Source organism: Aquarana catesbeiana, linkage group LG05, assembly GCF_042186555.1.
Source record: "Aquarana catesbeiana isolate 2022-GZ linkage group LG05, ASM4218655v1, whole genome shotgun sequence".
Classification (NCBI taxonomy): Eukaryota; Metazoa; Chordata; class Amphibia; order Anura; family Ranidae; genus Aquarana; species Aquarana catesbeiana.
This window is the reverse complement of record NC_133328.1, coordinates 493,198,956-493,343,134: the sequence shown is the minus strand read 5'-3', so window position 1 is coordinate 493,343,134 and position 144,179 is coordinate 493,198,956. Positions and strand designations below refer to the sequence as shown.

At 43.2% G+C, this 144,179-nt stretch overlaps 1 protein-coding gene across 1 annotated transcript; it reads left to right on the top strand.

Moving 5' to 3' along the window:
• Positions 1-39,067: 39,067 nt before the first annotated feature.
• LOC141145979 (opsin-5-like) lies at positions 39,068-85,624 on the top strand. Its single transcript, XM_073632764.1, has 5 exons — positions 39,068-39,152; positions 44,308-44,470; positions 60,301-60,428; positions 61,914-62,248; positions 85,007-85,624. The coding sequence occupies exons 1-5, from the start codon at positions 39,068-39,070 to the stop codon at positions 85,622-85,624; spliced, it is 1,329 nt and encodes a 442-aa protein (XP_073488865.1).
• Positions 85,625-144,179: the final 58,555 nt, after the last annotated feature.

Below are 144,179 nucleotides of genomic sequence, written 5' to 3'. Positions count from 1 at the left end.
AGGCTATGTGTGTCAGTGCCCGTCTGAATGAGGCCTTATATATTTACAGTATATTTTCATGCAAAGTAGAAGGGTTTTAAAATTTTGTCATTTTTTATTATAAATGATTTTTGGGTTACGGTTCTTGATTTGTTTTAGATTAAAAGAAAGATCAGTAGTTTGTTTTTTAAGCATAAGATATTAATAAACGTTTTTGGTAAGTCACTAGTTTATATGATTTTCTTGTTATCTTGTATGATAGTTGTTGCCCTTGGTGTACTATGTTTTTTTCTGCTGTAAGTTTAAAGTGTATGTATAACCTGAAAATTAACTTCACTTATTTACTCCCTTCTGGTTGGTGAAATGCATTATAAGCATTTTGTTACAACAGTCTGATCAGTGCAAAGAAAATACCTGTTAATTCTGCCAGAACTTTAGTGCTTTCTTGCGTACTGTACACACTTCCTGTGTTATTTCAAGGAGTTTAATTAGCTCTCCTAGTTCTTATCTTGGAGGACAGAATGGTCATTGCCTATACTGTGGAGATAATATAGTTATTGGGTTTGAGTAGTTTTTCAAAAGAAAACTGAGCATGGCTGATACCACTTGATCCGCAAAAATGCTGTGTGTTGTAAGCTTACATCAGGATTATGTAGCTTAGTGCAATTCCAGCAGATCAATAAGTATTTTTCTGCATTTACGGGGTCTTAAAGAGATAAAAACTAGGTAAATGTACATGTCTTCCAGAGATGCACCGCACAATAAGATTTTTGTATTTACCATAAAATCTTTTTCCTGGAGTCCATTGATATAGGGATATAGAAAATTATAGATGTATGGGTTATAAGCAGCTGCCTTATTTTCCTTGTTGTCCATTGAGAGACTCAGAGATATAGTTAATCATATATGTGTAGGATGCCCTAAAGCAATGCAACTGAGAGATCCAACAGATTTGGAAATCTTACTAGTGTAGCGCTCACTTCCGTAGGCATATTATTGAGTTCCCATAGGAAACCAGCCGCCGGTAATGCTTTGCTGAGAGCTGTTTCTGGGCACCCCCGCCATATTATTATTATTATACAGGATTTATATAGTGCCAACAGTTTATGCAGGGCTTTACAACTTGACAATAAACAGTACAAATACAATACACTTTAATACAGTAGGAATCAGATGGCCCTGCTCCTTAGAGCTTACAATCTATGAGGGAAGGTCAAGAGATACAGGAGGTAATAACTGTGGGGAATGTGCTGATGGAGAAAATAAATGTACAGTTATTAGGTGGGGGCCAGATAGGCATCTCTGAATAGATGAGTTTTCAGGGATTGTCTGAAAGTGGACCAAGTAGGAGAAAGTCAGACAGATTGGGGTAGAGCTATCCAGAGGATGGGAGAGGCTCTGGAGAAGTCCTGAAGGAGAGCATAGGAGGAGGTGATGAGGGAGTTAAAAGGCAGGAGGTCTTGGGAGGAGCGAAGGGAACAATTAGATTGGTATTTTGAGACTAGGTTAGTAATATAGCTGGGGGGCCACGTTGTGGATGGCTTTGTAAGCTATTGTTAGTATCTTGAATTGAATTCGTTGGTTGAGTGGCAGCCAATGGAGGGATTGGCAGAGGGGTATAGCAGACGCTGAGTGGTTTGTAAGGTGGATGAGCCTGGCAGCAGCGTTCATGATGGACTGAAGTGGGGATAGCCTATTTAGAGGTAAACCAATGAGGAGGGAGTTGCAGTAGTCTAGGCGGGAGATGACCAGGGAGTGGATTAGAAGCTTTGTGGTGACATTGGTGCCATACTATAGAGAATATAACTGTAGGACAGTTCTTGAGGTTACGTCGGATATGCAGTGACAATACTGATTTTGGGAAGGAAGCAGGGTCAATGTTTAAACAATTTGAATCTAGAGGCTATCCTACACCCATGTTGAATAGAGCTTTGGATGTTACTAGGGGTAGGCCACTTGTTGACCTGTTAACCACTTCAGCTCCGGAAGGTTATACCCCCTTCCTGACCAGGCCATATTTTGCGATACTGCACTGCATTACTTTCACACTTATAAGACTTCAAAGTCGCGCAATTTTACCGCGATTTCGCGGCCGCTATTTTGCAGCGATTTGGGAGCAGTACTACTTTGCCACAACTTTGGCATTAACAAATGAAAACATACATGGTGTGAGGCTTGTGCTTACAGCTTGTGCTTACAAAGTCGTACTGAAATCGTGTCTATATTATTCAGGTACGATTTGCATGCTACTTGAGGGTTTACCATTGAGGTCTATGGACATCAACTCGCATAAAAGTTGGACCAAAGTAGTGCAGGGACTACTTTGAAGTCGGCACGACTTAAAGTCATGCCAATATGAATGGTATTCATTGAAAATCATGGAGAATGACTTGTCATACGATTTTGCAGTACAAAATCGTGGGACAAGTCGCATAAGTGTGAAAGGGGCCTGACTGACAATTTTTTTTTTTTTTTTGTGCTATAAACAAAACCTGACAATTTTGAAAAAAAAAACAATAATTTTTTACTTTCTGCTATAAAACACATCCAATAAAAAAAAATGTAAAAAAAAATCTGATTTCTTCATCAGTTTAGGCCAATTTGTATTCTGCTATATATTTTTGGTAAAAAAAAAATCCCCAAAAAAGCGTATATTGATTGGTTTGCACAAAAGTTATAGTGTCTACAAACTATAGGATAGATTTATGGACTTTTTATTTTTTTATTGTTTTTACTGGTTATGGAGTTCTCAGAGTAGTAATATTCCGGTTTTCTTCACTTTATATAGTGTGGAATTTGGTAAGATTAAAGCGGACCTTCAGTCATTTTTTCAACTTTCCATCTATTAAATCTTCTGCCCTTGTTGTTTTAACTTTGGATAGTAAAACATTTTTTTCTGCCAGTAAATACCTTATATGAGAGTTTTCCAGGAAGGGAGGGGGGAGGGGTGAGTCATAAGAGGGCCAATGAGAGCTGCAGGGCTGTAGAGCTGGAGATGTGCCTCTGTGTGTCTGTGTAAATCCAGGAAGTGAACAGGCAGCAGCTCCAGCTGCCCACAGTTAAAATGGCTGCAGCCAGACTCAGTGGAGGGAGATTTTTGCAGCATATTTGGCAAGTACAGAATCACAGTATATATAAAATAATATGCAAAGTGGTTGGAGGGAAGCTTCAGAACGGCAAAGATGATTTTATTACAAATTATGTGAGCAGACTGCAGTTCTTCTTAAAGACTACAGTGGAGTAATATTTACCTGTTTTGCGTAATGATCCAATCTATGCACAAATTTTGTCAAACGGCATAAAAACTATATCGTGGAGCTACTACGTTAGGTAGATTCTTGTCTCCCAGTCTATATTCTAGTAAAGGTAGAACCCCTTCTCATTGGCTACAGTTTAAAGGCACTTCTCAGTGTGGAGCAAATGGAGCAAATGGTTGTCCATCATTATTCAGTCCACCAGTACTAATCTTTTATTAATTGCAACACAAAAAATTTGGTGTAAATCATTACTTGCAATCTTTGCTTCATACAATATGTGAGTCGTACTACCCGCAGACTGAGGGATCGTCTGCATGGCCATTTATATGACATTGATAAAAAATCATTCCACCAATGTGGCTAAACATTGCAATGCATGTCTTGCAGGCGATTCCTCTGTACTGCATATACAGGGTGTGGAGAAAATTGTATTTCCGAAGAGGGAGGGGGGCGATATATTCAGATTATTATGTAAAAAATAAGTATTTTGGATCTTTACTTTAGACTCCAGGAAACCATAGGACTCAATCATGAATGGAATGTCTCATATTATTATGAATATAGTTTTTTTTTGGAAATATTCCCTCAAACTGAGTTAATTGGTTCTTGTATACTCTTTCTGTATTGTCAGTGTTTTTTTGTTTTTGTTTTGTTTAGTTAGTGAGCTGACACCCGATTAAGTTACCCTTGTATTCATGCATAGGTGTATGGGAAGTAAAAAATATATACATTGATAATGATTTTTCCACATTTTTATACATTGTATTTTTGTATATATTGAAAGTTATGAAAAGTTTTATATATATTTGTTGTTATTGGTGTTATAGGATTTTTTCTGTATTAGCTTTGCAAATTATGAGACAGAATAATTGCCGACGATTGTCGGCAACTGTGCCTCATTGTTTCTCACAGGGTTACTGTACCTACAATTAAGAAATCATTAAGTGCATTTGTGCATGTCTGTATGTATATATATACCCATGTGAACATTTTAGTATTGGCTATGATTAAGCGCTGATGTTGGCATGAAATGCAATAATTGGAGTGCTATGTTCCCTTGAATGTAGTGTGGAGAGTATTACTTCAATATGTCTAAAGGTGATTTTATTGGATGTGCGGCCGACCAGATTCTTTTCTTCTACAGGCATATTATTGAATTCAGGGGCACAAAGCCAGTTCCAAAAAGACATGGCTTGGTGAGGAGACATTTAAGTAGCCTGCAAAGAACCTTAACTTTAGCCCTACTGAACATTATAGATGGGCCGAACGGAACCCTGTTCGGTTCGCACCAGAAATTTCAAACACTGCGAAAGTTCAGATCCAAATAACGAATCCCATTAAAGTCAATGGGACCCAAACCTCAGAAATCAAAAGTGCCCATTTTGAAGGCTTATATGCAAGTAATTGGGCATACACAGAAGATTCAAAACTATGTTTTCCACAACGCTGTAACCTACTGGAATCAGGAAAAATGTTCAATAAAATCCTCTTTAACATGTCCTCAAGAGATTTTATCTTCTGCACTCTCTGAGGGGACGGGATGAGTTCTGAGACCTTCCCCTTATAACGGTGGTCAAGGATGGTTGCCAACCAGTAATTATCCTTCTCCTTTATGCCACGTATTCTTGGGTCCTTTCGCAGGCTTTGAAACATGAGGTTGTCCAAGGCTTGAGAAGCAGACTCCTCTGGGTCACTCAGGATGACAGCATCTGGAACTTCCTCCTCCCAGCCATGTACTACTCCCAAGGGTCCTGGGGTTGGAAAGCCATCGCTTACAGATTGACGCATGTCTTCCTCTTCCTCAAAGCCTATGAAAGTGCCAGAATCCTCCTCCTCATCCTCTTCCCCTCTCTCATTCTGTGTGTTCTGTGACATAGGAATGATGGTGTCTGGATAAAGCAGGCCTTGAGAGGAAAGGAAGTCCTCCTCTTCCTCCTGCTGCTTTGCCTCCAGTGCCCTGTCCATAATGCCACACAGAGTCTGCTCCAGCAGGAACACAACAGGGATTGTGCCACTGATACATGCACTGTCATGGCTCACCATCCTTGTGACCTCCTCAAATGGTGACAATACAGTGCATGCATCCTTAATGATCAGCCATTGGTGTGGGGAAAAAAAGCCCAGGTGGCCTGAGCCTGTCATCGTGATGTATTCGCACAGGTACTCATTGACGGCCCTCTGCTGCATGTATAGCCGCTGTAGCACTGACAAAGTCAAGTTCCACCTGGTGGGCATGTCACAAATCAGGCAGTTTACAAGCAGGTGGATTTCCCGCTGAATTTCAGCCAACCGAGCACTGGCTGTGTATGACCGCCTGAAATGGCTACAGACTCTTCTGGCCAGCTTTAGCACATCTTGCAACCCTGGGTACATATTTAGGAAACGCTGCACCACCAAATTGAGGACATGTGCCAGGCAACTTTCCCTATCTAAGGGCGGACAGGAGGTTTGAGCCATTATCGCACACCACCATTCCTGGCTCCTGGCGTGGTGTGAACCACCGCTGGGCCTGTCTCTGCAAAGCTGCAAGAATCTCTGCTCCGGTGTGGTTCCTGTCCCCTAAACACACCAGCTGAAGCACTGCATGGCACCTTTTAGCCTGACTCTGGGAATAGCCCTTTGAACGCTTAGGGGGTTTCCTAATGTTCAAAGGACAATTCTGCAGAGGAGGGCATGGAGGTGGCGGAGAAGGAGGAGGAGGGGGTAGAGCTCACAGGTCTGGCATCATCACCACCAACTGTATGGAGACGTGGGGGCACAACAAGCTGCAGCACCAAGCCCTGTCCTGCATCCTTTCGAGTTGCAAGCAGCGTTTCCCAGTGTGCTGTGAACTAAATATATCGTCCCTGCCCATGCTTGCTGGACCATGTGTCAGAAGTAAGGTGGATTTTACGGCTGACTGCCTTGCCCAACGATGCCAGAACATTCCCTTCCACATGATGGTAGAGAGATGGAACGGCCTTACGTGAAAAGTATTAGCGACTGGGAACCTGCCATTGTGCTACAGCACATTGTGCAATTTGACGGAAGGGGGCAGAATCCACCAGGCTGAAAGGCAGAAGTTGGAGAGCCAACAGCTTTGACAAGCTTGCATTTAGACGCTGGGCATGTGGGTGGCAGGGACTGTATTTTTTTTTCTGCTGCAGCAGATGGGGCAGAGAAATTTGCTGGCTACAGTTTACAGCTGGTGACGTGCTGCTGGCAGATGTACTGCTAGGACCTGGGACACCCTGTTCTATACCATCATCCCTGTCAGTGGAGGCTGCTGAAAGGTAATGACTGGGTATAGCAGGGGCAGACTGAAGTGGGTAAGGAGGAGGAGGAAGAGGGACAGATTTGTGCCCCTTTTGTGTGGCTTTTAGGTGCTCTTGCCAATGAGCTGAGTGGGTGAATCAGTAAACAGTTCAATCTAATGAATCAAACACCAGGGTAAACCAAATCAAATCAAACGTCAAATAAAGCTATTTACTACAGAATGACCTCATCCAAAACCATTGTCTAATCAGCGAGATCCAAGGATCCCATAGAAAGACACCAAATGCATTCCAGGCATGAAGCCCACCACCTGTCACTGCTCTCTCTCAAAAACTGATTTCCTTGCAATTCAGGTCGTACGATGTCAGGAGGGTTCTGAGCATCCATTAACCATCCAGCTTTTAGCCCATCAGCTGATCTTCTGTACAAGCAAAGGCCCTGGCTGGGTATAAGCCATCTGCCCGACTTTGCTTGCCAGCTGGTAAGCAGGTTTTTCTTAAGGTGGCGGTACGTTTGATTTGATTTGATTCACCCTGGTGTTTGATTCATTAGATTGAACTGTTTACTGATTCACCCACAAGCAATTGTATGGACTTTCCATTTATTAGCACAGCTTCCTTTATTCTTTTCTATATTCTAATTGTGTTATCACACATTAAGCTGCTGCTTTTTGGATTACACTGTATGATTTTGAGTTATTTGTGATTTTATATTTTTTCATTTATTTTCAATGTTTGATATTGTTTGACCAAGCGCGGTTTTCTTTCCTTTTAACGAGCTGAGTGGTTGGACGTTAAATGCTTTGTTAAGCATGTGGTACCCTAATGGCTGGTGTTTTTGCTACGTTTGATGTGCCAGAGACACAGTTTGCAGATAGCAACAGTGTGATCCGCTGCAGATGTGCTGAAAAAGACCCAGACAGCTGAGCTTTGGAGAGTGGGCCAGGAGATAACAGCTGCAGAATGTGATGGAATAGGGTGGCTGCCCTCTACTCTTTCTTGATGTTGGCCTCCTTGGGGTTGTGACCCCTCACCTTCAGTTTCCTCCTATGCTCCTATTGGCACCCAAGTCGCATCAGTGACCTCATCATCATCATCATCTCCATCTCCTCCATCATCATCATTACCACTGGAGACAACTTGGCAATACGCTGCGGCTTGGGGAACATGAATGTCAATTTGTCTACCAGTGTTCTCTCTTCTTTCTAGGCTCATGTTCCTGCCACCCTCAACCTCAGAATCAACATCTGAATCCAGTAATGGCTGGGCACCATCAAGGAGCAAGTGGCTGACGCTGTGGTCAAATAACTCAGCTGACTCCTCCATGGCTGATGTTGGGGCTATGGCAGGAATAGATGTGGACAAGGAGGCAGGTTTATCCACTCTGGCAACTGCAGGGGACTGCACACTTGTCTCAGCTTGCGTGACAGAGGATGAGGAGGATGAGGAAGGTTTAGTAAGCCAGTCCACCACCTCCTCTGCATGCTGTGGCTGGATAGCACGGGCAAACTCACTAAATAGGGGAAATGATGCCCTGCCTGAGGACTGACCACCACATCCACCTTTGCCTGTGGACACATTTGTTGCTGGCACCCTTGCAGTGCCAAGGGAACGTCTGCCTCTCCTCGTTGTCCTCCCAGACATTATTGGGAGGGAGAGGGTGGTGCTTATAAGCAAATGTAAAGAAGAAGTGGAAATCTGTACATAGATGCACATTAATCAATGTAAAGTGGTGTTTGGTGCACTTTGATTTGAGTACTCACACTACACAGACACACTCCACGGATACACTATAATATACTGCAATATAATGCGCCAAATGTACAGTGATGCACAGAACTATATGGCATTAAACTTGCAGTAATGCACACAGAAGTAAACGGTGTTAAACTTGCAGTAACACACACAGAAGTAAATGGCGTTAAACTTGCAGTAATGCACAAAACTATATGGCGTTAAACTGGCAGTAACACACACAGAACTATATGGCGTTAAACTGGCAGTATCTCACACAAAACTATATGGCGTTAAACTGGCAGTAATGCACACAGAACCATCTGCCGTTAAACTAGCAGTAACCCACACTAAACTTATGGAGTTAAACTGGCAGTAACGCACACAGAAGTAAATGGTGTTAAACTTGCAGTAAAGCACAAAACTATATGGCGTTAAACTTGCAATAATGCACAAAACTATATAGCGTTAAACTGGCAGTAACGCACACAGAACTATATGGCGTTAAACTGGCAGTAACGCACACTGAACTATATGGCGTTAAACTGGCAGTAACGCACACTGAACTATATGGCGTTAAACTGGCAGTAACGCACACAAAACTATATGGCGTTAAACTGGCAGTAACGCACACAAAACTATATGGCGTTAAACTGGCAGTAATGCAAACAGAACTATATGGCGTTAAACTGGCAGTAACACACACAGAAGTAAATAGCATTAAACTGGCAGTAACGCAATCAAATAGATGGTGTTCAACTGTCACTACACTGATGCTATCTTAACTGTCCCTACTCTAGCTATACACTAATGTCAAGATCACTGACATTGTCTCACTACACTACACTGAAAGTACCTGAGCTGTCCCTACTCTAGCTGCACACTATGCAAAGCTGAATCATGGTCTTCCTCACTACACTCACACTAACCCTAGATTGACACTAAACTAATATTCTACACCGACAATTGAAGCAAAATAGCACAGTATAGCACACTAACTAACTAATAGCATTGAGAAGAGCCCTGTTGTAACTCTCTCCACGCCAAAATCACACTGAAAATGGCTGCTATTAAAAGAATACTTTTATACTGTGGGGCGGGAAAGAGCCATGATTGGATAAAGTCATGATGACAGTGTCCAATCATGACTCTGACAGTGCTCTGTGCCTGATTGCCTGAAGCTTTCACTGCTTCAGCCAATCAGGGCTTGCAATGCACTGTTCAGGGCCGCAATGCATTGTGGTCGGTTGGGGGGGCGAACAAACGGTCGAACGACCCGTTTGAACGTCCGAACAATGAAAGTTCAGCCCGAACTTATGCTCGGGCTGAACCGTTTGCCCATCCCTACTGAACATCTTGGGAGTAAGTTATGAGCCAAGTCTGCTTGTCCAACATCAGCACCCAACCTCACAAATGCTCTTTTGGTTGAACTGGCATTAGTTTTCACAGATCCTCTTTGCAAAGGGGGGATTCTCTTTGCAAAAACTCCATATTAATGCCCATGGTTTTGGAACAGGGTGCCCAACAAGCTCATGTAGGTGCGATGGTCAGGCTTCCACTATCATTTTTTGTCGCTTAGCTGCTATAGATGAATGCACTTTCCTTTGTTAGATAAGCCTGTAAGACATTATTTATCTGTCAAATATAAACCTTAAAAGAGAAGTATGTTTTTTTTTTTTTTTACCATCATACTTATCTAGGTGGATGCAGCATCGGACTGATTCTGCATCTGTCCCCCCCCCCTCTGCACTGAGAACCGAGCCATCGAACACCGCTGATGGCTCGGTTCTCTCAGCTCCCCGAGCAGAGATCTGCAGACTGTCAGCGCTGAGCTGTGAAGGGGCGGGGAGCAGCCATCTCAGTCTCCCAACGGCTCGCTGAGAGGCTGAGACAGGCAACAGTCCAACTTACATTCGACTCGAACATCGGGCTCATCCCTATTCTAAGGCCCCTTTCACACAGGCGTTCTGTTTTCTTCATGCGTTCAGTCACGTTTTTTTTTTTTAGAAAATCGGATGAAAAACTGATCCAGACTTCAGTTTTTACATTTGTTGTGTACATCCGTTTTTACATCTGTTTTCTAACACCAATTTTTGGAATGATTATAATTTGAATCGGTCTAAAATGGATCGACCAATCCGAATTTTTTTTGAAGAATAGCTGGTTGCTAAGGAGCGGGCCAGCAAGCCTGCTGCCGCATCTTTAACAATCGATGACTCAATGTAAAAGCTATTGCCGACATATAAAAATTTGGTAAAAAACTACATCGGGTCCCCCCCATCCATACCAGGCTCCCTCTGATCTGATATAGATTTTAAGGGGCACCACATGCCAAAATTTTTAAAAAATGGTGTGGGGGTCCCCCCCAAATTTACACTAGACCCTTATTTGAGCATGCAGTCCAGCAGGCCTGGAAAGGGGGGGGGCGAGCGAGGGCCCGGTATAGATGGGGGGGACCCTGACACAGTTTTTTACCACATTTTTAATTGCCAGCAATTGTTTTTACATTCAGCTGTCAGCAGGAAACTCTGCTGAAAAGTCATTAGTTGTTAGGACACCGGTGGGTGCAGTCTCCTAACAACCAATGCAAAAATGGATGCAAGAACAGACCATTTGTCCGTTGATATCTACTTAGGTTTGCTTTCGTTTTTTTAACAGAAGAAAAATAGGACTTTCTTCCGTTTCAAAAAATCTGCTAAGATTCGCTTGCCCATAGAAATACATGTGTGTCCGTTTTTCCTCCATCGATGGAAAAAAAAAAAGCAGACCTCAGATCAGACCTGGTCTGTCTCATATGGCCAAGCATAGTACTGCACCCATGCTTGTCAGCTGCGTAGACTTCTATAAGCTGCCAATATACTTACTAATGAACTAATTGAAGGCCATCTCACAGATGTCCCCACTGGAAAACGTTGCCTCCATTTCTGTTCCAGTGACAACTCAACATTGTAGCTTTTCCTCATTTTCTGTCCTGGTAACATTGGTCATTAGGACAAATATAAAGGGCAAATCTCCCTGGTGGGGACACAGACAGCAATAAAAACCTGGCAGGTGTTCTAAACCCTCACCATTTAATCCAAAATGAAAAAAATTATTTTACATAAATAATTTCAGTTGGACTCCAAAGTTCTGTTTTTACTATCAACATAAATATAAAAATGTATACTTTCACATATTACATACGTGTGCACTGTTAAATGTCTATAGAAAAATCTATGACTTATTTTTTAACTTATTTTCTGCATATACAGTATATGCATAAAATATTCATTGCAAACATTGTAATGCAGAAAAAATGCTTTGAAGAAATCAGATGCCAAAGAGTTCTTGGTTTAAAAACATGTCAAGGAGAGGCAGACGCTCACAGGCCACTAAAAGAGAGCAAGCAGCCTCTGAAATAATATTTCCTGCATCCAGTAACTGTGAGGGGTTACAGTATTCTGACACCACCAACACCTAATGCCCAATGTTTCAGCCCCTGTTTAACAGGGGCATGTAATTACAGTTTTTGAAATAATATTTAACAGCAGGGACCGTTCCTGCGCCAAACAAAAGTAATTGTGAGGGTTTACCGTGTTCTGCCACCGCCAACACCTAAGGCCAAATTTTTGAGCAGAGTATATAGTGCAGTCGGTATAGTATATATACTGCAGTTCAGAGTATATAGTGCACTCAGTGTCGTATATATAATACAGTGCAGGGTATATAGTGCAGTGTAAAATATATAATATAGTGTATTGAAGTGGTTAAGGGGGGCCCTATGACAGAATTAAGAAAAAAACGTCATGGGTTCCTCCCTGTCCATACCAGGCCCTTTGGGTCTAGTATGGATTTTAGAGGGGGACCCCCACGCCATTTAAAAAAATGATTTGGCGTGGAGTTTACCTTAATATCCATACCAGACCCGAAGGGCCTGGTATGGACTGGGGGGGGACCCACGCTGTTTTTTTTAAATTAGTTTTTTATGTATATTGCTGGGATCTGACAATACAGCTGTGAGTAATTTTAAATGACATTTTTTCCTTTAGAAATGTCATTTGCTGTGGTACTTTTCTAAACATGGGGAAAATGCGCTACTTTACAGGCAGACTAAGGGGACCCCCAGGCACAATATTTAAAGGAATATTTCATTTTTATTGTTTCACTTTAAGTATTCTTAATATCACTGCTCCTGAAAAAATGTCTGTTTTAAAAACTTGTTTCTTATCGTACATCACGGACACAGAGCCATAGTAGTTACTATGTGGGTTATAGACCACCTTCAGGTAATGGACACTGGCCACTGTGTTTCCTCTAGGATCTCCTGCTCCTGAAGGTTTAACGGAACCCACCGTGAAGGGTGAAGATTGGGTCTGTTGGTTTACCACAGAAAACCCTGCGGCGGGAAAGGTAAGTGGAGTTTTCTAAGAATTGTATTTTAACTCTCTTATGAATGTCTCCATTAACATAAAATGTTGTCATGCCTATGTATCAACACTGGGGGCTGTATTGAGCACTCACCGCCTCATGCTGGAAACAGCTCTGTGTCAGAGAGCCAAAATGCTTTCTCCTCCTCCAGCCGAACAGCAGATCCTCCGGTAAGTTTGAGGGGGGGTTTTCTCTCCCCCCCCCCTTATCGCCCCCCTATGCTGATAGTCTCCCCCTCCTGGGGAAGAAGCGCTCGGATTTATTTTAGGAAAAAAAAAGACAGGAAGAGCGATCAGCGTGCCGCTCTGCAGCTTGTAAACCACCCCGCACCATGCTTCTAACAGTAGGTCTGAGAGGACCTGTAGTCCGCTGCTCGCGCGGGAAAACCCTTATTTTAAAATAGGGGTGGAGCTGTAGGCAACGTGGGGGGCGGGGCTTAGCGGCGTTGGCGTTCTCTGACACCAGGACACGAGGAGGCAAGTTTTTAAAAGCACATTGTGTGCTACTGCAGGCTGTGGAGGTACACAATAGCAAAGAGGTGGCATTAACAGGTTTGGTGACACGGGCGTTTCCTTTGACACATTTTTTACTGCTGCATCAGGCTGGGCATTAATAGCAGAAATTGTGCTGGATTATAGACCTAGCAGTGTATGCATTCCTTCTGGTAGTGCCTCTGCTTTGTGCATCAGGCTATGAGCGGAAGGGGGACAAGGGACACCTCAAAGGGTTCTAGAGGATCGATTGTTTTACGGCAATCTAAATCCATGTCTAAAAAAAAATGACATCCTCCTCTGAGAGTGATGCAGCCGGTCAGAGTGAGCCGTCAGGTGTTGCAGCAGCTCTGGACACTTCAGCCCCTATATGTATTACTCAGGATGTTTTTTCTTCTACCATTTTAAGTTTGGAACAGAAGATTGATGCTATGTTCGCTTCCCACAGATGGCCCCAGCGTAGCAGATCTCCGTCCATTGCTCAGGACCCTCATACTGAGGAACAAGGGGCAGGAGATCATGAAGTTCTTTCAAAGGATCAGGAAGAGGCAGACGACTCCTCTTCTGAAGATCCTAATATGGAGGGAGCAGCCTCACAAGAGAGACTGTTGGTAAACTCCCTTACTAAGTTGGTTCGCTCAACTTTTTTACTGCCTGTAGCACAGTCTATTGATGAGCCCACCTCTGGTTTGGGATCACTAAAGCCTCCCCAATCTGTGGATGCCTTTCCTATCCATTCATGGCTAAAAAAGCTGATGTATTCTGAGTGGGAGCACCCAGATAAACAGTTTTTTCCTCCAAAAAAGTTTTCTATACTTTATCCTATGGAGGAGGAATTCTATAAGAAATTCCAGCAATTGATGCTGCTATATCCTCGGTAAATAAAAACCTGAATTGTCCTGTATATAATGTGCAAATGTTGAAGGATCCAACAGATAAAAAGATGGAATTTCTTTTTAAAAACAACATTGCTCTTGCAGATTCAGTTGTGCAGCCGCCTCTTGCGGCGATTGGAGTATCTCAGTCCATAAAGGACCAGTTTGTGGAGGTACTCAAGATTATTCCTGATCAGCAGGCCCAGCAATTGGCTGGCATATCAGAGGCACTGTGTTTCATAGTGGATGCTATGAATGATTATATTATTCAAGCCTCACGGCTTATGCTACGGCTGGTACATATGCGCAGAGTCCAATGGTTGAAGAATTGGTCAGCCGAAGGGCCATGTAAAAAGCTTTTGGCCAGTTTCCCATTTCATGGTGAACGGTTGTTTGGAGACGAACTGGATAAGTTTATCCAAATAATTTCTAATAGGAAAAGTTCTCTTTTACCAGTAAAGAAGAAGTTTAAACGATTTTCCTTTAAACGTGCATCTTCTCCAGTGTCAGGAGCATTTGCCTCCAGACAGTCTCGACGGCATCCACTGTCGGGTTCAAGAGGAAGACCTCAGGGGCAGGATCCCAGGGCCAAAAGAGGACTTGGGGCAGGAAGCCCGCGAAACAAAATACTAAAGCCTCCTTATGAAGGGGCGCCCCAGCTCGCTCAGGTGGGGGGAAGGCTTCTACAATTTTCAAAGGTCTGGCAGGAACATTGTCAGGACAGATGGGCGGCCTTCTCAATTTCTCTAGGTTACAAACTAGAATTCTGAGAATTCCCGTCCCCCCGTTTTTTAAAATCAAACGTTCCCAGAGATCCAGGGAAAAGGAAGTCTCTCTTTCTGGCTCAGAAAGTGATATCAGAGGTTCCCACAGAAGAGCAGGGATCAGGGTTTTATTCAAACCTCTTCACGGTACCAAAACCAAACGGGGAGGTAAGACCCATTTTAGATCTCAAGGATCTAAACCGGCACTTGAATATCCATTCCTTTCGCATGTAGTCAATCCGATCGGTTGTCTCCATTCTACAAGGAGGAGAATTTTTGGCATAGATCGATATCAAAGATGCCTATCTCCATGTGCCAATTTTTCCCGCTCATCAGAAGTTTCTATGCTTCGAGGTAGAGAATCGTCATTTTCAGTTTGTGGCTCTGCTGTTCGGTCTAGCTACCGCACCGCCAGTATTCACGAAGATCCTGGCTCCTCCTTTAGCCAGGTTAAGGGCTCAGGGTATAACAATTCTAGCCTACCTAGATGATCTGCTTTTAGTAGATCAGTCAGTCACCTGTCTAAACCAAAGTTTAATCTCAGCCGTAAGCTACCTAGATTTCCTAGGCTGGCTTCTCAACCTAGAAAAATCCTCCTTTAAACGTCAAGGAGATTACAGTACTTGGGGCTGATCACAGATACCATTCAAAAGAAGGTATTCTTACCCCAGGGAAGGATCAGCTCCATAAAGGAACTGATTCGACTTGTCAAAACAAAGAGAAATCCTTCCATTCGGCTGTGCATGAAATTGTTAGGGAAGATGGTGGCCTCCTTCAAGGCCGTTCCTTATGCGCAGTTTCATTCAAGACTGCTGCAAAACAGTATTCTGTCGACCTGGAACAAGAAGATCCAGGCTTTGGACTTTCCAATGTGCTTATCCTCCGAGGTGCGTCAGAGCCTCAATTGGTGGTTGATATCCAGCAACCTTCAACAGGGAAAATCCTTTCTACCAGTATCCTGGAAAGTGGTAACAATGGATGCCACCTTCTAGGCTGGGGAGCAGTCCTGGAAGAGGCTTCTGTCCAGGGGAAGTGGTCCAAGTCAGAAAGTACCTTACCCATCAATATTCTAGAAATTTGGGTGGTACGTCTGGTCCTAGAGGCCTGGACGCTCAGATTACGAAATTGTCCTGTCAGAATTCAATCCGACAATGCCACGGCTGTGGCTTACATCAATCACCAAGGGGGCACGGGAAGTCAAGCAGCCCAAAAAGAGGTGAATCATGTTCTATCTTGAGCAGAAAGCAACATTCCTTGCCTATTGGCGATTTTCTTTCCAGGGATAGAAAATTGGCAGGTGGACTACCTAAGTCGCCAACAATGGTTTCCGGGAGAATGGTCTCTTCACCCCGACGGTTTTCTGTCGATATGTCAAAGATGGGGTGTTCCGGACGTGGATCTGTTCGCGTCCAGATTCAACAACAAAGTCCACAACTTTGTGTCAAGGACAAGGGATCTCCTGGCATGCGGAACAGACACCTTGGTCTTTCCATGGGATCAGTTTTCACTGATATATGCATTTCCTCCAGTTCTGCTGCTTCTGCACCTTCTTCACAGGATCAAGCAGAAAAGGAACGAGGTGATTCTGGTGGCCCCAGCATGGCCCAGAAGATCTTGGTTTGCCGAGATCATAAAGATGGCGGTAGGGGACCTTTGAAACCCACATTCTAGAGGATCGTGGGTTATCTCCTTCAGTAGTGTCTACTTTGGTTAATGCTAGGAAGCCGGCCTCCAGAGTCATATAATATAGAGTCTGGAAGGCATATGTCTCCCTGTGTGGATCCAGGGGTTGGCACCCCAGAAAGTATGTCATAGGTAGGATCCTTGAATTCCTGCAGATGGTACTGGAAATGAAGCTGGCCTTGAGTACTATCAAGAGCCAGGTCTCGGCCTTATCAGTATTGTTTCAATGGCCTCTTGCTTCTCACTCTCTGGTTCGTAACTTTTTTCAGGGGGTAATGCGGATTAATCCACCCGTCAGGACACCCCTGAACCATTGGGATTTGAATTTAGTCTTATAGGCTTTACAGAAACAGCCTTTTCAGCCTATATGGGATATTCCCTTGGTTCTTTTGACGAGAAAGATAATCTTTTTGGTTGCCATATCCTCTGCCAGAAGGGTATCGGAATTGGCGGCTCTTTCTTGTAAAGAGCCATATTTGATTATTCATAAGGATAAGGTGGTATTGCGGCCTCGTCCTGAATTCCTACCAAAGGTAGTGACAGGTTTTCATTTAAACCAGGATATTGTTCTGCCTTCTTTTTTCCCTTCTTTTTTCCCTTGATCTATGGAAGAGAAGTTACTACATTCCCTTGATGTAGTGAGAACGGTCTAGGTCTATTTAAAGGAGACCGCTCAGATTCGCAAAACAGATGTTTTGTTTGTATTGCCAGAAGGTCCTTAAAGAGGACAGGCAGCATCAAAATCTACTATTTCCAAATGGATTTGTCAAGTGATTGTTCAAGCTTATGGTCTAAAGAGGAAGATTCCTCCTTTTCATGTTAAAGAGCACTCCACCAGGGCTGTTAGTGCTTCTTGGGCAGTGCATCACCAGGCCTCCATGGCTCAGATTGGCAAGGCCGCAACTTGGTCTTCAATCCATACATTTACCAGATTCTATTAAATCGATGTAAAAGGTCATGAGGCTATTGCCTTTGGGCGCAGTGTACTGCAGGCTGCAGTATGAGTCCTCAAGTCTCTTAATGCCCTACTTTTTTGTTGTGTCTCCCTCCCTTCAGTTGCCATTACTATGGGACATCCCACATAGTAACTACTATGGCTCTGTGTCCCGTGATGTATGATAAGAAAATAGGATTTTTAGAACAGCTTAGTTGTAAAATCCTTTTCTTTGAAGTACATCACGGGACACAGAGGTCCCTCCCTTCTTTGGTATACACGTGTATTGCTTGGTGTAGTGGGAGGGGTTATATAGGGAGTGCCTTAGATCGTGCCAGTGTCCATCGCCTGAAGGTGGCTTATAACCTACATAGTAACTACTATGGCTCTGTGTCCCGTGATGTATTTCAAAGAAACGGATTTTACAGGTAAGCTGTTATAAAAATCCAATTTTTTCCATTGATACATGTCCCCTGGGGTAGTATACCTTTTTTTGGCAATAACTTGCATATAAACCTTTAAAATTAGCACTTTTGATTTCTCACGTCTGTGTCCCATAGACTTTAACGGTGTTCGCACAAATTGTTTGTCTGTTTGCAAGTTCTGGTGCGAAGCGAACCGGGGGGGGGGGGGTGTTCGGCTCATCCCTAATAATGACACCAGACAGTGTTTTTTTTTTATCCTGCGTGCTGTACATACATGTAAACCTCCAGTCTACAAAGAATTATGAAATTCATGGATCATGATTGCCTGGATTTCCAAATTTTGTAATTGTCTGCAGATCTGCAACATGTAAAAACGTAATAGTTTCAAAAAGCAATGAATCTGTGATGCTCCTGGCTCATTCCTATCATGCACTGAACCCAGCAATGATATAATTAGAGACAAATTGCAATGAATACTTCTCTCGTTCTTATCATACACTTGTTTGCTTTAACAATTATTTGGTCCAAATTTTTGCTTTGTTCCTGGACATTCACGATTAATGGGCCTGTCAATCCAAAACTGATATTTTATTATTTTGGTAGGTGCCGACGGGTTAAAAAAGGTAGTGATTTCTAATATTTCACTGATGGCAAGATCTTGGCAATTGAGTTTTCAGACCAGAACAGCTGCCATGGCCATTGAAGGGAAACGGGTGTCTTTGTTAGATTTTAAATTTCTGTGATGAAGAATATCAAAGACCACTCAAATCTCAAAAGTTGACAGGAGCAGAACAGGGAATGGTGATCTTTCACAACAGAAGTTAAGAATAAGTCTACGTTCACATCTATGCGGCTGCTCTTGATGCGTTTTTCAGGCACGTTTTGCAGTGTATTTTGCGTTTTCAAACTCACATGCAGTTTTCATGCATTTTGCGTTTTACTTTTTTTTTCTCTTTGAATGCACTCTAAACACACTGTATATAGCTGTTTGCTAAGGAGGGGGTCAGGAAGCCGGCCGCCACGTTCTTAGCAACCCATGAGTCATCAAATGTCAGCGGGGGATCATCTGCCACACCTGCCCGTGATCATCCGCCACATCTAATTCCATTGTCCTGGTGCTCCAGGGCCTTCAAAAATTTGATAGATACTCAGGGCCTTTAGAACGCCTGATGGTGCTACTTGGATGTTGGGCCTCTGTATGTGGCCAGGCTGTGTAAAAGTCTCACACAAGTGGTATCGCCATACTCATGAGGAGTAGCAGAATGTATTTTGGGGTGTAATATTTACTATGTACATGCTAAGTGTTAGAAATATCTTATAAATTGACAACCTTGTGTAAAAAAATACATTTTCCTTTTCTTTGCACATTTTCCAAAAACCTGTGGAAAAAAATGACATGTTCAAAAGACTCATTATGCCTCGTAGAATATATATGGGTGTTTCTATTGTCCTGGTGCTCCAGGGTCTTCAAAAATGTGTTAAGTAGTCAGGAAACTAAATGTGTAAGTTATGCTCCTAGAACACCGGATGGTGCTTCCTGCATGTTGGGCCTCTGTATGTTGCCAGTCTGTGAAAAAGTGTTATTGCCATACTCAGGAGGAGTAGCAGAATATATTTTGGGATGTAATTGCAAGTTTATCTATGCCATGTGTGATAAATAACTTGTTAATATGACAATTTTGTGGGGGGAAAAAAATCTTAATTTTCCAAACAATTGTGGACAAAAAATTGTAACTTCAAAGAATTTACTATGTCTCTTTCTAAATACATTGGACTGTCATCTTTACAAAAAAGGGTCCTTTTATGGTATCTGTACTGTCCTGACATTTTAAGGCCTCAAGAAATGAGATAGGCCGTCAGTACTTTAGGATTGATCAATTTTCAATGATACTTAGACTAGCTTGTAGACACTATAAGTTTCACACAAACCAATTAACCCCCCCCCCCCAAAGCACCTTGCCCCCATGTTAATGGGGACAAGGGCCTCTTCCCAACAACCCTGTCCGGTGGTTGTCGGGGTCTGTGGGTGGGGGGCTTATCGGAATCTGGAAGCCCCCCTTTAAGAACGGGGTCCCCAGATCCCACCCACCCTATGTGAATGGGTAGGGTACATAGTACCCCTACCCATTCACCTCAAACAGCAGTGAAATGTAAAAAACTCTCCGGGTGATGTCGTCGGATGGCCATGCCCCATGGCTATATAAGAGATGTCACACAACAGGCAACAACATAATGGAGAAAGACAGCCACAGAAGAAGAGCGGCTTTTTTTTTTTTTGTCAGCGGGTAACCGGCGGTGAGGAAGAAGACAGCTCAGGGAGAAGACAGCACCAGGAAGAGACAGCGTCGGGAGAAGACGGCACCGGGAGAGACGGCGTCGGGAGAAGACAGTGGCAGGAGAGATAGAGGCGGGAGAAGATGGCTCAGGGAGAAGACAGTGGTGGGAGAGACAGCGGTGGGAGAAGACAGCTCAGAGCTCAGAAAGTTTTGTTCTTTTTTTTTACATTTCACTGCTTTTTGAGGTTAATGGGTAGGGGTACGATGTACCCTACCCATTCACATGGGGGGCCGAGATCTGGGGGCCCCCTTCTTAAAGGGGGGCTTCCAGATTTCGATAAGCCCCTCACCCGCAGACCCCGACGACCACCGGCCAGGGTTGTTAGAAAGAGGCCCTTGTCCCCATCAACATGGGGGCAAGGTGCTTTGGGGGGCAAATGATCATGGACAGATGTGGCAGATGATCACCCAAAGCACCCATCCCCTCCATGTTGAGGGCATGCGGCCTGGTATGGTTCAGGAGGGGTGTGGAGTGCTGATCTTTCCTGACCTGCCGAGTGGCATGCTCGGATAAGGGTCTGGTATGGATTTTGGGGGGGCACCACACCATTTAAAAAAAAAAAATTGGTGGGGGAGTCCCCTCCAAATCCATTCTAGACCGGAAGGGCCTGGTATGGACCTGGGGGGGACCCCACACTGTTTTTTTTCACTTTTTTTTTTTTGCCGGCAATTTTTTTCTCTTTTAGCCCTCATTCACACGAGGCGGACTCCGTTTCCACGGAGCCCGCCTTGGTCCACCGGCTCAGCGGGAGATCAGTCCGTTGTTCTCCGCTGAGCCGGCGGATGACAGGTCCCTCTCTGCTCACTGAGCGGGGAGGGGCTTGTCAGGCGCCGCTGCCGCCTATGGAGGGATCGGACAAAAACGGACAGCATGTCCGTTTTCATCAGATCTCACCCGATCCGCCAGCGATGGACCTGGACGTAGGGCCATCCATCTGCTTTTAGCGGTTTGGACAGGGGCGGATGTCAGCGGACATGTCTCCACTGACATCCGTCGCTCCATAGGCTAACATGGAGCGCCCGTTCAGGTCCGCCGTCGAAACTGACAGGCGGACCTGAATGGTCCGATCGTGTGAAAGGGGAATCCCTCTGACAGCTAATGACTCATCGGTTGGTAAGGACGCAGGGGCCGGATTCCTGGCTCCCTGCTTAGCAACCAGCTATATACAGCGTTAAAATAAAAAATGCAAAATGCAAAGCACATCAAAAATCGCATCACAAACACAACACTTGCATTTCTGGTGTGGTTTCATTGAAGTCTATTACCCGCAAATTGTGGGAAAAAGTACCCAGCCCTTTCCAAAAACGCCTACATTTTGGGGTCCTAAAATGGAAGGGTGAGTATCAGATATGGTTTTAGTAGTGTATATTCACATATAGTCAACTTGGTGGTGGTGGGTATTATATGGGTTGAGATGGACCCTGACATGTTCTTGTATTTTCAGAAAAGTTGCATGGGTTTAAGCAATATTTGAGGAAATTGGCAACTATCTTATGGACAAAGGACTCAAAGAAACTAATTAAGCAATTCTAGGCTAATGCCGCGTACACACGGTCGTCTACAAAAGTCCAACGGACGCTGACGGACTAAAGCTGGCTGGTAATCCGATCGTGTGTGGGCTTCTCCGGACTTTCAACGGACTTTTTTAGCCTCAAATCCGACGGACTTTAGATTTGAAGCATGCTTCAAATCTTTACGTCGTAACTACGACGGACCCCGAAGTCCGCTCGTCTGTATGCTAGTCCGACGGACAAAAAAACGACGCATGCTCATAAGCAAAAACTAAACGGAAGCACTCGGTCTAGTAAAACTAGTGTTCGTATTGTAGGTAGCACATTCATCACGCTGCAAAATCTGTGATCGTTGAATGCAGCGCATTTTATTTCTTCTTTACGAAGGCTCTAAAGAACGAAGGTGTTTTGCTGTTCATAATCAGAGTTCTCCCAAACTGATTTCTGGATTCTTTTTCTCTTTGATCTCATGAATGATATAGTATGCATTTTAAAAACAATGTTTCCATACTAATAATACTTTTTCCCCTTTTTTTTTTTTTTTTTTTTTAGGTTTGTAAAGTTACCACAAAGAACCCATTATTCTGTTTTTTTTTTATAGTGATTATTTTTTAGTTTTTAGATAAAGTTAACCCAAAGCACCGTTTTTGGTTATGTAAATTTTTTTATTTTCAAGACTTACCACTTGAACATTATTAACATTAGTAATGTATTTTTGGTGTGTTTTTTCCAAACTCAATGAGATTGTTGTCCCTTGTTAATTTAACATTGTGTGTAAAATCAATGATTTCCAAGAAAACACATAAAGTCTTTTGCTAAACTCAAAAAAGATCCATTTATTCATGGTCAAAATAAAATAAAGAGGAAGTCAACGCTGGAAAAAGTAGGTGTACCAGAAAATTGGGATCTTGCGGAGTCCATATAAGAGGGAGCACAATCTGGTCCAAGAATCCCAGAGATCAACAGCACCAGCAGATGATCTAGATGTCCCCAGACTGTGGTCCTACAACAGCCTGCGTCTTCTGTCAGACCAGACTGAACCCAGGTCATCACTTTCTTCTCTTCCCTGCAGCCTTTCCTCCACGCTGCCCTGCAGCCTTCCCTGTAGCCTTCTTTTGAGGCTGTGGCTCTGGTGTTTCAGTTGTGGCAGGAGGAGGAGGAGGAGGAGGAGGAGGAGGGGGGGCTGCCTCATGTAGTTGGGTGTTTTGTGTTAGCGTGCCCTGCAGCCCCTTATGGATTGTTTCCCCAAATAGGCGCTCACAAATGAGGCGCTGCTCCCAATCCATCTGAAGAAGCCTGCTGGCTAAGTAGCAGCCATAGGATTCTTCCGCTTCGGGGGGGCTCCTTAAAAAACGGGTGGCCTCTTGCATGAGGCGCAGGGATGCGTCCTGTGTGACCATCCCCTTCCTGGCCCTTTTTTTGGGAAGGTGGAGGGGAGGCACTTGGGATTCGGTCAGGCTCCTACTGGGCCCAGCCACCTCACTTGGCCCAGCCACCTCACTGGGAGCAGCCACCTCACTGGGAGCAGCCACCTCACTGGGAGCAGCCACCTCCTGCCTGACACTGGGCCCAGCCTCCTCCAGGATGATGGTGAATCCGGCCTCCTCCAGGCTGTCCATGGGCCCGGTCTCCTCCTGCCTGCCACTTTCCCCACATTCCTCCTGGATGGACTCATCCTGTGTATAAAAAAAGGACAATAGTTTGAGTATATTTTTTTGGGTTCATCAATGACACACAGTTTGCTTCTCATGAATAGCAAATTCAATGTGAATACATCTCTTTAATAAAAGAGTCTAATCAGACACCCTAATTATTTCAAGCAGGTGCCAAACATATTTAGCCACTACTGTCAATTGATATGTATACACAATTTTGAGTGCCAAATTATTTTAGACAATTATAACATCCAGTTAACATCATTAATATTAGTACAGTAAATATTTGTTAAAATAATTTACCTGACTCCAGATGGTCATATCTGGTTCATCCAGGATGGAAGACCCAGCTTGCTCCTCATCAGCCTCTGCTGGGGCGGAGGGAAGGGTGGAGGGAAGGGTGGAGGGAAGGGTTGAAAGTGATGGCCTGGCTTCATTCTGGTCATCCAGAAAACGGAGTTGATTGTAGTACCACAGCCTGGGTACATAAACATCATCTGCTGATGCTCCTGATCTCCTTGATTCCTGGATCTTCTTATGCTCCCTCTTATACATGTTCCTCAAGACCCCAATTTTCTTGAGCAATGTCTCCATTGTTGCTTCCGGGATGGTCGCCTGGACAAAGGCCAGAAGTCTCTCCAGCGTTGACTTCCTCACATGCTTTGCATAATACTGAGGGTGTTTCACCTCCCACAAATTCCTCATCTCTCGATATTTCGAAATAAAAGCTGTAAGGAACTCTGGATCCTTAAATAGGGGATTCATTATATCTGGAAAAGATGAAGTCACAAGACAAAAAACACTTTTATTATAGGTTTCTGCTAACCCCTCATCATCTTCTCCCTATGTAGGCCTCATTAATCTATCAAGCCATATAGGCCGCTTGCTACAAAGTCATGACCATAAAACCCAAAAAAAATATATCTAAAATTACCTTCGTTTTGTAACGTCCTGGTCCACTATCACCTACCACAGAACGTACGTACGACACGTGCGCAAGGGCCCTCTTTATACACTACGCATGTGTGAAACTCCGCCTGCGTCGCCCGCCCCTGACGTTCGAAATTAACTCATGTTCTCCGCCCCCTAATTCGACGCACAGAACGTACGTACGACACGTGCGCAAGGCTCTTTATACACTACGCATGTGTGAAACTCCGCCTGCGTCGCCCGCCCCTGACGTTCGAAATTAACTCATGTTCTCCGCCCCCTAATTCGACGCACAGAACGTACGTACGACACGTGCGCAAGGCCCCTCTTTATACACTACGCATGTGTGAAACTCCGCCTGCGTCGCCCGCCCCTGACGTTCGATTTTAACTCATGTTCTCCGCCCATTTTTTGTTACGGCGCGTAGTGGAGTTAAAGAATGGCGGAGACACCTGAAATGTTGACGACCTCAGGTAGTGGAGACAGCCCGGAGGCTGGAACGTCAACGAAATCTATGAGGCCTAGATTTAAGGCCTCTAATATGAGTTTTAAAGAGATGGTGGAGATGGTGGCCATTCTTCACAAAGACGACTATGATGGCAATTATGGGCCGTACGCACGGCCAAATTTGCGCAAGGCCAAAATAATGGCGAAGGTCGTGGAGACTTTGCAGGCATCTTTTGGGGTCCAGCGCTCCAAAGATCAATTGAGAAAAAGATGGTCTGACCTGAAACTCAGGGAGCCGGATCAATACCGACGTATCCGGAAAGTTCTTAAAAAAAGTAAGTACTTGTCGTGTTTTTCTCTTGTGTTTATTACCTTGTATACTGCTTCATGTGCTTTTCCTTCCTATACGATTTTTTGTTCATCGTTTTAAACGATCTTTTAATAAACCTCGTTACATATCTATAGATAGATCTATATATATATATCTATATATATATAGATATATATATAGATATATATATATAGATAGATATATATATAGATATATATATAGATATATATATAGATATATATATAGATATATATATAGATATATAGATATATATATATATATATATATAGAGATATATATATATATATAGATATATAGAGATATATATATATATAGATATATAGAGATATATATATATAGATATATAGAGATATATATATATAGATATATAGAGATATATATATATATAGATATAGATAGATATAGATATAGATATAGATATAGATATAGATATATAGATATAGAGAGAGAGAGAGAGAGAGAGAGAGAGAGAGAGAAATATATAGAGAGAGAGAAATATAGAGATAGGTAGATAGATAGATATAGAAATGTAAAACATTCTTTTTGAATATTTGAAGTTATCTTAATTTTTTTGCTTTACATTTAGTTAGATATTTAGAGATTTTGTTCCAGATATAGAGAGAGATCAAAAGATTATTAACTATATTTTGAGATATTGATATCTATCTATCCGATATGTCTTTATAATTTTAAATATTGAGGTAAAATAGGAACTCTACACAAACCACTTCACTACAAATGTTGGAAAATTACTATGTACTAAAATATCTGTGTGCTAATTAGATTAATAATTTTTGGTTTCACATAGGGGAAAAATCACTCAGCCAACAACAAGAAGACAGTCCACCCCAAGCAAAACATGATTGGGAAATCAGCCCAAGTCCCATTGAGGATGTGGAGGAAGGAGAGGTGGGCGACATGGGCACCCCACCAGGTGAGTGTCTGACACACCAGCTTACGTTAATCTATGCATGGCTGCCTTTTGTTTAATGTAATTTGTCTACTCTATTTTAGGGGATCTGGTTGTGCTTCATTCAAGCAACAGTGCCACCCCCGAGGATGTGGAGGAATTAGGCTACATGGGCACCCCACCAGGTCAGTGTCTGAGACAACAGCTTTATTTATGGTAAGGTAAACTATGTATGTGTGCATATTTCTAAAGACATTTTTTGGTTTCATTCCACTTTAGGTACAACAACAAGAAGTGACTATTTCACCTCTGAAAGTGCCCAACGGCTAATTGGTCAAATAATGGCCTGGAATAAAGACATTGATGAAATGCGTAATCGGCTGGATCGTATGCAGCAGGAAATGAAGGACATGATTGATGTTTTGGGTCGAATCTAAATGCCCTTTTTTAAACCCCAAAACATCAATCATGTCCTTCATTTCCTGTTTTGCTGACCCCATTCTGGGCCTTCTCTTTCTTTTTTTGGCAGAACATAAATGGCTGTTTAACCTAATGTAAAAAAGGAGGGCTGTTTCTCGTAAATACCTCAAAAATCCACAAAAAAATAAAACTTGATTTTCTAAAAAACACAAAAAAAAAAAAAAAAAGTGATTTTAAAAAACCAAAAAAAAATAAAAAAATTGATTTTAAAAAACCAAAAAAAAATAAAAAAAATTGATTTTAAAAAACCAAAAAAAACTTAAAAAACTTGATTTTAAAAAACAAAAAAAAATAAAAAAATTGATTTTAAAAAACCAAAAAAAAAAATAAAAAAAATTGATTTGCAAAAACCAAAAAAAAAAATAAAAAAATTAATTTTAAAAAAACCAAAAAAAAATAAAAAAAATTGATTTGCAAAAACCAAAAAAAAATAAAAAAATTAATTTTAAAAAACCAAAAAAATAAAAAAATTGATTTTAAAAAACCAAAAAAAACTAAAAAACTTGATTTTAAAAAACCAAAAAAAACTTAAAAAACTTGATTTTAAAAAACCAAAAAAAAATAAAAAAAATTGATTTGCAAAAACCAAAAAAAAAATAAAAAAATTAATTTTAAAAAACCAAAAAAATAAAAAAATTGATTTTAAAAAAACAAAAAAAACTAAAAAACTTGATTTTAAAAAACCAAAAAAAACTAAAAAAACTTGATTTTAAAAAACCAAAAAAAAAATAAAAAAACTTGATTAAAAAAAAAAATAAATAAAAAAACTTGATTAAAAAAAAAAAATAAATAAAAAAAACTTGCTTTTAAAAAAAAAAAAAAAAAACAAAACTTGATTTTCCAAAAAAAAAAAAAAAAAGCCTGTTTGCGAAAATCAAAAAGCCAAAAATATTTTTTTGTGGATTAGGTAGAAATATTTAAATATAATTATATTTTGCTACATTATTAAGATATCATTATATTTTTGTCTATGAACATTTTATACTAAATGCAGAACTGAATGCATAACATCCATTAATAAAAACATCTCCTTATAGGATTTTAAAAAATGTGTGGTTTGTTATTTCAAGGCTCAGTATCAGTTTGGTTATAATTGTAAAAAAGTTGTTTACAATGGCAATGGAGCTTATTTAGACATTTTTAAAATTAAAATACAGTTGGCACTACAACTGCTCGACCATAACCTAGGAGACAGCCCAAAAGAAAGGCAAGCAATAAATATAATGCCAGATTTCCGCAATATTTTTTTTATTGTAAAAAATTATATATCCTGGCCCATTGCAATGGCCCCCCTACCCATAAAATAATTAACATATTGCTGTCTAACTTGACGGGCACTTTGGGGGGCCAAGCCAGTACGGACAGTATCCAGGCCTGTAAGGTTGGCTTCTATTTGTCCGGCCTCAGGCCCAACTGTGCCTATATAATTGGTAGAATGCTTGTTTAAAAAGTTGTGCAGAATGCAGCACGATAAAATGATAAAATTAAGTTTGTATTCCGCCAAATTAATGGCTGTTTGAAACAGGCGGAACCGGCTGGCCAGAATTCCAAACGCATTCTCAACCACTCTTCTAGCTCTGGCCAGCCGGTAATTAAAAACCCTCCTCTCCGGGGTGAGGGTTCTTTGGGGGAATGGCCTCATGAGGTGCTTGCTGAGAGCGAAGGCTTCATCGGCAATGAAGACAAAGGGGAGTCCTTCCACGTTATCCTCATCAGGTGGCAATCCCAGGCCACCACTCTGGAGACGCTGGCAGAACTCCGTCTGGGCAAATACTCCTCCATCCGACATCCGGCCATTCTTCCCCACGTCCACATATAAAAAATCATAGTGTGCCGACACCACCGCCATTAAAACAATACTGTGGAACCCCTTATAATTAAAATAATATGACCCCGAATGGGGTGGTGGCACAATGTGGACATGTTTCCCATCTATAGCCCCTCCACAATTGGGAAAGTCCCAACGGCTGGCAAAATGGGATGCCACAGTCTGCCATTCCTGTGGCGTTGAAGGAAACTGGGGAATCAAACAAGAAAACCAAAATCAATTAATTTGGAAGCTAACATTGCAAGAAAATTAGACAATTAAAAACATTATTCCCCAGCATCAGTATAACATTCAATAATTTAATTCTTCTGGAATAACTAATATGGAAAGGCACACTTATCAGATTGCTCACCCCCTCTGATGGAACATTGATTACATTTTAGGGGGTTGTGAAATCCCTAAAAAAAATTACTTTTAGGACACGCAGGAATTTAGGGACTAAAAAGGCTACAAGACTGCAGTTGTCGCACTCTGCAGGTGCAGTTGCTAACCAGCTTACAGTAAATGAGGTAATGTAAAAAGGCATTCATGTTGCAAGGAGTACACAATCACAGGCAAGGGCAATTAATGAAAACACTTTGAGGCTTGCATATGATTTGATGATGGAAATCAGCAGAGCTTCTGCTCATTTACTAAAGCACTGGAACAAATGCACTTGTAGAGTGCACATGCATTTTGCAAACTGCAACATATATTTGCTTTAGACAAATCAACACCACAGAACATTCAAGCAAATTTTAACGAGGGTGGGGGTGGGGGGTTGTGAAATCTAGATAATTGCTCATTAGCAGCACACTATTTGGAGTGAGTTTAGGTGGGGGGGGTGGGGGGGTTGTGAAATCTAGATAATTGCTCATTAGCAGCACACTATTTGGAGTGAGTTTAGGTGAGGGGGGGGTGGGGGAGTTGTGAAATCTAGATAATTGCTAATTATAAGCACACTAAATACACTCAAACAAAATACATTCAAAATGAGTAGACTAGGTGGATATGTTCCCATCACTTCATGCTGGGAAGGTTATTGAAGGAAAATATACATGCATGACAAAAAATAACAGGAAAAAAATCCAGCATGTGTGAGGATAAAAAGGGGACATTCACACTATATTGCAATGATGGTAAGTAGTGTTTGAAGCAAGAAATACATCACATTATCAAAGATTACATAAAAGAACATGTGATGCTAATAAAAGAAAAATATCTTACCTTAATATAGTCCTTCTGCAGGACTTGTATGATGGCAGAACAGGTCTCTGGGATAATGATCCCCAGAGCCTGGGGGGAGATGCCTGTCGAGAACTTAAGGTCCTGCAGGCTTCTCCCTGTGGCCAAATACCGCAAGGTAGCGACCAGCCTCTGCTCCGGAGTGATGGCTTGCCTCATGCAGGTATCCTGCCTGCTGATATAGGGGGTCAGCAAAGCCAACAAACGGTCAAAAACGGGGTCCGTCATCCGGAGAAAGTTCCTGAAATCCTCAGGATTATTCTCACGGATCTCACGGAGCAAAGGCATGTGACAGAACTGGTCACGCTGAAGCAACCAATTCTTGGTCCATGAACTCCTCCTCGCCCTGTTCATGGACTGGTCTTGGGCTGAAGAATAAACTACAGCACCAAGCACATACAATGCACGAGCTCTACGACGAGTACGTACAGGTAACATGGCTTCAAAACGGTCGGCTGGTCAGAATGCACTAAACAGAACGCACTGAAGAACAGCAAGGCCTGTGAAGAACGACCTGAAAATCAGGAACGAGTGGCCAATAAAGCAAAGATTTCTCAATGCCAACTGACCAAACGCACTGAAAAGCAGATACAAACCTCACAAGCACAGACTGAACAACAGTTAAAACGAACTGAAAAATACGAGTCTCACAAGCGCGAATCGTCTCTCACCAAACTTCTACTAACACGAGATAAACACGAGATTAGCAGAAGGAGCCCAAAGGGTGTCGTACGGGCTATTGAACTTCCGTTTTATAGTCTCGTCGGACTTGGTGTACGTCACCGCGTACTAGGCTGTCGTACTTTTGTGTGGTCGTGTGTGTGCAAGTCCGTTCGTAAGAAAGTCTGCCGCAAGTCCGCCGAAGGTACGTCGGAAGTATGTCGGACAGGCTGTCGGACTTTTGTAGGTGAAAAGTCCGACCGTGTGTACGCGGCATAAATGTTACTTTTCTGACATAATCATTTTTGATCTGCAGAGTTACAAATTCTTCAAACCTCTATATTATCTAAAGTCATATTATAGATAAAAAGGAAAGTCTGAGCATAAGCTAAGAATTTAACCAAACCTGCCGTAACATGCAAATGAACTTTTTACTATCTTTTATACTTCATATTTTCTAGATCACCCAAATAGCATGAAATTTTGAGCACTCTCTTATACAATGCTGACTTGACTTAGGATATCAGTGCTTTGACTTGTGCTACCCTTCCTTCTTTTTTTTTTTTTCTTTTTTTTAACTCTCTTATGTTTATGCTTTTTCATACATATAAATACACCGCCTCTCAAGAGGCTCATACAATTCAAAAACCTTTTGTCAACATATTTACATCACCTCATCAATTCTCGAAATTGGTTACCTATCTATACCTTATTGTAAGCCATTACTATTTGCTCAACCTCTTTCAAAAGATAGAGGGAGTGATTTATTATACAGCATATGTGCTACCCTTCTAGTGCTCCTTTCTAAACCATAAAATGCGATGGACAGCTTCTCTAACCAACAGTAATGCCGCGTACACACGAGTGGACTTTTCGACCGGACTGGTCCGACGGTCTATCTGACGGACGTTCGGCGGACCTCCGACAGACTTTCCTAACGAACGGACTTGCCTACACACGATCACACCAAAGCCTGACGGATTTGTACGTGATGACGTACGACCGGACTAAAATAAGGAAGTTGATAGCCAGTAGCCAATAGCTGCCCTAGCGTCGGTTTTAGTCCGTCAGACTAGCATACAGACGAGTGGACTCGAGTCCGTCGGAAAGATTTGAAACATGTTTTATTTCTAGGTCCGTCGGACTTTTGGGAAAAAAAAGTCCGCTGGAGCCCACACACGATCGAATTGTCCGACGGAGTCCGGTCCGCCGGACCAAGTCTGCCGAAAAGTCTGCTCATGTGTATGCGGCATAAGGTGTTGTAGGTGGGGGACCAGCCAAATTTCTGGTGGAAGTCATTATTTGCATAATAGAATACCCTGGTTGTTGGGTCTCTTCGGATGCTTTAAAAGATTATTGGATATGGAGGAAGTACCTGTAGGTGAATTTTATACATTTCAGTTGCCCCTATATTATACTAAATGTCACTGCAGCTACAGTTTAAGGTTTCATTTATTCTAAGTATGTAGAGTAATGTATCTCTCTTTAAACTATTTTCATTGATGAGCCTGCTAGTTGTAGATCTCGTTCATCAGACATTTCTGGAATGTATACTGTTATTTCACAGATGACTCACTCTATTAAGCCCTGCTATGGGACATTTTTTTCTGATCTGCACATATTTACATGTATTGTGCTTCATAAAATGTATCTACATAAAGTATTGTATATTCCATCATGATCTGCATATTGTATATGTTCAATAAATTATACTTTATTGTTTGTAAGGTTATTTATGGACTTTACATATCTTCTCAGAATGTTGTGTATTAAGTTATTTTTTATTTATTTTTTGTATTGTAGAAGTACAATACTAGCTCACTAGTTCCACAGTTAGAGTTTTTTATTCCTAGAGCATTCATTTAAAGAATCATTCCGTGTCCGTTTAGCCAACATTGAGCCTAATATCTCCAATTTCAAGGAAGGGTCTGTTATATTACAGCTTTTTCTACGAAGTACAGAAATCTGTATAGTACACACATCAGAGAACCCAAAGAAATTGAGCATCATGTACATTGGACAACAGGGTATCACTCTAAAAGTGATCAGTGGGAGTAAAAAAAATACCTAGTGGCCAGTGGGAGGAGGAATAGTGTCCAATTGTTGGTGTCAGTGAAAGAGATGGTGCCCCACTGTTGGTTTCAGAAGGAAAAACAGCAAAGCGCCTCTGAGTGCAATGTTTATGTTATGTTATGTTTAATGTACAGTAGTTATAAAACACTTACATCAAGGTAAGGGAAGGTAGGCTCATCTGGAACAGAAACCCACGGTAAACAGTCTTCAGCGCCTCCTGTATAAGAATATACCCGCCGCGGTGACCATGGTGAAGCAGGGAGGGAGCCGGTAAGTCCTATGTTGTTCCGGGTATGCCTGATAGAATCAGCTTGGAGCGCAGCGCCAGTAGGAGTATGATGTCACCGGGGTGAGGGGAGAACCACAACACGTTTCAGAGCATGCGCAAAGCTCGTACGAAGCATGCCCACTCCTTTCTCAAGTGATACCAAGAAGGAAGAGGGGCAAGCAGGGGCGGCCTGTCCATCGCCGCCTCCCGTATCCATGCTTTTGGGCCCCTTTCAGGACACCAGCACATTGATTTCCAATGTGGAGGGGCTGATTTTTTGAAGCACCGATTAGAGCCAGAGGCTCTAAAAGGCTTCAATATAGTTGTTGTCACGGAACGTCCCTCACTCCACTTGAGTGCATCCGTCAGTATACCACTTCCTTGTAGTCTGGATACAGATATCAGATATTCCAAATGCTTCCAAGCACAAAACAAGGTGACACTTGCTTAGATGCTAACATGAACTGTTTTATTTAGACTCAAAATTACAAGACTTTATATGCCATTGGAACTTCCTCTAACAATACAACTGTAACCTAATTAACATGAGCTAATTATCTAATTCTTTATACAGCCTAGGTGACTACGTCTCCTAGCTCATAGACTATTCAACACACATTACCATAAACATCAACACAGGGTTAATTAGAACAAACAACAATGAGTTGAATACCCTTAGAACCTGTGGTAAGCCAGACTAAACTCATTTACATTAAACACATTATAGCTGACATCAGACAGGTGAGTGGAGTTGATGACATTAGCATCTTCTCACAGTATGAGTCCCAACAGTATGACTCAGTCACTATTGCTACTATGGCAAATACAGGGTCCCCAGAGTCTGTGTGTCCTGGGGGACAAGGACCCGAAGTAACAACACCTCAAGGGTACCCCAAATGCCAAGGCCCATAATCTGTAGGCAAGAGGCTCACATTCAGTCCCCTCCAAAAGCCTCTATCCCGGGTGAGTCTGTCACAGGTGTGTACACCGCTCCTAAAGCGCCTCAAAGATGCTGCTTGCAGGACTTTTTTTGACGTCCTGCCAGCGCACCGCTCCAGTGTGAAAGCTCTCTGGCTTTCACATTGGAATGAGAAGAGAGTTGCTTTGTAGGTGCTATTTTTAGTGCTATAGCGCCTGTAAAGTGCCTCAGTATGAAAGTGTTAGCATCGGATCTGCCAGATGACAATTACATGAAACCCTTTAGTGATAGATGACTTTCAATTAGCTTTTCCATGGATAAAATAGCACAAATTTGTAGGCATGTACACAAAGTCTGGATTAAGGGACAGTTTAAGGAGCACTCATTCTGTTAGGTAGACTTAAAAAAGCATGAATTTCGGCCCATTACTTGGACCTTTCTTGAGCATGTTGAACAAGGAGAAATTATTATCCATTGGGAACTATGAGGGCTCCTAGGTCAGAGGAGTACTATTATACATTGTCTGCCAAGACTGGAAGGGTTAGAATCAAATATGGTTTTGGTAGTGTATATTCACATATAGTCAACTTGGTGGTGGTGGGTATTATATGGGTTGAGATGGACCCTGACATGTTCTGGTATTTTCAGAAAAGTTGCATGGGTTTAAACAATATTTGAGGAAATTGGCAACTATCTTATGGACAAAGGCCTCAAAGAAACGAATTAAGCAATTCTAGGCTAAATGTTACTTTTCTGACATAATCATTTTTGATCTGCAGAGTTACAAATTCTTCAAACCTCTATATTATCTAAAGTCATATTATAGGTAAAAAGGAAAGTCTGAGCATAAGCTAAGAATTTAACCAAACCTGCCGTAACATGCAAATGAACTTTTTACTATCTTTTATACTTCATATTTTCTAGATCACCCAAATAGCATGAAATTTTGAGCACTCTCTTATACAATGCTGACTTGACTTAGGATATCAGTGCTTTGACTTGTGCTACCCTTCCTTCTTTTTTTTTTTTTCTTTTTTTTAACTCTCTTATGTTTATGCTTTTTCATACATATAAATACACCGCCTCTCAAGAGGCTCATACAATTCAAAAACCTTTTGTCAACATATTTACATCACCTCATCAATTCTCGAAATTGGTTACCTATCTATACCTTATTGTAAGCCATTACTATTTGCTCAACCTCTTTCAAAAGATAGAGGGAGTGATTTATTATACAGCATATGTGCTACCCTTCTAGTGCTCCTTTCTAAACCATAAAATGCGATGGACAGCTTCTCTAACCAACAGTAATGCCGCGTACACACGAGTGGACTTTTCGACCGGACTGGTCCGACGGTCTATCTGACGGACGTTCGGCGGACCTCCGACAGACTTTCCTAACGAACGGACTTGCCTACACACGATCACACCAAAGCCTGACGGATTTGTACGTGATGACGTACGACCGGACTAAAATAAGGAAGTTGATAGCCAGTAGCCAATAGCTGCCCTAGCGTCGGTTTTAGTCCGTCGGACTAGCATACAGACGAGTGGACTCGAGTCCGTCGGAAAGATTTGAAACATGTTTTATTTCTAGGTCCGTCGGACTTTTGGGAAAAAAAAGTCCGCTGGAGCCCACACACGATCGAATTGTCCGACGGAGTCCGGTCCGCCGGACCAAGTCTGCCGAAAAGTCTGCTCATGTGTATGCGGCATAAGGTGTTGTAGGTGGGGGACCAGCCAAATTTCTGGTGGAAGTCATTATTTGCATAATAGAATACCCTGGTTGTTGGGTCTCTTCGGATGCTTTAAAAGATTATTGGATATGGAGGAAGTACCTGTAGGTGAATTTTATACATTTCAGTTGCCCCTATATTATACTAAATGTCACTGCAGCTACAGTTTAAGGTTTCATTTATTCTAAGTACGTAGAGTAATGTATCTCTCTTTAAACTATTTTCATTGATGAGCCTGCTAGTTGTAGATCTCGTTCATCAGACATTTCTGGAATGTATACTGTTATTTCACAGATGACTCACTCTATTAAGCCCTGCTATGGGACATTTTTTTCTGATCTGCACATATTTACATGTATTGTGCTTCATAAAATGTATCTACATAAAGTATTGTATATTCCATCATGATCTGCATATTGTATATGTTCAATAAATTATACTTTATTGTTTGTAAGGTTATTTATGGACTTTACATATCTTCTCAGAATGTTGTGTATTAAGTTATTTTTTATTTATTTTTTGTATTGTAGAAGTACAATACTAGCTCACTAGTTCCACAGTTAGAGTTTTTTATTCCTAGAGCATTCATTTAAAGAATCATTCCGTGTCCGTTTAGCCAACATTGAGCCTAATATCTCCAATTTCAAGGAAGGGTCTGTTATATTACAGCTTTTTCTACGAAGTACAGAAATCTGTATAGTACACACATCAGAGAACCCAAAGAAATTGAGCATCATGTACATTGGACAACAGGGTATCACTCTAAAAGTGATCAGTGGGAGTAAAAAAAATACCTAGTGGCCAGTGGGAGGAGGAATAGTGTCCAATTGTTGGTGTCAGTGAAAGAGATGGTGCCCCACTGTTGGTTTCAGAAGGAAAAACAGCAAAGCGCCTCTGAGTGCAATGTTTATGTTATGTTATGTTTAATGTACAGTAGTTATAAAACACTTACATCAAGGTAAGGGAAGGTAGGCTCATCTGGAACAGAAACCCACGGTAAACAGTCTTCAGCGCCTCCTGTATAAGAATATACCCGCCGTGGTGACCATGGTGAAGCAGGGAGGGAGCCGGTAAGTCCTATGTTGTTCCGGGTATGCCTGATAGAATCAGCTTGGAGCGCAGCGCCAGTAGGAGTATGATGTCACCGGGGTGAGGGGAGAACCACAACACGTTTCAGAGCATGCGCAAAGCTCGTACGAAGCATGCCCACTCCTTTCTCAAGTGATACCAAGAAGGAAGAGGGGCAAGCAGGGGCGGCCTGTCCATCGCCGCCTCCCGTATCCATGCTTTTGGGCCCCTTTCAGGACACCAGCACATTGATTTCCAATGTGGAGGGGCTGATTTTTTGAAGCACCGATTAGAGCCAGAGGCTCTAAAAGGCTTCAATATAGTTGTTGTCACGGAACGTCCCTCACTCCACTTGAGTGCATCCGTCAGTATACCACTTCCTTGTAGTCTGGATACAGATATCAGATATTCCAAATGCTTCCAAGCACAAAACAAGGTGACACTTGCTTAGATGCTAACATGAACTGTTTTATTTAGACTCAAAATTACAAGACTTTATATGCCATTGGAACTTCCTCTAACAATACAACTGTAACCTAATTAACATGAGCTAATTATCTAATTCTTTATACAGCCTAGGTGACTACGTCTCCTAGCTCATTGACTATTCAACACACATTACCATAAACATCAACACAGGGTTAATTAGAACAAACAACAATGAGTTGAATACCCTTAGAACCTGTGGTAAGCCAGACTAAACTCATTTACATTAAACACATTATAGCTGACATCAGACAGGTGAGTGGAGTTGATGACATTAGCATCTTCTCACAGTATGAGTCCCAACAGTATGACTCAGTCACTATTGCTACTATGGCAAATACAGGGTCCCCAGAGTCTGTGTGTCCTGGGGGACAAGGACCCGAAGTAACAACACCTCAAGGGTACCCCAAATGCCAAGGCCCATAATCTGTAGGCAAGAGGCTCACATTCAGTCCCCTCCAAAAGCCTCTATCCCGGGTGAGTCTGTCACAGGTGTGTACACCGCTCCTAAAGCGCCTCAAAGATGCTGCTTGCAGGACTTTTTTTGACGTCCTGCCAGCGCACCGCTCCAGTGTGAAAGCTCTCTGGCTTTCACATTGGAATGAGAAGAGAGTTGCTTTGTAGGTGCTATTTTTAGTGCTATAGCGCCTGTAAAGTGCCTCAGTATGAAAGTGTTAGCATCGGATCTGCCAGATGACAATTACATGAAACCCTTTAGTGATAGATGACTTTCAATTAGCTTTTCCATGGATAAAATAGCACAAATTTGTAGGCATGTACACAAAGTCTGGATTAAGGGACAGTTTAAGGAGCACTCATTCTGTTAGGTAGACTTAAAAAAGCATGAATTTCGGCCCATTACTTGGACCTTTCTTGAGCATGTTGAACAAGGAGAAATTATTATCCATTGGGAACTATGAGGGCTCCTAGGTCAGAGGAGTACTATTATACATTGTCTGCCAAGACTGGAAGGGTTAGAATCAAATATGGTTTTGGTAGTGTATATTCACATATAGTCAACTTGGTGGTGGTGGGTATTATATGGGTTGAGATGGACCCTGACATGTTCTGGTATTTTCAGAAAAGTTGCATGGGTTTAAACAATATTTGAGGAAATTGGCAACTATCTTATGGACAAAGGCCTCAAAGAAACGAATTAAGCAATTCTAGGCTAAATGTTACTTTTCTGACATAATCATTTTTGATCTGCAGAGTTACAAATTCTTCAAACCTCTATATTATCTAAAGTCATATTATAGGTAAAAAGGAAAGTCTGAGCATAAGCCAAGAATTTAACCAAAGCTGCCGTAACATGCAAATTAACTTTTTACTATCTTTTATACTTCATATTTTCTAGATCACCCAAATAGCATGAAATTTTGAGCCCTCTCTTAAAAAATGCTGACTTGACTTAGGATATCAGTGCTTTGACTTGTGCTACCCTTCCAGTGCTCCTTTCTAAACCATAAAATGCGATGGACAGCTTCTCTAACCAACAGTAAGGTGTTGTAGGTGGGGGACCAGCCAAATTTCTGGTGAAAGTCATTATTTGCATAATAGAATACCCTGGTTGTTGGGTCTCTTCGGATGCTTTAAAAGATTATTGGATATGGAGCAAGCACCTGTAGGTGAATTTTATACATTTCAGTTGCCCCTATATTATACTAAATGTCACTGCAGCTACAGTTTAATATAAGTATGTAGAGTAATGTATCTCTCTTTAAACCATTTTCATTGATGAGCCTGCTAGTTGTAGATCTCGTTCATCAGACATTTTTTTGAAGCACCGATTAGAGCCAGAGGCTCTAAAAGGCTTCAATATAGGTGTGTACACCACTCCTAATGCGCCTCAAAGATGCTGCTTGCAGGACTTTTTTTATGTCCTGCCAGCGCACTGCTCCAGTGTGAAATCCTCTGGCTTTCACATTAGAATGAGAAGGGAGGCACTTTAGAGGCGCTATTTTAACGCTATAGCGCCTGTAAAGTGCCTCAGTGTGAAAGGGGTCTAAGTGTTAGCATCGGACCTGCCAGATGACAATCACATGAAACCTTTAGTGATAGATGACTTTCAATTAGCTTTTTCATGGATAAAATAGCACAAATTTGTAGGCATGTACACAAAGTCTGGATTAAGGGACAGTTTAAGTAGCACTCATTCTATTAGGTAGACTTAAAAAAGCATGAATTTCGGCCCATTACTTGGACCTTTCTTGAGCATGTTGAACAAGGAGAAATTATTATCCATTGGGAAATATGAGGGCTCCTAGATGAGAGGACTACTGTTATACATTGTCTGCCAAGACTCTGGTTAAAATCTCAAAATGCTATTGTATTAGATTTTGGTTTAATATTTACTGTTTTGGATAACTTTATTTTTCAGATGGAGTTTGCAAGAAATATTTCTCACTACTCAAATATTCCTAAAACAGCTGATATTGTTGTTGGAATGGTTTATTTAATATTTGGTAAGCTTTATTAAATATATATATTTCTATAAATATAGTAAAATGGTTGTCTTATATGCTTTGTAAATTACATCACTATTTTAAATTTGGATAGGTGAAAGCAAGATAGTAGATTATGGGCTCAATTCAGAAACCTGTATTTCATTTGTTCGGGTGTTATCTCTCTATGTTATCTATCTTGATACCTTTTTTACTTCATACCTTATTTACAAACCTGCATATCACAATCTATTTAGTCAGTTCTGGCGTTTTACCACTACCAGTTCTATTTTGATCCAGACAGTATTTTTTTCGGCCCTTTTAAAAAATGTAATGCAACAAACAATTCAGAATTACCATACAGTATATCACACTTATGTGATTACACCAGTTCCAGAGTGGTGGTAACTGGGAGTGACAAATTACGGCTTTGACAGATTAATGTGAATTTCACATGAAAAAATAAAGATTAGAAACTCAACAACATGAAGAAATTAAATTCCCCAAACAGGTTGTGCAATTAAATAAATAAACTTAAATTCCACCTCGTGCAAATAAAGGTGTCACTCTCAATTTAAAGTTCATAAATTGAATATCTCAAAGTGTTTATTAATCTTCATTAATGGTGCAAAATAAGCCATAAATCTTCCAAATACCATTGCCTCTCATTTTACTGAGTGTAAACAGTGCTTTGGCATACAGTAATGTGTAAAAGTTTTAGGAAGGTGTGAAAAAATTCTGTCATTAAGAATGCTTTCACAAATAGAAGTGTTAATAGATTATTTATATCAATTACCAAAACTGGGAGTAAATGAACAGAAGAGAAATCCAAATCAATAGTTGGTGGGACCAGTCTTTGCCTTCATAACAGCATCAATTCTTCTAGGTACACTTTCAAACAAACAGTTTTAAAAATAACTCGGCAGGTAGGTTGCAGAACTTGGAGAACTAACCACAGATCTTCTGTGGATGTAGACTGCCTCAAATCCTACTGTATCTTCATGTAATCTCAGACAGACTGATGTTGAAATCAGGGCTCTGTGGAGGCCAAACCATCACTTCCAGGACTCCATGTTCTTCTTTACACTAAAGATAGTTCTTATTGACATTGGCTGTATGTTTTTTTTATCAATTAACTAAATGGAAAATATAAAACGAAAAGAAAAAAATCCAAACCAAATCAATATGTGGCGTGACCACCCTTTGCCTTCAAAACAACAAAAATTCTTCTAGGTACACCTAGTGCTTGTGCACACAGTTTTTGAAGGAATTCAGCAGGTAGGTTGTTCCAAACATCTTGGATAACCAACCACAGATCTTCTGTAGATGTAGGCTGCCTCAAATCCTTTTTGTCTCTTCATGTAATCCCAGACAGACTCCATGATGTTGAGATCAGGGCTCTGTGGGAGCCAAACCATCACTTTCAGGACTCCAGGACACTGTCATTGCTGAATTAACAGGTGTCAAAAGGCAAACATCTACAGTCTAGTGCAGAGATCCCCATGTTTACCATCTTATCAGCCACATTGCAGTGCACCAAAAAGCCATGGTGGCTAAATCCTTTTTTTTTTTTTTTTTTGCCCTTGTTGTGCTGGAGCTATGATTATAGGTGGGGGAACTAGGTCCTTAATACGATATTCCACATTATAGTAAAAGCAGACATGTTAACCTCCCTGGCGGTATGATTATTTCAGATTTTTGCGTCTCAAAGCGGTACAATTGTTTTGCATAGAAATTTGGCGTTTTGTAGGTCTGTAATTCTTAGCAACAACACACTTATATCTATCCACCAAGAGTCTAATAGATATCCCAGGTATGATGAAGTTTGAAACCCAAAATCATAAATTATAATATAATAAATGAATATAAAAAATTAAAAAAAAATAATAATATAATAATAATAAAATAAATTTCCCTACAATTCACTATCGCTCAATTCTGCAAGTGTTCTAATTTACTATCGCTGTTTTCTAGCTGGTCTAAAGCCACTTTTAACGTAAAGGGAAACTTTTTGGTTGCTATTGACAATCTCAAGTTTCCAGGCAGAAAGAACAGTATATATAATATAAAACTGCATGCAGGGCATGGGCCAAAGCACTGGGGGACAAAAGGGATGTGAAATGATTTTATACAGTACTGTAATCTGTAAGATTACAGTACTGTATGTGTTATGATTTTTACATTTTTTTAATTTGCCGCCGGGCTCCGCCCCCACGCGTCTCGACGCTCACAGGGAACGGAGCCTGGCACAGAGAGGCTTTGGGCAGAGGATGGAGCCCGCAGACAGTGCGGGGGGACATCGCAGGATCCTGGGGACAAGGTAAGTAACCTGCACCAGGATCCTGAGATGTAATCCCGAGTGTGGCTCGGGGTTACCGCTAATGGTGCTGAAATTTAACCCCGAGCCACACTCGGGAATACCGTCAGGGAGGTTAAACTGAGAAATGATTAGTCAGAGAATGAAAAAGGATATATAATAAAGTAAGCAATCACAGTGTAAAAACACAGACTGAAGCCCCTTTGAGAACATTAAAGAGAGACCAGTAGGTGTGACTTAAAGGCTAAGGTCACCTTTGGGAACATTTCACACCCATATTTAGGGTGTAACATGTAACATGTTCCTAAGTGCCTGCCTTCCACCCTAAGTCCCCACCTGACCACTCCTATGTCCCCTTGACATTATGCAAGGGTTCTCTTACCCCGCAGCCGCTGTCACATTTAAACTCCGTGTGACTGTGCAAGGCTGTGTCCTCACAGCCACATCATTTATTTACAGAGATCTGTGAATGAATAAACTACAAGTTCTGATTTAAAAAAGAAGCTTGTAGTTATCAATAGACCACAAGTGCCGCAATCAGCACACTTGTAGTCTCTTGACACTTTTTCTAGTTTTCTCATAGCGAGTGCAATGCTTTGCAGGCTCCTATAGAAAAAAATAATACATGCAAATTTTTTACCTGCAAAAATATGTGCATTTCTTATTTTATTCTTAAAGGTGAACATAGCTTATAAAGAGGTATAGTTAAATACAACATGAATCTATTTGTAGTATGCGCTGTCACAGTTCTTCTATCCACCAAATATGCCTTAATTACAATGTAACGGGTGAGAATCTATCACACAGACATAAATCTCAGGACAGAGGGTTAGTGTCGGTTCACACTGAGGCAGCATGACTTGCAGCGCGACTGCCTCAGGCGACCTGGACACGACAGGAGCGGAGACTTGCAAAACAACTTCTGTATAGAAGTCAATGCAAATCGCCCCCAAAGTCATACAGGAACCTTTTTCTAAGTCGGAGCGACTTCCATTGTACAGAATGGGACGCTACTTGTCAGGCAGCGAAGTCGCCTGACAAGTCGTCCCAGTGTGAACCGGCACTTATCTTTTTTAAATATAAAAGCTTTCACTTTGTATGCTTTTTTGCACAAAAAATACAGACAGAGAGCTAACAATTTGCATGAGCCTACCTTAAAGGAGAACCTTATTAAACTAGTTATGGCTTGGGGACCACTGCTGTTGAGAAAATTAACACACATAATGAACACATATGAAATGCACAGCATAGATACAATATGCCCATCCATCATTGTCCATGGAGAGCTATACTTCATTATAATAGTCCAGCTTTGGGACACTGGTCTTGGGCATTCCTGACACTCACTTCCCTCCCCTTCGCCCCACCTCTCTCTCCCACCTTCCTACTTTGGACATCCTTCTTTCCTCTTTTTTTCTTTCTTATTTCCTTGTTCTAGATCATCCTTTTTTATACTACTTCTACTGTTGAATGTTATCACATCCTCGGCAGCTACGTTCCAGCTGTCTAACACCTTCTCGGCAATTACAAACAGTCCTTTTACGTTATGTTTTGTACTTAAAATGTTCAATAAAAATATATTGAAAGTTAAATGCGCAGCACGGTTCAAGTGAATCAGTCAGCATTATGTTTCGTACAAAATAACATACCGAGTTTAGCAGTCAGAAGATTGTAGAGTACAGAACAAATACAGAGTGTAGTGGTCAAGAGAATGTAATGTACTGCCCCTTCAATTTGTGTCAGTGGGAAAATAATGGCAGTCTGTACATATGCCTTGCATTGGTGTCATGGGGAAAATAATGCCCCCCTTACATTGGTGTACGTGGGAAAATAATTCCCCTTACATTGGTGTCAATAGGAAGATGATTCCCCTTACTTTGTTGTGAATGTGTGCTTATACCTTACATAATGTAATGCATACATAATTTTACATTATGTAATTCATAATTTAAATTGCTATCATTAATAATTGGCAAGTAATACCCTGCAAGGTGTACTACTAATTCACCTGAGATACAGATTGCCCTGTTGTTCCACACCGCCAAGCCTCTTTGCACCGATTCAGTTGATCGACTGGTGGCAGATATAGAGTTGTCCATATTTTCTATATTTGCCACCAGTCGATCAACTGAATCAGTACCTCAATCAGCCCTACAGTGCTGACTGTAGGGTGAAAGCTGTCAATGCATTAGCAACCTCCAGAACTCAACATAGGCTGCAATCCTTTCCTGAATTCAGCCAGCTGCCATAGACTGTAGGGGTGGGGGTGCTGCTACAGGATGGCTGAGGCAACATTTGCTGGTGTTCAAGTACCCTCCTGATGCCACTCATCAAGCAGTGATCAAAGTATAAATAAAACTCTTTGTTAAAAATGATATTGAACATTTTGACATCATTGCATACATTATGCAAATTGTGCTTGTGTAAAGGTTATGGGAAGTAGGAAATGAAGCATGAGGGCTATTGTGGGCTCAAGACAGAGTTACTACTTAAGGATTAAAATATGCTCATGGAGAAAATATGGTAGTCAGATGATATGACTACTGAACCATGGTTTCTAAAAATTATTGTTTAATGGTTAGGTCTCCAGCCATTGTTTCCATGCACATACCCCTAGTGCCTGCTTGATCTCTTGCAAGCATAACTAACTTTGAAAATCCCCCTTGACCAATTCAAACCAAGGACTGGTGGGCCAGCAGATGTCATGCACAGTTGCATGGTAGCCATAGGCATATGATCCTCACCCTGTCTGACTGAAATTGTACAGATGGTTCTATCATATGTTTATGACACCTTATTGTATGTAATTCTTAGAGTCCCATATTTACTTCTCATTGTTGGTCTTCTAATTGTACACAGGTTTGGGCTCACTTTTTGGGAACAGCATCTTGCTGTACATATCCTACCAGAAGAAGCAGCTGTTAAAGCCAGCAGAATACTTCATAGTGAATCTGGCTTTGAGTGACCTTGGAATGACTGTGGTTCTGTACCCTCTAGCCATTACCTCCAGCTTTGCACACAGGTTGGTCTGCAGCTGTGCTACCAATCGCCTTGCTTGCTAATGTAGTAAAATGCATTGCTTTGTTTTAGATTATTTTTGATGGAAAATAAAATGGCACAAATAAATATATGCAAAACACATTTAATGATATTTCCCCACTAAATTATTGTTTCGTTATTATTTACACAGTGTGCAGCACAGCCTGTATACTCAATCTTATAAATGAGAAATCACATTGTTCAAAAATGTACATATTATTTTGTACTTAGGATGTTTCATTAACACAGACACTGTAGTTATGAATACATCTGTTTTTTGCTAGTAATGTATTTGGAGACTCTGCCAGTTGTGTATTATTGTATAAAAATAGCTATTGTTAACAACCAGGGCCATAGTATTCTATTCACAGCAGTATGTCTCATCACCTTCAGAAAAGAGGTCATGTGTTATGCCATTCTAATAATAATAATAATAATAATAATAATAATAATAACAATAATAATAATATTGTTTACACATTTTCCAGCCCATTACAGTGCACATAGATATGTATGCTTAATCTGTAGCAGTGCGAGGAGGAAAATGTAGCATTCATCAATTTTTACTAGCCTGACTTCAGTAGTGAAATCTGATTGCTATGGCTTATAATACTTGTTAATTTACCAGAAAATCCCAAAAGTGTGCTAAAATATGTCTAGATGTACAGTGTAAGATAAATATGCTGGACCATTTTTTTAATTAAAGTGTATATACAGTGCCTTGCAAAAGTATTCACCCCCCCTTGGCATTTTTCGAGTTTTGTTGCCTCACAACCTAGAATTAACATGGATTGTTTGAGGATTTGCATCACTTAATTTACAGAACATGCCCACAACTTTGAAGATGTTTTTTTTTTTTTTATTGTGAAGCAAACAACAAATAGGACAAAATAACAGAAAAAGTCAATGTGCATAACTATTCACCCCCCTAAAGTCAATACTTTGTAGAGCCACCTTTTGAGGCTATCACAGCTCCAAGTCGCTTTGGATAAGTCTCTATGAGCTTGCCACATCTTACCACTGGGATTTTTGCCCATTCCTCCTAACAAAACTGCTCCAGCTCCTTCAAGTTGGATGGTTTGCGCTTGTGAACAGCAATCTTTAAGTCTGACCACAGATTTTCTATTGGATTGAGGTCTGAGCTTTGACTAGGCCATTCCAACATATTTACATGTTTCCCCTTAAACCACTCAAGTGTTGCTTTAGCAGTATGTTTGGGGTCATTGTCCTGCTGGAAGGTGAACCTCCGTCCTAGCCTCAAATCACACACAGAGTGGTACAGGTTTTGCTCAAGAATATCCCTGTATTTAGCACCATCCATCTTTCCCTCAACTCTGACCAATTTCCCAGTCCCAACTGCTGAAAAAAATCCCCACAGCATGATGCTGCCACCACCATATTTCATTGTGGGGATGGTGTTCTTTGGGTGATGTGATGTGTTGGATTTGCGCCAGACATAGCATTTTCTTTGCTGGCCAAAAAGTTAAATTTTAGTCTCATCGGACCAGAGCACCTTCCTCCATACATTTTGGGAGTCTCCCACATGCCTTTTCGCATATTCAAAACGTGCCATTTTGTTTTTTGCTTTCTTCTGGCCACTCTGCCATAAAGCCCAACTCTATGGAGAGTATGGCTTATTGTCGTCCTATGTACAGATACTCCAGTCTCTGCTGTGGAACTCTGCAGCTCCTCCAGGGTTACCTTAGTCCTCTGTCCTGCCTCTCTAAGTAATGCCCTCCCTGCCCGTTCCGTGAGTTTTGCGGCCGTCTCTTGGCAGGTTTGCTCTTGTGCCATGTTCTTTCCCTTTGGTTATGATAGATTTGATGGTGCTCCTAGGGATCATCAAAGATTTGGATATTTTTTTTTAACCTAACCCTGACTTGTACTTCTCAACAACATTGTCCCTTAGTTGTTTGGAGAGTTCCTTGGTCTTCATGGCAGTGTTTGGTTAGTGGTGCCTCTTGCTTGGGTGTTGCAGCCTCTGGAGCCTTTCAAAAAGGTGTGTATATGTAATGACAGATCATGTGACACTTAGATTGCACACAGGTGGACATCATTTCACTAATTATGTGACTTCTGAAGGTAATTGGTTGCACCAGAGCTTTTTATGGGCTTCATAACAAAGGGGGTGAATACATACGCACATGCCAATGATCAGTTTTTTATTTCTGAAAAATAGTTTTATGTATATATTTTTATAATTTTCCTTCTCCAACTTAGACTATTGTGTTATGATCCTTCACTGATCCTTCCACTGGGTAGATTTCCATTTACATCCTGTGATGCAGACACAAGAGTAAGTGAAAGGAAATCTCTCCAGAGTGAGGGGAATTCACCTTTTAGACAGTTGTCACCAGACCACATGTCTACATTAACCCTCACCCTCTTGTTTTGAAGACAACTTGAAATTTTGGATTTCTATTTAGCTTCTGTCTTTGTGACAATGGTCCTTAATATAAATAAAGGGGCAAATCTCCCCAGTGGGTACATGTACAGCAATAAAAACCTAACAGGGACTCCAACCCTTCCCTAATCTATTCAAAACTAAGAAAACACAGCATCCCTGCCCACCTGTGAGAGACAAGAAGAAATAGAGAGAGTTAAAAAATTTAGATCAAATCAACACCAGCTCAGATCCTAACATAGATGCGGAAAAGGACAAATAAATACCAAGGGAGGAATTAAGCCTGTGCTGTTACGATGACTACATAGAAAGAGAATGACCAGTAAGGGTACTTTCTGTTTTCCACTACATCCCTTAACAGCGCACCTGAGAGAGGGAAACTAAAAATAAAACTTTCTGTCCAAAGTCCACCCACTGAGTACTGATCCAGATCCACATCCAGTTTGTAGTGCCCGGTGAAAGTATTAAAACTTGACCACGTTGCAGCTCTACATATCTGATCCAGCATTGCTGAATCAGACTCAGCCCAAGAGGAAAAATCGTGCTTTCAATTTGATGGCGAAATAACTGCAATGGATGGCTTCAGTAATCCATCAGGCTATAGTGATCTTAGAGGCATTTTGGACTTTATTCCTACCTTGGAACTGAGCTAAAAGATTTTTTCTTCCCCAAAGTTTTGTGACCTGTAATTACTGGAGCAAACACCTCCGTACATCCAGTTGTGAAAGTCTTAATCTTTTTTATTAGAAAGATCGGGATGAAGGGATGGAATCCCAGTAGAGTGATAGGAATTTGATGTCTTCTTCAGAATATAGGAAAGGTCTGTAAGAAGGTATGTAGGAAGAATAGGTATGTAGGAAGCAGGGGCGTTGCTAGGTCTGAAAAAGATCTGGGGCTAGAGCCCATAGCAGCGGTCACCAACCTGGGGGGGGGGGGGGGGGGGGGGGGGGCACGCCGGTGGTAAGCAAATTTTTGCGGGCAAAGGAAGGCTGGTGTTGGCGTTTCAATCATCATGGCACCATGGTTGATAAGGTGTCAGGGTGATCGAAGCGCATTGTTTCTATTGTTATATTGTAATATATAGTGAAGTGGTTCAACTCACCTTAATGCAGAATCAGTGGGAGCCCTGGGCGTGTCACTTGACACATCACCTGCCACCATTTGCAGATTGTCACTTGCCACCATTTGCAGATTGTCTCTTGCCACCATTTGCAGATTGCCTCTTGCCACGTCACTTGCCACCATTTGCAGATTGTCACTTGCCACCATTTGCAGATTGTCACTTGCCACCATTTGCAGATTGTCTCTTGCCACCATTTGCAGATTGTCTCTTGCCACGTCACTTGCCACTATTTGAAGATTGTCACTTGCCATGTCACCTGCCACCATTAGCAGATTGTCACTTGCCACGTCACTTGCCACCATTAACAGATTGTCACTTGCCACCATTTGCAGATTGTCACTTGCCATGCCAGCCAGTGCCACCAAATGTGCATTCTCGCTGCATTGGTGGCAGGCTGGCAGCACTGGCCCATTTAGTGAGGGCAGGAGAGCGGAGATGCGGAGCGGGCAGTGAGAGATGATGTAATCTCTCTGCTCCCCACCATACCTCCGACATTGAAGAGGCCCGTGCTGTGAGGGCAGAATAGCGCTGATGTGTGGCAGGCAGTGAGAGATGACATCATCTCTCTGCTCCCCACCGCACATCGCTCCCACATTGAAGTCCCGGCTGTGAGAGCGGAAGAGTGGTGACGGGCGGGCGAAGCGAGATGATGTCATCTCTGCTCGTCTGCCCACTTGTCTCCAGGGCTGGACTGGGACAAAAATTTGGCCCTGGACTTCATCCAGACCGGCCAACTTTGACAGGTCTCACCCATGCTGGATCTTCTGGTCCCCCTGTGCTCCTGTGGTCCCCCTGTGCTCCTGTGGTCCCCCGCTTGCTACGCTAGTACCCCGCGTGGTGCCCTGGTCCCCTACGTGCTGCGCTGGTCCCCATGTGCTCCTCTGGTCCCCCTGTGCTTCTCTGGTCCCCCTGTGCTTCTCTGGTCCCCCGCATGCTGCTCTGGTCCCCCGCTGCTTCTCTGTTCCCCCACATGCTTCTGCATTTCTCTCCTGATCTTCTGGTCCCCCTTGCTCCTGTGGTCTCCCTGTGCTCCTCTGGTCCCCCACGTGCTGGTCTGGTCCCCCCCTGCTTCTCTGTTCCCCCACATGCTTCTGCATTCCTCTTCTGATCCCCCTTGCTCCTGTGGTCCCCCTGTGCTCCTGTGGTCCCCCTGTGCTGCGCTGGTCCCCTGCATGCTGCGCTGGTCCCCCATGTGCTGTGTGCTGCGCTGGTCCCCGAAGTGCTGCTCTGGTCCCCCATGTGCTGTTCATGTCACAGCTGTGTGCGGCTGCATGTCTTCTGGATTGTACGATGAGCTTATCAGTGTCCACTCCTAGAATATGCAGCCGCGCTGCATAACTAAGCAGGGAGAAGAGGTGAGCGCTGCGGGGGGGGGGGTGAGAGAGCTGGCGGTCCAATGGCTCAGTGCCTGTACACGCCTGCTCGTCTCTCCTCCACCTCAAATGCCGCCCGCCGCAGCCGCGACCCACCTGCTCGTCTCTCCTCCACACCCGCTGAGACTCTGGGCTATGGGCTCTACATTCGGGGCTCCAGCCTTGATACCGACCCCCTGGCGACGCCTCTGGTAGGAATTATCCCAGCTATTTCCCACTGCCCTAGACATAGCCATAGCCAAAATAAAAGTCTTCTTGACTGTTAAGAAGTTGAGAGAGGCTTGATCTAGTGATTAAAAGAGTTTTCCTGTTAAACCTCTTATTACCAAGGATAAATTCCAGGGAGGAACTATGGATGGAAGTAGGTTGATACATGAAGCTGATCTCATAAGCTGCTTATTCCAAGGATGGTCTTGCAGGCTGAAGTAAAAACAGTAAGAAAGTGCATACATTTGAACATTTAGGGTACTTGGCTTCGGCCCCTTGTCCAGACCTAGCTGAATGTCTAGAATTTAAAAAAATTGGGGATACTCAAGATCAACTACCTATCATCAAAATCTGCAAAAAATTGAAAAATGTGAAAATAATTTTTGAAGTCTGCACTTTCTTACTCTCTTGAAAGGTGGAGATTACTCTGTTAGAGAGAATGGCTTTCTTGAGCATCCCCTGCTCAAACACACTGGATGCAGAATTGGTCCTTGGAACAGAAGGTTAATACCGTATAGGAAAGGAATTTGTTCTGCCAAATACAACTGCTAAAGTAGTGTAAACCACCCTTGCTTGGGCCATTGAGAAGGTACGATGAAGACTTCTACCTGCTTCTCTTACATCTTCTTTAAGACTAATTGGGAGAATGGGTAGAGGCTGAAACATATAAAAAAGATCAAAGTCCCACCTCTGGCCAAGGGCATCCAACCCCTCCAGAAAGTCCCCCTTGTATAAGGAAAAGAGCCTTGTGCTTTAGACACAAATCCATTTGATCCAAAACAGACTTTTTTTATCTCTCAGATGATTTGCTTTTGGGGAAGATTGTATTCTTCTGCTCAGGAACATATTTTTTGGCTTAACTTCCTTTGGATGGTTTCCCAAATCACTTCTAAAGCGTAGCTAAACTTAAAAGCAAAGATGTGATATATTGCAGGTTACCAATCTTTAAATATGGTGGCTGTATTCATTTTCTTTTTATAGTCTTTTTTACTTTATTTTCACCTTGTGGCCCACCCAGTAAGTCTGGTATTTTTCAATTTTCTTTAACAGACCAAGCTGTCCAGCAAAAGTGGCATTTATAGGTTTGAGATAAACCATTAACACTGACAGAAGTGATTACAACCATTAGCTTTTATTCGTTTATGTAAAACGTTTATCTAAAAGGGAAAAAAACTGTTGCCGTAACCATTTAAAATGTGTTTGCTCAAATTTGACTTTAAATTGTAAATCAGGTCCCTCTAAATTTTCTAGTGAATCCAACGCTACTCTCTTTACATGTTGGCAATGCTGCTTTTCAAGGGTGGCTCCATTGCTCCTCCATAAAGTGGAGCCACCCTAAAGCTGGCCATACATTATACAATTTTCTTGTTCGATTTCCTTAAGATTTACCTTCAACGGTGTAGTGCAAAGGCCTGCCTTATTGCATACAAATTGAAAGTGTTTAGGTTTGACTTCATATTATATGGTTTTGGTAAATCTAAAGGAAAATTGAACCAGAAAATCATATAATGTATGACCAAACTAAGAAAGGAAGTGTTACTGGCCAGATCACCAAGTAAAAAAAAAAAAAATAAATTTAAAAAACTAAACTAGGGCAGCCACTACATTTAATGATTGGTAATCTGCAATATATACAATTTTGGTGATAAGCCAGGATGAGTTTTTTTTCTTTTAAATTGTTTCTTTTGCTTTTGAAAACCTTTATATTTGTCTACCACTTTATCCAAGATTGTGTCCAGAGTCTTGTCAAACAAAAATTCTCCTTCCAAGCGGATGCCACAGAGCTTAGCCTAAATCCCTTACCAGGATTTAATCCATAAGACCATTCTTCCACAGATGGATAAGACGTCAGTTTTGGCAGTGATGCAAACCATCTCCAATGATGCCTTTAAAGCAATTATATACTCAGAATCTTTGTGCTCACCTAAACCAGCAAACAATAAAAAATATATGCAGCTGCAGCATTCAAAGTTATCTAACCTTGTCGGGCAAATAAGTTCACCAAATGTGCTGCCTTAAATTACAAAGCGTATTTATACTAATGTATAATTCACTAAAAAAAATCAAGTGCAATATGAATGTTCAATTATAAAAGATGTGATTAAAAATTTGTAATAAAAAATGAATATGAAAACCGTAAATAAAAAGTTCATACAATAAGATATACATAAACCAAATAGTGTATAGCTACCCAAAAACATGTCATATTATATACATAATAAAAGTGAAAAGCAGAATTCATAGTGTGCATAAAAACAAAAAATCTGCACCCTGTGAAAAAAAAAAAATAAGAGTCCCAAACTATAATACAGCTCCACAAAAAAAAGGAAAGAAATATAGTCCAACACAAATCTTCCATGATAGAAAGCGCCAAGATCTCCTATGATAGTGAGTCATCCTTCTCGGAAGTACTAAACACACTACACCCAGTGAAACATGAGTCTACCCACCTCCTTATTTGACCTCAAAGCTTCCTAAGAGGTCATATATACTTATCCCATATGTAGGTACATCATTCTGGTCTGCCTTCGCCTTCTACTCTTCATATATACATCCTCTGCCAACCACAAGACCATGAATGTAGTCCTAGGTGTAGTCCTGGACTCTGAACTCTCCTTTAAGCCCCACGTCCAATCACTGTCCAAATCTTGCCGCCTCAAACTCCGCAACATCTCCAAAATATGCCCCTCTCTAACCAATGACACAACAAAGCTCTTAATTCACTCCATGGTCATCTGTCGCCTCGACTACTGTAACTCCCTTCTCATTGGCTTACCTCTACATAGTCTATCCCCCCTTCAATCCATCATGAATGCTGCTGCCAGACTCATCCACCTTACCAATCGCTCTGTATCTGCTACTCCTCTCTGCCAATCCCTCCACTGGCTTCTGCTTACCCAACAAATTACATTCAAAATGCTAACAACTTCTTACAAAGCCATCCACAACTTAGCCCCCAGCTTTATTACTAGCCTAGTCTCTAAATAACAACTTATTCATTCTCTTCGTTCCTCTCAAGACCTCCTGCTCTCTAGCTCCCTTGTCACCTCCTCCCATGTTCACCTCCAGAACTTCACCAGAACCTCTCCAATCCTATGGAACGCCTTACCCCAATCTGTCCGATTATCTCCTACTCTATTAGCTTTTATAGACAATCCCTGAAAACACTTCTCTTCAGAGAAGCCTATCACACACACACCTAACTGCATTTTCATTTTCTCCATCACCTCATCCCCCACAGCTATTACCTTTTGTTCCACTTGACTCTCCCTTCTAGATTGTAAGCTCTAACTAGCAGGGCCCTTTGATTCCTTCTGTATTGATTTGTATTGTAACTGTACTGTCTTGCGCCCATGTTGTAATGCGCTGAGTAAACTGTTGGCGCTATAAAAATCCTGAATAATAATAATAATGAATGGCATAAAATGGAAAAGAAGACTTAAGGTGCTAACTGTATATACAGTATCTCAGAAAAGTGAGTGAGTCTATGAGACTCGCTGGATCACAGATCAGAGTGAGGGGTCGACCCCGACCCCTTACCACGTGATCAGCTGTCAGCCAATGACAGTTTATCACGTGATGTAAACAGAGCCGGTAATTGGTTATTTTCTTCCTGACGCTGATAGCGTCAGGAGAAAAAAAAGCCGATTACCGTTGGCTGCGAGAGGGACATCAGTCCCGATCACGGAGAGCTGCCACCAGCTCCTCAGTGCCCACCTGTGCCACCTGACAGTGCCACCTAGCAGCCACCTACCAGTGCCCACCAGCGCCACCCATCAGTGCCCACAGTGCCACCTATCAGTGCTCACAGTGCCACCTATCAGTGCCCACAATCAGTGCCTCATCAACAGTGCTGCACATCAGTGCCACCTATCAGTGCCCATCAGTGTCACCTACCAGTGCCCATCAGAGCCGCCCATCAGTGCCACCTATAGGTGCCCATCAGTGCCATTCATCAGTGATACCTATCAGTGCCCATCAGTACCACCCATCAGTGCCCATCAGTGCCACCCATCAGTGCCACCCATCAGGGGCCATCAGTGCCGACTTATCTGTGCCCTTCAGTACCACCTTATCTGTCCCCATCAGTGCTGCCTTATCTGCGCCTATCAGTGCCACCTTAATTGTGCCTATCAGTGCCCATCAGTGCAGCCTATCAGTGCCCACCAGTGCAGCCTATCAGTGCCCACCAGTGCCGCCTCATCAGCACATATCAATGAAGGAGAAAAATTACCTGTTTGCAAAATTTTATAACAAACTATAAAACATGATTTTTTTTTTCAAAATTATCCACCTTTTTTTGTTTGTTTAGCAAAAAATAAAAATCCCAGCTGTGATTAAATACCACCAAAAGAAAGCTCTATTTGTGTGAAAAAAATGATAAAAATTGGGTACAGTGTTGTATGACCGTGCAATTGTTATTCAAAATGTGTCAGCGCTGAAAGCTGAAAATTGGTCTGGGCAGGAGGGGGGTTTCAGTGCCCAGTAAGCAGGTGGTTAAGCCATGATTACCAGATCAAGAGAAATTTGTCATGAGTATCATTCAATATGTCAGTTAATTGCTCATTAACCACTTGCTTACTGGGCACTTAAACCCCCTTCCTGCCCAGACCAATTTTCAGCTTTCAGCGTTGAGGCACTTTGAATGACAATTGCACGGACATACAACACTGTACCCAAATGAAATTTAATCACAGCTGGGATTTTTATTTTTTGCTAAGCAAACAAAAAAAGATGGAAAATTTTGAAAAAAAAAATCATGTTTCATAGTTTGTTATAAAATGTTGCAAACAGGAAATTTTTCTCCTTCATTGATATGTGCTGATGAGGCAGCACTGGTGGGCACTGATAGGCTGCACTGATGGGCACGGATAGGCACATTTAAGGCGGCACTGATAGGCACAGTTAAGGCGGCACTGATAGGCACAGATAAGGCGGCACTGATGGCCACTGATGGGTGGCACGGATGGGGGGCACAGATGGGTGGCACGGATGGGTGGCACGGATGGGTGGCACTGATGAGCGGCACTAATGGGCACTGATGGGCGGCACTGGTAGGTGACACTGATGGGCACTGATAGGTGGCACTGATGTGCAGCACTGTTGTTGAGGCACTGATTGTGGGCACTGATGGGTGGCACTGTGGGCACTGATGGGTGGCACTGATGGGTGGCACTGTGGGCACTGATGGGTGGTGCTGATGGGTGGCACTGTGGGCACTGATGGGTGGCACTGATGGGCACTGATGAGCGGCACTAGTGGGCACTGATGGGCGGCACTGATGGGCACTGGTAGGTGACACTGATGGGCACTGATAGGTGGCACTGATGTGCAGCACTGTTGTTGAGGCACTGATTGTGGGCACTGATGGGTGGCACTGATGGGTGGCACTGATGGGTGGCACTGTGGGCACTGATGGGTGGCGCTGGTGGGCACTGGTAGGCGGCACTGCTGCCTATTGCTAGGTGGCATTGGCAGAGGGCACAGGTGGGCACTGAGGATCTGGTGGCGCGCGTCGTGATCAGGACTGATGTCCCTCTCACGGCCGCCGGTGATCGTCTTTTTTTTCCCTCCTCACGCTGTGAGCACGAGAAGAAAAAATAGCTGATTACCGGCTCTGTTGATGTCACATGATCAGGGAACGACCCCCTTACTCTGATCTGTGAGCAGGCGAGTCTCATAGACTCGCTGATCACAGGGTGGGGCGCGCAGGCCGCTTGTGCACTGGACGACGTCAATGGACGTAATCCCGGCAAAGCAGGTCCGCGCTGTAGCTGTCATTTGGCTATAGCGCGGATCTCTAGTGGTTAATAAACGTGCCCTGTATGTGATTTTTGACTTTTGGAAAACTAAAGGATCAAGATTTTCATGCCTAGACAATTTTTGCTTGGTGGCTATAAATACAGTGCCTTGAAAAATGATTCATACCCCTTGACATTTTTCACATTTTGTCATGGTAAAACCAAAAATGTAAATATATTTTTTTGGGATTTTTTTGTGATAGTCCAATACAAAGTGGCACAAAATTGTGAAGCGGAAAGAAAATGATAAATGGTTTTCAAATTTTTTTACAAATACTGTAAATATCTGAAAAGTGTGGCATGCATTTGTATTCAGCCCAATAAAATACATTTATTTTTTTGGTTGTAACATGACAAAATATGAAAAATGTCAAGGGGAATGAATACTTTTTCAAGGCACTGTACATTGGTTATAAGTGTACGACAAAGGATGCCACCAGCAGGTTTGTGAAGGAGAGTCCCTATGAGGGTTGATTCGCAGAATTGAGTTGATCGTGGCCTTAAAAACGGTGAACCCTAGGGCAGGTATACCAGATAGGCACCATGTCTCCCATATCTTCGCATCCTCTGAAGCAAAAAGGGAGTTAGGATGGAATGCATTTAGCGAGTCTCACCAGAGTAAAGTACCAATTAAATGTAACTTTTTAAAAAAAATTTCCAGTGATTACATTTTACGAGAGCATTTAGAGATAGCCAAATCGCCAAATCTTGTCCTAGTTCTCTGAAAAGAGGGTTTTGTTATGCTTGGTTTCCCATTGGAGGCAAAAGAAGAGAGCCTGGCAGGAGGAATTAATCACGATAGTAGAATATATAAAAAGATATTGCTCCTTTTATCATAACGGATACTTTTGGGAAATTTTGGAGACTTTGCAATTAGGGGGACTTGTCCCAAAACTAAGAATCCTCTAGGATGAAGGGAAACACTTTCATATACAATTTGGGTGTAAACAATGGTTTATCTAGATATTTTTTTTCTCTTTCTATCATTAATTTGACATTACATTATATGGAAAAGACAACCTCTTCCTTTTCTTCTAAGCCCTCATACATCTGATCTTCTAATGATAGTGGAGCATCATTAACCTTGTTATTCTTTGTCACAAAATGCCTTTAATTAACTATTTTGCTTCTTGAGCAGAGAAAAAAAATGTTTTTATTTTCTTGCTGTTTTTTGAACTAGCCTCCTCGTGAACTTCCTGAGATTCTTCTCTACCAGTGTTAAAGTGGAACCAACCCCCCCCCCCCCACTCTTTATCGCCAAGGAAGCTGTCATTTTAGCCTTTGTTTGACCAGCAGTTGGCATGGTGCTGCACATGTAATCAGCTATAACGCCAACCATTTGTTGGCTTGACAGTTTGGTTCAGAGCACAACGCCAACCATTTGTTGGCTTGACAGTTTGGTTCAGAGCACGAGCAATTATGACAGTTATCATTCACAGCATGCCTTGAATGCAAGTGTTTTGTAATACAGTTAAACCCTTTAATCTCCTCCTCCTCTATTAAAAGTGACAGTTTAAGTAAATGAGTGGGAAGACACTTAAGCATGTGCTTGGGAAGAAGTAGTCGGCACAAGGGATTTAACTGAACTTTTGAACCTCTGACCTACATGTGGAGAGGTGCAGCATGCAGCGTGGTGCGGGAGCCGTAAACACAGAACAGAACTTGCATAGAACAGAACTTGTATTAATGCAGAATCCAGTAATTCACAACAACCCCAGGGGGAAGGCACCTGACCTTGAACACTCACGGCATGCAACAACAATGTGTAGCAGAGCAGGTCTCAGATGTGCCGACAGCGTTTGTCTTGAGGGGCGGAATGGGGCCTGGCCAGTCCGTACCCAAATGGGGAAGTCTCCAGGAAGGATGGCGTATCCTTATCCTTACCTTACTTGTCTGGAACCTCTCCCTGCCGCTAATCACTGTACCTGTCAGAGGGGTGACTGGTCCCTACACTACCCACACGCGAAATGCGCTCCAAGCCTGGAAACCAGAGCCTTAAATAGGCTTTGCCTGACCCAAGTTGGCTGCTAGAGTCACATGGGATGGCAGTATCCAATAAGATAGCTTCTCCAGTGACCCAGGAAACCATAAAGGAATCATGTTCCTCCTGACTTTCTCTCCCCCTGCAATGCCACTGCGACTGACAGTCACCTGAAGTGACCAGAGTAGACTGCACCTGCCTACAAGAATCCAATAATTGTTGCGTAATATAAAAAAGAAAAAGCACCGCGCTGTATACCCTTAAACAATTACCAAATAATAAATGACATGCAATATAAAGGAGGAAAAGCAGCCGCTTAAAAGCGAGATACACACACTGTACAATAAATAAATGGAAGAAGCAGCGCTGTAAAGCAATATGTGATAAATAAATGTCACACCTTACAGAACAAAAAATTAAATGAAAAATAAATTAAATTAAATCACAGAAAGGCCTTAATCTGAGCGACATTGTTGCAGAGAAGAAGGTGATTTCAACGGCCTCAAGTAATCTTTTAACAGTTCAAATCATAATAAACAATATATGCAATATTAGAATAAATTCATAAAACATAAGGTTGGTCTCAAAACCTCCATTACATTAAGGGAAACGTGGAATTAAGGTTTGTACATAATAGAACCCAAATCAACCCCATAAATATGTATAGTTCCTCAGAAATTAATATACATATATTAAGGTGTGGACCAAAAATACCATAACCAACAATTAGTTCTAAACAAATCCAATAGGCTAAATGGAGGAGTTATCATGAATTGTCAATAAAGGCATTGGTATCGGTATCCACATTAAGTCCATGTGGGACATAACATAAATGTAAGTGTAAGTGTATTTTTAATTATTTTAAATAAACATCCATCCAGGATTACGCTATGTTGCTTTTCCTCTTTTTTTGTGTGGCATTGTCTGAGAGAACAACTCCTAACTAGGAGCTCAGTACCTCACGCATCCAGGTTCCCCTTCTATGGAGATTAGTGGTCTAGTCACGGTCTAAGGAACGTTTTAGTGGTGTCTCCATTTCAAGAAAGGCCCCGACCGGGTTAAGGTCACAAGCTTTATTAAGCTTGCCAGTTGGTAAGCGTGCATTTTACTCATATCACAGTGGTGTGGTGAAGGTTATCCAGTTTATTTGTCAATCATTTTTGGTAGAGACCCAAGCTGGGGTCCACATCCGTTTCACCTTTGAAGACTATTATTATAGAACTTTGCTGATTCAATTGATCTGATATGGACTCTAATATTATTTAACACTATTGTGACATTTATTTATCACATATTGCTTTACAGCGCTGCTTCTTCCATTTATTAATTGTTGCGTAATAGATGGCAGTTTTGTTTGTCTTTATATTAGGAACATAGTGATTGAGTCTGGAAGTTTAGAATTACAAGCAGTAAACTTTTTTTGTAGTATTAACTTTCTCCCTAGGCTTAGAGGAAGATCTCTTTACTTTTCTAAAAGAAAACACAAAGGAAAAATAGCAATTGGTACAAGCACTACATTTTTTGAAGGAAAGTAGTAGAAAAGAGAAGGGGAATGCTCATACCAGGCCAGATGCCTCCCTAGCATCTTTGGTCTCTTCACAAGCAGTAACACCACCATTTCTGTTCATCTTACGGCCACACCAGCAGTGGACCTTAAAGTGGGAGTAAACTCCTTTGTATGACTTTTACCTATAGGTAAGCCTAACCTATAGATACAGTAAATATCTCTTAAATATGCACCGTTTAGGAAATATTTACTTTATATGCAGTTGGTGACGTCACCGGTGCATTCGCTCTGAAGGAACAGCATACCCGTGCCGTTCCTGCAGAGCTATGCCATAAACGGTGACTCCCATGCACATGATGTAATCGCTGGCTTGGCCATTCATATTGCCAAAGCCTGCAATCCTAGAAGGAAGACCGGTTGAAGATGGAAGCGCCTTCAGCGGTGACAGCATGCCGCTGGGGGGCTTCATTTTCATGTAAATCTGTCATAATGTGCTAGCATACTAGCACATTATGACTTTAACTGCCCAGTGCCTTTTTTTTTTGTGATTTACTACCATTTTAAATAGACCAAAGACTGCTCACAGAACCAGGTTCTTCCTTTGCTGCTCCCTGCCCACCTCTTCTAAATCTACCAATCTGGCTAGCAGGACTCTGAAAAGGGACTCTAATGCACTAAAAAGAGAAGATAAACGTACCTTACATGAAGCAGAAACCATTTAAAATTCATAATCCCCGCACATTCACCAGTCAAGAAGCAATGTTACCAACACTGCCATGTGTTCCATGGTAGTAACAGAACCAGAAGTAGACAAAAACCATGCGGGATGTCACACAGCTGCATCGGGATGCTGCTGAGGCTCTTTGCCACCATGCAGAGAAAGAGAGGTGAACTACTGCAAGCAAAAACTCGCTTGGAGCCCGCTGCAAAAGTTTATCCTCTCCAGTACTTATGCCTAGGACTTGAATCACTGTCACCCTGTACACACAGCATCCTGCATCTCCCTCAGCCTGGGACCCTGACTGGCTTCCTCCCCTGCAAGGTACACCAGTCAGGAGGAAGTTGGGATTAGCTTGAAAAGGGAGCCACTGAAATGGAGCCCACAGGAACTCCCACCTGAGGTCCTATGGAAAAACTCTCTCTGATCATGCCCTTGGGAGGGGCAGGAAATCACAAAGGTGGTCTGACTTAAATTTAATAACTCTATTTCCTTTCCCCTGCAGGTGGGTGGTCACTCAGAGGTGTGCTGTTTTGAGACATAGTGGAAAAATGTTTTGTCTTTACATATACTATACTTTAACACACATTTTGAGAAGAAATATATGTGATGTATAGATTAAATTTTCTATATACCGTAATATTTTTACATTTTAACAGTCTTACTGTATCTATCACATTTCTCTGTCTTTGTTTCTAGGTGGATATATGGAACCCATGTTTGTTTGTTTTATGCTTTCTGTGGTGTTTTGTTCGGAATTTGTAGCTTGTCAACTGTAACATTGCTAAGTACGGTATGCTGCATTAAAGTTTGTTTTCCTACTTATGGTAAGTTTACTTATTGATAGTCACACAATTTGCGGTAGAAATGCTTTAGGACCCATTTACATGGAATGTGCATTAATGCACCACAATGGAATGTTCAAGTATGAATGAGCCCCAGGGTGACTACAGTCACTCACTTGTAAAAACACAGTTGAGCAATGTAACTGATAAGAAAAGTAATTTCATACCACGCTAAAATTAAACAAAATAGAAAACACCAAGCTGCAGCTCAATTTGTAAGATACATACAAACAAAATGCATAGGGAAAAAGTAAAAAGCTGCGCTATAAGATTGATTTATATATATATATATATATATATACCTAGATAGGCACAGTATAACAGTCTAGCCAAATTTGAAGTAAAGTGACAACTCCCCAAATGAAAAGGGGATAGCAACAAACACAGTCCTGTGAAAAATATCGTCCAGTGAAATAAAAATTGTTAAATTAATCCTTCCGTGTGAAGATAAAGAACACCAGTGATAGTGAACCTCCGCCGTACAAAATGCACGCTTACCAGAGGGCAAGCGATAGCAAGCCTGTAAACTGAGATGGATATCCAGACATCAGATCATCACCAGCAATAAAACACTTGATACAGGTGGAGATACCAGAGGATCATAGCTCATAGCTCAACGTCTACATTTAATCTGAAGGAGGTGTAACATTTAATTTTATGGATCCAAGCCATTTCCAGTCTCAAGATGCCACATACTAGAGAGCACCTCTCCAATGGGGAGTACACTTATCAATCCCAAGAAAAATGGTCTTAGCAGGATTCTTATTGTGAACCTCCAGATAGTGCCGCGAGACTGGATGTTTAGGAAAACCATGGATAATGTTAGTTACATGCTCATTAAGCCTAACCAAGAGAGCCCTCAGGATATAATGCTATGTCTCACCATTTAAAGTACTCCTGTCCTCATATGAATGGATGCTAGTCTTATATTGGAGTGGAAGTCTGACAGTAAAAGGCTTGCACAGGACAAAATCTTGTTCCAAAACATGTGGAAATACCCTTTCAAATAAGCCTCTACTCCATTTTTAATTTTTTTAAGGAAGTATCTCACTTACTACCAGACACCACGATATAACTTTGACTCACAAAGCAAAAATAATGTGATAAGAATGCTTGTTTTCCCAAACATTACAATTTGTTTTATAAGTCCAAAGAGATTTTAAATTATAGTTACATGGCTGAAAATAAATATCCTTATACATGTGTAAAGCTTTGTGAATCTAACCTGTTGCATGTTAACTGTATTAACCAGAAAAAAAAACTTTATGGGTTCTGATTTGTAATCTTTTTCAATAAGAATGTCCTTACTGCCTACTGAAAGAGTCATTGGCAGCTAATGAAGCTTAGTCATGAAGTCAGAGAACGTTTCACTTGACCTCTCTTATTAGATTATGCAAAGTAAAATGCTTATTTTGTGTATATAACTTGGTATGTGAATTGTAATTTTAAAAAACTCATCTTTTTTAGGAAATAGATTTGGCCATAAACATGGAAGCATCCTCATTTGCTGCGCCTGGGCATACTCGGCTCTTTTTGCAACTTCACCTTTAATTCACTGGGGCGATTATGGAACAGAACCATATGGCACAGCTTGCTGCATCGACTGGCGTTCTTCTAACGTGAGCCAAGCTGCCATGTCTTACATTATAGCTCTTTTTGTGTTTTGCTTCTTAATTCCTTGTGGAATCATAATAACTTCATTTACGCTTATATTGATAACATTGAAGGTGTCTCGGAAAGCTGTGGAACGTCACAGTTCAGTTCCTGCAAGGATGAGCAATGTACAGATTACCATTGTAAAGGTAAATTACTCTGAATAAATAATCAGAAACTGGGATCAATCATGAATGATGCGACCTGATGCAACCTAACACTAACTGATTATGGCAGTGGCAAGCCTCCATCCCTAATACGTGTTAAACAGCAGAAAAAAGAAAGGAATGGGACTTTGAGTGAGGCAGGTCACTGAATGGATACCTTATTCAAATCATTTATAAAATTATTTATTAATAATAACAAGTCACGTTATAGAGAATGTCAATCTGTAAATATAGGACTATACTATGATAAACTTGTATGAATATATAATTGTTATACAGAATAAGGTAAAACATAATAAGCATTAGTGACATAAAAACACTCATCCATTCATAAAAATTCAATGAATATAATCGATTGCTCATGGTGAGCCAAACTTGTCTAGACATCAGTTCGATGTAACTCGATGTAACTCGATGCACGTTTCATGGCTCATGCCAATCACCAGGAGTAAAATGCTCTGAAATTAAATCAATAATGTCTATAAATAGAGGACATCCTTTAAATAAATTGGGAACAATCTCTCAAAATAAAGGTGTGTAACTTACAATACGGCCCAAAGGTGGCGCCCAACCTTGGATCCAAGGGAAGACAGGGGACAAGGATGATCATCTCCCCCGGGGCTGAGGTGGGGAGTCCCATCCAAACCAGAGACAGCAAACAGGTGAAGACCAGGCGACCATGTGAATGTAGTGTATGTTAAACAGTCCACACTGCTTTTTCTGCTGGGATCAATCATGGTAGCACGGCCTATAATATCCACTTCCTCTGCCTCCTGAAAACAGTTACAAATTGTTGGTAAAAATGAAAACCTAAAGGGGAATTAATAAAAAGTGAGACAGATTTTATCCCAATAGGTGCTGTTGCCCATACCAACCAATCCGCTTTTATTCACATCAGACACCCAAAATGATAACATAATTTTATTAGATAATAACAGGCAGCCCTCATTATTTTTCTTGGGTGACTATTTCAATACATAGCTGAATTCATTATTCTTTATCCTAAGACACAGGTGATTTCTTCATAGTCATTGTAGTCTTCTGTCTACACATGAACATGCATGCCTGGGCATCAAAGATGTACAGTATAAGTAAGCCTGTGCAACCATTGTAAAAAGAAAAAAAAAGGTCTTGTGACAGCTGAATCATACCTTTGTGTACAACCACTATCTTCCGTCTATAGCAAGTTTATATTAGAAACACAAACTGGGAAATGCATAAACCATAAAGGAAAGCTGTTTAACTTAACGTCTGCATTTTGTTTTTTGGTTGCACGGGTTAAGAGAGAAGCTAATTGTAAGTATTAATATTTTGTCTGTTATAACTCCAAAATGAATTGGAAACAAGAGTTTCTACATATTTTGGGTCATGATAGCTACACACTGCATTATCGGAGTCAAAATTAGTCCTATCCAAATTTTTCACTGCTGATCACTATGGAGGCTAGGTAATAAAGGTGCTGAAGGTTTAAAGTCTAACTTCGGGCTAGGATTTCCTCCTCCCTCTTTCCTTCTTCAACCATTGAAGCATATCTGCTCAGGGAAAAAAATCTCTAAACCTTTTTTTCTAAATGTCTTCTATTTAGTATGGTGACATCACAGGTTATCTTTACCCTCATCTTCCTCCAGCAGTGGGCAGATACTGAATGCTGCAGAAAGCAGTGCCACATATGATATACATACTGTTCTTTGCAGCATTGTTATATACGGGCAGGGCAGGGGGCAGGAAGGAAGTGGGGTTTAATGATGCCTGGCATCATTCAATCATGAAGAGTAATTGCATTGGAGTAGTGAGCAGAGGAGTCTGTGGGGGACAGTACCTGGAGAAAGTATAGCAGCCATGGTGGTATTTTTTTAGATACGTTTTTTGAAGATTTGAATTTACCAATACAAACATAGATTCTAGGTGCACAATATTCACCTTAAAGTATAATAAAGGCATAATGCAGAGTACCTGAAGGTGACATTTTTAGAGTTCCAATTAGCTGAGAATTTCTGTGAAACATGATCATTCTATAATAGGGACAGTAAAGCTTGGGTTATAGATAAAAATATTGCAGCAGTAAAGAGGTCCCTGGTTTGAAAAGAGCATAGTAAGCTCTAATACTTCATTACGGGGATATGGAATGAGGTTTACAGCAAACTGCTATCCAGATTAAATATAAGGCTGCTATCCTCCGGATTTAATTAAAATTTACCCTACGAAGGTTTTTTTATCAAATTTTGTAATTATTACCATTTTGTAAGTTTTTATTAGCTGAACTGCATGGGTGTCTTTATTACTTACTTTTTCAATCTGTCCTATACAGCTCACATATTTTTTGATAGTAGTTTATTTAGGTACATACACCCTCATCATATCATTGGTGAGATAGTGAGCTTTGTGAACCTTTAACTGCCCTTCCCCCTGTGGTGCTTTGTAAATGGTTCACAGCAAACCCTTGATATTAAAGAAAAGGAATTGCATCCCATAAAAGCTTTCTAAAAGCTACCACAAAGGCGCCTACGTCGACAGCAGGGAGTTTAGCCATGTTGCCCATATTTTATAGAAGGCTTTTTTATTTATTTTTTTATTTGTATCTTTGCCAGGCTCGACTTGGGCTTTAAACCAAGTTGTGAGGCCTTCAGAGCTTCCATTTAAAACAAAGAAATTGATCATTATATTTTTATTTTTGTTTCCACTAATTTCTTTTTTTTTGTAGCACAAAACTGCAGTGAACATAAATGAACCACCCAACACTTTAGGCATTGCTCTTATACTGATATACTATATAAACCCATACGGGTTCACCTTGAGTGTACATCTGCTATTTTAATCATTCAGATCTTTGCTATTGTAGGTAAATGTTAGTATGGTCCCAAAATGCAGAGTGTAATTACATAAAGAAATGTTATTTCCCTTTCAGTAAAGTCTGTATCGAACATAATTGCTACAAATGTAATTTTGCAATTTGCTGTAATTAAAAACTATAATTTTAGTACAATCAGTAAAATGTAATTTTCTATCAGTGTGAAAAATTTTAAAGTGGCTAGCTTACAAAATGGCAACCTAGAGGCATTCTGTACACTGTATGTGTAAACATTTTTTTTTCTTGTGTGATTAGGTCAGTGTTTTTCCCAAAAGTCTGCACTGAGCTACACATAAAATATAAAAAAACACCTGCAACAAGAATTACATTTTTACTTTGGGATATTCTCTAAAAGCAGCCCTCAAAATTTCCACTTGCCTGCTCGCATTGGGCGAGTGGAAATAAGCTGAGGATGAGTGTGTGAACCCCCCAAGGTGGAACATCTCACTACTGCTGCTTGTGTGTGAGGGATCTGTGTACTATTCTGATTCATGGTATGAATAGGAGAGTGGGGCCAATAGGGATTGGAGCAGAACTCTGCCTACTGCACTGCGATCAGTGACCCCTGTACTGTGCCCTCCTACCCACCCTGTACTTTGTCCTTTAACCCCTCTGTACTGTGCCCTCCTGACCCCCCCATACTGTGCCCTTCCCACCCTGTGCTATGCCCTCCTTCCCACCCTGTACTTTGTCGTTTAACCCCCTGTGGCCTTCTGACCCCCACCATACTGTGCCCTCCTTCCCACCCTGTACTTTGTCATTTAACCCCTCTATACTGATGGCCTCCTGACTCCCCCTGTACTGTGCCCTCTTTTAACCCCTCTGTACTGTGCCCTCCTGACCCCCCCGACATTTCGGTGCCCTCCTTCCCACCCTGTGCTATGCCCTCCTTCCCACCCTGTACTTTGTTGTTTAACCCACTGTGGCCTCCTGACCCCCCCATACTGTGCCCTTCTTCCCACCCTGTACTATGCCCTCTTTCCCACCCTGTACTTTGTCGTTTAACCCATCTATACTGTGGCCTCCTGACTCCCCCTGTACTGTGCCCTCCTTTAACCCCTCTGTACTGTGCCCTCCTGACCCCCCCCATACTGTGCCCTCCTTCCCACCCTGTGCTATACCCTCCTTCCCACCCTGTACTTTGTCGTTTAACCCCCTGTGGCCTCTTGACCCCCTCCTTACTGTGCCCTCCTTCCCACCCTGTACTATGCCCTTTTCCCACCCTGTGCTGTGCCCTCCTGTTCACCCGGTACTTTGTCCTTTAACCACTCTGTACTGTGCCTTCCTGACCCTCCCCCTTATACTGTGCCCTCCTGCCTCCTGTACTGTGCCCTCCTGCTTACCCTGTACTGTGCCCTCCTGCTCACCCTGTACTGTGCCCTCCTTCCCACCCTATACTGTGCCCTCCTGCCCACTCTGCACAGTGCCCTCTTTCCCACCCTGTACTTTGTCTTTTAACCCCTCTGTACTGTACCCTCATAATCCCCCCCTTTATTGTGCCCTCATTTCCACCCTGTACTGTGCCCTCCTCAGAGCTTTGTCTTGGCCTAGGCCGACAAGGCCTAGGGCGGCACTTTGCGGGGGGCGGCGGCTTCTTGCCGCCCCCCCCGCACGAAACACCCCTCCCCGACCCGTACTCCTCAGTCCCGACTCCCGCACATATACAGCCTACCACCGCGGCCGGCTCCCTGACAGATACAGCGTCCCGCAGCTTGCCTTGCTAAGTCATGTGCACTGCACTGAACCCAGCACTTGCCGGCGCGTACTTGGCGGGGGGGGAGCGACTGCCGCCCCCATACAACGGACTATGAGTGACCGTCAGTCACTCAGTCACTGGCCATATCTGGTAACCTGCACTTACTACTGGCCTGATAGAGGGCGAGGCGGAGCCTAATGCTCCGCCTACCCACCTCCGCGCGGTATCATTGCACATTCTCGGGGAGAAGGACGGGTCTCTGTAACCACTGCCAGAGCCTAGAGGAGGAGGAGCGAGCGAGAGAGAGGAGGACGGCGGCGGGAACGGCTCAGGTAAAGATGAGAGAGAGTGAATGGTCCCCAGGTCCTTGATATATATAAATGAATTGAGTCAGCAGTCCAGATTAAAATCTTGTATATCCAGTCACCTTTTAGTAATGCAGCCACTGTGCCATCAATTGCCACCACTGTGCCATCAAACGCAGCCACTGTGCCCATCAATTGCTACAACTGTGCCATCAAACACAGCCACTGTGCTCATCAATTGGCGCCACTGTGTCCATCAATTGCTGCCATTGTGCCCATCAAACGCAGCCACTGTGACCATCCATAGCTACAACTGTGCCATCAAACGCCGCCACTGTGCCCATCAATTGGCGCCACTATGTCCATCAATTGCTGCCATTGTGCCCATCAAACGCAGCCACTGTGACCATCCATAGCTACAACTGTGCCATCAAACGCCGCCACTGTGCCCATCAATTGGTGCCACTGTGCCCATCAATTGGCGCCACTGTGCCCATCAATTGGCGCCACTGTGCCCATCAATTGGCGCCGCTGTGCCATCAAATGCTGCCACTATGCCCATAAAACACAGCCATTGTGCCATCAAACACAGCCACTGTGCCATCAATTGCCGCCACTGTGCCCATCAATTGGCGCCACTGTGCCATCATTTTCCCCCACTGTGCCCATCAATTGCCACCACTGTGCCATCAAATGCTACCACTATTCCCATAAAACACAGCCATTGTGCCTTTAAACACAGCCACTGTGCCATCAAATGCTGCCACTGTGCCCCATCAAATGCTCCCACTTTGCCCCATTAAACGCAGTCACTGTGTGCCATTTCAAATGCTGCCAGTGTGCCCCCCGCCGTCTGCACTTACCTGTCTCGGTGGGACAGCTTCTTGATGTCTTCTCCTGTCCTCTCTTCCCGTTCTCTGCTATGATTGGACGGTGATGGGTAACAAATCCGAGCACCTGATTGGTGGAGAGGTGGTTTAGTGTTAGGAAAGCGAATATTCATTCGCTTTTCTAACACAGCTGAGTGACCTGCAAGCGCCCAGCATGGCGCTTGCAGGTCACTTTTTAGACACCTATTAGAGCCTAGGGCTCTAATCAGATGCTACAAAAACACCCCCACCCCCGCTGTAATTCAGGCACTCCGAAAAGGGGCCGGGCGCCTAAATAGGGGGTGGCAGTGGCGGCCATTCATGCAATGCTTGAATCTATCTATTGGTGCTAGAGGGGGTGGCAGGAGAGAGGGGGCGGCCCCCGTGCACCCTTATGGACACACCGCCACTGATGCCCGTGATTACCCTAGGGACTAAGCAGCACATTTCTGTTTTTACATTGTCTTAACAGGCAAGTAAGAACTCGAGTTGCCCGTGATTACCCTAGGGACTAAGCAGCACATTTCTGTTTTTACATTGTCTTAACAGGCAAGTAAGAACTCGAGTTGGCACACTCTCTAATGGCCTGTTAGGGGGGTTAGCAGAGTGGAATACTGACTTACAGCTGATGCTCTCCTCCAATCCAGTTCTGGAATGTGGGTGGGTTTTCAGTTTCCTCAAGTACAGCTCAGTTTCCTCAAGTACAGCCTGTGAAGAGGAGCAGCTTGAGCCCTGGTTGACACTGGTGCGATCTGACATGTCAAATTGGCAGCACTTGCACCGTCCTAATCAGTGCGGCGCCACACCAATTTCAAAGAGTAGTTTCTGTGCTACTTTTTGCGATTTCAGGGTGCGATTTCCCTTGACATCTATGCAGAAACCTGCACAGATGTCAGTGAAATCGCTGCCGAAATCGGGACTGACATGTCGGAGTGAAATCGTGCGAGTTCAGCTGAACTCACATGGCTTCATTCCCGCAGCTCAGTGTGAACCTGGGCTCAGGATCACAACAGACACTGAAGCTGGGTTTCAGTTGATTCTAACAGCTGTTTACATTAGAAGGCTGGCCAGAGCTGCAATTTTAGTGCTTCTATTGTGAATTTAAGTCCCGGTTCACACTGATGCAGTGTAGGATTGATGCAAGTATGGAGTGAATGGTGTGTGATTTTTTTTTGTGCTAATATAGAGAAGAAGAGGTGGAGCTCTAAAAAGGTGGAGCCTAAAGAGGAAGGGGTGTGGTTTACAGATGACAGGGCGTGTCTTAAATAGGAAGGGGTGTGGCCTTGACAGGAAGGGTGGGTCGTATTTAAATTAGGGGTGCAGGAGTTTAGTCAGGCCTAGGGCAGCACAACACCTAAATACACCACTGGCCCTCCTTCCTGCTCTGTACTTTGTCCTTTAACCAGGCCCGGATTTACTCCCTTTGCCGCCCCAAGGCCGGGTCCTTCAATGCCGCCCCCCCCCCCCACACACACACACACACACACACACACCACCATTCTCGTCCTTTATCGATGACTGCTACAATAGATCAATTAAAAACATATCTCCACACACGAGAACACTGAAAACAACTGGCTTTAATTGTACTTCAGGGTAAGCGCGCGGGGTAACAATTTTTTGCGGGCAATTTTTCAGGGCAATTGCTGGTGTTAGTGCCTCAATCATCCCCGGCACCATGGTTGGTATGGTGCCAGGATGATTGAAACACATTATTTCTATCATTACATTGTAATATAAAATGAAATAGTTCAACTCACCATAATGCAGAATCATTGGGAGCCCTGAGCGTGTCACTTGCCACCATCGCTTGTCACTTGACACTATGCCTGCCACCAGATGGAGATGTCACTTGCCACACTGCCTGGCTGCCACCAAAAGGAGATGTCACTTGCCACACTGCCTGGCTGCCACCAGATGGAGATGTCACTTGCCACACTGCCTGGCTGCCACCAGATGGAGATGTCACTTGCCACACTGCCTGGCTGCCACCAGATGGGGATGTCACTTGCCACACTGCCTGGCTGCCACCAGATGGAGATGTCACTTGCCACACTGCCTGGCTGCCACCAGATGGGGATGTCACTTGCCACACTGCCACGCTGCCACCAGATGGGGATGTCACTTGCCACGCTGCCACCAGATGGGGATGTCACTTGCCACGCTGCCACCAGATGGAGATGTCACTTGCCACGCTGCCACCAGATGGAGATGTCACTTGCCACTCTGCCTGCCACCAGATGGGGATGTCACTTGCCATGCTGCCACCAGATGGAGATGTCACTTGCCACACTGCCTGGCTGCCACCAGATAGAGATGTCACTTGCCACGCTGCCACCAGATGGAGATGTCACTTGCCACGCTGCCACCAGATGGAGATGTCACTTGCCACACTGCCTGGCTGCCACCAGATGGGGATGTCACTTGCCATGCTGCCACCAGATGGAGACGTCACTTGCCACTCTGCCACCAGATGTTGATGTCACTTGCCACGCTGCCACCAGATGGGGATGTCACTTGCCACGCTGCCACCAGATGTTGATGTCACTTGCCATGCTGCCTGTCTGCCACCAGATGAAGGAGGGCGGAACAGCGGTGCTGGCAATGAGAGATGTCATCTCTCTCCCCCCGCCGCCGCACCGCTGACATTACTTCTTAATCTTTTAAAAAATGGCGCCGGGCGGCGAAATCACGCTACTGCGCATGCCCCGCCCGGCCGAGCGCATACGAGTTTTCCCGAGCCCGGCCGCTTCAGAACTGCGCATGCGCAGTAGTGGGCGGCTCGCGGCCATCTTTTCTAAGGGCACCGGTGCCCTTAATCATCTTTAACGAGCAGCCCGAAAGGGGGGGGGGCGGCCGCGAAGTCGAAGCACTCTGTACTGTGCCTTGCTTACCCCACTGTACTGTGCCCTCTTTCCTGCTCTGTACCTTAACCCTTCTGTACTGTGTCATTTCATGAGATATTTTATGAAGGCATGTTTAGGGGCGGAATTAGGGGCTGGGCAGGGTAGGGGTTGGGTGGGGCAACTGGTGGCAAGTAACTCGACTTGAAATTTTGAGCCCTGCTCTAATGCTAATATTTACCTGCACTGCATTATTTCTCATGACATCATTGATACTGACACCAGCCTTTTCTGATTAAAACTGATGACGATGTCAGTACCTGATGATTAGGACATAAGTGTCAATACTCCATTTAGGGAGTGATGTTTCATAGCCAAGAACAGTCCAACTTTCTTCTGGTGGTGAAATTCAACTTAAAAAACATAAACATAAAATATGTCAATTTAATAGAATAATACATATATTTCTGTATTCTTATAAATTTTCAAGAAATCTCCATTAAAACCCTCCTTCATATGATTGCTTTTTCTTACTTTTCTATAGGGATGCTGCAATGTAATACTATGCTTAAAATTATATGTCATGTTTTGTCATGTTTTTTTAAGAATTGGCCATGTGAAGTTTTGTGTTGGATCATGCTTCCTTTAATGTAACTTAGATTAAATTGTCCATCAGCCATTACTGAAGTCTTAGAAATGAGCAATGCAGATTATTCCTGGCAGCTTAATATGCATATATAATATTCTCCACAAAACATAATTCCATGATCAATAGGATATGGGGAATGCTTCTATGCTGGAACCCAGAAGTGTGATAACATTGAAATGTCACTTGTCAAGCTACGCTTGATTTATATGCTGTAATGGTAACTTGTCAGGACCAATACATTCTTGGCACAGAGTTCCACACTGCACTTTCAGATATGACAGGCTGTATTATTCAAGATCAGTCCTTGCTAGCTGCAGAATTTAAATTATAGAAAAAATAGCTTTAATAATTAACAGCACAAGACCTAAATGTATTGCTTTCAGAATATGTTTCCAATTGAAGAATATTATTAATATCTAAATATTCTTGTATCTCAGAGGCGCTTCAGGATGAATAGCATTGATAGCCAAACTGACTTAAAACAAAGTGTGAGTTTATTGTCACACAATTGGCATCATAAATACAATGTAAAAAATATAATAGTTCAGTTCAGTGTGGGTAAAAATATATGAAATAGAATAAAAAGTTATAAAGCTGTAGTAAGCTTATGAAAGCATGTGTGCTTCATGGCTGCTGTGCTGTCTTGTGTGTCGTCCAAGAAGAAACAGGAAATGACGTTCTCAGTCTTCTGGCAGTATTGACAGCTGTCCCAACTTATCAAAGTATCTTGTGAACATGTCAGTATCATCTATCGTAGTGACTATGTGTCTGTGTGTGTCTGTCTGTGTGTCTGTGTGACCTTCAATATGGAAGCATTGGCTTTATATGTTACATGTGAACGTGTGAACGTCATAACCTCACACCAACTTAGAACCTTGTATGGCACATATTCATATCTGCTAACTTTAGCAATATGCTATACAAGAGAAGATTCTAACTCAGAGTCATATATAGCATAGGATTGACAAGCCCACATGTAACACTCCATACTTGAAGTAATGTACTGATCATGTAATGTCATATAACCAAACATCTATATAATATGAACACATATTATCAACTTTACATTAAGTGACTATATACTAGTACTTATTAATATGACTGGAACTTCAAACTAACTTAACAGGATATAATTCACAATGTATATTCCTTTAGCTACGTGGACACGTGTCTATTTTTGTCTTCTCATGACATTCTACACCAAGATACTTTAAATGTCATACTCAAATTGGCTACACCAGAAAAATCCAGAAATGCTCAGCTTTAGATGAAGAATCATGTCAAATCAATTGATCAAGGTCATTCACACATACTCTATTTATTATGATTAATCATAAAACCAAATATGTTTTGCAAGCTTGCCATGAATATAATATTACACCTATAAGTGCCGAATTATGAATTTGGAATAATATTCTAACAATCCCCCCTGAATTATGATTAATCATATCAAAATATTCTAATACATTCAAAACCTCTTTCATGTCACATTTACACGTCCTTGTATCAAATGATAGAACACAATATTCCTCAGAACTGAAGCAGCTAGAAATAACTCTCCTTCTAATCACTTTTCTCTTTACTTTAACTTCTCTTAGATCTATCTATCCAAAATCTTAAAATAATGATATAGAATTTAAAAAATGTATAACATAATGATGACTCATATCTATAATTAATAATAATAACAATAATAATAATTATTATTAAAATAAATAATGCAATAATATATTTCCATATTTGTGCTCAAATAATATTTTAGCTCTTTGGAAATATACTTTACACTCTAAAACTTGTCATAACTTTCCATTCCGTTCTATTAAGAGTGATATGTTTCTTAAGTTATGAACAAAAGATGTTCTATAAACTAGAATGAGTGTGCAGTTGTTACCTAAAAATATTCAATATATGAATAATGTAAAAAAAAAAAAATAATAATAATGATAATCCTAACTTAATATGAACATTAATATCAGAATAATTGGATTATCAAAAATGTATATGTGGACAAATGTTTGAGTCCCAAATTGTTTATCTATAGTAGATAAAGTTTCTTCTGATTATTTTTTTCTTCATGAAATGTCTTTAAAGTTTCTTCTTCAAGTTCTGTTAGATTAGAAAATTCTTGTTGAATAAGATAAAACAGTCATAAATCTGAAGTATAAATCTTTTGCCCAATATTCTTCCCTAGAGGATTCTTTCTTTAACTTTGAATTTTCCTGATATTCTCTTTGCTCTTCATATGAGCTTGTTATCTTCCATATTTATGTGATTTTAGATGCCATTTCTGTAAAAGAAATGCAGTATCATTAATCAGGCATAAAATATTTTCATTAAATTCTTGTAACTTTTTTCCAACAAAAGTTAAAACATTATGAGACAATAACTTTGTGAATTTGTTAAACTATATGTAAAATAACACTATCTTATATTTTCCTTCAAAGAGAACTTCTGTATGACAATGTACTGTCCTTATCCTATCTAAGATGGCCTAAACTATAAATCATATGTACGGTGAAGTTTAGGTATGTCAGGACGCAACACCTCCTTTGGTCATGATACAAATATCTGTTTTCACAAACAAAAGAAAAGTTTTGTACCACCCAGAGATGACAATGGACTATGCCTTTGTTCTCATCTCTAAAAGATTAGAAATGTGCGTAACTGTATTCTGTGTTGAAGCTCTTATTCTAGTGTTAGACTGTTCTGCAGTAACAAATACTGGCTCTATGTCCTTCTCTGTTCTTATGCTGGCAACCTGAGATAAAGACTTTTCAGATACAGCTGTATAAACATGTGCTGGTGTACATTCCTGAAGATGTCTTCCTTTTACATCTATCTGAATGTGTTTGGATGATAAAGCTCTGAACCATAAAGGATATGTTTTACGACATTCTTTAAAATTATCTTCCTCAAAAATACCTTTTAGTGAGCAGTCAGGTGTCTGTACAATGATTTTGTTTGATTTCACTATGCTCTCTGTAGCTTTAATTGCATAGTAAACACTTAGCAGTTGCTTTACACCTGACTCAAAAGTTTTTTCCAAAAATGATAAAACTCTGAAGAAATAGGCAATTATTTTCTCCTTACCTTCTTGTAATTGAGACAACGTTACTGAGATGGCATTCTCAGATACATGAGTTTTCAAAACAAAAGATGCTTCAGAACAAACCTCTATTGTACTTAATGTTGGAGCATTCCGCAAATCTTTTTTCAACATTTCAAAGGCATTTTTCTCATTTGGACCCCATTGGTCAACTATATTACCTTTACTCCTCAAAAGATTATATAGTGGATTAACTTTTTCTGCAAAACAGTGTACAAACTCTTTGCAATGATTTATTTTTTGCAAAAATTGACGCAATGCCTTATGAGTTGTTGGAGTTGGGATTGCAGTGATATCTCTAACTGTTTCTTGCAACAATTGTCTCTTTCCTTGACTAATTTGCATGTGAAGGTATTTCACTTGACTTTTCATCAGCTGGACTTTTGTCGTATTTAATTTTAAACCTTCAGCTTGTAACATCATAAACAACTCAGACAAAAGAACCATATGTTCATCGATATTCTGAGTACTCAGCAGAATCGTATGCACATGCTGACAAATGCATTCTGGCCTAGAAAATTTTGAAAGTATTTTTTCTATAGATTCATGAACTATACCATCACCAATACCTAGGCCAGGTATTAATCGAGTGAACGTATAAGTCTCTTTTCTGAATGTGAATGCGAGTTTGTACTGGCTGCTAGTAGTTAAAGGAAGGGAAAAATGGCTATTCATAATTTTTAATACAGAGAACACTTTGTCCTCAGCATTCAAATTTAACTTTAAGTTAGATTTATCAGGAAGAATTGGGTTATTTGTGATATGTTTATTCAATGTCCTTAAGTCAACTGATAAAGAATATGAATTATCAGTATTTTTGATAGGCCAAATACAGTTATTTACCACTGATTTAGCTTTCTTTACAATTCCAAGTTGTACAAACTCTTGAATAATGGCAGAAAGTGGACCGATTGATTCTAGTGGTAACTCATACTGATTAAGGGGTTCTGGATCTTTTCCCTCAATATTCAATTCGGTATTTTTCAAAGTTCCAATGTCATTTTTGAACTTTGACCACAAACTTGGAAAACGTTGTACCACTTCCTTTAAAGCACAATTACCATCAACATCAGGCCACTTTTGTTCTCTAGACATATTGGTAATGGAACCAACTTTACTGTATACAGAGGGATCAATAAGCACTGATTTGGGCCTAGATGGATCTTTCCAAATACTTTTATTAGCCAAATCGATCACCCATTTTTGTTCATTGATTACATCAATGCCGAGTATATTCTCTGCTTTGGGACATACCCAAATGTTAATGTTAGTTTTCACTATTCCTGGTACTTCAAATGTTACATTAGATACCTGTCTAGCAGTGGAATTACCTGTATTATTAAAACCCACTATATTACACATAGGAGAATTTGGTTTCACGGGTATGTTTTCTTTGGTAAGGCTAATCTCAGATCCACTGTCAATGAGACAATTAATGTTTTTACCATTCAGCAAACATTGTATATAAGGCCTACCATTCTCGTCCAAAATAATTGGTGCTACATATTGTAATGGCAGAGAAATTGAATCCCGGTGTGATTCTATTTTTGGCAATGGCAATAAACCCTCTCTTTCAGTGACAGTGTTGTCTGAACCGCTGTTAACAGTCAAATTACTGATCTGTTTGACTTCAGTGGCATAAGGCAATTCAGTCAAAATTTTATCTTGACATGAAAAAACAGGTTGTACAAAAGCTGATTTTTCATTCTCCATATCTTTAGTTTTTATTTGTGAGTCTCTCTTAAATTTACAGCAATGTTTTCTCATATGGCCAGATCTATGACCGTAAAGACACGTGATAGGGTCTCCTTGCCTCACTCGTCTGCAGCTGTCCTTGTCATTCCTGCCAAGACCTGTTGTTTCTGACATGTCTGCAGCCTGACTATTTTTGTCACATTGAATTATAGCTATCTCATGTGTGAGATTGCTTTGATTCAATTGTCTCCTAATTTTATCAATGAAACTTACTATATCATTTAAATTTTGACGTTCCTGTGCTATGGCTACTGAAGTTGGGTCAAGGTATTTAAATTTTTTTATGAAAGCTATTTTTAAACCTGGGTCATTGTCATCATCTACTCCAAATATCATTTCATAAACCTTGCAAAATTTAATTTTAAAGTCAATTGGATTTTCTTCTGCAGTAGTCTGTAAAAGATCTAACATTTCTATGGTCGGTATTTGCTCACCGGTCATACATAGCAATAATTGTCGCAGTCTATCTGTCGCGTCATTTTGTTTTTCCTGAACTTCGTCATCAATAACAGGTGTGTTAATTCGTTTAGCGAAATTAACAGGAACCCACAACTGAAATATGTAATTGCGTTGATCATTTGACAGATTAAAACGATCCGCAAACATTTCAAATAAATCCCAATTGGAAAATACAGTTGCCTCAGTGTCATAAATAGGAAAGTCTTTTAAAACTTTCATAAGTTGGTCATGTATTTGCAACTTTAGTTTTGCAGTTCTACATAATAAGTTTTTATGTTTCATTTCTTTTTCATCGGTAGCATCAACATTCTCCATATCCAAACTTTCCGGAATATAAGAGGATTGTTGCTTACATTTAGATTCAGTCTTTTTGTCATCTGTAGTTATTACAGCAATCTGTGTCAATCTACTGTCATTCTGAAGTTTTTCCAAAAGATTTGTTTTGGAGTCAATTTGTTCCTCAAGATTCTCTATATAATTACAAAAAATCTCACAGTTTGGACAATTAAGAGAATCTTGGGACACATTTTCATGTATTCCTGTGTTCTGTACATTGTTAGTTTCTGTCTGCTTTAGTGTACACACATTTTTAGCTGGTAAATCAACATTATTAATCATTTTGTTAAATATTCTCACTAATTTCAATACATTGTTTATTTTCTTACGTAATTTATGTACAGTGAACCTGGATTTATCAATCTGTGTATTGGCATTTAAGCATTCATTGTACATATATCTCCACAAGTGACTGTCATTTGGATATAAAGACACATCTTTAAACTCTAGCTTGCTGTCTCTAGCTATTTCATCAATAAATTCCATAACTTTTACTCACCGTATTTAGAAGAATTTCTCGTCTTCAACCGTCTGTTACTGGACTGTTGTCCACATCTGACGCAACACAAACGCCTCTTGGTTGATAGGTTCTGAACCGTCTTTTTTCTCGAGACTTGAATATTCGCAAAACTGCGCTAATCTCTCCCCCCTCAGCAAGGATCGAGATTTCTGTAAAAATTGAGAAATGACGGAACTGTCTGGCTCGCCAAAATGAAGAATATTATTAATATCTAAATATTCTTGTATCTCAGAGGCGCTTCAGGATGAATAGCATTGATAGCCAAACTGACTTAAAACAAAGTGTGAGTTTATTGTCACACAATTGGCATCATAAATACAATGTAAAAAATATAATAGTTCAGTTCAGTGTGGGTAAAAATATATGAAATAGAATAAAAAGTTATAAAGCTGTAGTAAGCTTATGAAAGCATGTGTGCTTCATGGCTGCTGTGCTGTCTTGTGTGTCGTCCAAGAAGAAACAGGAAATGACGTTCTCAGTCTTCTGGCAGTATTGACAGCTGTCCCAACTTATCAAAGTATCTTGTGAACATGTCAGTATCATCTATCGTAGTGACTATGTGTCTGTGTGTGTCTGTCTGTGTGTCTGTGTGACCTTCAATATGGAAGCATTGGCTTTATATGTTACATGTGAACGTGTGAACGTCATAACCTCACACCAACTTAGAACCTTGTATGGCACATATTCATTTCTGCTAACTTTAGCAATATGCTATACAAGAGAAGATTCTAACTCAGAGTCATATACAGCATAGGATTGACAAGCCCACATGTAACACTCCATACTTGAAGTAATGTACTGATCATGTAATGTCATATAACCAAACATCTATATAATATGAACACATATTATCAACTTTACATTAAGTGACTATATACTAGTACTTATTTATATGACTGGAACTTCAAACTAACTTAACTTAACAGGATATAATTCACAATGTATATTCCTTTAGCTACGTGGACACGTGTCTATTTTTGTCTTCTCATGACATTCTACACCAAGATACTTTAAATGTCATACTCAAATTGGCTACACCAGAAAAATCCAGCAATGCTCAGCTTTAGATGAAGAATCATGTCAAATCAATTGATCAAGGTCATTCACACATACTCTATTTATTATGATTAATCATAAAACCAAATATGTTTTGCAAGCTTGCCATGAATATAATATTACACCTATAAGTGCCGAATTATGAATTTGGAATAATATTCTAACACCAATAAATTACCCAAATATTTTAAAGAACATTCTGAAAGTCCTGTAAAATTATTGTAGCATTTTCACATAGTGTAGAAAGCCTTAGAATCTTTATTTAGAATATTTTATTACAACTTATATGATCTAGCGTGGTGAGTGATCATTGATCAGACTCTTGGTCTTTCTCTTATTACATTGACTTGTGAGTTATGAAAACCAGCAAACCTCCCCATCACATCTCTTTGGTGTTCTCTGTCCTCATTACCTCCATTAGAATGCTATGTTCATACAACCAAGTCTTATGAAAGCATTAATGAGCACATTTCACCAACAAAATTGCCTTTCCTCAGATAAAGAATATTAATGCTCCAACATTATTTCCTATTTAGTTGGGGCACAATTAGTAAAGACAGAAATTGTGCTTTTGTAGTTATAAAGCCGTTAGACGTTGAAATAATTGACGTTTATAAACAAAGTGCTCCTTTTTCATTTCAGACCATTAATAAACAGCCAGGAAACAATAAAAACAACTTATTTTAAAAAAAGGAGCTCTAGAAAACAGGTAAAATCTTTCAATGAACTGCTAATGTTATTTAGGAAAGACTAAAAGTCCTTACAATTTACTATAAAGTGGATGTAAACCCTTCACCCAGTGAAGTGAAGAGCCTCGGATGATACACAGAGATTAAACAAATCCTTCTACATAGGTTTTACTTGTATATCTGCAATCTTCCCTTTTCTACACTCTTTGGAAAGTGCAGATCATGTAAGAAATCTTTCTTCCTCTTTCAGCAGTGGGTGTGGAGTCTGGGCTTACACTGTGTGAGAGCTGATTGGAGGAAAGGCACACCCCCCCCTCCACATAGGCAGAAGAACAAAGAAACATGCAGAGCTGAATAGACAAGCTCTCTGCCTATCTACCTCTAAGCTACCTCCCCAACACAAATTTTCAGCTGATCTTGTGTCGGAGAACTTTTCAGAAGTGACCCTGCTGTTAATAGGGGAATGGAGCATCAGAGACAAACGGCACTTAGAGCTTTGAAGAGAGATAAGTAAAACACTACAGATAACACTACAGAGTGCCTAGGTCAAATTTTCATGAATATGGTTTATAACCCCTTTAATTATTTCTCAGACACACCCACTGCAGGCTTCCTGTGTTTTTTTCTTAACAGAAAGCCTCATGTAAAAAATGGCAGCAGGAGAATTCCTCTAGCCACCAATCAAATTCAAACCTGGGTTGGAAATTTGAATGTGATTAGTGGTACTGGAAGCACCTTGCACAGGAAGTACACTCCTAGCACACTCCCATTAAGCTGCATAAGGGGTGGTTGCATTAAAATGCAAGGTTTGTTTATGCATAAGTGGACCCCCAATGAAAATCCATTGTTCCCCCTGCAGAATAAAATTGAAATATAAAGTACCTTCTACCCAGCTTTAAAACAGTAAAGGGTGAAAGGGTGAATGCTGTGTATTCCAATGAGAAGACCCTCCAGCACAATGCAGGAGTGTATTAACAAGAGATTTGGGATCTTCTGTATTCTCAGGATCTCTCTGGAAAGATTGTGATGTCATACTTGCCAGGGCACCGCATGTGGAAGCTGGGTGGGAGGGAAGGTAAGGATATTTTAACTTCTTACCACAGGTTTTTTTTTTTTTTTTCTACAGGAGGAAAAGGGATTCTTCATGTTGGGTAGTCCACTATTGAATAAGTGAACCTTTCATTTTTAGTGCAACGTCCACTTTAAAGGAAGCCTGTACTTTACCCATTCAGAGAAACCTCAAGTACTTATGCCATGTGGGGCAAAGTATTGTGTACAACAGACCCAACGGGAGGTAGGAGACTAAGATTATTGTAGAAATCACAGTAACGCAGCTTAGATATTCCTGTCTGTCAATATGTATGACAACTTAATGTACTGTATATACAGTATAACTCTTGTCACTCTAAATCTCCTTTTTGCATTCCTGTTTTCTTTTTTTTTTTTGCAAACTAACATTGCAAATAAACCTTATTATGTGTTTCTGTTCTTTTGATTTCAGTGAAAGAAATGTTTCACATGCCAGATTAATCAAAATGCATTTAAAAAAAGACAGATAATATTTAATGTGGCATCTAGGAAAAAGTAAGAATTTGGTAGTATGATTTGTGATCTCTGTAGTTAAGTAAAGTCCAATCAAAGTGAACAGCATTGCGATCAAGAAATATATAAAAAGCAAAGTAATTTCTACTGTCATCGCCTTGGGCTGAGCTGAGGAAAATCAAATGCAATCACAAATTAAGGACAAGCAAGGTGGCAGACGGCAGTGTCATCACATATGAATTATATATGCATTCCTGCAATTGTAGCTAAATGAATTGTTCTAGCTTTCTGGTTTATTCCTGGTTTCACTAATTCCTTTATATCATCTCTGCAGAATTAGATGTTTTTATTAGATAATTGTATTGCATTTGGATCTGACCGGGTTTCTCTCTTTACTCTTTGCCATTCTGTTTTTTTGCACATAGTAGGAAAAGGTCATCATTGCACAAAAATCGTAAAAAAAGAAACATTTACACTATTCAGGGACATGATCAATACACCAGTAGGTTGTATGCTGATACTGTAAGTAAAGATTACAAAAGTAATTTAAAGGAGAAGTATGGCCAAGGCTCTTTGGCCATACTTCTTAGTTCTGCACTCATATGATGCAGATTCAGCTGAAGCCCGCTGTCGGAAGACGTCACAGAGCTGGCCCAGGCTCTGCAGTGATCCCAACAATAACTCAACCCAACAATGCCGCTGATAGTCTGAGCCAGCTGCTCCCCTGCACAGCTTGGACTCCAGTGGGCAGTCTAGGGACAGAGCTAAAAGATCTGTGACTGTTAGTGAAGACTGAGAACTGACAGATCAGCGGTCATTTGATTGCTCAGTTCTTGGTCTTGGAGCCAGCAGGGGACAGCTGCAGTATCGGGTCGATGCTGCAGCCACATAGGTGAGAGTGATTGGGTGTTTTTTTTTTTAAATACTGCACTTCTCTTTTAACCGCTTCCCGACCAACCGCCACAGTTATACAGTGGCAGATTGGCTCCCCCACGCAAGCCGTCGTAGCTATACATCGGCTCGCGGGGTCGGGATAGCAGGTGCACAGTGGGGGTGCGGATGCTCGGGGCCGACGGTCGCGATGACCGCTGGCCACGAGCGATCATGAGCAGGAGACACAGAACAGGGACGAGTGTGTGTAAACACACACTTCCCTGTTCTGTTCTGACAGGAGTGACAGATTGTATTTAGCTAGGAACCACGATCCGTCACTTCTTCCAGTCAGTCCCCTCCCCCTTCAGTTAGAATCACCTCCCAGGGAACACAGTAAACCCTTAGATCGTCCCCTAGTGTTAACCCCTTCACTGCCAGTGACATTTTTACAGTAATCAATGTATTTTTATAGCATTGAACGCTGTATCAATGCCAATGGTCCCAAAAATGTGTCAAAATTGTCCGATGTGTCCACCATAATGTTGCAGACACGATAAAAATCACAGATCGCTGCCATTACTAGTAAAAAAAAAAAAATAATAAAAATGCTATAAATCTATCCGCTATTTTGTAGACCCTATAACTTTTGCGCAAACCAATCAATGTACGCTTATTGTGATTTTTTTTTTACCAAAGATATGTAGAAGAATACATATCGGCCTAAACTGAGAAAAATTTGCTTTTTTTAAAAAAAAAAAAATGGGGATATTTATTATAGCAAAAAGTACAAAATATTGTGTTTTTTTCAAAATTGTCGCTCTTTTTTGTTTATAGCGCAAAAAAATTAAAATCGCAGAGGTGTTCAAACACCACCAAAAGAAATCTCTATTTGTGGGGAAAAAAAAAGGACGTCAGTTTTGTTTGGGTGCAACGTTGCACGACCGCGCAATTGTCAGTTAAAGCGACGCAGTGCCGAATCGCAAAAAGTGCTCTGGTCAGAAAAGGGGGTAAATTCTTCAGAGGCTGAAGTGGGTAAAGGAGACCAGTGCAATACATTAAATACATAGATTGCTAGTGCTTACATTTCTGGCTGTTATGCACACTGAATTGCAATCACAGAGTCACTGGGCCACAACAATTATGCAGATCCAGATTTCTATCTTACTTTCTGAGTGTTGTTTCAATAACTCAGAAGTGGCTACTGGAACAGAGTAACATCCAGGCAACTAACAAACTAACTTTCAGATGGAGGTCAGCATTGGTAGCTTACACATTTCTTTCAAAACAGATTTTCCTAAAAGGGTTCAAACTATAGCAATATGTTATGTGCCCCCCCCCCCTACTCCTCTGCTAAGCACCTCCTCTCCCCTGCAGGTACTGTCACTTTTAAAATTGGTACCTTCACAGGTTCCTAAAGTCATCGAAGAACCTCAGGCTGCCATTTGGTTAAGGGATGAGCATTGTGGGTCCACTCGCTGTTATATTCTTTAATCCAACCCATTCTCCAAACCACTTCTGAAATTTTTTTCTGAGCTTCAAGTACCTGATAAGGTCATACTTTTAGTTTGATGTGAGGCTCAGTTTCAATATCATGGTACATTATGTTAATTTGGCCAGGTAATTCTGAAAAAAACACTTGATTTTTCAAGAACTCTTGAAACCTCTCTCACCTCTTGAATCTTAGTAGCAGACAGAATCTCCGACATCCTAACCTCTATTATACCTCTTGCTGCTAATACTTTAGGGGTCGCTCTCTGCTAAGAGAGCCTTCCAATCATTCCACCAGGATGTTATTAGTTTTACATAGTATATTTGGAGGGGCTTTTTTTCTGGACTGGTATACCTGGTAGTTGATATCACTGATTCTCTCTCTGATCTCTGCCACTTTGCCAGAAATGTACTTTGTAAAGTGAGCACCAGAACAGTTATAAACTGAGATTGTGCAGCATTTGCCCAGCAAGGGAATGACTTTGATTAAAAGGTAACTCCACTGTCGTGGGGGAAAAAAAAAGCAAATAAAGAAAAAATTATATAGCGTATACAATTGCGACACAAGTCATATTGTAATTGAATGTTATTAAAAATTACCTTTCCTTTTCAATACGCAGCCACTGTAATTTTCTGAAAATGCAATGCATTATGGCTACCTGGAGTTGTTCTGTACACAGAATGTGTACTGACCACTCCCCAGAAATGTAATTTCCTGCTTGCGTTATTGGTTCACCAATTTTCCCAGAAGTCTGTCTAAAATAGAAGTCAGATTTCAGGCATCCCCTGCAACAAACATTTCATTTTTTGGTGAGATACCCCCAATAGGAATATGTCTAAAGGGATGCAGGCCCAGCAGCTTTCCTCATTAGTGCTCTACAGCTGCCACAGCTGATTGATAACTATGAAACCACTCCTATTAGACCCACTTAGCACAGAGGAACAAATAGGGATTACTTCAGAATAACAAAAGGTAGGAATATACAACAAAGGTCGTTATAATCCTTGCAATGTACATAGATCACACAGAAAGGAATGTTTTTTTCTCAACAAAAGTGGAGTTACACTTTAATGATAGCAGCAGTTGCATTTCTGTGACAGGGCAGTGTGACAACAAGTTGAGCAATCTCTTTGCAACCAATAACAGCTCCCCCCTATGAGTAAAAGAGTTATGGAACTTGGCAGAGCTAATGAGTCTTGCCATGCCTATGAATGTATAAGCAGTACATACATTGTCTCACTGCCTTTCATTATGATTTATCTATGCTAGCCATACATGTAACAATCACAACGTATTGATCATAATACAGTCCTTAATTTAAAGTGACAATGTCACTCTATCTAATCTCTAAATCAACGACATCCCTGCAAAGAAAGCGGTTAATACTTACCCCCCCTGCTGTCCATGCTGTTGATCCCCGCTGTCTTTACAAGATATGCTAAATGAAAAATGTTCAGCGTCATTCAACAAAACAAAGATCGATTTTCCTAAACCTAGTTGAATTTTCTGTCAGAATCAATTATTTTATTTCGGTTAAAATGATAATTTGCATATCAAAGCAATAATTTAGAAGATATTTTCACATATCACATTTATGTTTACGTATAAGTAGTCATCATAAGAAAAATTTTAGTTCTTAGTAACTCTAATAATTATAAATATATATGTTTCTTAACTAATACAATGTCTTCTCTTTTTTTTCCAGCTAAGCATCGCTGTGTGCATTGGTTTCTTCACCGCATGGAGTCCATATGCTATTATTGCTATGTGGGCAGCATTTGGGTCTATTGATATCATTCCTCCTTTGGCATTTGCTGTGCCTGCAGTATTTGCAAAAGCGTCAACAATGTACAATCCCATGATTTATCTTCTGTTGAAGCCAAATTTCCGAAATATGCTTGGCAAGCACTTTACAGTTCTATGCAAAATTTGTGCCTTTCACTGTCTGTGCATGAAACACGTCAATGTTTGCCATCATGTAACACTTCTTGGGCTATTCCACAAACTGTTTGGCAGAAAAAGATCAAACTGTCTTTCAGTGAAATCAAAAGAAGGATGTCAGTACTTTCCATGTGATAAGTGCAAAGATACATTTGAATGTTTCAAGCACTATCCAAGATGTTGCCATGATGTACTCACAGCTTTGCCTTATACGAAACAAACAGATAATGTTTCCGAGATGAAGCCATCAGATCTCAGACATGGTGCCAAGAAGACTTTAAGAGTGAGTGTGCAAGGACAGAAAAGAACTGGTGTGGACAGCTTTGAAATAACTTTAGAAGTAATTCCTGGGTCTAGTAAATGTATATACGGAGATATATAGAGGAGCCTTTATACTCACCTCTCTCTCTTACCTTCCTTTCATTCCAGTGCTGCAGCCTTCAACCTGTTTAGTATTCCACACTTCTTTGGTTTCTTCCTTTGTCCTAACCTCCTTGGTCTCTTCCTGCCTTCAACTTACTCTTCCTGATCCCACCTGTGCTTTCTGCTTCTGTCTCCTATAACTACATCAACACCTGACGTGTTTTGACCCCTTACTAACTACTCTCTGTGAACCTCTGGGCTTAGTACTACTGTTGTTGGCAATCCCTAGACAAAGAACATATTAAGCTTGGCCAGCCTGTCCAGTTGCTATATTTTGCTGATGGCACAAAAGTACTATTGAATATAAATCAGCTTTAAAAAATGGCTGTTAAAGTTGAAGAGCAGTGCAGCAGAGCAGAGTCTGAACTAGTGCTCGTACCTTACAGTACACTATTCCCAACGCACACATTCCTGTAGAAAACGCTGTGCATTTAAGTGGGTGCTGAAGTGACTACCAGCTGGAACCATGTCTAGTCAGAGCAAGATAATGTCATCAGTACACCAAAGATTTTCAGAATGAGTTCAAAGCTTTATTCAGTGATCACATCGTTAAAGTAGATAGAACAGTATCGGAGCCACACAGGACCCCTTCATCAGGCATGTGAGGTCACATGCCTGATGAAGGGGTCCTGCTTGGCTCCGAAATGTTGCTATCTGCTGTAACAATGTGATCGCTGAATAAAGCTTTGGACTCGTTCTGGAGATCTTTTGTGTTCATGATGTATTCTCTTGCCCATACTACACTGTTGGTGGTATTTGTGGATAGGATTGGGAAACAGTGCACTACTGATTATGCTTCAGAACACCATTGCCATTCTAGGTAATCATAGGATGCTTTCTGTATTTCTCTGTGCTTCTAAGGAGGTCATTTACAAATGGTTTGCCAGACAAACAGATAATTAGATCAAGGGCAGAGGGCTTTTTTTTAAATGATTTTTACTTTTAAAAAATTAGTTCTTTAGGTCCTGAGTAATAAAGTATCATTGCTTTGGCTTAATTACTTCTGATTCAGCAAAAAGGTCAGCAATGACAGCTTACACATCTCAGGAAAGGTTGTTTCAATATATGCATCTTCTATAAAAATTCACTTACTGAACACAACACCATGGCAATATACTACAGAACTTTTTAAAAATAAGTCTTTTACTGTATATAGGTTAACTTACTAGTAAACAAGAGATCAAACAGGTAATGTGATTTTTTACTGTATCTGAGTTGATTAACTATTTGAATCAGTTTACATATTTTTAAGCATCGCAATTAAGAAATAATAAAAAAAATTTAATTGTTTTATAGCAAATATTTGTTTTACTTTCTACTTGCTATTTGTCGTATTTTGTTAACCTATTTATCACTGAAATGATTTTCAGTGGTTGTTAAAAAAGTGGTTGTTAAGCCACTATGTGATGTTTATACCATCCCATCTGTTAGATAAGAATACTGTATGTGTCCTAGTTGCTGTTGAAGCCAAATTTCCTAAATATGCTTGCCAAGCATTTACAGTTCTACACAAAGTTTGTGCCATTCACTGTCTGTGCATGAAACATGTCAATGTTTGCCATCATGTATCACTTCTTGCCGATATCTACTTGATTTCACAGTGACTCCCGGAGCTTACGTGACCCCCAACTCTCTCCTCTTCCTGTCTGACAGCTTCAACGGGCAGGGCCGAGCACTACTGCTGACATCAGCTGGGGAGGAAGGGAGGAGAGGGGGAGAGAGCCAAAGAGTCATGTGAGCGCCGGGTGGCGCTGCGAAATCAGGTAGAAATCTGCTTTTTTTTTTTTTTAGAAAACGCAGATACTAGAACACAGGTTCTTATCTAAAAGAGGGGATGGTATAAACATCGCCTAGTTTTGTAGCAGCGGGGAGGGGAGTAGAGCGGCACTAGTGAGAGCTGACAGGCAGGGAGGGGAGGGGAGAGGAGGACAGAGGGAGACAAAGGAGAGCTGCAGATAGCAGTGGATGATGGAGGCACGTAAACTGTCTCCGGTGTCAGGCTCAGCAGCCATCATAAACCGTGGTCAATTTAGAGGGGGGAGGGCAGAACCAGGCAGGATCAGCCAGGTATTTCAGGTGATAGAGAGGGCCAAATTACACAGCACAAGCACTGTGCTGTATAATATGCTTTAACCACTTCATGCAATATCATGTACCTGTACGTCATTTTGTTGAAGTGGTTATACCGGGGTGATGCCTGCAGCCAGGCATCACCCCGGTACCGATTTTTTTTGTGCACGGTCGGCTTTCAAGTGATAACAACCGATGCAGCTAGACTGCCGCTTGGCCGTTATCACAAGCAGCGAGAGGGGACATCCCCCCTCCCGCTGCTACGCACAGGTCTCCCGTCCCACTATAATCGGCATCGATTGGGTCTCCGATGTAAGCTGGAAGTGACGTCAAAATATCCAAGGCATTCAAAAATGTTGATATTGGCGTTAATACTTTGAAGTGCAGAGGAAGGGTTTGGGTCTTTTAGATCCCAGATCCCTCAATAAAGAGTATCTGTCACAAGGGATGTTTACACAAGGGATGTTTACATCCCTTGTGACAGCAATAAAAGTGATCAGAATTTTTTTTAAAAAGAAACAGTGTAAAAATAAGGGGAAAAAAAAAGTGCCCCCCGTCCCAGCGTGATCATGCACCAAAGAAAACGCATACGTATCACCGTGATCGTTAGAGCGAGAAAAATAATTCTAGCGAAAGACCTGCTCTGTAACTCAAAACTGGTAACTGTTAAATTTTAAAGCATCGCCTATGGAGATTTGTAAGCACCATAGTTTGTCGCCATTCCACGAGTGCATGCAATTTTAAAGCGTAACATGTTAGGTATCTATTTACTCGGTGTAACATCATCTTTCACAATATACAAAATAATTGGGCTAACTTTACTGTTTAAATTCAGTGAAAGACTGCTGCGCAATTACCATATGACATAAAATACTGCAACGACCGCCATGTTATTCTCGAGGATCTTTGCTAAAAAAATTATATATAATGTTTGGGGGTTCTAAGTAATTTTCTAGCAAAAAATACTGATTTTTTACTTGTAAACAAGTGTCAGAAAAAGGCTTGATCTTGACTGGTTATGGGAACAGGATCCATTTTTTTTTTTTTTTTTACAAACACTTTAGGTTGTATCAAACTCTCTGTGATTCAATGGGCCAGCTATTCCATAGAATTTTTTAGTGATGGTGATTTTTTTTTTTACAGATTAGGTCGCCAGGTCATCAACCCTCCCCGATTGCTCAGATTTGGGACTGGCATGCATAATGGGATAACACATGTGCATTGTTGATTTATATAGCCCATAGAGTCAGTAAACAATATATACAGTGGATTAAAAAAAGTCTACACACCCCTGTTAAAATGTCAGGTTTCTGTGATGTAAAAAAATGAGACAAAGATAAATCATTTGAGAACTTTTTCCACCTTTAATGTAACCTATAAACTGTACAACTCAGTTGAACAACAAACTGAAATCAGCATGGCACATCTTGACCTGACAATATTTGCCCACTCTTCTTCGCAAAAACACTCCAAATCTGTCAGATTGCGAGGGCATCTCCTGTGCACAGCCCTCTTCAGATCACCCCACAGATTTTCAATGGAGTCAAGGTCTGGGCCATTCCAAAACTTTCTTCTTCTTCTGGTGAAGCTATTACTTTGTTGATTTGGATATATGCTTTGGGTCATTGTCATGCTGAATGATGAAGTTCCTCTTCGTGTTCAGCTTTCTAGCAGAAGCCTGAAGGTTTTGTGCCAATATTGACTGGTATTTAAAACTGTTCATAATTACCTCTTCCTTGACTAAGGCCCCTGTTCCAGCTGAAGAAAAACAGCGCAAAAGCATGATGCTGCCACCACCATGCTTCACTGTGGGTATGGTTCAGCCTTGGTTTCAGACCATAACATATTTTCCCACATGCTTTTGGGAGACTTCAGATGTGTTTTTGCAAAATGTAACCAGGCTTGGCTGTTTTTCTTTATAAGAAAAGGCTTCTGTCTTGCCCCTCTACCCCATAGCCCAGACATATGAAGAATACGGGAGATCGTTGTCACATGTACCACACAGCAAGTACTTGCCAGATATTCTTACAGCTGCTTTAATGTTGCTGTAGGCCTCTTGGCAGCCTCTCTGACCAGTTTTCTTCTCGTCTTTTCATCAATTTTGGAGGGACATCCAGTTCTTGGTAATGTCACTGTTGTGCCATATTTTCTCCACTTGATGATGACTGTCTTCACTGTGTTCTATGGTATATCTAATGCCTTGGAAATTCTTTTGTAACCTTTTCCTGACTTATACCTTTTAACAATGAGATCCCTCTGATGCTTTGGAAGCTCTCTGCAGACTATGGCTTTTGCTCTAGGATGTGACTAAGAAAATGTCAGGAAAGACCTACTAGAACAGCTGATCAATTTTGGAGGGACGTCCAGTTCTTGGTAATGTTACTGTTGTGCCATATTTCCTCCACTTGATGATGACTGTCTTTACTGTGTTCTATGGTATATCTAATAACTTGGAAATTCTTTTGTAACCTTTTCCTGACTGATACCTTTTAACAATCAGATCCCTCTGATGCTTTGGAAGCTCTCTGCGGACCATGGCTTTTGCTCTAGGATGTGTCTAAGAAAATGTCAGGAAAGACCTACTAGAACAGCTGAACTTTATTTGGGTTTAATCAGAGACACCTTAAATGATGGCAAATGTGTACTGACTCCTATTTAACATGAGTTTGAATGTGATTGCTTTATTCTGAACACAGCTACATCCCCAGTTATAAGAGGGTTTGCACACTTATGCAACTGCATTATTTTTTTTATTATTTTTACAGCCCCCTCCCCCCCCCCCCCCCTGCTAAAAGATTTCAGGGTTTTTTTTTTTTTGAGTTGTACAGTTTATAGGTCACATTAAAAGGTGGAAAAGTTCTGAAATGATTTTTCTTTGTCCCATTTTTTTACATCACAGAAACCTAACATTTTAACAGGGGTGTGTAGACTTTTTATATCCACTGTACAATTACAACATACAAAACCAGATGTAACATACATTGTCTCTGGGCATAAAAGGCACCGGATTAGTGAAGTCACTGCAGGTTATAGGGATAACCTTTCACATCTTACAGTAATAATAAGGAGATACAGTATATCTTGGTATCAGTGTAGTAGATTGATGTGTTTGCAGTACTATGAGTTTACCCATGCATTATAAAGACTCTGAAATATTATTGTATTATAATTTCAGAAATGCTGATAAACATAAAAATGTATCAACAGTACAATGGTATTATGTAGTCATTTACCACAATTTGATTGTGCATAGCTGATGACCTTGTGACTCTTAATCCTTTAGTATTATGGCCTCTCCATGTTGGGGTAGTACAACATTGACTTCCAGCATAGTTAACCACAATACTATCGACAAACAACTGTTACTATTACTTTATATTATTGCTAATATAAAGATTTCTTCTTTATTGTATTTTATTTCTGTTTTCTTTCTTTGTTATTTTCTTTCATTTTCTTTTTCTATATTTTATAATAGATCTTCTATACAGATTAATTGGTTATATTATCAGTTAAATGTAAATTACTCATACTGTACATGCTTCCACTATGAATAATTTGGTAATAGTTACCTATTTACAAATATGTTATTGTGATTAAATTGCATGGGTATTAGGTACAAAGACATCAAATCAATGCAGTAAAAAGAAAATTAGTAGTGGGTTAGATACAAGCATTGTAAATCTACCCCTTTCTGTTTATGTTTGAGGCTTCTAAAATAGAAATTTTCAATAAAAATATTTGAAAAAAAAAGACCAGTGATTCAAATCCATAAAGTGTCCAGTGTTTCATATTAACAAAATATCAAGTCCAACTTTGCTGGGGTTTTTTGCCTTCCTCTGGATCAACTGTGGGTATAGAGGAAAATGTTATACTTACCTGATGGTAATTTTCCTTTCCTGATGCAAAGCATGACGGTATATACGTATGTGGTAGGCTCCACCCCTGCCCTATTGCAGGATCTATATAGATTCTATATAAGTAAGTCTCCTTCTTGCAGGCAGCATTCTTGTAACTTAAGATCACCGCAAAGCCCTTTAGGGAGGGACCTATATTCCGTCATGCTTTGCATCAGGAAAGGAAAATTACCATCAGGTAATTTTCCTCTTTCCTGACACAAGCATGACATCATATACGTATGGGATGTACCAATCACCAGATGACAAGGGTGGGAAATGCTGAAGTGTTTAAGTTGAGGATTACATCTATCCCTGCTAATGACTGAAATGTATTGTAGCTGAGGCTGCTGGGTCCATTTTAAAATGGGCCTCCAACGTGTTGAATGTAGACCAGATCGCAGTTTACATATTAGTTCTGGACGGACTCCTTTGAGTTCTGTCCATGGATGCGCAATCCATCTGGGAAAGCGGTCTCTGCCCTCTATTGATGTATTTGTCCTAGCCATGTAAGCCCCTTGACTAACTTGATCCGCACCACTGCGATTGTCTTTAATGGACAACGATTGTCCTTTTCTGATGCCTGTCACGTTCCTACGTACCTGATGGATGAGCCCGATAGTGCAGAGGATGTACTCCCTTACGTTTCTGACTCGCGGCCCTGATAGAGCAGACAGGTGGCTCGGGAGTGCAGAATGGTATGAGTGCCTGGTGGGTCAGCTGTGAGAATGGGCGCTCTGGAATCCTGATGCTGCAGGGATGAGGACCAGCAAGGTGAAATGCTTGTCCCAGATTTCTCAACAGTTCCTGAAGTGGATTTCCCAGGAATAACACCTTCCTCTGGTTCCATTCCTGGTAGCCTCTGGGATGTTGGATGTCTGAGATCCTTCTAGACCTATTAGCCATACAAAATACTTCTTCAGTGTTTTACTGGCCATATTGAGGATGTCTTATCCCTCTGAATGGAGAGTGAGACAATGTGTGCCACACTATTTGGAGGACCCCAGGGGAATGAACAATCTGCCCAGGTCTTTCAGAATTGATTTGCCAAGATATGCAACAGTTACTGGATTCCAAAGAGTGAGGACACGACCGAGCCTAATCTATCCTTTAATGCTGTCTCTAGGCTTACTTGTATACAGGGAACAGAGGATTCCATCCTTTCAATTCTGTAGGGTTTCCTATGATCTCATATACTTGACGTTTGGAGTAGGCGCCCTGACCTCCATAGAATTTCAAACACTAAAGGTGAGACCTCCAGGTGAGCCTTCACTTCTTGGTCTCCAGCATCTAGATATAACTTGTCTGAATTTGGAAGATACCGTTGGCCATGCTGTATGAGGTATTGACTTTCAGGAAGGAGAATAGGAGGTTCCCGGATCCAGGACTGTACGCGCAGATATCATGGCCTGCAGGCCACCGGGCAATTATTATCCTCATCACCACTGAACGACTGCAGATCCTGATAAGCATCCTGGAGACCATTAGGTTTGTTCGATATACATATTGGCTAATCTGCAGACCCAGCTGGATGTCAGTAGTTTTACTGCTTTCACCTCTGGGAAGCCACCAAGGTTACTGTCAGATTAATATCCTGATAGCCTTATTTGTTGCCGATCCCTTGAATGGCTTGTTGGTTTGGAGACCATCCCTTGACATCCAACAGCTTTGTACCTTACGGCGTCTGGCAGGAAGTTCTAGGATACCCAAACCTAAATGGCTGGCAGACATGACTGGGAGATACCCCTGACAGAAGTTGACTAGTCTTGCATTCCTTCTCGACAGCGAAGATAGGACTTCCCAATTTTGCTGAGTCTTTGCAGCATAGCTGAGGCTCTCTTTGTTATGTTTTCGGAAGGACTTCAGCCTGCGACCACTGCAACTCTGACTTTGGACACCTTGTCCTCCATTGGCATGAATACCCGACAAATAATAGATTGCGATGATTGGTATGCCTAGTAGCTGATAAGCTGAAAGATTAGCTAGCTTAATTACCTCCCAAAAGGGACTTGTCTCCTCTGTGGAGTGACTGTTCCTGGTTCCACGTGGCTTACTACAGGCTTTTTCTCTACCCTTTTGCGACTGTGGGATGCAACCAATGAGAAAGAGCTATAATTTGTTCAAGTGAGATACTTATACTATTGCTCTCTCTGAGGGTAACTCTACTGTATTCTTCAGAGATTCAGAACTGCTTCCAGGCAGGTCATTGCTGTAATGAGACCAGTTGGTCTTGATGATGGCTCCTCCCAATGCGATGAGAATCTGAAATATAACTTTTTTTCCAGGACCTGGGAAACATTGCGCCAGGCTGTTGGCCAAACAAGGATCACCAGAAGTCCTTGCTCCCGCAAGACGGCCACTACCAGACCTAATGTCCTGGGAAATGCCCTGAGTTTGTGGAAAGGCCAATGTCTGCCAGGTGAACTCATAGTGAACTCGAACGGCCAAGTGAATGTACTTGCAGAAGCATGGGTGTCTCGAAGTGTGTATACAGTATACACACACCTGCTAGAGCTAAAGACAATCTTAAAAGTTGTGCGATTTTGCTGCAATTTTTATGAGACTTTAAGCAATGCCTGTGTATTCTTGAGGTCTATGGACCTCAAGTCGCATTAAAGTGGGATCAACGTAGTGCAGGGACTACTTTGAAGTCGCTGTGATTCGAAGTAACACAGCTATGAATGGTACTCCTTGGAAATCATGGGGTATGATTTGTGGAAGCCGAGCCTTACTGATGGCTGGAGAAATTGATTGCAACAATGATATATAAAGTTTTGGATCCTAATACTTCTGCTTGTTGACCAAGTCTTACTTTTGACTAAAGAAAATGCAGTCATAACCCTTGACATCTTCTTTGGCTGGATGGCTCACCGTTAAATCAGGTGTGGGAACACTTGTTTTCAGGCGTTAATTGCTCTAAAGCGTCATGGGAGGGAATGCAATGAGTTGGAGGAGAGGAAAGAAAATTCCAATGGCTTCCTTAATGCACAGGACCCACCCTAAAGCGCAAACTTACATATAATTCTGCCGGCCGACCCTACTGGGCAACTTGGGTAGACTCGGCTTTAGGCAGACAAATAAAGATGATTATTGATTCTTTATTCTCCTCTATAGTTTTCCCAGGTTTAACCTGTCATTCAATCTTAGTTACTTTGCCTTTTGCTTATGCTCTGGTCATTAGTGATTAACATAAGGGATTAATCTCCCTTCTAGATATCACTGGATCCGACTTTAACAGTCAGCACTCCGACTTAAAAGTGGTATGTGTTCCTTGTGGGGTGAGCCATAAGGGTTAACTGACCACAACGGACTACTAGAGAAACAGCATACAGCCTTGTATCCACAGTGGCTGAACTGCATCACTAGTTACTTTATTTTCACTCTAGGATCAGAGTAAGTTTATCACTGGCCAGAGCTCTGCTTTCATCTTGTCTGAGATCCTAACAGTCTGGCTACTGAAGTGAGCTCAACCGCAGGTCACAAAACACTACTTAATAGTAGTATGAACCTTCATCTCCAGATCTATTCGCTGTTCCAGGGCCTCTGCAAAGGATACTGCTTTTCTGCTGGCAAAATGGCACCCCTGGCTAATCTGATGACTGTTTGGCTGGCTGCTTTTGAGGCAGAGGTACCCTTTAAACCACTTAGTTGTTTGATTAGCTTAGTACCTGAGTAGTATTGAATAGGGATCCACACAGTCAGTTTGGACAGAGTTAAAACATCTACTTTTTGCTTCTGATATGCCAACTTGCCATAGCAACTTCCTAGAAGCAAGCTAAGGCTGACCCATCTGGCCAGTCTGCTAAAGACTCCCTGGCCAACTACTTCTGAGGTAGAGGTTGCCTTTAAATAAACACAGCTGTTAGATTAGGCTTGGTATGGAAGCATTAGTGACTATAGATAGGCCTTCTCAGTCTCTGCCCATTTGCCGCTGCCACTAGCCTGCAACTTGCCATGCATTTTGGCCGACACACCAGCTACCACCAGTCCACTATCGCCACAGATGATTATTGTAGAGATTTCCTTGGTCTTCTGGCAGTTAAATACATAGTGGTTCCGTTATGCTTGTGTCAGGAAAGGATTGTGTATATAGGATTGTATGATTTATTTTTATATATATATATATATATATATATATATATATATATATATATATATATATTTTTTTTTTATGTTTTCCCCTTTTATTGGTTGAACTAGATGGACTTGTGTCTTTTTTCAACCAGACTAACTATGTAACTATGTAACCAGAATTGTAAAGATTTACTCAGTAGCATGTTATAAAGTAAATTGTGTGGGGCCTGTGGTAGCTGACCAGGCCTACCAGGTATTTTCAATTGGTTGTGGATGTGCAGTGAAGAGTTAAACTGATCTATCCACACAGTGTAGGTGGGGTTGGGGATATCCACTTCAAAGCAATATTTTTTTGGGCTCAGAAAAGAGTAATGCCCTGTACACACGGTCAGATTTTCCGATGGAAAATGTGTGATAGGACCTTGTTGTCGGAAATTCTGACCGTGTGTAGGCTCCATCACACATTTTCCATCGGATTTTCCGACACACAAAGTTTGAGAGCTTGCTATAAAATTTTCCGACAACAAAATCCATTGTCGGAAATTCCGATCTTGTGTACACAAATCCGACGGACAAAGTGCCACGCATGCTCAGAATAAATAAAGAGATGAAAGCTATTGGCCACTGCCCTGTTTATAGTCCCGACGTACGTGTTTTACGTCACCGCGTTTAGAAGGATCGGATTTTCCAACAACTTTGTGTGACCGTGTGTATGCAAGACAAGTTTGAGCCAACATCCGTCGGAAAAAATCCTAGGATTTCGTTGTCGGAATGTCCGAACAAAGTCTGACCGTGTGTACGGGGCAATATATTTAAAGCTAATTCAGTATACCGACCAAGGTCTGGCAGGTCAAGAAAGTTCAAAAGGCACAACTTAGGGTCAGGCCCTATAATCAAAGTGAAAACTCAGTTGATTGTAAGTATGATTTGCTGCCATTATCCATGCAGTTTGGGACATCTCCATAGCATGTGTACCCTCCTGTGGGACTCTACTTAATGTTTTGTTCCAGTATTCCTCTGTTACTTGCCCTACATCCTCTTTTCATCCTGCTTTACACCCTAATGATATCAGAGCGCCCCTCTTGCTTATTAGAGTAAATTGTTAAAATTAGACCTTTACTAGAGAGTTGGATGCAGCAATATAGGTTACAAAATGCATCTTACCATGTACTAAAGGAAAAATGGATTTCAAATAGGGGTAAAATGTCTCCTTTGGCACAAAGAACCCCAACCTCCCTCAATTCTTGGAAGATGTTATCCTGGAATAGGTGTTATACATATTCTACTCCAAATATTTTCCAAATATCTATGCAGTTTTTGCAGGTTAGAATTTCGGTTTGGTGTATTTTGGAATATAGAGAAATGTACAAAAATTAAAAGTATATGAAAGTATGTTATGTGCTCATACAAAACAGTAGTACAAGTTTCAGACCAATTATTTACTACATGAGCTAGTTGTTGTAAAACATTGTAAAACATTAAACAATAACAACTGGCAATGGTTTGTCTATAGGCATGTTGGATCATGAAAATGGAAAATTGTATCAAATGCTTACCATAATTTTTCTTTCCTGACGCCAATTAATGGCAGCATACATACGATATAGCTCGACCCCTATATCCACCCACAGGACCTGTCCAAAACTATTAAAGTCTGACTGAGAGCAACCTCGCCCCTTTCTCCGTAAAAATATCAGGATCAAAAAAAAGGGAGGGTTCTTATGCTGCTATGAATTGGGGCCAGGAAAGAAAAATGACGGTAAGTTTTTGATACAATTTTCAATTTTCCTGACGCCAACATGGCAGTATACATATGATAAATAATGAGCTAAACAGGGATGGCTAAAATGAATAATCAAACTTTATTACAATGGACATGGAAGCCTGGACCATCATTCCGTTAAAGTCCAGTGATGTACAAGCCCTTGGATCTTCCCTGTAGTGCCCGAGGGATGCAGGTGCACTGCAACAACCAGCCTGCTGCTTTGCAGATGTCCCTATAAGCAAATGCCCGAATTTAGAGATCTAAAAATGGACCTAGCTGAATGAGCCTGTATTGCTTCTAGAGGCTCTTGCCTGGCCACACTGTAAGTTTTCTGGATGACCTTGACTCTCCAAGATGACAAGGTTTTGCTGTAGGTTCCTCCTCTGAATTAACCTGATGGAAACACAAACAGCCTTCTGGAGGATTTTACCTAGGAAGCTGCTTGAAGGTAGGCACTTGGTATATCCAGTGTAGGTTAGGTACTGTCTCTGCTGGAAAGGATGGGATTGCCACTGTTTGTAAGATGAAAACAGAAGCCACCTTGGGAGCAAAGGTGCTTGAGGGGCATAGGCCCCAACTTGCCTGGAAGGAATAAGATTTAGGACTCTGTAGCTCCAAGTGCTTGCAGAACCGATACTCTGCTCTTTTAAGCTATCGCCTGAAGTTATCGAGGGACACTGCCTCTCGAGTGATGTCCCACTGAGGACTGCTTTCTGATGATGCAAACAGTTCTGGCAAGAGAATCCAGGACCAGAATAAAAACCTACTGGGAAACGTTATTCCTCCTTAGGGCAAAGTCTCAGGACTGACCCGGTGAAGCATTCCCCCGGCTGCTCACATGCCCATTTTCCCTGGTGAAAGCTGAAATGGCTGAAATTTTTAGCCCTTATGGAACTAGGCTGAGCAACAAACCCAGATCCATGTGAGGAAATGATAGCAACTCTGCAGGAGTTGTAAGGATCCAAATTCTGTGAAGGCTGCAAAGGGTGCGAACCTGTTCCAGACTTCAGAGTAAATAGCATTTGTTGATGTCCTTTCTGGAACCTTGTCAGGATTGAACCACTTCCAGAAGATGGCCCAGGTCCTCCAATCCTTCCCCCTCAATTTACAGTCCATCATGGGACAGGTGTGGAAACACTTGTAGCTGAAGCGCTTGGTCCTGACTATATTGCATGGCTAGGGTATACCCAAGGCCTGCAAGCCAATCAGCATCCTTGCAATCACAGTAAGACCCTGAGACAACAGTCTCTCCTGGGACTTCATGACCAAAGTCAATAGAGAAAGGACATCTGCTAGGTGACTATTTCTTGGTTGAGTGAGAGCATCCACTTCCTCCAACAACGGGGGATGGTAGGAAGAGAGGCACCTTGTGAATGGATGGTGATGCAAACAGACTCAGCTGAGGGGGCCCCATACTTGAGTGATATGGGCAAGATCTTCAGATTGAAGACCCATTTATTTGGGAACCAAGTACTGGCATCAGTGGTGACAATGGTCCCTGATATTGAACCTTCAGGATCTGATCAAATGAGGGTCCCCTGACATACCCATCACCAGCGGTTCCTACGCATCTGGGGAGAAGCACTTTGAATCGGTTCAAGTATCAATGGATACTATCAATGGACGCTGAAAAAGCCTTCGATAGGGTGAACTGGGGCTTTATGAGTGAAGTCTTGAGGGGGGTGGGTCTGGGCGACTGCATGATGGGATGGGTAACGGCTCTTTATGCGGACCCAAGATCAAGGGTTAAAGTAAATGGTACAGTGTCCGACTATCTAAATATACGAAACGGAACAAGGCAGGGGTGCCCACTCTCACCATTAATATTCGCTATAATATTAGAGCCATTTCTTTGTAAGATCAGAAGCAATGGGAAGATAGCAGGGACATGTATTGGAGCTGTGGAACATAAAGTATCGGATTACGCCGATGATTTATTATTTTATCTATCGACACCACAGATATCTTCAATAGCCCTAATGCAGGAAGTGGACAGATATGGATACCTATCCAATTTTAAAATTAACTTTGAAAAATCAATACTTTTACCCATCCATGTCCCTCAAGAGATGGCAAGGACGCTGAGGAGGGCATACCCCTTTGTATGGAAGAAGGACTCCTTGTTTTACTTGGGGGTATATATCTCCTCAGATTAAAAAATGTTATACGACCTTAATTATGCCTCCCTAATGGCTGGGATAATGGGGGAAGAAATGGACAAGACAATATCTAACATAGTTTGGAAGAGTGAGCGCTATTAAAATGTGCATATTACCCAGAATTATTTATATATTACATACAGTCCCGATTAAATTACCAGGGACCTTTTTTAAACAGATATGGAAGGCCTTTGTAGCTTTTGTGTGGAATGATAAATGACCAAGGTTAGCCTATGACATTCTATGCAGAAGTAAGGCAGAGAGAGGAATGGGGCTGCCAGACATATCAGTGTACTACAAGGCAATGTCGCTGGTTCGAATATTGAACTAGTGCCACGACTCCTCTAGTAAAATGTGGGTCCAATTAGAAAAAACAATGGCGGGGAGGAATTTAGCAGGGGCCCCATGGATCCCGAGTACATCAAGAAGACTCTTGAAGTGGACATCCCCCTTGACATGGAATTCTTTGTCAGTATGGGACAATTTGAATAAAACAGGAGAGTACTCTCCCAGGTGTCCCCCTTAGCTCCACTGGAGGGATTCCCATGGTTCCCACCAGGGGAGGGAGGGGGATTTCTGGAGGCATGGGGGCGGGATGGAGATATGACGTGTAGTAAATTTGCCCCACGGGGGACCCTAGCAACCTACCCGGAATTGATTACAACTTTAGGGAATATACCCACATCAGGATTGAGATACTATCAAATGACAGGTTTCTTTAATAAGATAAAACCCTTATTAAGACCATTAAATTCAATTACGGTGTTTGAGGGCCACTGTGTGTGTTTGAGGGATGCTAGACATCTGTTGTCTCAGATGTACAGACTGATTCTCGGCGCCCAAAAGAGTACATACAGTTCCATACTTCATCAGGGAATGGGAAAGAGAACTAAATAAGGACCTGTCAGACACACAAATTAAAAAATGATTAAATCAACTTATTCAACATCTATAAGTTCGTATGTTCAGGAAATGGCCTATAAATTCATGACAAGGTGGTACAGGACACCAGTAAGATTAGCTTAGATGTACCCAGCGGCAGATGCCCGGTGTTGGAGAGGGTGTGAGCAAAGGGGTAAATTTTTCCATCCATGGTGGGAATGCCCCAGGATTAAAACATTTTGGGTAGCAATTGCACCATGGATTGAGAAATTGACCCTTAGACCTATGGAGTTTACACCTCTATACTTCCTATTCCATGGAATGCCTGGTTGCATTAAAGCCTATGGGAAGAGCATCACACCACACCTACTGAATGCGGCTAAAATATTAATCCCCAGATATTGGAAACAGACTGCCTGTCCAACATTAGAGGACTGGAAAAAGGAGGTAAATTGGATAATGGAAGCTGAAAGGTGGACTCAAGTAGTGAAAGATCAAAAAGGGGAATTTGAGAAGACATGGACAGGCTGGATACAGTGTGTACCTGAGATGGGCTGAAGGAGAAGAGACATGGAATGGGAGGGCAAAGGGTGTAGTAGACCCATGGGGACCCTAGTATAGTTGTCTGTGGTTTTAGCCATAGAGGAATAAAGAGTCGAATTATGAACCTTGACTAGCCTTGAATAGGATTGACCAATTTAGGTGTTTTTTTTTTTTTTTCTGGTGCTCTGAAGCAAAATGCCTTCCCCTAATGAGAGAAGAGAGAGTGAGTCAAGTCAAAGTAGTGAGGGGAGGGATGGGAAGGGGGGGGATAAGGAGTAGGGAGATCACGGGTAGATCACAAGAGAGGAGGGATTTAAAATCTAAAGTGGAAATATGATAGAGATTGAATATGTCACCATAAGGAAAAACACAATTTTTAATGTTTATTTTTTCTTTTATTTTGTGGAGTTATGGGGTTGTCACTTAAAGTGGGGAGAGAAGTAGGTCAAGAGGGTTGTTTACTACGGTTGATAATATTTGAACACATGATATAACTATATATATATATTTTTTTTACAAAATGGCCATTAGCAGCCTCTTATATTACAGGAGGTTTTGGTAGAGAGGGAATCAAACACTTTTTTTTTTTCTTTGTGACACAGAAGGGCACAGTAGGAGGGAACATGACTCAAAGTAGAAGGAATGGAGTGGGAAGGGATGGAGTAGATTTAAACCAGGGATGGTGGGGAGGAGGGAGGAGGAGGGAATCGAGGAATATTCTTTTTTGTTTCTTTGGGGGGGGGGGTAGTATAATTAGTAAATTTCTGACAAGATAATTTAGTATTCAGTTCTTTCTTGTAAGGTTTATTTGGGTGTTCTTAATGTAAAATATGGAATACAAGAATGTATAATATTGAATGGAAATGTTGAAGTTTATAATAAAAATTAAAATTTGATTAAAAAAAAAAGAATCGGTTCAAGTGCTGCCTTCTGCTTGGCCCATTCAAAGAAGGAGGAGAAAAGTGCTTCCGTGAGCATTGAACTGACACCTCCTATCCAGCCAAAACTTCTCAAGCTGGCCAGAAGAATCTCCTTTTGAACTAATAGATCATCTGGAGCCAACTGTAGAACACCATCCAAGTAATGATGGATTTGAAGCACCCACATTTTCTCAGAGGGGCTACACAGAGATTAGAACCTCCATAAAGGTCATTGGTGAGGTGGAGTTCCTGAAAGGAAGATGCACGGACTGGAAATACCCATCTTACACTAAAGCCGCGTACACACGGGCGGACTTTCCGTCCGGACTGGTCCGACGGACTTTCCAACGGACTTTCAACGGACTTCCGACAGACTTTTTAACGAACGGACTTACCTACACACGATCACACCAAAGTCCGACGGATTTGTACGTGATGACGTAAACTGGACTAAAATAAGGAAGTTGATAGCCAGTAGCCAATAGCTGCCCTAGGGTCGGTTTTTGGGCACTAGGGTCGGTTTTTCGGACTAGCATACAGACGAGCGGATTTCTGGGTCCGGCGGAGTTACGATGTAAAGATTTGAAGCATGTTCCAAATCTAAAGTCCGTCAGATTTTCGACTGGAAAAGTCCGCTGAAGGTCCGATGAAGCCCACACATGATCGGATTGTCCGCCGGACTCGGTGCGTCGGACCAGTCTGGTCAAAAAGTCCGACCGTGTGTACGCTGCATTAGACTCAGTTTCTTTAAAATTCAACACCCGTCTTCTTTGTATGAGACACAGAGGAGAATAAAAGCCTGTAAATCTCTCTGAGGGAGGACTTAGAATCATTCCCCATTGCAGTCGTATAATATTGATGTAATCAGAGCAGACAAACACCTCCTGAGCGGTAGGGATGAACTTCAAGTTTGAGTTGAACCCATGTTCGAATCGAACATCGCATGTTCGACCGTTCGCCAAATTTTGAATGTTAAGGCTGTTCGCGCCAAATTCGAGTGGCGTGTCAGGGCCCATAATTCACCAGTGCCAGTGCTGATGATTGGCCAAGCATGCACTATGACCAGCATGCTTGGCCAATTACAGCGCCGTCTATACAGAGAGCCGTAATTGGCCAAAGCCAGGGTGGCTTTGGCCAATTTTGGCTCAGGGGTTTAGTACACGCCCCCCACTATAGAAGGCCGCCTGCGTGGCGGCCTTGTGTAGTGTGTTGCGGCGGCAGCGGTGAGATAGACAGAGAGACAGTGTCATATACACTGTATTCAGTTTAGCTAGATCTGTTCCTGTTATTCTCTTCCTACTGACAGGCAGGCAGGTGTTTTTACAGTATTTACAGCTACCTGAAGAAAATTGCTAGTGTTCTTCTGATCCTATTAGTCCTATTAGCTACAGTATTTACAGTTAGTGTAGTGCGTCCTCTGCACAGTGTGCAACTAAAGCTACCTGAAGAAAATTGGTGGTGTTCTTCTGATCCTATTAGTACTACAGGCAGCTGCAGTATTTACAAGTTAGTGTAGTGCGTCCTCTGCACAGTGTGCAACTAAAGCTACCTGAAGAAAATTGGTGGTGTTCTTCTGATCCTATTAGTACTGCAGGCAGCTGCAGTATTTACAAGTTAGTGTAGTGCGTCCACTGCACAGTGTGCACCTACAGCTACATGAACAAAATTGGTGGTGCTCTTCTGATCCTATTAGTACCACAGGCAGCTGCAGTATTTACAAGTTAGTGTAGTGCTTCCTCTGCACAGTGTGCATCTAAAGCTACCTGAAGAAAATTGGTGGTGTTCTTCTGATCCTATTAGTACCGCAGGCAGCTGCAGTATTTACAAGTTAGTGTAGTGCGTCCACTGCACAGTGTGCACCTAAAGCTACATGAAAAAAATTGGTGGTGCTCTTCTGATCCTATTAGTACCACAGGCAGCTGCAGTATTTACAAGTTAGTGTAGTGCTTCCTCTGCACAGTGTGCACTTAAAGCTACCTGAAAAAAATTGGTGGTGTTCTTCTGATCCTATTAGTACCGCAGGCAGCTGCAGTATTTACAGTTGGTGTAGTGCATCCTCTGCACAGTGTGCACCTAAAGCTACTTGAAGAAAATTGGTGGTGTTCTTCTGATCCTATTAGTACCGCAGGCAGCTGCAGTATTTACAGTTAGTGTAGTGCATCCTCTGCACAGTGTGCACATAAAGCTACCTGAAGGCAATTGCTGTTGTTCTGATCCTATTAATACCACAGGCAGGCAGCTACAGTATTTACAGTTATGCCGCGTACACACTAGCAGACTTTCCGGCATACTTGGTCCGGCGGACCAGAGTCTGCCGGACAATCCGACCGTGTGTAGGCTCCGGCGGACTTTTCCGGCGGACTTTTTCCCAAAAGCCCGCCGGACCTAGATTTGAAACATGTGTGCTGGTCCGACGGAAAGCCCGCTTGTCTGTATGCTGGTCCAACGGACCAGATACGACGCAAGGGCAGGGTATTGCATTTCGCGCTCGCTGCAATAGGAAAAACAAATTTTCCTATTGCAGCGAGCGTGGGGCATACCAGGCCCTTAGGTCTGGTATGGATTTTAAAGGGAAGCCCCTACGCTGAAAAAACAGCGTGGGGTCCCCCCTAAAATCCATACCAGACCCCGATCCGAGCACGCAGCCCGGCCGGTCAGGAAAGAGGGTGCGGACGAGCGAGCGCCCCCCCTCCTGAACCGTACCAGGCCGCATGCCCTCAACATGGGGGGTGGGTGCTTTGGGGGAGGGGGGGCGCCCTGCGGGGCCCCCCCCTCCCCCAAAGCACCTTGTCCCCATGTTGATGAGGACAAGGGCCTCTTCCCGACAACCCTGGCCGTTGGTTGTCGGGGTCTGCGGGTGGGGGGCTCATCGGAATCTGGGAGCCCCCTATAATAAGAGGGCACCCAGATCCCGGCCCCCCACCCTATGTGAATGAGTATGGGGTACATGGTACCCCTACCCATTCACCTAGGGAAAAAGTGTCAATAATAAAACACACTACACAGGTTTTTAAAATAATTTATTAAACAGCTCCGGGGGGTCTTCCTCAGGCTTTGGGGGTCTTCTTCCGGCTTCGGGGGTCCCTCCGGTTCCTCTTCTCCCGGCGTCCGGTTGGTTCTTCTCCGCTCTCTCCGGCCTCTTCTCCCGCTTTTTCCAGTTCTTCGGCCGGCTCCTCCGCTGTCTTCAGGCCGCTCTTTTGCCAGCGGAGGTCCGGACTTCTGGGCTTCTTGGCTTCTTGTCTTCTTCCCTCTTCTCTTCTCCAGATGTTGACACGACGCTCTCTCCGGCTGGACTGCTCTCTGAGGGCTCTGTTGTGACTTATATAGGCGGAGACCCCGTCCCCTTATGATGTCACAGTCCCTGGGCATGCTGGGACTGTGACGTTTTAGGGGGCGTGGTCAACGGGTGATGTTGACCACGCCCCCTAAACCGTCACAGTCCCAACATGCCCAGGGACTGTGACATCATAAGGGGGCGGGGTCTCCACCTATATAAGTCACAACGGAGCCCTCAGAGAGCAGTCCAGCCGCAGAGAGCGTCGTGTCAATATCTGGAGAAGAGAAGAGGGAAGAAGACAAGAAGCCAAGAAGCCCAGAAGTCCGGACCTCTGCTGGCAAAAGAGCGGCCTGAAGACAGCGGAGGACCCGGCCAAAGAACTGGAACACCGGGAGAAAAGGCCGGAGAGAGCGGAGAAGAACCAACCGGACGCGGGAGAAGAGGAACCGGAGGGACCCCCGAATCCGGAAGAAGACCCCCGAAGCCAGAGGAAGACCCCCCCGGAGCTGTTTAATAAATTATTTTAAAATCCTGTGTAGTGTGTTTTATTATTGACACTTTTTCCCTAGGTGAATGGGTAGGGGTACCGTGTACCCCATACTCTTTCATATAGGGTGGGGGGCCGGGATCTGGGGGCCCTCTTATTATAGGGGGCTCCCGGATTCCGATAAGCCCCCCGCCCGCAGACACCGACAACCAACGGCCAGGGTTGTCGGGAAGAGGCCCTTGTCCTCATCAACATGGGGACAAGGTGCTTTGGGGTGGGGGGGGCCCACAGGGCGCCTCCTCCCCCAAAGGACCCACCCCCCCCATGTTGAGGGCATGCGGCCTGGTACGGTTCAGGAGGGGGGGTGCTCGCTCATCCCCACCCCTTTCCTGACCGGCCGGGCTGCGTGCTCGGATCGGGGTCTGGTATGGATTTTAGGGGGGACCCCACGCCGTTTTTTCGGCGTAGGGGCTTCCCTTTAAAATCCATACCAGACCTAAGGGCCTGGTATGACCCGCCACGGGGCCCGCAAGGTGTCAATCTCGCCGATAAAAGCGGCAAGATTGACTTCCTTTTCTAGTCCCGTCGCACCTGAGTCACGTTCAAAATGAACGGACTTGTCCATGTGTGGGCAAGTCCATTCATTCTGAAAGTCCGCCGTAACTCCGGCGAAAGTCTGTCGGAAAGACGGGCGGACTTAGCCCGCCGGAAAGTCCGGTCATGTGTAGGCAAGTCCGTCCGTTTTAAAGTCTGGCGCACCTGGCGGACAAAGTCCGTCGGAAAGTGTGGCGGACCAAGTATGCCAGAAAGTCCGATCATGTGTACGCGGCATTAGTGTACTGTGTCCTCTGCACAGTATGCACCTAAAGCTACCTGAAGACAATTGCTGTTGTTCTGATCCTATTAATACCACAGGCAGGCAGCTACAGTATTTACAGTTAGTGTACTGTGTCCTCTGCACAGTGTGCACCTAAAGCTACCTGAATAATATTGGTGGTGTTCTTCTGATCCTATTAGTACCACAGACAGGCAGCTGCAGTATTTACAGTTAGTGTACTGCGTCCTCTGCACAGTGTGCATCTAAAGCTATCTGAAGACACTTGTTGTTGTTCTGCTCCTATTAATACCACAGGCGGGCAGCTGCAGTATTTACAGTTAGTGTACTGTGTCCTCTGCACAGTGTGCACCTAAAGCTACCTGAAGAAAATTGGTGGTGTTCTTCTGATCCTATTAGTACCACAGGCAGCTGCAGTATTTACAAGTTAGTGTACTGCGTCCTCTGCATAGTGTGCACCTAAAGCTACCTGAAGACAATTGCTATTGTTCTGATCCTATTAATACCACAGCCAGGCAGCTGCAGTATTTATAGTTAGTGTACTGTGTCCTCTGCACAGTGTGCACCTAAAGCTACCTGAAGAAAATTGGTGGTGTTCTTCAGATCCTATTAGTACCACAGGCAGGCAGCTGCAGTATTTTCAGTTCCTGTACTGCGTCCTCTGCAGAGTGTGCACCTAAAGCTACCTGAAGACAATTGTTGTTGTTCTGCTCCTATTTATACCACAGGCAGGCAGCGACAGTATTTACAGTTATGCACCGTTCACACGGTCCGATTTTCCGACGAAAAATGTGTGATAGGACCTTGTTGTCGGAAATTCCGACCGTGTGTGGGCTCCATCACACATTTTTCATCGGAATTTCTGACACAAAGTTTGAGAGCTTGCTATAAAATTTTCCGACAACAAAGTCCGTTGTCGGAAATTCGGATCGTGCGTACAGAAAATCCGACGAACAAAGTGCCACGCATGCTCAGAATAAATGAAGAGACGAAAGCTATTGGCTACTGCCCCATTTATAGTCCCGACGTACGTGTTTTACGTCACCACGTTCAGAATGATCGGATTTTCCCACAACTTTGTGTGACTGTGTGTATGCAAGACAAGTTTGAACCAACATCCATCGGAAAAACTCCATGGATTTTGTTGTCGGAATGTCAGATCAGTGTCCGACCGTGTGTATAGGGCTTATGTGTACAGTGTCCTCTGCACAGTGTGCACCTAAAGCTACCTGAAGAAAATTGGTGGTGTTCTTCGGATCCTTTTAGTACCACAGGCAGGCAGCTGCAGTATTTATAGCTAATGTACTGTGTCCTCTGCACAGTGTGCACCTAAAGCTACCTGAAGACAATTGCTGTTGCTCTGATCCTATTAATACCACAGCCAGGCAGCTACAGTATTTATAGTTAGTGTACTGTCTCCTCTGCACAGTGTGCACCTAAAGCTACCTGAAGAAAATTGGTGGTGTTCTTCTGATCCTATTAGTACCACAGAGAGGCAGCTGCAGTATTTACAGTTAGTGTACTGCGTCCTCTGCACAGTGTGCATCTAAAGCTACCTGAAGACACTTGTTGTTGTTCTGCTCCTATTAATACTACAGGCAGGCAGCTGCAGTATTCACAGTTAGTGTACTGCGTCCTCTGCACAGTGTGCACCTAAAGCTAACTGAAGACAATTGCTGTTGTTCTGATCCAATAATACCACAGCCAGGCAGCTACAGTATTTATAGTTAGTGTACTGTGTCCTCTGCACAGTGTGCACCTAAAGCTACCTGAAGAAAATTGGGCGTGTTCTTCTGATCCTATTAGTGTCACAGGAAGGCAGCTGCAGTATTTATAGTTAGTGTACTGTGTCCTCTGCACAGTGTGCACCTAAAGCTACCTGAAGGAAATTGGTGGTGTTCTTCTGATCCTATTAGTACCACAGGCCGGCAGCTGTAGTATTTACAGTTAGTGTAGTGCGTCCTGAGCACAGTGTGCACCAAAAGCTACCTGAAAAAAATTGGTGGTGTTCTTCGGATCCTATTAGTACCACAGGCAGGCAGCAACAGTATTTACAGTTAGTGTACTGCGTCCTCTTCACAGTGTGCACCAAAAGCTGCCTGAAGACAATTGCTGTTGTTCTAATCCTATTAGTACCACAGCCAGACAGCTACAGTGTTTATAGTTATTGTACTGTGTCCTCTGTACAGTGTGCACCTAAAGCTACCTGAAGAAAATTGGTGGTGTTCTTCTGATCCTATTAATACCACAGGCAGGCAGCTACAGTATTTACGTGTTAGTGTACTGTGTCCTCTGCACAGTGTGCACCTAAAGCTACCTGAAGGAAATTGGTGGTGTTCTTCTGATCCTATTAGTACCACAGGCCGGCAGCTGTAGTATTTACAGTTAGTGTAGTGCGTCCTCTGCACAGTGTGCACCAAAAGCTACCTGAAGAAAATTAGTGGTGTTCTTCGGATCCTATTAGTACCACAGGCAGGCAGCTGCAGTATTTACAGTTAGTGTACTGCTGTGCACCTAAAGCTACCTGAAGACAATTGCTGTTGTTCTGATCCTATTAACACCACAGGCAGGCAGCTACAGTATTTACAGTTAGTGTACTGTGTCCTCTGCACAGTGTGCACCTAAAGCTACCTGAAGAAAATTGGTGGTGTTCTTCTGATCCTATTAGTACCACAGGCAGGCAGCTGCAGTATTCACAGTTAGTGCACTGCGTCCTCTGCACAGTGTGCACCTAAATCTACCTGACGAAAATTGGTGGTGTTCTTCGGATCCTATTAGTACCACAGGCAGGCAGCTGCAGTATTTAGAGTTAGTGTACTGCGTCCTCTGCACAGTGTGCACCTAAAGCTACCTGAAGACAATTGCTGTTGTTGTGATCCTATTAATACCACAGCCAGGCAGCTACAGTATTTTTAGTTAGTGTACTGTGTCCTCTGCTCAGTGTGCACCTAAAGCTACCTGAAGAAAATTGGTGGTGTTCTTCTGATCCTATTAGTACCACAGGCAGGCAGCTGCAGTATTTACAGTTAGTGTACTGTGTCCTCTGCACAGTGTGCACCTAAAGCTACCTAAAGACAATTGCTGTTGTTCTGATCCTATTAATACCACAGCCAGGTAGCTACAGTATTTAGAGTTAGTGTACTGTGTCCTCTGCACAGTGTGCACCTAAAGCTACCTGAAGAAAATTGGGCGTGTTCTTCTAATCCTATTTGTATCACAGGCAGGCAGCTGCAGTATTTATAGTTAGTGTACTGCGTCCTCTGTACAGTGTGCACCTAAAGCTACCTGAAGACACTTGTTGTTGTTCTGCTCCTATTAATACCAAAGGCAGGCATCTACAGTATTTACAGTTGGTGGACTGTGTCCTCTGCACAGTGTGCACCTAAAGCTACCTGAAGAAAATTGGTGGTGTTCTTTTGATCCTATTAGTACAGCAGGCAGCTGCAGTATTTACAAGTTAGTGTAGTGCATCCACTGCACAGTTTGCACCTAAAGCTACATGAAAAAAATTGGTGGTGCTCTTCTGATCCTATTAGTACCGCATGCAGCTGCAGTATTTACAGTTAGTGTAGTGCATCTTCTGCACAGTGTGCAACCGAAGCTACCTGAAGAAAATTGGTGGTGTTCTTCTGATCCTATTAGTACTGCAGGCAGCTACAGAATTTATGGTTAATGTAGTGTGTCCTCTGCACAGTGTGCACCTAACGCTACTTGAAGAAAATTGGTGGTGTTCTTCTGATCCTATTAGTACCACAGGCAGCTGCAGTATTTACAAGTTAGTGTAGTGCGTCCTCTGCACAGTGTGCACCTAAAGCTACCTGAAAAAAATTGGTGGTGTTCTTCTGATCCTATTAGTACCGCAGGCAGCTGCAGTATTTACAATTAGTGTATTGCGTCCTCTGCACAGTGTGCACCTAAAGCTACCTGAAGAAAATTGGTGGTGTTCTTCTGATCCTATTAGTACCGCAGGCAGCTTCAATATTTACAGTTAGTGTAGTGCATCCTCTGCACAGTGTGCACATAAAGCTACCTGAAGACAATTGCTGTTGTTCTGATCCTATTAATACCACAGGCAGGCAACTATAGTATTTACAGTTAGTGCACTGTGTCCTCTGCACAGTGTGCACCTAAAGCTACCTGAAGGAAATTGGTGGTGTTCTTCTGATCCTATTAGTACCACAGGCCGGCAGCTGTAGTATTTACAGTTAGTGTAGTGCGTCCTCTGCACAGTGTGCACCAAAAGCTACCTGAAGAAAATTAGTGGTGTTCTTCGGATCCTATTAGTACCACAGGCAGGCAGCTGCAGTATTTACAGTTAGTGTACTGCGTCTTCTGCACAGTGTGCACCTAAAGCTATCTGAAGACAATTGCTGTTGTTCTGATCCTATTAATACCACAGGCAGGCAGCTACAGTATTTACAGTTAGTGTACTGTGTCTTCTGCACAGTGTGCACCTAAAGCTACCTGAAGAAAATTGGTGGTGATCTTCTGATCCTATTAGTACCACAGGCAGGCAGCTGCAGTATTTACAGTTAGTGCACTGCGTCCTCTGCAAAGTGTGCACCTAAATCTACCTGAAGACAATTGCTGTTGTTGTGATCCTATTAATACCACAGCCAGGCAGCTACAGTATTTTTAGTTAGTGTACTGTGTCCTCTGCTCAGTGTGCACCTAAAGCTACCTGAAGAAAATTGGTGGTGTTCTTCTGATCCTATTAGTACCACAGGTAGGCAGCTGCAGTATTTACAGTTAGTGTACTGCGTCCTCTGCACAGTGTGCACCTAAAGCTACCTAAAGACAATTGCTGTTGTTCTGATCCTATTAATACCACAGCCAGGTAGCTACAGTATTTAGAGTTAGTGTACTGTGTCCTCTGCACAGTGTGCACCTATGGCTACCTGAAGAAAATTGGGCGTGTTCTTCTAATCCTATTAGTATCACAGGCAGGCAGCTGCAGTATTTATAGTTAGTGTACTGCGTCCTCTGTACAGTGTGCACCTAAAGCTACTTGAAGACACTTGTTGTTGTTCTGCTCCTATTAATACCAAAGGTAGGCAGCTACAGTATTTACAGTTGGTGGACTGTGTCCTCTGCACAGTGTGTACCTAAAGCTACCTGAAGAAAATTGGTAGTGTTCTTCTGATCCTATTAGTACAGCAGGCAGCTGCAGTATTTACAATTTAGTGTAGTGCATCCACTGCACAGTTTGCACCTAAAGCTACATGAAAAAAATTGGTGGTGCTCTTCTGATTCTATTAGTACCGCAGGCAGCTGCAGTATTTACAGTTAGTGTAGTGCATCTTCTGCACAGTGTGCAACCGAAGCTACCTGAAAAAAATTGGTGGTGTTCTTCTGATCCTATTAGTACCGCAGGCAGCTGCAGTATTTACAGTTAGTGTAGTGCGTCCTCTGCACAGTGTGCACCTAAAGCTACCTGAAGAAAATTGGTGGTGTTCTTCTGATCCTATTAGTACCGCAGGCAGCTTCAATATTTACAGTTAGTGTAGTGCATCCTCTGCACAATGTGCACATAAAGCTACCTGAAGACAATTGCTGTTGTTCTGACCCTATTAATACCACAGGCAGGCAACTATAGTATTTACAGTTAGTGTACTGTGTCCTCTGCACAGTGTGCACCTAAAGCTACCTGAAGAAAATTGGTGGTGTTCTTCGGATCCTATTAGTACCACAAGTAGGCAGCTGCAGTATTTACAGTTAGTGTACTGTGTCCTCTGCACAGTGTGCACCTAAAGCTACCTGAAGACAATTGCTGTTGTTCTGATCCTATTAATACCACAGCCAGGCAGCTACAGTATTTATAGTAAGTGTACTGTGTCCTCTGCACAGTGTGCACCTAAAGCTACCTGAAGAAAATTGGTCGTTTTCTTCTGATCCTATTAGTACCACAGACAGGCAGCTGCAGTATTTACAGTTAGTGTAATGCGTCCTCTGCACAGTGTGCACCTAAAGCTACCTGAAGACAATTGCTGTTGTTCTGATCCTATTAGCACCACAGGCAGGCAGCTGCAGTATTTACAGTTAGTGTACTGCGTCCTCTGCACAGTGTGCACCTAAAGCTACCTGAAGACAATTGCTGTTCTTCTGCTCCTATTTATACCACAGGCAGGCAGCGACAATATTTACAGTTATGCCCCGTACACGCGGTCGGATTTTCCGACGGAAAATGTGTGATAGGACCTTGTTGTCGGAAATTCCGACCGTGTGTGGGCTCCATCACACATTTTCCATCGGAATTTCCGACACACAAAGTTTGAGAGCTTGCTATAAAATTTTCTGACAACAAAATCCGTTGTCGGAAATTCGGATCGTGCATACAGAAAATCTGACGGACAAAGTGCCACGCATGCTCAGAATAAATTAAGAGACGAAAGCTATTGGCTACTGCCCCTTTTATAGTCCCAACGTACGTGTTTTACGTCACCACGTTCAGAATGATCGGATTTTCCAACAACTTTGTGTGACCGTGTGTATGCAAGACAAGTTTTAACCAACATCCATCGGAAAAAATCCATGGATTTTGTTGTCGGAATGTCAGTTCATTGTCCGACCGTGTGTACAGGGCATATGTGTACTGTGTCTTCTGCTCAGTGTGCACCTAAAGCTACCTGAAGAAAATTGGTGGTGTTCTTCGGATCCTATTAGTACCACAGGCAGGCATCTGCAGTATTTATAGTTAGTGTACTGTGTCCTCTGCACAGCGTGCACCTAAAGCTACCTGAAGGGGCGTGTCCAAGATGTCGGCTTGAGCAGACGTGCTTCCCAGAGCTCTGCTAGAGACTAATCCTGTGACCCTATCCTGCCTGGTTTATATGCCGCTGAACTGAACACAGGAACCCCCTTATGCCGTCCCGATCATCTGCCAGACAGAAGAGCGGTAAGCAGCTCCGATTTCCCCCAAATACAGCTGAGCTTGCCGAGGCCGCAGTGTCCGGAGTGAAAAGCCTGCACAGCCATTCCAACATGGCCACTCAGACGGCGGCTGAGGAGACTCCCTCTCTGTCCCTCCCTGTTATACCCAAGGTTATGGCAGCTATATCAGCGTGTCAAGCCACCCTGTCAGGGAAAATGGAGGCAGTGCAGACTGATATTGGGCTGATTAGACAGGACTTGGAGAAGTTCCGTGGCCGGCTGGGGGTGGCTGAGCAGAGAATAGGGCAAGTGGAGGACACTACAGAGGAGCACTCAGCGGCGATCCGGACCTTACAAAATAAAGTAAAGGTCCTTGAATATCGCGCCGAAGACGCAGAGAATAGAAGCAGACGCAACAATCTGAGGATAGTGGGACTGGCGGAGGGAACGGAGGGGCAGAATCCAACTGTGTTTGTGGAAGACCTCCTGAGATCCCTGTTTCCTGGTGCCCAGCTTTCCCCTTATTTCACTGTGGAGAGGGCGCACAGAGTCCCACCGCAGCGGGGACCGGCTGGTTCCCCACCCCGCACACTGATTCTCCGCCTGTTAAATTTCAGAGACAGGGATGAACTGTTGAGAGCTGCAAGAGTGACAAAAGAAATCACATATCAAAATAATAAGTTGCTATTGTTCCCTGATTACACCATAGAAACCCAGAAGCAACGCAGATCTTTTGATGCGGTTAAAGCTGCCATGAGGGCGAAGGGGATTAAATACAGCATCCTTTTTCCAGCGAAGTTAAGAGTGGTAGATGGTGAGACAGTGCGTTTTTTCACCAATCCCAGGGAAGCTTCCTCGTGGTTGGAGACACTGCCTTCCCTGAAGTGAACGCATCATTACATTCAAATACCTGAAACATCATTACTCTCAGTTATTTTGAGCTGGTGAGAAACACTCATACTTGCTTTGATCCTGAAGTTATCATGCTCCCAATGCCCTCCTGGTTTGAGGGGAGGCCTTTATTATTAAAAAGCAGACACTTCAAGACGCCAGCACATATAGAGCAGATGGCTACGGAGTCCCTGCATTTGTTGCGGAGGGTGGTAACAGCCCTTATGTCAGTTTGAAGGCAAACCATTATAGGACTGACATCCTCAATAATTCCAGGACGTAATTGATCTAAACATCTTAAGTTTTGTGCCCCTGGTTATTCCAGGAGAACTATATACACCTTTATACGTTTGGACAAAGTTGGTTCTCTAGCATCTCCTTTTGGGAGGTAGGGTGGCCACCTGGCTGATTTGGATTGCGGTCCCCCCTCTGTGTAATTGAGGTGGAGGGGCGGCTGACTTTATGATACCTGGATCGGGACACGCCTCCTTGAGTGAGATACTCTAGTAGATTTGGGGGTTTGGGGGAAATATGCATGATCCCAGTTTTAAGGGTCTGCGGGGTGGGGGGTGGGGTGGGCGGCAGTTGCTGACCCTTGTTGGTTTTGGTTTTGGTTTAGTTTTTTTTTTTTTTTGTTTTTTACGGTGCATTTTTCACACACTACCCTTATAGATTTAATACATGTCTCTGGATGTGGTACAGAGCTATCTGACAAGACAGATATGCAGCTCATGTGGCTCTGGACAGGGGTATCATGTCTTCCGCCTGGGTGGTTTGCCCTCCCCCGGATAAGGGGCAGGATGGTGGTCCATGCTCCTACATTCCTCCTCTATACACACAATATGGCTAGTTTTTCAATCCTCTCCTGGAATGTCCGAGGCATGAATTCGGCTGCTAAGCGTTCTCTGGTTTTCAATTATCTTAAAAAATATACCCCACACATCTGTATATTTCAGGAAACCCACCTGGTGGGATCCCGAGTTCTCGGCCTCAGACGGGCTTGGGTGGGCTCACATTATCACGCCACATACTCAAATTACTCTCGGGGAGTAAGTATTTTGATTCACCGGTCCCTTTCTTATCAGCTTCAGGACGTTAGGACTGACCCAGGCGGAAGATATGTCATTATGCATGTGGTAATTGATAATACCTCATATGTGATTGTGGGACTTTATCTCCCGCCCCCTGCAGATATGTCCCTCCTATATGATATTATGCGTATAGTCATAAAATATGATACTCCATTTGTTATGTTACTGGGGGACTATAATTTGGTTCCGTCTCCGGATGCTGACAGACTCCACCAGTCGAATCGTAGAACTCCTGATCTTATGCAGTGGGCCGACACATTTGAACTAATTGACGCATGGCGGCACTATAACCCTTCGGCTAGAGTGTTTACATGCCATTCGTCTACATTTCGGACCCTCTCCCGCATCGACCTGGGGTTTGTTACGCGGGCGGTGCTGCAGAGGATCTCAAGGGTGCAAATCTTACCTAGAGGAATATCCGATCACGCCCCTATTCTATTGACAGTGAGATCGGGGTCCACTGCTGGGAGGAGGCTGTGGAGGCTGTCAGGACACTGGATTGCAGACCCTAAGGTACAGGAGGAAATATCAGAGGCATTGTGCCATTACTGGCTTGAAAATGGTAATTCAGTGGGGACCTTGATGAGCTGGTATGCATTTAAGGGATGGCTGAGGGGTGAATATATTTCCCGCATTGCCCATAGTCAGAAACAGTCTGTGCGGTCGCTGAAAGAATTGGAGGATGAGCTTCGAGAAAAAGAGGCTTGCTATGTTGCCACCCCTACCCCCCTTAATTATGGGAAATGGCAGTTTGCTCTACGGTCGGTTGAGCTCTTTAGAATAGACATGACAAAAAAATCAATGCTTAGCACTGCTCAGAGGATCTTCGAATATGGAGACAAGAATGGCAAGTTAATGTCATGGTTGTCCCGGGGCCAAAACCCTAGTACCCATATTGGATGCGTTAGAGATGAAGGGGGTGTTCCTCTCACGAACACGGCTGAAATTCTTGCTAGATTTGTGAGATATTACGCTGCTCTTTACTCAACTAGGGTGGATTATGACTCAGAGGAACTTGGGGCCTACTTGGATAGGGTTGAATTTCCGTCCCTGTCCCGGGAGGCCAGGGAGAACTTAGAAAAGAACATTACACTGGAAGAGGTCCAGATCGCTATGACCCAGATGCAACCAGGGAAAACTCCTGGTGCAGTTGTCATTCCGATTGACTTTTATACCACTTATCAAGAGTTTCTGGCTCCTAGGCTCACGAGGTTGTTTGCGCAGTTTGCTGAACTCGGGTCATTACCAGAGTCTATGTCTGAAGCGGTAATAGTGCTGGTGCCCAAGCCGGGTAAGGATCCTGAGGACTGCGCGTCGTATCGACCGATTTCCTTAATCAACGTCGATGCTAAACTATTGGCCAAAATACTGGCAAATCGCCTGGCGCAGGTCCTGGATGACCTGGTACATGTGGACCAGACGGGATTCATGCCCGGTAAGGGTACTGACATAAACTTAAGGAGACTACAGCTTAATCTGACCATCCCCCATGAGAATGCTGGATCCCGGGTGGTTGCCTCGCTCGACGCCGAGAAGGCATTCGACTCGGTCGGGTGGGGCTACCTCTGGGAGGTCCTGGGTAGATTCAGGTTTGGCCCTCATTTTTTGCACTGGCTACGGTTGCTTTATGAAAGGCCTTCTGCGTGTGTTAGGGCTAACGGGGAGGTTTCCGGGGGGTTTCGATTACAGCGTGGCACGCGTCAGGGATGTCCCCTCTCCCCATCCCTGTTTGCCCTGGCGCTGGAACCCCTGGCCATATTGCTCAGGGCGTCCCCGGGGGTGGAGGGGCTGCGTATTGGCTCCTTGGAGGAGAAGGTGTCTTTATACGCCGATGACGCTTTACTATACCTGCACGACGCGGACTCCTCCTTGCGTTCTGCTCTCGAGCTCTTCGACGGGTTTGGTCGATTCTCGGGAGTGAGAATAAATTGGACCAAGTCTGTGTTGTTTCCTCTCGACCCCTTGGCGCGGGCCACGGCGGCCCCCACTCAGTTGCAGTGGGTTTCGAGTTTCAAATATCTGGGCATTCAAATAAGTCGGGACCCCTCGGAATTCTACGAACTAAACCTTCGCCCTGTTCTGACGCAATTTAGAGCTGAGTGTGCCTCCTGGGGAAACCTTCCACTTAATTTGTTAGGACGCATAAACTTGATAAAGATGGTTTTCCTTCCCAAATTCAATTACTTATTTAGAAATTCTCCAGTGTTGATCCCAAACACATTCTTTAGAGAACTGGAAAGATGTATTGGGTCCTTTGTTTGGGGAGGCTCCACCCCTAGACTGGCACGATTCACCCTATGTCTTCCGGTGCGGTGTGGGGGACTGGCGTTGCCCAACTTCCGGGTTTATTATTGGGCGGTCATTTTGGTTTCGGTCAGATGGTGGTTCCTCCGCTCTAGAGCCAATGCGGCGGTCTGCCTCGAGGCGGCTTTTCTGGGATCCCTGGGAGATCTTGGGAATCTAGTGTATAGAGGACCTGGGGCCTATCTTAGTCTGCCGCTTCCAACTAGGACGACACTTAGAGTGTGGGTGGTGGCTAGAAGGAGGTTTCTCAAGCCAAATCGCTGGTCACCCTTTCAACCTTTGTGGGGTAATACTAGTTTCCCACATTTCCGTACAATCCCAGACCCACAACTTTGGGCAAAGTATGGGGTGAAGACTATTCGAGACATTATGCCTGCTGGGAAATTATTGACGTTTAAAGACCTTTCAGACAAATTTAAGCTTCCCAGGTGGATGTATTTCCGATATCAGCAATTGCGCCATGCAGCAAGAGCACAGTTTCCAGGACCTATTGCCCTAACCATGGACCCCATAGAGGAGCTTTTGGCCCAGGAATCGCTTTCCAAGCCTCTCTCCTCCCTGTACCTGTCTCTGCTCAGCTTGGACTCTCCCAGACTGGAGAGGCTGTGGGAGACTTGGAGGGCGGACATTCCCACCTTGGAAAGAGAGGATTGGAACGAATGTTTTGAGGAGGGCTTTGGGTTGGTAATCTCATCCCGGGATAAAATTATACAGGCCAAGTTTCTTCATAGGGTATATTACACCCCGCAGCGACTGCACAGACTGTACCCCTTGAGAGACCCCATCTGTGGTAGGTGTAGGAGGGATGTGGGAACATATTTCCATATGTTTTGGACTTGTCCTGAAGTGACCAAGTTCTGGGCTGCAGTATTTGAAGCCATTAATGAGCGTCTCGGGTTAACATTGAGGCCATCGCCAGAGCTGGCACTACTTGGGATACAGGAAGACGATCAAACACCAAGATACACTAAACTCCTAATTGGTTTTTTGCTTTATTATGCAAAAAAAACCATTCTGCTTAGGTGGACATCTGTAACTCCTCCCACCATGACGCTTTGGGAAGAAACTATTAATAAGGCTCTTCCACTGTACAAAATGACATATCTGAATAGAAAATGTCCCAAAAAATTTGAGGGTATTTGGTCACCCTGGACAGCCTAGGGGTTTAGCCTAAATTACATGATGATTGGTGTACATGACTGCTGTCTGGGATGCTCTGGTCTCCCTCCCCCCCCACCCCCCTCCCCATTTTTCCCCCTCCCTTTTCCATCCCTCCCCCTTTCCTCTACCCCGCCCTTCCCTTCCCCCCTCCCCCCCCCACCTAGTGTTACTCCATCCGGGTCTATGATGGTAAAAATTGGGGAATTTTTCCCTTATTTCTTTGCTTTCTAATTGACTAAAATAAATTACACTCTATGGAAGGTTTAGACTGCTAAATTATATGATATGCGAGTTGAGGGATACCAATCCTTGTATTCTTGTGACTTTACCAACCATATATGACATGTATGACATACCATTTATTTCTTTCTGTCTGTACCACGTTGATCTTTTTATCAATAAAATTAGATCTTTTGACCGTGAAAAGCTACCTGAAGAAAATTGGTGGTGTTCTTCTGATCCTATTAGTACCACAGACAGGCAGCTGCAGTATTTACAGTTAGTGTACTGCGTCCTCTGCAAAGTGTGCACCTGAAGCTACCTGAAGACAATTGCTGTTGTTCTGATCCAATAATACTACAGCCAGGTAGCTACAGTATTTATAGTTAGTGTACTGTGTCCTCTGCACAGTGTGCACCTAAAGCTACCTGAAGAAAATTGGGCGTGTTCTTCTGATCATATTAGTATCACAGGCAGGCAGCTGCAGTATTTATAGTTAGTGTACTGCGTCCTCTGTACAGTGTGCACCTCAAGCTACCTGAAGACACAAGTTGTTGTTCTGCTCCTATTAATACCACAGGCAGGCAGATACAGTATTTACGTGTTAGTGTACTGTGTCCTCTGCACAGTGTGCACCTAAAGCTACCTGAAGGAAATTGGTGGTGTTCTTCTGATCCTATTAGTACCACAGGCCGGTAGCTGTAGTATTTACAGTTAGTTTAGTGCGTCCTCTGCACAGTGTGCACCAAAAGCTACCTGAAGAAAATTGGTGGTGTTCTTCGGATCCTATTAGTACCACAGGCAGGCTGCTGCAGTATTTACAGTTAGTGTACTGCGTCCTCTGCACAGTGTGCACCTAAAGCTACCTGAAGACAATTGTTGTTGTTCTGATCCTATTAATACCACAGGCAGGCAGCTACAGTATTTACAGTTAGTGTACTGTGTCCTCTGCACAGTGTGAACTTAAAGCTACCTGAAGAAAATTGGTGGTGTTCTTCTGATCCTATTAGTACAGCAGGCAGCTGCAGTATTTACAAGTTAGTGTAGTGCATCCTCTGTGCAGTGTGCACCTAAAGCTACATGAAAAAAATTGGTGGTTCTCTTCTGATCCTATTAGTACCGCAGGCAGCTGCAGTATTTACAGTTAGTGTAGTGCATCTTCTGCACAGTGTGCTAACGAAGCTACCTGAAGAAAATTGGGGGTGTTCTTCTGATCCTATTAGTACTGCAGGCAGCTACAGTATTTACAGTTAATGTAGTGCGTCCTCTGCACAGTGTGCACCTAACGCTGCTTGAAGAAAATTGGTGGTGTTCTTCTGATCCTATTAGTACCACAGGCAGCTGCAGTATTTACAAGTTAGTGTAGTGCGTCCTCTGCACAGTGTGCACCTAAAGCTACCTGAAAAAAATTGGTGTTGTTCTTCTGATCCTATTAGTACCGCAGGCAGCTGCAGTATTTACAGTTAGTGTCGTGCATCCTCTGCACAGTGTGCACCTAAAGCTACCTGAAGAAAATTGGTGGTGTTCTTTTGATCCTATTAGTACTGCAGGCAGCTACAGTATTTACAGTTAATGTAATGCGTCCTCTGCACAGTGTGCACCTAACGCTGCTTGAAGAAAATTGGTGGTGTTCTTCTGATCCTATTAGTACCACAGGCAGCTGCAGTATTTACAAGTTAGTGTAGTGCGTCCTCTGCACAGTGTGCACCTAAAGCTACCTGAAAAAAATTGGTGTTCTTCTGATCCTATTAGTACCGCAGGCAGCTGCAGTATTTACAGTTAGTGTCGTGCATCCTCTGCACAGTGTGCACCTAAAGCTACCTGAAGAAAATTGGTGGTGTTCTTCTGATCCTATTAGTACTGCAGGCAGCTTCAATATTTACAGTTAGTGTAGTGCGTCCTGTGCACAGTGTGCACATAAAGCTACCTGAAGACAATTGCTGTTGTTCTGATCCTATTAATACCACAGGCAGGCAACTACAGTATTTACAGTTAGTGTACTGTGTCCTCTGCACAGTGTGCACCTAAAGCTACCTGAAGAAAATTGGTGGTGTTCTTCGGATCCTATTAGTACCACAGGCAGGCAGCTGCAGTGTTTACAGTTAGTGTACTGCATCCTCTGCACAGTGTGCACCTAAAGCTACCTGAAGACAATTGCTGTTGTTCTGATCCTATTAATACCACAGCCAGGCAGCTACAGTATTTATAGTAAGTGTACTGCGTCCTCTGCACAGTATGCACCTAAAGCTACCTGAAGACAATTGCTGTTGTTCTGATCCTATTAATACCACAGCCAGGCAGCTACAGTATTTAGAGTTAGTGTACTGTGTCCTCTGCACAGTGTGCACCTAATGCTACCTGAAGAAAATTGGTGGTGTTCTTCTGATCCTATTAGTACCACAGATAGGCAGCTGCAGTATTTACAGTTAGTGTACTGCGTCCTCTGCACAGTGTGCATCTAAAGCTACCTGAAGACACTTGTTGTTGTTCTGCTCCTATTAATACCACAGGCAGGCAGCTGCAGTATTTACAGTTAATGTACTGTGTCCTCTGCACAGTGTGCACCTAAAGCTACCTGAAGAAAATTGGTGGTGTTCTTCGGATCCTATTAGTACCACAGGCAGGCAGCTGCAGTGTTTACAGTTAGTGTACTGCATCCTCTGCACAGTGTGCACCTAAAGCTACCTGAAGACAATTGCTGTTGTTCTGATCCTATTAATACCACAGCCAGGCAGCTACAGTATTTATAGTAAGTGTACTGTGTCCTCTGCACAGTGTGCACCTAAAGCTACCTGAAGAAAATTGGTCGTTTTCTTCTGATCCTATTAGTACCACAGGCAGGCAGCTGCAGTATTTACAGTTAGTGTACTGCATCCTCTGCACAGTGTGCACCTAAGGCTACCTGAAGACAATTGCTGTTGTTCTGATCCTATTAGCACCACAGGCAGGCAGCTGCAGTATTTACAGTTAGTGTTCTGCCTCCTCTGCACAGTTTGCACCTAGAGCTACCTAAAGACAATTCCTGTGTTTCTGCTCCTATTAATGCCACAGGCAGGCAGCGACAATATTTACAGTTATGCCCCGTACACACGGTCGGATTTTCCGACAGAAAATGTGTCATAGGACCTTGTTGTCGGAAATTCCGACCGTGTGTGGGCTCCATCACACATTTTCAATCGGAATTTCCGACACACAAAGTTTGAGAGCTTGCTATAAAATTTTCCGACAGCAAAATCCGTTGTCGGAAATTCCGATCATGTGTACAGAAAATCCGACGGACAAAGTGCCACGCATGCTTAGAATAAATTAAGAGACGAAAGCTATTGGCTACTGCCCCGTTTATAGTCCCGACGTATGTGTTTTACGTCACCACGTTCAGAATGATCGGATTTTCCAACAACTTTGTGTGACCGTGTGTATGCAAGACAAGTTTGAACCAACATCCATCGGAAAAAATCCATGGATTTTGTTTTTAGAATGTCAGATCAGTGTACGACCGTGTGTACAGGGCATATGTGTACTGTGTCCTCTGCACAGTGTGCACCTAAAGCTACCTGAAGAAAATTGGTGGTGTTCTTCTGATCCTATTAGTACCACAGGCAGGCAGCTGCAGTATCTACAGTTAGTGTACTGCGTCCTCTGCACAGTGTGCACCTAAAGCTACCTGAAGAAAATTGGTGGTGTTCTTCGCATCCTATTAGTACCACAGGCAGGCAACTGCAGTATTTATAGTTAGTGTACTGCGTCCTCTGCACAGCGTGCACCTAAAGCTACCTGAAGACAGTTGCTATTGTTCTGATCCTATTAATACCACAGCCAGGCAGCTACAGTATTTACAGTCAGTGTACTGTGTCCTCTGCACAGTGTGCACCTAAAGCTACCTGAAGAAAATTGGTGGTGTTCTTCTGATCCTATTAGTACCACAGACAGGCAGCTGCAGTATTTACAGTTAGTGTACTGCGTCCTCTGCACAGTGTGCATCTAAAGCTACCTGAAGACACTTGTTGTTGTTCTGCTCCTATTAATACCACAGGCAGGCAGCTGCAGTATTTACAGTTAATGTACTGTGTCCTCTGCACAGTGTGCACCTAAAGCTACCTGAAGAAAATGGGTGGTGTTCTTCTGATCTTATTAGTACCACAGGCAGGCAGCTGCAGTATTTACAGTTAGTGTACTGCCTCCTCTGCACAGTGTGCACCTAAAGCTACCTGAAGACAATTACTGTTGTTCTGCTCCTATTAATACCACAGGCAGGCAGCGACAGTATTTACAGTTATGCCCCGTACACACGGTCAGATTTTCCGACGGAAAATGTGTGATAGGACCTTGTTGTCGGAAATTCCGACCGTGTGTGGGCTCCATCACACATTTTCCATCGGAATTTCCAACATACAAAGTTTGAGAGCTTGCTATAAAATTTTTCGACAACAAAATCCATTGTCGGAATTTCCGATCGTGCGTACAGAAAATCCGACTGACAAAGTGCCACGCATGCTCAGAATAAATTAAGAGACGAAAGCTATTGGCTACTGCCCCGTTTATAGTCCCGACGTACATGTTTTACGTCACCACGTTCAGAATGATCGGATTTTCCAACAACTTTGTGTGACCGTGTGTATGCAAGACAAGTTTGAACCAACATCCATTGGAAAAAATCCATGGATTTTGTTGTCGGAATGTCAGATCAGTGTCCGACCGTGTGTACAGGGCATATGTGTACTGTGTCCTCTGCACAGTGTGCACCTAAAGCTACCTGAAGAAAATTGGTGGTGTTCTTCTGATCCTATTAGTACCACAGGCAGGCAGCTGCAGTACCTACAGTTAGTGTACTGCGTCCTCTGCACAGTGTGCACCTAAAGCTACCTGAAGAAAATTGGTGGTGTTCTTCTGATCCTATTAGTACCACAGGCAGCTGCAGTATTTACAGTTAGTGTACTGCGTCCTCTGCACAGTGTGCACCTAAAGCTACCTGAAGACACTTATTGTTGTTCTGCTCCTATTAATACCACAGGCAGGCTGCTGCAGTATTTACAGTTAGTGTACTGCGTCCTCTGCACAGTGTGCACCTAAAGCTACCTGAAGACAATTGCTGTTGTTCTGATCCTATTAGCACCACAGGCAGGCAGCTGCAGTATTTACAGTAATGCCCCGTACACACGATCGGACATTGATCGGACATTCCGACAACAAAATCCTAGGATTTTTTCCGACGGATGTTGTCTCAAACTTGTTTTGCGTACACACGGTCGCACAAAGTTGTCGGAATTTCCGATCGCCAAGAGCGCGGTGACATCAACCACGTACGACGAGACTAGAAAAGGCCATTTCAGAACCAAGCGCGACACCCTTTGGGCTCCTTTTGCTAATCTCGTGTTAGTAAAAGTTTGGTGAGAGACGATTCACGCTTTTTCAGACTCGTGGCTTTCAGATCGTTTTCTGCAGTTCAGTTTGTGCTTGTGGGTTTGTATCTGCTCTTCAGTGTGTGCAAGCAAGCTATGCGTGACTTTCATTAGTCATTGTGCTCTTGTTCGTTCGTTGCTGTTTTTCAGGTCGCTCTTCACAGGCCTTGCTGTTCTTCAGTGCATTCTGTTACTTCGTTCTGAGCAGCCGACCGTTTTCTAGCCATGTTGCGTATACATACTCCTCGTAGAGTTCGTGCTGTGCGGGGGACTGGTGTTGGGGTCCTGACTTTGACACAAATCCAGTCCATGAATAGGGTGGGGAGGAGTTCATGGACCAAGAATTGGTTGCTCCAGCATGACCAGTTCTGTCACATGCCTTTGCTCCGTGAGATCCGTGAGAATAATCCTGATGATTTCAGGAACTTTCTCCGGATGACGGACCCCGTATTTCACCGTTTGTTGGCTTTGCTGACCCCTTATATTAGCAGGCAAGATACCTGCATGAGGCAAGCCATCACTCTGGAGCAGAGGCTCGTCGCCACCCTGCAGTACTTGGCGACGGGGAGAAGCCTGCAGAACTTGAAGTGCATCTCCCCCCAGGCTCTGGGGATCATTATACCAGAGACCTATTCTGCCATCATACAGGTCCTGAAGAAGGAGTATATGAAGGTAAGATTTTTATCCTTTAATATCACATTTTATTGTATATAATGTTTGATAATATATTGTATTTCTTTCCTCATTCACTAATTACCATGATTGTAATATGCTGTGAATGTCCCCTTTGTCCTCATGCATGCTGGATTTTTATGTAATTATTATTTTGCTCTTTCATACATATTTGCCTTCACTTACCTCCCCAGCATGGTCTACAGGCCCTATATTCACCTCATGTAGTCACTTAACAATGTATTTTGTCAGCTCCATAGTAGTGCTTTACCCCAAACACCCCCTAAAATGTGTTGTAATGTGATTGGTACTTTAAATTCAGGCAGAGTGCCAGAGGCTTTTTTTAGGGGTCCCCAAATCATTTTTAACCCTCCCTCCCCCCAACTGCTAAGTCAGCTGATAACAATTCTCTATCTATCCTCAATCATCGATCTGCTGACTTTGCCAAACTAATACACACTATACCCACCTCTTTTGTGCTCAGATGTATGGATGAATTCCCCAAAGCATGTAGTGCAAGGGCCTGCCTGTATACTTTCAAATGGTACTGTTTAAGGTTTTTGTATTCTATTATTATCTTGATAGTTAATAGCAGAATGTCCAAATGTGCTCAAATGTGTACAATGTAATTTTAGATCTTTGTATTATGACACTTCTTACCTGTCCAGTGGGCTGCCAATAGTGTAACTAAGGAGGGGCTGTTCAAAGTAATACCCATTATTTAGGCATTCATCTCTCAATGAAGTGGAGAGGGTTACCTGTCCAAGAGTCCCCCCCCATAATGTTAGAAATGGCCCAGGAGAGGGGGGAGGAGGGGGAATATGATAGGTGTACCTTATACTTTGGTGTTGTAAAATTCCCCTTAATAAATGTTATCTTGATGTTGGCCAAGAATGTTTGTGTCTAATCTGCTTTCCATGTTTTAATGTGCAAAAAGACAACATTTTTTTTTTCCTCCACAGTTTCTTTCCACGCCACAGGAATGGCAGACTGTGGCCTCCCACTTTGCCCAGCGGAGGGACTTTCCTAACTGCAGAGGGGCAATTGATGGGAAACACGTCCACATCGTCCCACCACCCAACTCGGGGTCATACTATTATAATTATAAAGGGTTCAATAGTATTGTGATGTTGGCGGTGGTGGGCTAATTATGAGTTCCTGTATGTGGACGTGGGGAAGAATGGCCGGAAGTCCGATGGTGGAGTCATCGCCCAGACGGAGTTTTACAGGTGTCTCCAGAATGGCAGCTTGGACTTGCCACCTCCAGAAGACAATGTGGAAGGACTCCCATTCGTCTTCGTAGCAGATGAAGCCTTTGCGCTGGGGGACCACCTTATGCGGCCATTCTCGATGAGGACCCTCACCCCAGACCAGAGGGTTTTTAATTACCGGCTGGCCAGAGCCAGAAGAGTGGTGGAGAACACATTTGGAATCATGGCCAGCCGGTTCCGCCTATTTCTTACACCCATCCATATGGCGGAGTATAAACTGAATCATATAATCCAGGTGTGCTGTGTTCTACATAACTTTTTATGGCAACATTCTGCCAACTATGCTGGCTCAGTTGGGCCTGAGGCCGGAATTATAAATGAAACAACCCTGACGGCGCTTGAAAGTGGCCGTCCTGGCTTGCCCTCCCTGAGTGCCCGTGATGTCCGGCTAAGATACCTTGAGTTCTTTGTGGGTAGGGGGGCCATCAATATGCCAGACAATTTGTAAAACCTTGATTAAATAAAAAAAAATTAAGCAAATCTTTGGTGACATTTACTGCTTGTGTTTGTTTTAGCTGACCCTGACCGAAATGTGGTGAGTCCTGAAAATGGCGTGATTGAGTAACCTTACAAAGCACTTTTGGATGTTATTTACTAAAGGCAAAGACACTTTGCACTACAAGTGCACTTGAAAATGCACTGAAACTGCATTTGTAGTGCAAAGTGGATTTGCCCTTTTAGGAAATAACACCCATTGTCACAAAAAGCAGCAATTAGAGCACCACAAAAGTGTTGTAGCGTTGAGACAATAATCCACACATTCTTGATTAACAATCTTTTTAATACCTGCACAATCACATGTGCATTTAGAAAAGGTTTTTAAAACAAACCAACATGTTTGTTGTATAACAATTTTTGGGGTGGCATTATCAAAAATAGAAATGTTCATTTAACAAGAAAGACACAAATCTTAAACTTACAAAGTTCACATTTGGTAGAACTTGAAGGCAATATCAGACATGAGTATTTAGGAACTGTGTTTGATATTGCGTTCAGATGGGGTGAAGTCACCCCAGGAAAAGCCAAATTTTGAAGATGCACACCAATTTACGAATGTCAACATGTGCTAGCTGCCATTATAGGGGATCAAGGGACGTGTTTTGGGGGAGCAACCCCTTCCTCTCAGCTACTTTATTATTGAGGAAGGGGTTGCACCCCCAAAACGCGTCCATTGATCTCCCGTGATGGCAGATAGCACATATTGACACACTGTGTGCATCTTCAAAATTTAGCTTTTCTAAAAATTGCTAAAACATTTTTAACATTGTAGAACACAAAAAAAAGGAATTTGGAGGGGTTTTAAACTCTCCCCAAAACATCAATGATGTTCTTATTTTTTTGAATAACATCATTGATGTATTTCTTGAGGTTTTCCAATGCAACATTACACTCCATGATCTCCCCGATCAGGATCTGGGCACTTTCCGAGGTGAAAGGATCTGGATCCACAACATCACGATCACCTAAAAAGAGAGAAACCAAAAAAACCCATGTATTATAAATATGCCGACATCCATCTCTTACCTGAGCCTGTGGTCGCAGACACTCACCTGTTGTGGTGACTAGTTCCACCACGTCTCCTTCCTCCTCCTCCTGCTCTGTTTGTCTTTGTGGTATTTCCCCTTCTTCCAGAGGTGGGGGGTCTCTGGTCTCCTCGGATGAGGGGTGTCCTCCGAGTCTTTTCTCCCCTATGTTAAAAAAAAACCCTATACTTAGCACACAGATATTTGATGGCAGAACTATAAATATGAAACATTGCTTGGAAGTGGGGTACAATTGTCTGTTTTGGTAGAGTTCCAGGATGTAGCATTTTTTTTGTCCTTTGTCAAGCTTCAATAGTTTACCTGTTTTGTACAAGCTTCACAGATGGAGACACCCCTATAGTATACCCTGGAGCACCTGTGTGGGCCCCCAAATAAAAATGGCGTTCTTGTGTCCCACACTAGTGCTCCAGCATCCAGATGTGAAAACTGCTGCTGAGTATCCTCTCCTTACACAGAATCTAGTTTGCATTTCATTCTAGTAACAAACCCATCTACACAACCAAATTATTTTCAGACAAGTTTGCCATCAAAAATGTGGGCAAATGCATATGGCCAAAACAATGGTGTTTTATAGGCTGAAAGAAAAATGTTTGATACGAACGAATAATGTGCCCATGAACATGAAAGTTGCCATTTTAAACTGTACAACAGTTCCTAAATGGAGCAGCACGAACGTAATAAACACAAAAATAATAGGAACACAGCACAACTACTTACTTTTTTGCAGCACTCTCCGGATCTTTCTGTACTGCTCGTGTTCTCTTAACTTCAGGTCCGACCATCGCTTCCTGAGTTGATCTTTCGATCGTCGTACCCCGAAATTCCGGTGCAGACTCCTGACCACTTTTGCAATGATCTTGGCCTTTCTGACATTGGGGTTGGGGTAAGGTCCATACTTTCCATCATAGTCGGCCCTCTTCAGGATGTCGACCATCTCCAACATCTCCCCAAAGGACATATTTGAGTCCTTAAATCTTCTCCTTCTTGATCCAGACGTTTCCGGATCCGGGCTTTCCTCCTCCTCCTCCTCGTTGCTATAATTAGCAAGCACCTGCTGTGTCTCCGCAATGTGCTCTTCCCCCACTGCGCCGAATGAAAAGGTGCGGGGAAAATACTAGAAAGAACGTCAGGGGCAGGCGGAGTTACACGCATGCGCAGTGTGTATAAAGCGTAACACGCGTGCGTAGTACGTACGATCTGTGAGCGGTGGAAGGAGCATCGGAGGCGCCGATCGTGAGCACAAAGGTAAGATCTAAACTTGGGCCTATACTGCTTCTATATTGAAGCCTATATTGTAACAAGATTAGGAGAGTTTTGCCTGACATTAGGGTTTGTCTTGTGTTGTGTCTTGCAGAGAAAATGGATGGCTTCAACGACCACAATTTCCTCCCCCTGTTCATAGACAAATACAGGGAGGTGCCCTGTCTGTGGCAGGTGAGACATCCACATTACAACAATAAACAAAAGAGGCAGGCAGCGCTGGAGAAACTGCTGGAGTTGGTGACGCCGGTGGTCCCCACGGCAACCATCCCCTATTTAAAAAACAAAATTGGTGGCCTGAGGAGCACTTATCTTAGGGAGCGCAAGAAGGTCACGGATTCCCAGAGATCCGGAGCTGGAGCAGATGATGTTTATATCCCCAGGCTGTGGTACTATGAGAGACTGCGATTTCTGTCAGACCACACTGAAGTCAGGGAATCCCTCTCAACCCTTCCTTCCACTCTTCCTTCCACCCCAGCTGAGGCTTGCGATGTCCAACCTGGGCCTTCCAGCCAGGAAGAAGTGGAGGAGCCCAGCTTGAGCCAGGTACACTATTCTTCTACAGATTTCTGGTCAATAAATAAATGATGTTTACTAGATGTTATTATTAATCACTAATTGCTGATTTCATAAAGTGTTTTACATATCAATAGACAGTAGTGGGCACAAAAAATTGGGACAAGACTGAAAAATGCTGGGCTCAGAAGGATAGTCTCTTATATTTGTTAACATTCAATTTGCAACAGTCAGGAGGTGAAAATTGTGTGTGATTGATGATTAAAAAACTAAAACTTTGTCCCTTTTTCATACACAGGAAGATCTCAGCCAGGAGGAGGCTCTGGAATGTGGCAGCCAGGAGGAGGCGGGGCTAAGTTTTAGCCAGGAGGAGGCGGGGCGAAGTGTCAGCCAGGAGAAGCCTGGGACAAGTCGAAGCCTGACCGAATCGCAGGTTCCTCCCCTCCGCCTTCCATACAAAAGAGCGAGGAAGGCGACTCACATGCAGGATTCAGCGCTGAGGCTAATTCAGGAGGCTTCTGCGTCCCTCCGAGCCTTACCCACTCCTGAAGAGGCCTTTGCCTGCATGGCTGCCACAAAACTGCAGGGCATGCAGGAGGGTCAACGCAAGCTATGTGAGGACCTTCTTTATAAAGTCCTAAGTAAGGGGGTGAGTGGTGAACTAACACCCAATACCCACCTGAGTGAGTTGACCCCTCCTCCACCTCCTCCTCCTGCCCCAACTCCACCACCAGAGCCACAGCGTGGAAGGAAGACCAGAGAGTGATGGCCCTGGGTTCAGCCTGGTCTGACAAAAGATGCAGTCTCTTGTATGTAGCCTGGGGACACAGATGTCATCTGCTGCTTCCTGGATCTCTGGGACTTCTGGACCAGACTGCACTCCCTTATATATGGACTCCTCAGGCCACCAATTTTGCTGGAAAATAGTTGATGTCTGTCCTGGGGGTCCAAGGCTTCACCCATTTCAGCTGTTTCTCCAGTGTTGCCTCCCTCTTTGTTTAGTTGTGAGCCCTTAATAAATGAAATTTTTGGTCTATTATACTCGCCTATGTGTGTTTTCATTCAAAAAGGGCAGTTTGTTTGTGAGGAGGCAGGAACATTTCAAAATACAATGTGAAACTAACAAGGGACACCAACACCAAACAATCTCCTACAGATTAAATAATACAAGATATCAATGGTGTTGTGGTAACTTGACACACAAAACACACACAAAAATATTATAGAGTAAAACACAACAAAAACAACAATAAAAACACAGCCTTGAAAAACAAAACAAACCCTCAAAAAATACAAAACCAGTCTGGAAGAAAACAAAAAAAATTACAAACAACCAAAAGCTAATTTGGTCAGATGTGACAAATGTAAATATATTGAGGGAATCCCAAGAAATAATAAAGAAATAAGTTTGTGAGAAGTCTGTGTGAATATGAGCAGCAAAACTACTTCATTCTTCTCACAATATAAAGAAGAAGAGAGTGCGCTGTATTAAACCATTTTTAACATTGCAGCGTGACGAAATGTTGTATCCATTGCAAAAGCTAATTTTACCAGACCGAGCTGTTCCGTCTCGGAATTTCATCTGAGCATGCGTGGCACTTTGTGCGTCGGAACTGGCCACACACGGTTGGAATTGACGCAATCGGATTTTGTTGTTGGAAAATTTTATAGCCTGCTCTCAAACTTTGTGTGTCGGAAAATCCGATGGAAAATGTCCGATGGAGCCCACACACGGTCGGAATTTCCGACAACACGCTCCAATCGGACATTTTCCATCGGAAAATCCGACTGTGTGTACGGGGCATTAGTGCAATGCGTCCTCTGCACAGTGTGCACCTAAAGCTACCTGAAGACAATTGCTGTTTTTCTGCTCCTATTAATACCACAGGCAGGCAGCTACAGTATTTACAGTTAGTGTACTGTGTCCTCTGCACAGTGTGCACCTAAAGCTACCTGAAGAAAATTGGTGGTGTTCTTCTGATCCTATTAGTACCACAGGCAGGCAGCTGCAGTATTTACAGTTAGTGTACTGCGTCCTCTGCACAGTGTGCACCTAAAGCTACCTGAAGACAATTGCTGTTGTTCTGATCCTATTAATACCACAGCCAGGCAGCTACAGTATTGTCATTAACCGGTGTGACCAGATTGTGTGGACTGCAAAGAGGAAACCAAAACGCATGTAAAGTGAAATAAGAATGTTTATTAAAGATAAGTGATATAAATAAACAAACACCCCAAATATAAATAGTGCTCAACCAACCGACAGAAACCCACAAACAACAGATAATATATACAGCAAGGGGAAATACCGGAATCACAGATGTCAGCCAGGCCAGGGTCATACACAGCAGGTCAGCAGGAACAAGGGATATACCAGAAACATAAACGTAGCCAAGCCAAGGTCATACACAGGAGATCAGCAACTGAACAAGGGCAGGTTGGGAAAGGGAGATAAAGGATGGGATAGGATACAGGCTCAGGAACAGGTTCAGGGTCCGATACAGGTTTACAGGATAGCAGGATAACAGGTCAGGGCGCAAGGAAGAAAGATACCAAGGCAAGCCTATGAGGGCTTGCCGGGTATTTATAAGGCTGTGGTAATTGACCTCATGTCACAGCTGATCGCAGAGTGTGCTGTTTGCTCCACACTGCCGGAGTGCACCCGCTGGTGGACACCGGTACTACGGCCCAAGGATGCAACAGTGCCACCAGCAGGAGAGACCTCTTACTGCAGGTCCCAGGTGTTGGAAGACACCCGCTGGTGGACACTGGTACTGCGATCCAAGAGGCCGATAGCGCCACCAATGGGTAAACCCTCTCATGACAGTACCCCCCCCTAAAGGAGCGGCCTCCGGACGCTCTAACAAGGTGCAATTGTCCAAAGTTCATGGCCTCCAACCGAACAGATGAGGGCACATCAAGCTGGGCATCGGGTACATCAAACTGGACAGTGGGTACGTCTGAGAAGACAGCGGGCACATCCGAGCAGGCAGCGGGCCCATCCGAGCAGGCAGCGGGCACATCCGAGATGACAGCGGGCAGGAACATACCAAGCTGGGCAGCGGGCACTTCGAGCTGGGCAGCAGGCGTATCAGGCTGGGCAGCAGGCACGGGCACTTCGAGCTTGGCAGCAGGCACTTCGAGCTGGGCAGCAGGCACATCAGGCTGGGCAGCGGGCATGGGCACTTCGAGCTGGGCAGCAGGCACATCAGGCTGGGCAGCAGGCATGGGCACTTCGAGCTGGGCAGCAGGCACATCAGGCTGGGCAGCAGGCATGGGCACTTCGAGCTTGGCAATAGGCACATCAGGCTGGGCAGCGGGCATGGGCACTTCGAGCTGGGCAGCAGGCACATCAGGCTGGGCAGCAGGCATGGGCACTTTGAGCTGGGCAGCAGGCACATCAGGCCGGGCAGCAGGCATGGGCACTTCGAGCTTGGCAATAGGCACATCAGGCTGGGCAGCGGGCATGGGCACTTCGAGCTGGGCAGCAGGCACATCAGGCTGGGCAGCAGGCATGGGCACTTTGAGCTGGGCAGCAGGCGCATCAGGCTGGGCAGCGGGCACGGGCACTTCAAGCTTGGCAGCAGGCACTTCGAGCTGGGCAGCAGGCACATCAGGCTGGGCAGCGGGCATGGGCACTTCGAGCTGGGCAGCAGGCACATCAGGCTGGGCAGCGGGCATGGGCACTTCGAGCTGGGCAGCAGGCACATCAGTCTGGGAAGCTGGCACATCAGTCTGGGAAGCTGGCACTGAGACATCAGGCTGGAAGGCAGGCACAGGGACAATAGACTGGGAAGCTGGCACATAGGACTGGGAAGCTGGCACATCAGACTGGGAAGCTGGCACATCAGACTGGGAAGCTGGCACATCAGACTGGAAGGCAAGCTGCAAGACATCAGGCTGGGAAGCTGGCACAGCAAACTGGGAAGCTGGCACATCAAACTGGGAAGCTGGCACATCAAACTGGGAAGCTGGCACATCAAACTGGTAGGTAGGCATCAAGACATCAGGCTGGAAGGCAAGCTTCAAGACATCAGGCTGGGAGGCTGGCACGTCAAACTGGGAAGCTGGCACGTCAGACTGGGAAGCTGGCACGTCAAACTGGGAAGCTGGCACGTCAAACTGGGAAGCTGGCACGTCAAACTGGGAAGCTGGCACATAAGGCTGGGAAGCTGGCACATCAGGCTGGGAAGCTGGCACATCAGGCTGGGAAGCTGGAACATCAGGCTGGGAAGCTGGAACATCAAACTGGGAAGCTGGAACATCAAACTGGGAAGCTGGAACATCAGACTGGGAAGCTGGAACATCAGACTGGGAAGCTGGAACATCAGACTGGGAAGCTGGAACATCAGACTGGGAAGCTGGAACATCAGACTGGGAAGCTGGAACATCAGGCTGGAAAGCTGGAACATCAGGCTGGGAAGCTGGAACATCAGGCTGGGAAGCTGGCACAGCAAACTGGGAAGCTGGCACAGCAAACTGGGAAGCTGGCACAGCAAACTGGGAAGCTGGCACATCAAACTGGGAAGCTGGCACATCAGACTGGTAGGTAGGCATCAAGACATCAGGCTGGAAGGCAAGCTTCAAGACATCAGGCTGGGAAGTGGGAGCAGGTTGGGTTACTGGCAGGATTGTGTGAGTGGGGAAGAACTTCCGTTTCTTCTTTGGCTTAACTGCTGGAGATCTGTAGGTGGCTGTAGGACTGTAGACAGGAGGTGAGGCATACTGAAAGGAAGGGCTGGGATATGGCAAGGAAGGGGGAACAGCAGCCAGACGGAGTTCTTGTGGGGAAGTTGCAGGTATTAGAGAAGAGGCAGGTGGGTTAAAGGCAGGATAGGTGCAGGAAGTAGAAACAGGGCATTGATACTTGGTGGGGAGCAGGGTATATTGGACTGCAGCTGAGGTTGCCAGGGGTGATGGGAGAAAGGACATCTGAGCAGGCAGGTATTTAGTAGCAGGTCTGGTTTGTGGAGAGCTGACAGAAGCTGGGCATAACAGGTCTAACCATGCCTGAAGTACAGGTAGCACAAAAGTGGCCTCACATTCCCCCTGTCTGACCAGCGACTGCACTTCATCTATACAATCCTTCAACAACTGTTTGGGACAAACCGAATAATGCTCAAAAAAGGATGCAGAGTCATCCTCCAACAGCCATACTAAGGACGCAATCTGGTTAATGCTGAAGGGGGGAGAAAAGTCATCATGGCCCTCTGGAATACAAGGCAGAGCCAGCTCTGTACACATTCCAATCAAAGGCTGAACATCCTCAAACCGTATACTGCCCTGATCGACCACAGAGTGAGCTAAACGGATAATCTCCAGCAGCTGATCACTGGACCACCCTTTCAATGTCTGGCGGAGATATTCAGAACTCTCTGTTGCCAGCAGAGCATAATAAGCAATTATATCTGAATTCATCCCAGTAATGTGCAACAGAACCGAGATGGTTCCCTTGTGCAGCCACTTCTGGTCAGAGATGGCCTTGGTATACTGTCATGAACCGGTGTGACCAGATTGTGTGGACTGCAAAGAGGAAACCAAAACGCATGTAAAGTGAAATAAGAATGTTTATTAAAGATAAGTGATATAAATAAACAAACACCCCAAATATAAATAATGCTCAACCAACCGACAGAAACCCACAAACAACAGATAATATATACAGCAAGGGGCAATACCGGAATCACAGATGTCAGCCAGGCCAGGGTCATACACAGCAGGTCAGCAGGAACAAGGGATATACCAGAAACATAAACGTAGCCAAGCCAAGGTCATACACAGGAGATCAGCAACTGAACAAGGGCAGGTTGGGAAAGGGAGATAAAGGATGGGATAGGATACAGGCTCAGGAACAGGTTCAGGGTCCGATACAGGTTTACAGGATAGCAGGATAACAAGTCAGGGCGCAAGGAAGAAAGATACCAAGGCAAGCCTATGAGGGCTTTCCGGGTATTTATAAGGCTGTGGTAATTGACCTCATGTCACAGCTGATCGCAGAGTGTGCTGTTTGCTCCACACTGCCGGAGTGCACCCGCTGGTGGACACCGGTACTACGGCCCAAGGATGCAACAGTGCCACCAGCAGGAGAGACCTCTTACTGCAGGTCCCAGGTGTTGGAAGACACCCGCTGGTGGACACTGGTACTGCGATCCAAGAGGCTGATAGCACCACCAACGGGTAAACCCTCTCATGACAAATATTTATAGTTAGTGTACTGTGTCCTCTGCACAGTGTGCACCTAAAGCTACCTGAAGAAAATTGGTGGTGTTCTTCTGATCCTGTTAGTACCACAGGCAGGCAGCTGCAGTATTTACAGTTAGTGTAGGAGCACTGCGTCCTCTGTACAGTGTGCATCTAAAGCTACCTGAAGACACTTCTTGTTGTTCTGCTCCTATTAATAGCACAGGCAGGCAGCTGCAGTATTTACAGTTAGTGTACTGTGTCCTCTGCACAGTGTGCACCTAAAGCTACCTGAAGAAAATTGGTGGTGTTCTTCTGATCCTATTAGTACCACAGCCAGGCAGCTGCAGTATTTACAGTTAGTGTACTGCGTCCTCTGCACAGTGTGCACCTAAAGCTACCTGAAGACAATTGCTGTTGTTCTGATCCTATTAGCACCACAGACAGGCAGCTGCAGTATTTACAGTTAGTGTAATGCGTCCTCTGCACAGAGTGCACCTAAAGATACCTGAAGACAATTGCTCTTGTTCTGCTCCTATTAATACCACAGGCAGGCAGCTACAGTATTTACAGTTAGTGTACTGTGTCCTCTGCACAGTGTGCACCTAAAGCTACCTGAAGAAAATTGGTGGTGTTCTTCTGATCCTATTAGTACCACAGGCAGGCAGCTGCAGTATTTAAAGTTAGTGTACTGTGTCCTCTGCACAATGTGCACCTAAAGCTACCTGAAGAAAATTGGTGGTGTTCTTCAGATCCTATTAGTTCCACAGGCAGGCAGCTGCAGTATTTACAGTTAGTGTAGTGCGTCCTCTGCACAGTGTGCACCTAAAGCTACCTGAAGACAATCGCTGTTGTTCTGATCCTATTAATACCACAGCCAGGCAGCTACAGTATTTATAGTTAGTGTAATGCGTCCTCTGCACAGTGTGCACCTAAAGATACCTGAAGACAATTGCTCTAGTTCTGCTCCTATTAATACCACAGGCAGGCAGCTGCAGTATTTACAGTTAGTGTACTGCGTCCTCTGCACAGTGTGCACCTAAAGCTACCTGAAGACACCTGTTGTTGTTCTGCTCCTATTAATACCACAGGCAGGCAGCTACAGTATTTACAGTTAGTGTACTGTGTCCTCTGCACAGTGTGCACCTAAAGCTACCTGAAGAAAATTGGTGGTGTTCTTCTGATCCTATTAGTACCACAGGCAGGCAGCTGCAGTATTTATAGTTAGTGTAATGTGTCCTCTGCACAGTGTGCACCTAAAGTTACCTGAAGACAATTGCTGTTGTTCTGCTCCTATTAATACCACAGGCAACAGCTACAGTATTTACAGTTAGTGTACTGTGTCCTCTGCACAGTGTGCACCTAAAGCTACCTGAAGAAAATTGGTGGTGTTCTTCTGATCCTATTAGTACCACAGACCAGCAGCTGCAGTATTTACAGTTAGTGTAGTGCGTCCTCTGCACAGTGTGCACCTAAAGCTACCTGAAGAAAATTGGTGGTGTTCTTCAGATCCTATTAGTACCATAGGCAGCTGCAGTATTTACAGTTAGTGTAGTGCGTCCTCTGCACCGTGTGCACCTAAAGCTACCTGAAGAAAATTGGTGGTGTTCTTCTGATCCTATTAGTACCATAGGCAGCTGCAGTATTTACAGTTAGTGTAGTGCGTCCTGTGCACAGTGTGCACATAAAGCTACCTGAAGACAATTGCTGTTGTTCTGATCCTATTAATACCACAGGCAGGCAGCTGCAGTATTTACAGTTAGTGTACAGTGTCCTCTGCACAATATGCACCTAAAGCTACCTGAAGACAATTGATGTTGTTCTGATCCTATTAATACCACAGGCAGGCAGCTACAGTATTTAAAGTTAGTGTACTGTGTCCTCTGCACAGTGTGCAGCTAAAGCTACCTGAAGAAAATTGGTGGTGTTCTTCTGATCCTATTAGTACCACAGGCAGGCAGCTGCAGTATTTACAGTTAGTGTACTGTGTCCTCTGCACAGTGTGCACCTAAAGCTACCTGAAGACAATTGCTGTTGTTCTGATCCTATTTGTACCACAGGCAGGCAGCTGCAGTATTTACAGTTAGTGTACTGCGTCCTCTGCATAGTGTGCACCTAAAGCTACCTGAAGAAAAGTGGTGGTGTTCTTCTAATCCTATTAGTACCACAGGCAGGCAGCTGCAGTATTTACAGTTAGTGTACTGCATCCTCTGCACAGTGTGCAACTAAAGCTACCTGAAGACAAGTGCTGTGGTTCTGATCCTATTAATACCACAGGCTGGCAGCTACAGTATTTCTAGTTAGTGTACTGTGTCCTCTGCACAGTGTGCACCTAAAGCTACCTGAAGAAAATTGGTGGTGTTCTTCTGATCCTATTAGTACCACAGGCAGGCAGCTGCAGTATTTACAGTTAGTGTACTGTGTCCTCTGCACAGTGTGCACCTAAAGCTACCTGAAGACAATTCTGTTGTTCTGCTCCTATTAATACCACAGGCAGGCAGCTGCAGTATTTACAGTTAGTGTACTGCGTCCTCTGTACAGTGTGCACCTAAAGCTACCTGAAGAGAATTGGTGGTGTTCTTCTAATCCTATTAGTACCACAGGCAGGCAGCTACAGTATTTACAGTTAGTGTACTGTGTCCTCTGCACAGTGTGCACCTAAAGCTACCTGAAGAAAATTGGTGGTGTTCTTCTGATCCTATTAGTACCACAGGCAGGCAGCTGCAGTATTTACAGTTAGTGTACTGTGTCCTCTGCACAGTGTGCACCTAAAGTTACCTGAAGACAATTGCTGGTGTTCTCATACTAATAATATTACAGGCAGGCAGTTGATTCTGCTAGCTGCAGTATCATTATATATACATCCCAGCTTTGTGCAGCTATATCTCACTGCAGGCCATTAGTATGTCTGGAAGGCCAACAAGGAGAGGCAGACAGTCACAAGTCAATAAAAGAGGGCAAGCAAGCTCTGTGTCTGGAGGCAACAGTGCTGGGCGTGGAGACGGTGCATCCTCATCAGCACGTGGCCGTAGGACACGCTTGTCCTTTTTTTCGGCAGCTGGCCGTTTTGAGCCGCAACATGCGGAAGACTTGGTAGAGTGGATGACCAAGCCGTCCTCATCCTCCTCATCCTCTCTCACCCAGGCTCAGGGTACTTTGTCTGGCAAAGCAGCTGCCAACGTTGCCTCTTCCCTCAGCTTAATGGCATCAGTCACTCCTTCCCTAGCCCCACCATGTCCTCCTGAGGAGTCCCCCGAACTGTTTGACCACAGTGTTGGGTACATGCTCCAGGAGGATGCCCAGCGTTTTGAAGGCTCCGATGATGGTACCCAGCTAGAGGAAAGCAGTAACGTGAGCCCAGAGAGAGGGGGTGCCCAAGAAGGACAGCAATCTGGCAGTCATGTTCCCCCAGCTGCAGCATACTGCCAGCTTTGCTCCAGTGATGAAGAGGGAGGGGATGATAAGATCACTGACTCCACGTGGGTGCCTGATAGGAGAGAGGAGGAAGAGGCACATCTCCAACAAGGCAGCATGCCCTCCAGGAGTCAGCTTAAGTGCAGCTGCATCACACCACAGAGCTCCGCATGTGCAGGGCGCTCCTGTCTCTGCGCGTTATTCCAAAAGTTCTTTGGTGTGGACCCTTTTTGAGACGGGTGCATCAGATCCCACTGCTGCTATTTGCAACATATGTGTCAAGCATATCTCGCATGGCAAAACATCACCCACTTGGGCACCACATGCTTGATCAGACATATGTCGACCTGCCATGCAGTTCGTTGGCAAGCGTACCTAAAAGACCCACACCAAAGAACAAAGCGGACCTCTCCTTGCTGCTCATCAGCTGGGATCTCCAACCCCACTATACCTTCAGTCCTCTCTGAAAACTGCACTGAGAGGAATGAAGGTGTAGAATTAGGTGTGTCACAGCCAAGTACTTGCGGGCAATCTGCTATCGGTACACCAACGTCAGATTGTACCAGGCAAATTTCCCTGCCCCAGCTGCTGCACCGCCGAAAGAAGTTCTCCCAACCATCCACATGCCCAGCGGTTGAATGCTAGCTTGGCTAAATTGCTAGCACTTCAACTGCTGCCTTTTCAGTTGGTAGACTCTGCCCCCTTCTGTGAGTTTGTGGAATGTGCTGTTCCTCAGTGGCATGTTTCCAAACGCCACTTTTTCTCACTGAAGGCAATTCCGGCTCTCTACCTGCATGTGGAAGGGAATGTTTTGGCCTCGCTGGACAGGGCGGTCAGCGGTAATGTGCATATTACCGCTGACTCATGGTCCAGCAGGCATGGACAGGGATGTTACCTATCTTTCACCACGCACTGGGTGATTCTTCTGGCAGCTGGGAAGGATGCAGGACAGGGTGCAGTAGTGTTGGAGGTTTTTCCGCCACCACGCCTCCAAAATTCTACTAGTGTTGATTCTGCCACACCTCTCTCCTCCACCCCCTCCTCTTCTTCTTCCTCCATGGCCTCTTCCTGTGCTGATTTGTCCTTGGAACCAGTGGTGCTCCGTAGGCGTTCAAGGGGCTATGCAAGCACGCAGGCAAAAAGATGCCATGCAGTGCTTGAGCTGGTGTGCTTGGGGGACAGGAGCCACACTGGGGCAGAGATTCTGTCAGCTCTGCAGGGGCAGGTTCAGAGGTGGTTGACACCACGCCAGCTTAAAGCAGGTATGGTGGTTTGCGACAATGGCACCAACCTCCTCTCCGCCCTCCAACAGGGACAATTGACCCATGTGCCCTGTTTGGCTCACGTCCTTAACTTGGTGGTGCAGCGGTTCTTGGGTAGGTACCCGGGCTTATAGGATGTCCTGAGGCAGGCCAGGAAAGTCTGTGTGCATTTCTGCAGGTCATATAATGTCAGTGCTCGTCTGGCTGACCTCCAAAAGGAATTTAACCTGCCCAAGAACCGCCTAATCTGTGGCATGCCCACCAGGTGGAACTCAACTTTGGCCATGCTGCAGTGGCTGCACATGCAGCAGAGGGCCATCAATGAGTACCTATGTGACTATGGCACCAGGACAGGGTCAGGGGAGCTTGTTTTTTTTCCCCACGCCAGTGGGCTGTGATCGGGGATGCAGGCACTGTCCTGTCACCATTTGAGGAGGCCACGAGGATGGTGAGCAGTGACAGTGCATGCATCAGTGACACTGTCCCTCTTCTCCACCTGTTGGAGCACACGCTGCGTGGAATAATGGACAGGGCACTTGAGGCAGAACAGAGGGAGGAAGAGCAGAACTTCCTTACCTCTCAAGGCCCCCTTTATCCAGACAGTGTTCCTGCGTGCCTGCCGATCACACAGGAAGAGGACAAGGAGGATTGTGTCAGCATGGAGGTGGAGCCTGGCACTCAGCATCAGCAGCAGTCTTCAAGGAATCATTTACAGTCCGAAGAAACCCATGGACTTGTACGTGGCTGGGAGGAGGTGGCTACGGATCATGTCATCCTTAGTGACCCAGAGGACTCTGGGCCGAATGCCTCAACAAACCTACGCTGCATGGCCTCCCTGATCCTGCAAAGCCTGCGGAAGGATCCTCGTATTCGTGGTATCAAGGGGAGGGATGATTACTGGCTGGCAACCCTCCTTGATCCACGTTACAAGGGTAAGGTTGCAGACCTTATCTTGCCATCGCAGAGGGAGCAGAGGATGAAACATCTTCGGGAGACCTTGCCGAAAGGTTTGTGCAACGTGTTTCCAGAGCCTGGGAGGTTACAATTTCCTGGTCCTCCTAGACAACGTGTTGCTGAGGCTTCGGTCAATCACAGAAGGAGCGGTGGAGAAGGTGGCCGTCTGACCGATGCGTTCAGACAATTTTTTAGTCCGTAGCCCAAAGGTCTGATCGGTTGCAGCAACCATCGCCAGCATCTGATTCACATGGTGCAGGATTACCTAGGGGCAAGATCAGACTTGGACATCTTTCCCACCGAAAATCCTCTGGGTTACTGAGTCTTGAGGATAGATCACTGGCCAGAGCTTGCACAGTATGCAATTGAGCTACTGGCCTGTCCTGCATCCAGCGTTCTTTCGGAACGCACATTCAGTGCTGTTGGAGGCTTTGTAACCGATCACAGAGTGTGCCTAAAATATCGGACGATCGGCTGACCTTCATAAAAATGAATCAGTCTTGGATCACCAGCTACTAAGCAGCTGATGCTGATGTAACCGATTGATTTTTTTTTTAATGTGAGATCCCTTCAAGACTGCCTATGCTGATGCTGAGTGACTATCCTGTTATGCTGAGTCACAATCCTCTTCCTGCTCAATTTTCATGCTGATAGCTTGTAAGAACATTTTTGGTTCTGGGCACCGCCACTATAGTATCTGTGAGGGGTTGCAGTGTTGTGGCACCAGCACCAGCGCCAAAGGCCCAATTTTTCAGCCCCTGTTTAACAGGGACATATAATTACAATTTTTGATGCAATACTTTGCAACAGGGCTCATTCCTGCACTCCAACTATAGTATCTGTGAGGGGTTGCAGTGTTGTGGCACCAGCACCAGTGCCCAAGGCCCAATTTTTCAGCCCCTGTTTAACAGGGGCGTATAATTATAATTTTTGATGCAATACTTTGCAGCAGGGCTCATTCCTGCGCTACAACTATAGCATCTGTGAGGGGTTGCAGTGTTGTGGCAATTTTTCTGCCCCTGTTTAATAGGGGCGTGTAATCACAATTTTTGATGCAATACTTTGCAGCAGGGCGCATTCCTGCGCTCCAACTAGAGTATCTGTGAGGGGTTGCAATGTTGTGGCACCAGCACCAGTGCCCAAGGCCCAATTTTTCAGCCCCTTTTGAACAGGGGCATATAATTACAATTTTTAATGCAATACTTTGCAGCAGGGCTCATTCCTGCGCTCCAACTATAGCATCTGTTAGGGGTTGCAGTATTGTGGCACCAGTGCCTAAGGCCCGATTTTTCTGCCCCTGTTCAAAAGGGACATGTAATTACAATTCTTGATCTAATATTTCACAGCAGGGCCCATTCCTGCACCCACCAAGAGTAACTGTGAGGGCTTACAGTGTTGTGGCAACACCACCACCACCAATGTGAGTTTGCACAACACTACACTAACAGTAAAACACGCAGGCACACTTTTCACCCCCCAGTCACCCCCCGATCACCCCCCCAACACCCCCCTGTACCCCCTGTCACAGTGACACCAATAGCAGTTTTTTTTTTGCATTGGTGTCAGTTTGTGACAGTTATAAGTGTTAGGGCAGTTAGGGTTAGCCCCCTTTAGGTCTGGGGTACCCCCCCTTTAGGTCTAGGGTACCCCCCTAATCCCCCCTAATAAAGGTTAACCCCTTGATCACCCCCCGGCAGCCAGTGTCACTAAGCGATCGTTTTTCTGATCGCTGTATTAGTGACACAGGTGACGCTAGTTAGGGAGGTAAGTATATAAAGTATATAGGTTCGCCGTCAGCGTTTTATAGCGACAGGGACCCCCATATACTACCTACTAAAGGTTTTAACCCCCTGATTGCCCCCTAGTTAACCATTTAACCAGTGATCACCGTATAAGTGTTACGTGTGACGCTGGTTAGTTAGTTTATTATAGTTTATTATAGTTTTAGGGCACCCGCCGTTTATTACCTTATAAAGGTTTAACCCCCTAATTGCCCGGGGGTGATATAAGTTACGTTTTTAGGGTCAGATAAGGTCTGCGTCGCCCCAGGCAGCGTCAGTTTAGCGTCAGTACCGCTAACACCCACGCACGCAGCAGACACCTCCCTTAGGGCTATAGTATCTGAACGGATCGATATCTGATCCGATCAGATCTATACTAGCGTCCCCAGCAGTTTAGGGTTCCCATAAACACAGTGTTAGCGGGATCAGCCCAGATACCTGCTAGCACCTGCGCTTTGCCCTTCGTCCCAGCCCTGCCCAGCCCACCTAAGTGCAGTATCGATCGATCACTGACACTTACAAAACACTAAGCACACATAACTGCAGCGTTCGCAGAGTCAGGCGTGATCCCTGCGATCGCTAACAGTTTTTTGGTAGCGTTTTGAATCAGTCGCTAACAGTCAGGAGCCTGTGAGTCTCACTAGTGTACCCCTAAATTTAGAGCCCAAAATGGCAAATCGAAGGTACACTAGTGAAGAGGCCTACACAATTCTGAGCATGACGGATAGTCAAGAGGAAATCACTCATCTGTCAGATTCAGGCTCAGAATACGATCCTGTAGACGACAGCGGCTCCATGACAGATAGCTCTGACGACGGAG

What these genes read in the sequence shown, in the direction of transcription:
- LOC141145979 (XM_073632764.1), top strand. Translation starts at nt 39,068, where the DNA reads ATGGAGTTTGCAAGAAATATTTCTCACTACTCAAATATTCCTAAAACA. An exon ending in ACCTCCAGCTTTGCACACAG is followed by an intron (nt 44,471 to 60,300) that starts GTTGGTCTGCAG and finishes CTTTGTTTCTAG; the next exon opens with GTGGATATATGGAACCCATG. An exon ending in TACAGATTACCATTGTAAAG is followed by an intron (nt 62,249 to 85,006) that starts GTAAATTACTCT and finishes TTTTTTTTCCAG; the next exon opens with CTAAGCATCGCTGTGTGCAT.